At 42.6% G+C, this 141830-nt stretch overlaps 1 protein-coding gene across 3 annotated transcripts; it reads left to right on the forward strand.

Annotated features, from left to right (window-relative positions):
• The first annotated feature begins 30834 nt into the window (after window positions 1-30834).
• ENPP2 (ectonucleotide pyrophosphatase/phosphodiesterase 2) lies at window positions 30835-95719 on the forward strand. Of its 3 annotated transcripts, XM_065397673.1 has the most exons (26): window positions 30835-30867; window positions 31167-31269; window positions 37630-37785; window positions 39930-40055; window positions 42154-42214; window positions 44710-44807; window positions 45899-45978; window positions 47078-47197; window positions 55844-55899; window positions 61126-61191; window positions 61853-61925; window positions 66769-66921; window positions 70718-70826; window positions 72662-72787; window positions 75211-75242; window positions 76049-76176; window positions 78793-78880; window positions 79028-79115; window positions 80764-80944; window positions 81236-81288; window positions 83223-83359; window positions 83883-84018; window positions 85721-85798; window positions 89029-89161; window positions 90661-90817; window positions 95549-95719. In XM_065397673.1, exons 1-26 carry the CDS (start codon window positions 30835-30837, stop codon window positions 95717-95719), a joined length of 2742 nt encoding a protein of 913 aa, XP_065253745.1. The 3 variants fall into 3 exon arrangements, with proteins under 3 accessions (XP_065253745.1, XP_065253746.1, XP_065253747.1); XM_065397674.1 differs by lacking the exon at window positions 66769-66921; XM_065397675.1 differs by lacking the exon at window positions 66769-66921 and having other exon boundaries at window positions 80764-80936; window positions 81240-81288.
• The last annotated feature ends 46111 nt before the right edge of the window (window positions 95720-141830 follow it).

Here is a 141830-nt window from a genome sequence, read left to right on the forward strand (position 1 = left end):
TCAACCCAAAATTCCAATGGGCGGGGGAGACTGCGGGAACTATGGGATAGCTATGGGATAGCTACCCACAGTGCAACGCTCCAGAAATAGACGCTAGCCCCGGTACATGGACGCACACCGCCGAATTAATGTGCTTAGTGTGGCCGCATACATTCGACTTTATACAATCTGTTTCCCAAATTCAAATTATATAAATTCGGATTAATCCCGTAGTGTAGACATACCCTGGGAGTGTGATGCCAGGGTAGGTCGGGAGACAGTCGTAGCTGTGGGATGGGAAAAAGGGAGTGAATTCCTCAGAAAGATAATTGTTTTTGTGAACAAAGAACATAGTCTTTCTCTGTGAACAAGACCATGCACAGCACCTATCACATGCGCACTCAGGACAAGGTCGAATTTTCGGCCTTCGCATTCAGTGCCTGGGGTCTTGCAGTGCAGATCACACAAGCGGGGCAGGACAGCGGAATTTGGGTAGCAGGCTGACATGGTAAGCCGTAGACTTGTGGCTGCTTAAAACTTTAATAATAGCACTGGCCTCCTTTCACGGTCAAAGCAATGCCAGTCCCTGCTGCCAGCAATCCGGCAAGCATGAACTCTGCCCCTGTCCCACCCCCTCGCGGCTGTCCCAGAGAAAGATCCCTGTATGCTGCTCCTCTCCCGCCTCCACCGCGTGGCTGTAAACCACCGGTTACAGTTCTGTAAAGGAACAGGCAAGCAGTCCCAATACTAACATTCCCCTACCTAATTCAAAGCAGGTCACCATGAGCGACATCACTCTGATGAGGATTTCAGAGACTGAGAAAGAAAGGATGCTTCGGGAAAGCCTGCAAAGACCAGGGCCGTATGCTGCCATGCTCTGCAAGGCAATGATCCCTGAGTACTTGCTTGTCGCCTGGCGCGGAAACGTTTCCTACCACGGAGGACCCAATAAGGCCGCTCTCCCCAGGAACTTGATGCAAAGGCTTTCCAATTACCTCCAGGAGAGCTTAGTGGCGATGTCCCAGGAGGATTTCTGCTCTATCCCCGGACATATAGACCGGATTTTACTGTAGCTGCACTCGCAGGGACTAAACAGTAGAGCGCCTAGGGCAAACCAATCATGCTAAACCGGACATTGTTAGATTTTTTTTCAGTAGTTGCACTGCCAAGGACTGAAACGTTAAGCGCCTAGGGCAAAGTAATCATGAAAAACCCATTGTTAATATTGTTAATATTCCTGTTCTGTTAAAAAATAAATGTTTACATGTTTAAAACACTTACTGACTGATCCTTCCCCTGATTCTGTGTCCGGGTTAACGCCTGGGGACTGTTGGTAGGGGATCTCTGTAAGGGTGATGAAGAGATCCTGGCTGTCGGGGAAATCAGCGTTGTAAGCGCTGTCGACTGCCTCGTCCTCCTCATCTCCTTCCTCATCTTCCCCATCCGCTAACATCTCCGAGGAACCGGCCGTCGACAATATCCCATCCTCAGAGTCCACGGTCAGTGGTGGGGTAGTGGTGGCGGCCGCACCTAGGATGGAATGCAGTGCCTCGTAGAAACGGGATGTCTGGGGCTGGGATCCGGAGCGTCCGTTTGCCTCTTTGGTCTTCTGGTAGCCTTGTCTCAGCTCCTTGATTTTCACGCGGCACTGCGTTGCATCCCGGCTGTATCCTCTCAAAAGCCATGGCAGAGAGATCTTCTCATAGATCTTTGCATTCCGTTTTTTCGATCGCAGCTCGGAAAGCACGGACTCATCGCCCCACACAGCGATCAGATCCAAGACTTCCCGATCAGTCCATGCTGGGGCCCTCTTTCTATTCTGAGATTGCATGGCCATCTCTGCTGGAGAGCTCTGCATCGTTGCCAGTGCTGCTGAGCTCGCCACGATGTCCAAACAGGAAATGAGATTCAAACTGCCCAGACAGGAAAAGGAATTCAAATTTTCCCGGGGCTTTTCCTGTGTGGCTGGTCAGAGCATCCAAGCTCGGACTGCTGTCCAGAGCGTCAACAGAGTGGTGCACTGTGGGATAGCTCCTGGAGCTATTACCGTCGATTTCCATCCACACCTAGCCTAATTCGACATGGCCATGTCGAATTTAGCGCTACTCCCCTCGTTGGGGAGGAGTACAGAAGTCGAATTTAAGAGACATCTATGTCAAACTAAATAGCTTCGTTGTGTGGACGGGTGCAGAGTTAATTCGATGTAACGCTGCTAAATTCGACATAAACTCCTAGTGTAGACCAGGCCTAAGTGTAACATCACCACATTGTGATGTTGCATCGCAATGTGACTATGTTCCATTGCAATACATTAATTTACCCCACAGGAAAGACTTTGAAAGGTTGTCTCATTATATGTAAATAGATAGGAGCCAGAGCCTCAATCCTGGAAAATCCCTTTGCGCTGTACTGCAAAAGGGCCTTAAGCCCGTCCTTATGGGCATTTGAGGACTCCCTCAGTATGGAGGAATCCTCAGTTTAAAGTTAGTGTAGGCAGCTCTACAACAACCGCTCATTGCACCTCCCCAGGCATAAGTAGCAGGAGGGGTATTATGAGAGCTGGAGATCATAGGGACAGACCACAAAGCACCGTGGTGATCGTCCCTGGGTCACTGGCCCTAATCACAGCAGCACTTAGCTCCTGGCCAGCTCCAGTGTTGGAAAGTTGGCTTTTAGGCACCTTTTCCACTGCTTATTTTAAAAATAAAAAAAAAATTCCATTTGACCTAGTCAAAGGCCTTGGGATCAATCTTCAGAGGTGCAGAGTCTGAGTTCAAGGCCTTTGACTGGGTCAAATGGAATATTTCATAAAGGACGAACTGGAAATTACATGCAAGAATTACAGAGATAACTACAAGCTTTTTATACAAAATTGATAGTGTTAAGGTAAATGAAAATAAATCCCCCAGATCTGAATTATGTTGAGGGAACAGATCAGGAGTCCAACCCTCACTTTTTCTTTTCACCCTAGAAGTTAACCCTTTGGTGAAAAGAAAAAAGAAAAAGAAAAATCAAGAGATCTAATAATAGGGTAATCAGAGCATGATTCTGTGCTTTATTTGGATACCATTTCCTATGCGCTGTGTTTGTGCCCTCTCCCTTGAAATTAAGATTTTGGAAAACCCTATGCATTCAAAATGAATTAGAACAAAAAATATGTGCAGAAGGGATGAAAAAAGAGGAAAAAGAAACAAGAAAATCTTGTTTTAATTGTAATGGAGTCCAAAGCACCATAAAATATATGTATATACATGCTGTATCTTGGCAAATGGAAGACAAATATTTTGCTAAAATTATATTTCTTAAGTCAAATTAAAAGTTATTGGGCTAGAAAGAAAGGTACCATACATTCTTGGAATAGTATAAACACATTAATTAAAATGACTTTTGTTCATTATTTCTTGATCCAAATGCCAAATAAATTTTTGAAAAAGTTACAGAATAGAATCTTGTATTTGTCTGGCAAGGGTAAAAATTGAAAAGTAAATAAAGCAACCCTACTTAGATCCATATTTTACCAGTAGGGAGGAGACAGTCCTTAGAAATATTGTCAGTTGAAATCAGGCCTGAATAGATTCCTAGACACAAATTATGATAAAATGGAGGTGAGGTTGAGAGTATGTCTCACTCATTAAGGTGAAATACATTACAGGACTGTTGTAACTGTCCCCACAAACTATGTTACAAAAAGAGGAAAGTCAGAGCTAGGGTTACATTTAAAAAAAAAAAATCCAAACATTAAGGATACTGACAAATGTGAAAGGGTTCAGAAAAGATCTACAAGAATGATTTGGGGGCAGGAAAACCTACCTTACCAGTGAGACACTTAAAGAAGCTCAATCTATTTATCTTAACAAAGAGAAGCTTAAAAGGTGACTTGATCATGGTCCATGAGTGCCTATATGGGGGAAAGACTTCTGATAATAGGGGGCTCTCTAGTTTAGCAGACCAAGGCATAACAAGATCCAATGACTGGAAGTTAAACTTAGATTAATTCACACTAGAAAAAAAGCACAAGGATTTTTGTTTGTTTTGTTTTGACAACAAAATAACTATCTAAATAGCTGACCTATCTCTATCATTTGAAGTCAGATCAAGATTGGATGTCTTTCTAAAAGTCATGGGTTTGATGCAGGAATTACTGGGTGAAATTCTATGGCCTATGTTATGCAGCAGGTCAGACGAGATGATCATAATGGTACTTGCTAGTCATAAAATCTATTAAAAGTTATATTGAAATTAACTAGTAGGGTACCCAAACAATCTTTACTCTGCCTGGTAATGACACCATTCAATAACCGTACGACTAGGATTACAGTTAAGGCATTTTAGTATGTGTGGTCCCAGATTAGATTCAAATAATTTTCAGAGACAACGTTGATTTTTTTCTTCCTCCCCCATCCCCTTATGCGGTCTCTACAGGGTTTTAAAATGTGAACCTACTGGTCACAAATAGAAAAACATATCAATACTTCCCCACAAGTTCTAAACTGCCACTGGATCTTTTAGATTTGCTATCCAGATTGCCAACAGAAGAAAAGTCATCAACAAATCTCATGGTTAGTCAGGGCTGGCCCACAACATTTTGGCACCTGAGGCGGGGAACTCAAATGACGCCCCCATGCCCCCTCGCTTGGGCCAAAACTTTGAAAGGTCTCAATTCTGCCTTCTTCCTGTTCTACTCATCTCACGGTACTGCTCTGCTACCTACCCCAATAAAGGAGAACTAACAACTTAAAATGCCTTGTTCAAAAAATTTAAGTAACACTTTACTTTCAAACGCCTGAACAGCAAATGTAGCTTTTCTTGTCTGCATAGTAAACTCTGGCATTTTTATCTGTTTGAAAAATCAAAGTGGTGCTTTCCGTGCCTTCTTGGTTGCAAAGATTTGAACTGCTTCCTGCTAAAGGTCCATAGTCTGGGCCAGCTCATGCTCTATTGAGATGGTTGCAAGGCCGACCAGCCTCTCCTGTGTCATGTGGAGCGTAGATGTGTTTTTATTAACTTCAGCTTGGAGAAGTTGTGTTCTCCACTGGCAAGTGTTACAGGAAGCGTTAGAAGTATGCGCGGAGCAACAAAAGCATTTGGAAAGAGGGTGGTCATCTTATTTGTGCACATATATTCCAGAACAGCCTTTGGAGTCAATCCTGCTGAACTGTATCTTGAAAGGGCTTTCAGTTCATCACCAAAATCACTCGCATCAATATCGTACATGTCATCATGTGTCAACACTGTCTCTAGTGCCCTGTATTGCTGGTGGAGGTCTTCTTCAGGTATAGTGAGGAGTTTTGGAATATCATACAACATCCCAAATATACTGCTGTGTTCCTTGAGCTGCATGAAACGTTCTTCAACTGACTGTATTGCACAATCTAGCACCTGGTTAAAGAATTCAACTTTGAATTGTTGTTTGGGGTCTCTTATGGGATTATCCCGTGCCTCGTAATCAAAATGTCTTCTTCTTCGGTGACTCTTGTATTCTTGAATGGGTGGGAAAATAGCTTCAGTGTGAAGTTCCTCTGCCAACTTCTGTGCACTCTTCAGGACGTTTTGAAATCCTTCATCTGACCGGTAAGACTGTAGGTATGACTTTGCTTTGTCCAGTTGTTCCATTGCTCCAGATATATCAAGGTCAACCCCTTGGAATCTCTTGCTTACAACATTTATTTCAAACAGTATGTCATGCCACAACACTAAGCCACACAGAAATTTGAAGTTACGTATGTTTCTGGTGATTCCATTTCCCTCTGCCACTGTTCTCCCACAAACAGTTCCTGTCATAGCATTATCCTCCATAATGGCAACTATGACATCATCTATCTTCCCAATTTAGTGTTTGATAGGCTTTATTGCCGCCACTAGACTTTCCCATCGTGTGGCACTCAGTGGTTTCAGTGTCAGAGAGGATGTTCCCAGATGTTGCTTCAAAATTTGCCATTGATGAGTTGATGCAGAGAAAAATACATAGATGCTTTGAATTAGATTAAAAAATTCAGGAGCCTCACTAGAAACTGATGCTGCATCACTGACCACCAAGTTCAATGAATGAGCACTGCATGGAACAAAAAAAGCTTGAGGGTTTAACTCTCGGATCCATGTCTGTACTCCTCTGTTCTTTCCTCTCATGTTGGCACCATTATCTTAGCCCTATCGCAATTCCCGTATCTCCCAGCTTTTTAAGAAGCACATTTGTCATGCCAGCTCCTGTAGTATCATCAATGTCAATAAATTCTAGAAAATGCTTTCTGACAGTCAACATTGCAGGGACATTTTCACTAGGTTCTGTTGTTGTTACAAAACGCACCATTAAAGTCATTTGTTCCGTATGGCTGATGTCAGGTGTGCAGTCCAGAATAACAGAGTAATATCTTGCTGACTTCAGATCTACCACAATCTTCTGTTTGACTTTTGTTGCCAGTAACTGTATGATCTAATTTTGAATTGTTTTTCCAAGGTAGTGGTGTGTGTACATTTCTTGGGTGGTGACTCTTCTTAGATGCTCCTGGAGTACAGCATCAAACTCAGTCATCAGCTCCACAATTTTAAGGAAGTTTCCATTGTTTGGCACATACAGCTGATCTGAAGTGCCACGCAGTGCTAGGTTTTGGGTAGCAAGCATTCTCACAATGGCAATGAGCCTTTTCAGAACATTTTGCCAGTAAAGAGACTCTGATGCAATCTTCTCTTGATGCTGATCATCTATGGTGGCCTTTAACCTTAGTCTCATCTCAAGCTCTTTCCACCTATGGAATGCTCTCTGGTGATTTGCTGCCTTCTCATGGCATGCCAGATTTCTAGCCAGATTTTTCCAGTCCTTTGTTCCTGTAGAAGCCAATGTGGCTGGAACATTGGACTGGAAAAGTTTGCAACAAAAACAGTATGCAGCATTCTGGGTTTTTGAGTACATAAGCCATGGCCTCTCCACTTTGTCACCATTTCATGCCAGTAATGTGTTGGATGGAAACTTCTGTTTTCATTGTCTTTGGGGAACATGAAGTTTTTCACTTGCTGTGGCCCATGAAGTACAAGGAAGTCCCTCAGGCTACTGCTCAAGTGGGTCCACAGTCCTGGATCATCTAGACTTAAGGAACTAAACTCAGCAGCAGCTGTTTCTTGTGCCTCCACCACACTCTTCTCTGATCTACACTTTTCTTCAGGAATGTTCATGGTTACATCCATTTGCGATGGAGATATGGATGCTGCAGTAGCTGCCAGGTCACCTGCACTCTGACTAACTGGAAGATCAGGCATCTCCTCACCACTTACATCCTCACTGGGGCCGGAAGGCTCACCATGAACATTTTTGTCTATGTATCTCAGGAGAGCTCCTTCCTGCTTAGATAGAAAAGCTTCCTTTGCTTTCTTTCTTTTTCTGAATGCTGCCCCAGAGGGGCCTTTTCTTCTTTCACTCATGACTGCTGTTCTGTGCCAGCTATAGCGGTTCTCAACACTCAGTTGAAGGGGACAAATAAGCAGGCTGGTAGCAGGGCCTGAGTGAGGGAAGATATCAGCATCTTAAGGGCCTAACTGGCTCCTACTACTTCAGTTGACTGCCTGTTCTCCTCAGGTGGGTTCAGGGAAGCAGCAGGAAACAGGACGCTCCCTGAGAAGCTGGTGTTAGTCAGTCCAGGCTCCTGGGGGTGCTAGAGAGGTACATAAGAGGCTCCTCCTCCTCTCTCTCCCTGCAGCTCCTGCTGATTTCTGTTATTCCCTCTCACCTTTTCTCCTACCTGCCTGTTATGTCTCTCGTGCCCTCCTTCCTCCAGCACAGCACTCCACCATCTCTGTGCATCTAGAGCAGAGAGAATACATATGCACCAGCAGCAGACACAATTTTCTATACTCTGGGTCCTAGTGGTGCCCCCCCCCCCCACACTCTGGCACTTGAGGCTGCCGCCTCAGTTCGCCTCATGGTAAGGCCAGCCCTGTGGTTAGTATGTTCTTAATGAGTTCTAATAGTATTTTGAAAAAGTTAGATATATATTGGTACAATAAAGCCTGGAACTACAACATTAATTATGAGAAATGAATATTAAAAAAGCAAAAATTAGACAACTTTTTTTACAATACTTTGGCTCTCCATTAAAAAATAAAATAAATCTTGAGATCTTGTTTACTGACAAAGAACAATGTCTAATGTTAAGCATGTCATACATAACATGTGGTTGAGGTTCCTTCAGTTACACAGTGTAATACTCAATGGTGCCAAATTACATTCACACTTGCTGCCCCCAAATCACACCTGCATGCAGCACAGCTGGAGTAGGGTTACCATAATTTAATTTAAAAAAAAAAGGAGGACACTCCACGGGGCGCCGGCCCCGCCCCAACTCCGCCCCTTCCCCGCTCCCAGCCCCGCTCCAACTCCGCCCCTTCCCTGCCCCCACCCCTTCCCCAAAGTCCCCGCCCCAACTCTGCCCCCTCCCCTGAACGCTCCGCCCCCTGCTCCTCCCCCTCCCCTGCTTCCCGCGACTCAAATGTTCGCGGGAAGCCTGAAACAGGGAGGCAGCAAGTAAGCTGGGGCTGGGGCTGGGGCTGGGGCGGGGCGCGGCCAAGTCCGGCCCCCCCGGCCGAGCGGCTCCCTCTGGCGGCCAGCCAGCCCAGGCCAAGAGGCTCTGGCCCCGGCGTCTCCCGCCCGGCTCGGGCCCTGGGGCGCCGGCCCCGGCCAAGCACCCCCGGCCCCGGCCGAGCACCACCGGTACCGGGCCCGGCCCCGGCCCGGTCCCGGCCGAGCACCGCTGGCCCCGGCCCCCAGCCAAGCACCGCCGGCCCCGGCCCCGGCCCCGGCCCGGCCCCGGCCCCGGCCCGGCCCGGCCGGCCCCGGCCGAGCACCGCCGGCGCCGGCCCCGGCCCCCGGCACCGCCACCCCGGCCCGGTCCCGGCCCCCGGCCGAGCACCGCTGGCCCGGCCCCTGCACCGCCAGCCCCGGCCGAGCACCGCCGGCCCGGCCCCCGGCCCCGCACCGCCGGCCCCGGCCCCCGGCCCCGCACCGCCGGCCCCGGCCCCCTGCCCCCGGCCGAGCACCGCCGGCCCCGGCCCCCGGCCGAGCGCCGCCAGCCCCCGGCCCCCGGCCGAGCGCCGCCGGCCCCGGCCCCCGGCCGAGCGCCGCCGGCCCCGGCCCCCGGCCCCCGGCCGAGCGCCGCCGGCCCCAGCCCGGCCCCGGCCCCCGGCCGAGCGCCGCCGGCCCCAGCCCGGCCCCGGCCGAGCGCCCCCGGCCCCGGCCCCCGGCCGAGCACCGCCGGCCCCCGGCCCCGGCCCCGGCCCCCGGCCGAGCACCGCCGGCCCCCGGCCCCGGCCCCGGCCCCCGGCCGAGCACCGCCGGCCCCCCGCCCCGGCCCCGGCCCCTGGCCGAGCACCGCCGGCCCCCCGCCCCGGCCCCCGGCCGAGCACCGCCGGCCCCGGCCCCCGGCCCCCGGCCCAGCACCGCCGGCCCCGGCCCCCGGCCCCCGGCCCCGCACCGCCGGCCCCGGCCCCGCACCGCCGGCCCCCGGCCCCGCACCGCCGGCCCCGGCCCCCGGCCGAGCACCGCCGGCCCCGGCCCCCGGCCCCCGGCCGAGCACCGCCGGCCCCGGCCCCCGGCCCCCGGCCGAGCACCGCCGGCCCCGGCCCCCGGCCCCCGGCCGAGCACCGCCGGCCCCGGCCCCCGGCCCCCGGCCGAGCACCGCCGGCCCCGGCCCCCGGCCCCCGGCCGAGCACCGCCGGCCCCGGCCCCCGGCCCCCGGCCGAGCACCGCCGGCCCCGGCCCCCGGCCCCCGGCCGAGCACCGCCGGCCCCGGCCCCCGGGCCCCGGGCCCCGGCCCCCGGCCGAGCACCGCCGGCCCCAGCCCGGCCCCGGCCGAGCACCGCCGGCCCCAGCCCGGCCCCGGCCGAGCACCGCCGGCCCCAGCCCGGCCCCGGCCCCCGGCCGAGCACCGCCGGCCCCAGCCCGGCCCCGGTCCCCGGCCGAGCACCGCCGGCCCCAGCCCGGCCCCGGTCCCCGGCCGAGCACCGCCGGCCCCAGCCCGGCCCCGGTCCCCGGCCGAGCACCGCCGGCCCCAGCCCGGCCCCGGTCCCCGGCCGAGCACCGCCGGCCCCAGCCCGGCCCCGGTCCCCGGCCGAGCACCGCCGGCCCCAGCCCGGCCCCAGCCCCTGGCCGAGCACCGCCGGCCCCAGCCCGGCCCCAGCCCCTGGCCGAGCACCGCCAGCCCTTCCCTCCCTATTTTCCCGGACATGTCCGGCTTTTTGGGATTTCCTCCCGGACGGGGATTTGAGGCCCAAAAAGCCGGACATGTCCAGGAAAATCCGGACATATGGTAACCCTAAGCTGGAATCTCATTGATCCAGCTGGGCAATAAGCAGCCAGCAAGGACTGACTTACAGTTGGTCCTTCCAGCTAACCAGGGGCTACTGTAGAACCTGAGGAACAAGCAGCCAGATTATCTCCCTGCCTCCTCTTCCTGTGATTTACATCCACCACAGAGCAGCAGCCTGGTGGGAATAGGGATGCAGTGGCAGGACAAAAGTTAGGAACAGTCCATTCCTAGGCAGCTCCCATCACACCTAGCAGCTTCAGCAATCCCCAATCCCTGCCCACACACATTCAACTGCAGTAACCTCCCCCCAGATACACTCAGCTGCCCCAGTACCCCCTAGGCACCCACCCACTCACCCACCCAACTACACCAGCACCATTTATGCAGCTGCACAAACACCCACCCGGGTGTCTCAAGACCACCCAGGCAGTACCCTTCACCCACTCTCTCTCTCTGTTCATGGTTGTTGAAATAAAATCTTCAGAACAAAAACCAAAAGTTACAGTCACAATCAGAACAAGTCACAGACACAAAAAGAAACTATCCAACCCTCTCCGCCACAGACTTAGTCCTGAAAACTAGAAGATCTATCTATTACCATAGGTCCCCCCATGCCACCCACCATTCTGCCAAACTCAGTCGTTTTTTCTCCATCATTGACAGTGACTGAACAATTGCACAAATAATTGCAATCTGAATAGTTACAGGTGTGTCATTCTGTGCTTGAATGGAGTCTGAATATACTCACACTGCCATGGGGGGGAGGGAGGGTATAAAAGTACTATGTTATCAACTGCCAGAGTCTCAAAGGAAATATGCAGCAAATGTCTCTCTCTCCTTATTGAAATGGATGCTGAGTCCCCGATGGCTGAAAAAGTCCAGAAGCCAGTTGTCCATAAGTCTGCCACACAACCACAGGGACTCTGGGTTCCGAAGCCAAGAAATCCCCAATACAGACATTAGAGGAGCAGAATCATAAGTGTTCCATTGTCACCTCTGTTCCAGAGTGGGCTTCCCAGAGACAGCCTTTATCTTCTAGGTGTGTCCCTCTTGGTTATCTCTCACATAAGAATTTACCATGAGATACCTGCCACCACACATCCCTGTACCAGACGGCAACTCTATTATTTTGAAGGCACAACAATGCCCCACTGAGAATCTTCTGGGCAAGTCAGTACTGCTAAATATTCCTTAAGCACCCTCTGGAACAGCTCTCTTTCAAACTGTGAGCCACCATACTGACACGCCATTGCCTGAATTTGTCATTGGCAAATGCATCTTAAAGCAAGTTTCATGTAAGCGGGAGCCTGCCAGGCTGTTGCAGGGAAAAAAATACTTTTTTACGGGTTTGTAGCGAGGTCAGACTCACTGGTGCAGCGCCTCCTGCTGGTCATCCTGGGAATTAGCTCTTTCCAGCACGCGGCGCACCCTCTGTTGGCCGGTGGCTTGCCTGCCACTGGCCCTGTGTCCCTCTCGGACCCCAGTGCCCTTTACCTCAGGGTTCTGCCCCAGCAGTAGCCCCACGCTCTGGGTCTCCTCTCTCAGGTGAACCCCCAACCCTCTAAACCCATCTTGCCTCAGTGACTACTGCCAGTCATCATCTAGCCCCCTTTCTCTGGAGAAGACTGCAGTCTGTAATGGCCACTCATCATTGGCAAGGGGATAGGACTTGCTGCCTTTGCCTATCCCCAGGCTGCCCCTCTGCAGCCCCACTACCTTTTGTAGGCCTTTCCTAAGGCCTGCAGCCTGGGGGTTTACCAGGCTAGAGCTCCCCAGCTCCCTTTGCCCTTCCCCAGCACTGTTCCGCTTCAGGTACCTTACTCCCAGGCAGCTAGCCCTTCCCACTCCAGGGCTAGAGTGAGACTCCTCAGTCTCCTGGCCTCACAGCTCTCTTATCAGGGCCAGCTGGGCCCTAATTGAGCTGGCCACAGCTGTGGCTGCTTCCTCAATCAGCCTAGCTTGGCTGCTTTCAATCCCTGTTCTCCAGGAGTGGGGCAGCCACCCTACTACAGGGTTACATCCCTTTTTTCTCACCGGTTACTCCATTTCTTCCCTTGTGACATTTCCCAGTAATCACAGGTGTACAAACACTATGAAAATTAAAAAACAAAAACAAAACCATCAAGAAAGCTTCAGGGTAGACCACCCCCCAAGCCCCTTATTAAACTGGCAAGTAGACTATACTTCATTAGGTTTCATTTGAAAAAAATAACCCTGGCAGTTTGACCAACAACTTTCCGGGAGAGGATACACAGATACCACATAAATGCAAAAGCAAAGCAGGAATGTTTTAATTAATATCACCCTTTCGGCCAATGTCAGAGGCCATTTCATAGCCTTAACCTGGTAGGAGGTGAACCACTTCACCCAGTTCAACTCGGCTACTGAATCATCGCCAAAGGTGAGTCACAAAATACCTATAATCCAGGGACGCTCGTCGCAATCTGCACCTCCTCTGGAAGAGCAAAATCCCCACCCACGAAGCCCTGCTTTTCTTCACGTTAATCTGAAGCTAAATAATTATGTAAAGTGTCAAAGAAAAAAAGTCCCTATCTGTTTGTGACGTTCCCCTCTGGTGTTATCTGGACGGTGATCTGCTAGGTCACTCCAATCCTTGACTCTGGGAGCTAGCCTTACCCTGCTTTTCTGTGAGAACCCCCACTCCTGGGTTGTTCACGCACAGCCTCTAGCATATAAACTGCTCCTTGGATTGTGCAACTGAATGACACGAGCCAATATCTCCGATCCCAGACACAACCCTAGGAACCTCCGTCTTGCAGTGTCCAGTTATGTCCGCTGGACACAGCAAGCTTATATGAGTTTGTCAAATTAACAAAGAAATTGATATGTACCAGGCTTGTTATCCCAACGAGAGCCTCTGACACGCTTCAAACCAAACACACTGCTTCAGGTAGAATAAACAAACAGATTTATTAACTATAAAGATAGATTTTAAGTGATTATAAGTCAAAATATTACAAGTCATATTTGGTCAAATGAAATAAAAACAAAACTCATTCTAAGCTTATCTTAACATTTTCAGTGCCCTTACAAACTTAGATGCTTCTCACCACAGAGTGGCTGGTTGCTCTTCAGCCAAGCTCTTCCCTTTGATCAGCACTTCAGTCGCTTGGTGTGGTGTCTGTAGGTGTAGGTGGAAGAGAGAGGAAGAGCATGGCAAACGTCTCTTTCTTTTATCATGTCCTTTCCTCCCTCATGGCTCTCTCTCCCACCCCACTTCAGAGTCAGGTGAGCATTGGTCTCTCCAAGCAAGGTTGAGCAATTCCCCTGGTGTGGCCTCATGCAGGTGAGTCACTGCATTGTAGCTCCCTTGCTGGACAATGGCTGTTGATGGGTTGTTTGACACCCCACCCGGGCATTGGTTACTTTCCTTGCTGTTGCCTCTGGGCAGCTAATATCTGGCTGATTCCCCCAACTTACAGCATGTTTTAGTGACAACCATACTACACAATTTTCATAACTTCATATGCATTAATGATATACACATATGGATAGAGAAATGACTTTCAGCAGATCATAACCTTTCCCCCTGATACCTTACAAGGCATGCTTTATATGTAAGATCACGATTATATGAAAATGAGGAATATGGGGGTTACAGCACGCTCCCCCAAGATATAGAATGTCACACTGTTGTACTGCCCACCAGCACTGTGACAGCATCTTCATGGTCAAAAATTTTAATTGACAAGAGTGAAATTCCTCTCCCCCTTAATCTGCACAATTAAACTCCAAAATCCAATTACCATATGCTGCCCACAGTAAAGGGTCCAAAGAAAAACAGCAATGGAATCAAGGAACAGACTTGCCTTAACTCAGAATGTATCTCCCCTCCACCCATTTACTAAGAGGATACATAATGCATGAACATAAAAGAGCTGCCGCCAGTTAATAAGCTGTGGGGGAATACTATACTGAGACAGGACCAACCATAAATAAGGCAGATTCATTCTATCAAAAATTTTGGCCTGAGCCAAGGCTAAAACAAAACCCAGGCAGTCTTCCCATCATCCCATTTCAAATACTTCCTGCAAACTACACAAAGTGTCTGCCACTCTGCGATCTTTAACTGCATTAGGGTGACTGGAATGCAGTAATCTCCCTGCTATTTTCCCCAATGGAAGCCAAGATTTTGTGATCTGTGTTCAAAAAGACAATAGGCCTCCAATTCCTAGTTTCTTCCTAATCCCCTTTTTTGCCCCCCCAATCAAAAGGACTTCATAAAAGGAAGCTCCCAATGTGCCTCTAGTCAAGGCATCCCTGAAAACATGAGAGCACCATAGAGGGGGGATCCATCATCCTCTAATAAAATTCAGCTGTCAAACCATCTGCCCCCAGGGAAGTTCCCTTCTTTAGTGACAAGATGCTCCTGAAATCTCCATTTCCTCCATGAGTCCTGTTCCTCATCTGCCAATGTTGGAAAATCTGTGATACTATCCAAAAACTGCTGCTCTGGAAAGAAGGAAGGCTTTGTCCCCAGAAGAGCTCACTATAATATTCCTGAACTAGCCTCATCATGCCAGCAAATATATCAGAAGAGGCTTCCCCACCTTTTGTCCTAAAGTCCTTTGTGAGTTTAGCTGATACCAGTTTTCTTCTTCGGCGCAGAACCATTTCCTTCTTTTAACTTCCTCTGAGACCCTTATTTCTTTGCATTCCCCAGCTTGCAGTCAACTATGAAGATGAAGATCTCTTAAATGGCTATGCAATGCTAAGTAATGCTTGTAATCAGATGCATACAGACCTCTTGAAAAGGAATGTAGAGAGGTCAGTAAGCTCTTCTCTGTCAGTTCCCACCATCTGGGATGCATAAAACTCCTGAACCCTTTCTCATTCCCTGAAGATGCCTTCAAACTTCCTAACTGCTACTATATTATTAAATGAACAAATATTTAGTTTCTAATACACATGGCCAAAGGTCACTGTTCTGTACTCACCAGCTTGGACCAAGCAGTGATTGGAAAATGCTACAGGTTGCAGTGCACATCGTCTGATCACTGGCATACACACTGTCCAACTGACTACCCGATTGCCCTCTAATACATGTAAATGTCCCCTCCTTTAATGAGGATGCCCCAAAACATCCTTTAATCCAAAGGTAGCACACAGTGCTTGTAAGTAAGTTTCATCAGCTCCAAACCCGTTAGGTTTCTTCAGTTGGTCAATCACTGCAGCTAAACAATTAAAATCCTCTAAAAGATAATTGTTGAGACATCAGTAAAAAAGAAGCAGCGGCCAGTATGTCCCTCGGCCCGCGCCACTTCCAGCAGCTCCCATTGGCCCGGAGCAGTGAACCGCGGCCAGTGGGAGCCGCAATCGGCCGGACCTGTGGACGGGGCAGGTAAACAAACTGGCTCGGCCCGCCAGGGGCTTTCCCTACACAAGCGGCGACCCCAGTTTGAGAAACACTGATCTAAAAGACTGTCAAAACAATGGGTTTTTCCTTCTAAAAACTCTCTCCAACTAAAGGGAAAGGGAACAAGGAATGTTGTTAAAATGAAAGCCCTACTTAATACTTTACATTTCAAATCCTTTCACTGTTTTTCTTTCTTTTCTTGTGTGGGAGAGGAGTCTACCATCACCTTCTTATAGGGAGTCTGATGGGATTGGCTTCTGCCTCCCATTTGCACCAATGGCTCTGGAAAGGACTTGGGCTCCCTTGCCTGTTGTGTGGGGAGTGGGAAATTAAAGCTTTCTCCCACTTTTATATGTCAGAAACAACGCACACAGCTGCACAGAACTTGGCAGCTGTGAATACTGTAGTATTCTGATTATTTGGGTTGACCTAGTGATGAATTGGATGAGCTGTTATTGGTCAATGTGATGAATCTGCTGCTGAATTTTCCTCTTGCTGTGGAGCAATATAGATTGTCTGGGAGGGACAGTTCCCTGGGTCTCAGAGGTAGCATGTCTGGGTTACCCTAGGAAGAGCATGAAGGTTGTAGGCAGTTGGAGCACTCAGCTACTACAGCCGTTATCAGTCGAAGTGCGCTAGGAAGCACTGCCTGGTGTGCGTATACCTTGACAATTCAGACACACCCCTGAGGGAGGAAGGATTACAGTCTGAATTCACTACTTTTCAGATTTAAAAAACTGAGCCTCTAGAAAAAAGAGAAACTCCTCTCTTCCTAATTCTTATTAATGTTATTTATTATTTGTATTACTGTAGCACCTAAGAGCCCTTGTCATGGGACCAGAACCCCATTGTGCTGGGTGCAAATAGAACAAAAAGATGGTTCCTGGCCCAAAGAGTTTACAGTCTTGAGACTTGATTGGCGGACGACGGTCAGCTGTTCATTACCAGTCAATTTGGGCTTCTTATTTCAACAAGGTGCATTTAATTGTCCCCTATCTGTGACTGACTAGATTTTTTTTTTTTTACCGGTGGCACATCCTGCAGGGAGACTGGTGGGAAGCCCTAGACCTTTCCAATATGTGTTCCAGGCAGTGCTTAAAGTGGAGGGAGTCACAAGAGCTTGCAGACCTGGCCGCAAAAAATAAAGTAAAAATCAAGCTGGGTCACTGAGGGGTGCACTTTAATCACAGTTTTACCAAAGCTGCTGCTCCCAGATAGACCGCCCACCTTTTTCGGGCCACTTTAAGTACTGTTCCAGGAGCCATGTTTGTGAAGCAAGCTACCAGGTGTCCTGTAAATGTGTCCCGAGCTTATATTGGCTATTTTAGATCCAGCCAGAACAAATACAAATTGCACTGCATTCAATTGGATGGGCCTCCCACTTGTTTTGGGGGAAGTTAGGGAAAATAGGAAGGCTCACCAACAGCTTCCTTTGCTGAGGCACTAGGCCACTCTGTGAGCCTGGGGACTCAATTTATTAGAGATGAGCAGGCTTTAGACAGAACCATAATGGTGCTTTGGCCTTGCTGTGTCTTACTTTTTATCTACTCTGTTTTAGTCTCTATGGTGCTAAGATCTTTAAATCTCTAAGTTTTATCATTCATAAAGTTCAGATCAGGAATTAATGATGGTGCATTACAGCTATAGCTAAATATAAGGTATTTCACACACATTTTTGTATAATAAGATTCCAGGATTGTCACTCTGTGTGTCACTCTGAAGCATAGAAAATCTGTTGAATCAGTGTGAAGTGATGGAAACAATTACAAGAATAAGTGAGAGCTCTTTTTGTTTAGACTATCACCAGGTTCAATCATCAATGAGTTTTGTGCTCTGTTACCATACAGGTTTTTTTAAATTCTCAGCCATTTTGACCTTACGAATTATACCCATGTGACAGTCCCGGCTACATGTATCTGTGCCATGACAAGAGTCCTACACTACTGTAATATCAGCGATAACTCAAACAATCACCACCCTTACTCTACAGCAAATTTGCATGAAACAGTATCATTGGTTGTATGAGGGACACTGCACAGTTGGTGAATTACTTGGCCTAACTGCTATAGTCCTTCACAACCACCCACACAATAACTCCAAACACACACTGCTCCTCATTGCAACACACAGCTCTCCTTCACCATCCACACAACTCTCCCAGAACAACTCAACCCACACATGAATCAACACAACTAGCATGCACAATAACCCCTGCCACACATAGCCTCTCATTCGCCATCTGCACAAATCAGCACAAACCTTCCAGCACATAGAATATCTGTTGAGTCAGTGTGAAATGATGGGAACAGCTACAAGCATGGCTGAGAGCTCTTTGTGTTTAGAATATCACCAGGTTCAGTCATCCCAGGACCCTGTGAGAACCAGATGGAATGTTGGAATTGTGGCGGGACGGTGGGAAAAACAGCTACTTGGGGTAACCAAGAGTTGGTTGTGCCTCCAGCCAGGAGGCAGCTCTGCACATAAACTGTGGGGAACCTGTCCAACCAGCAACATTGCTCATTGCAACAGTGCATAGAAACAAGAGTCCCCATTTTCAGCTTTTTTCTAGGGCTGTCGATTAATCTCAGTTAACTCAAAAAAATTAATCGTGATTAATCGCAGTTTTAATCACACTGTTAAACAATAGAATACCAATTGAAATTTATTAAATATTTTTGGATGTTTTCTTCATTTTAAATATATTGTTTCCAATTACAACACAGTATACAAAGTTGACAGTGCTCACTTTGTAGCATTATTTTTATTATGAATATTTGCACTGTAAAAATGGCAAACAAAAGAAATAGTATTTTTCAGTTCACCTCATACAAGTACTATAGTGCAATCTCTTTATCGTGTAAGTGCAACTTACAAATGTAGATTTTTTTGTTACATAACTGCACTCAAAAACAAAACAATGTAAAACTTTAGAGCCTACAAGTCCGTTCGCATGGCACTTTTGTAGCCGGCATTATAAGGTATTTATGTGCCAGTTATGCTAAACATTTGTATGCCCCTTCATGCTTTGGCTATCATTCCAAAGGATATGCTTCCATGCTGATGATGCTTGTTAAAAAAAAATGCGTTAATTAAATTTGTGACCTAACTCCTTGGGGGAGAATTGTATGTCTCCTGCTCTGTTTTACCCTCATTCTGCCATATATTTCATGTGATAGCAGTCTCGGCTGCTGATCCAGCACATTTGTTCATTTTAGGAACACTTTCACTGCAGATTTGACAAAACAAAAAGAAGGTACCAATGTGAGATTTCTAAAGATAGCTACAGCACTTGACCCAAGGTTTAAGAATCTGAAGTACCTTCCAAAATCTGAGAGGGATGAGGTGTGGAGCATGCTTTCAGAAGTCTTAAAAGAGCAACGGTCCGATGCGGAAACTACAGAACCCGAACCACCAAAAAAGAAAATCAACCTTCTGCTGGTGGCATCTGACTCAGATATGAAAATGAACATGCGTCAGTCTGCACTGCTTTGGATGGTTATCAAGCAGGACCCGTTATCAGCATGGATGCATGTCCTCTGGAATGGCAGTTGAAGCATGAAGGGACATATGAATCTTTAATGCATCTGGCACATAAAGATCTTGTGACGCCGGCTACAACAATGCCATGTGAACCTCTGTTCTCACTTTCAGGTGACATTGTGAACAAGAAGTGGGCAGCATTATCTCCTGAAAATGTGAACAAACTTGTTTGTCTGAACAATTGGCTGAACAAGAAGTAGGACTGAGTGGACTTGTAGGCTTTAAAGTTTTACATTGTTTTATTTTGAATGCAGTTATTTTTTTCACATAATTCTACTTTTGTAAGTTCAACTTTCATGATAAAGAGATTGCACTACAATACTTGTATTAGGTGAATTGAAAAATACTATTTCTTGTTTCTTTTTTATAGCACAAATATTTGTAATCAAAAATAATAATATAAAGTGAGCACTGTACATTTTGTATTCTGTGTTGTAATTGAAATCAATATATTTGAAAATGTAGAAAACATACAAAAATATTTAAATAAATGGTATTCTATTATTGTTTAACAGTGTGATTACTTGCGATTCAGTCCTACTTTTTTCACACACATGACTTTACGAATTACATCCATGGGACAGTTACATAGTACTATGCATAATGGCATGTATGTTATTAAGAGTGTATGCTCATGTAATTCATTCCTTTGGCTATTTTTGAAAAGCAAACAATCGTTTTGAAGGCCACTTATGGTTGCTAAGTGCCACGCAAGATGCTGACCAATGTTATCAATTACAAACGCCAAACACTTAAAAGCAAGGAAATGAATAGGCAATATAAACTTCATATTGGCCACATAACAAATATGTTGGGTAAAATTCATGATAATTTTGCTATTGACTTTGGTGGAACCAGGATTTCACCCATGGTTTGTTGAGGATTTTATGTCTTATTATTGATATCTTAATTTTGGTAGCTAAATATTTTCTTTCAAAGGATACTTTTAATTAGGAAATATCAACATATTTATGAATTGACAGAGGGTTTGGTAAAATAATTATAGATGTTTTTTCTTTAGAATAACGTAAATAATTGAAAAAGTAACATTATTAATATATGGTAAAATTATAAAAATATATATATGTGTGAACTTGTATTTCTGGCTGATAAATGTATATCATTAATATTTAGTTGAAATGCCTTCCTGGCATAGAGTTTTGATCCTTGTCTATGCTATCAAAGGTACCTAGTTCAACTCCTGCCTCTGCTGTGTCCAGGGGGAGAGAGGGTGAGAGAACAAACTACATGTGATAGATGTTAATCATGTTGCTTAACACATTTCGGAAAGTCGCTCAGATGCTATGGTGGTGAACCCAGTATAGGAATCTATGTAGAATAGAATACATATAATTTTTACAAAATGTTGCATGCAAGAGAAAAAGATAACCACAGATGTTTCTCTAATTGTCATACCATTTCTAATGATCCTGGGATGTGACATTACATTCCCAATCTCCACTAATGGCTTCTCTTTGTCTCTGCCCAGCCCATCTTATTAACATATCAATAAGAACTTTAGGTCTTCCTCTTGCCCTTCTTATGATTAGTTTGTATTTTTTTTAATTTATTCATGGTTCTGCTTATTAGCTGTCTGAAGTTTTTCACATGCCCTAACATTTTACATCAGTCTATCAAGTATATAGGTCATATTGATTATATAATTAGCTGTATTTATATTCTACAGCATTATCCTTCTGAGCTGAAAAGGTGTCAATTCCTCTCTATCCACAACCTGCAACAGCTCTTATGTACTATTCCAGTGTGACCTGGATAGCCTCCCTTTGTAAATTCCTTCAAGCTTATGAAGGTATGAAAACGAGCCACACCACGGATCCTGGTGTATTACCTGCTAACAAACTGTTCACCACAGACTAAAGCCAACCCACCCATGCATCCTGCCCTCTGCCCTCAGTCCTTATCTCTCCTTCACATGGTGGGAGAATACTAAGTGGTTCAAAGAAACTAAAAATTACAGTGTGCTCTTCAGCTGCTGCAAAACGGCCAGCACCAATTGTACAAATGTGCCGCACGAGGAATTATTGGTTAAATTGGAAAAGATGGGGATCGATATGAAATTCCAGAGGTGGATAAAGAACTGGTTAAAGGGGAGACTGCAGCGGGTAGTACTGAAAGGTGAACTGTCGGGTTGGACGGAGGTCACCAGTGGGGTTCCTCAAGGTTCGGTTTTGGGTCCGATTTTATTCAATCTATTCGTTACTGACCTCGGAACCGAATGTAGGAGTGGGCTGATAAAGTTTGCGGATGACACAAAGTTGGGAGGTATTGCCAATTCGGAGAAGGATCGGGATATTCTGCAGGGAGACTTGGATGACCTTGTAAATTGGAGTAACAATAATAGGATGAGATTTAATAGTGAGACGTGTAAGGTGATGCATTTAGGGATGACTAATAAGAATTTTAGTTATAAGTTAGGGACGCATAGGTTGGAAGTGACGGAGGAGGAGAAGGACCTCGGAGTCCTGGTTGATCGCAGGATGACTATGAGTCGGCAATGTGACGTGGCTGTGAAAAAAGCTAATGCGATTTTGGGATGCGTTAGGCGAGGTATTTCTAGTAGGGACAGGGAGGTGCTGCTTCCGTTATACAAGGCGCTGGTGAGACCTCATTTGGAGTACTGTGTGCAGTTCTGGTCTCCTATGTTTAAAAAGGATGAACTCAAACTGGAACGGGTACAGAGAAGGGCCACTAGGATGATCCGAGGAATGGAAAACCTTTCCTATGAAAGGAGACTCGAGGAGCTCGGTTTGTTTAGCCTAACCAAAAGAAGGCTGAGGGGGGATATGATTGCTCTCTTTAAATATATCAAAGGGATTAATACCAAGGAGGGAGAGGAATTATTTCAGCTCAGTAGTAATGTGGACACGAGAACGAATGGATATAAACTGGCCGTGGGGAAGTTTAGGCTTGAAATTAGAAGAAGGTTTCTAACCGTCAGAGGGGTGAAATTTTGGAACAGCCTTCCGAGGGAAACGGTGGGGGCGAAAGACCTTTCTGGCTTCAAGATTAGGCTTGATAAGTTTATGGAGGGAATGGTTTGAAGGGATAACGTGATTTTAGTCAATTAGGCATTAACGTGCCATCGCGGGTAAAATGAGGGTCCGGCTGTATAATCTTGCCTGTATGCTCGGGGTTCTGCTGATCGCCATATTTGGGGTCGGGAAGGAATTTTCCTCCAGGGTAGATTGGCAGAGGCCCTGGAGGTTTTTCGCCTTCCTCCGCAGCATAGGGCAGGGGTCGCAGGCTGGAAGATTCTGTTGTGGGTGGGTCAGCTTTTGTGGCCTGCATCATGCGGGAGGTCAGACTAGATGACCATATTGGTCCCTTCTGACCTTAAAGTCTATGAGTCTATGAGTCTATGAGTATGGCAGTTTGACCCACCAATGGACATTTATTCAGAGGGGTGTGAGGCTCTAGTTGTAAAGAAGCTACAAGAAATCATGATATATGTTATCTGGCAACACTGGCATTTGCTGCCATTCAGCTGCTGGGCATGCTGTGGATGCCTGTGTAGTGTTGTGTAGGAGGAGCCGGGGACCCTACGCGTAGAAGATAATACCAACCAAAGCGTGAATCTCTTATTTACTTGGAAGGTGAATGGACTTGGTTTATTGCAGTAGTTTTCCTGCCTATGTAGACTTAGCTAAAACACACCCTGCACAGATGAGGACAGCTGTAATGTACACCGGTGATGGGCAAAGCAACTTGGCTTTCCACATACCCACATACTTACCTGTGACTCCCTATTTTACCAGCTATTCATGTATCTAAATATGTTTTAGTATACTAGCAAACTTTCTAATTTCAGAACCATTTGCCGATCAAGATTAATTTGGTTGACATGAAAGTGAAAGGAAGTGTGCCTAATTTGGTAGATTACCTCTAAGCATTAATTGACTGATTCTTAAATATATATGGAATCCTTTAAATCTTCACTATGTGGAGCTTTTTTGGCTAAAGTTGTACAAAGGAAGCCAGCTGTATTTAATTTTTGATGGCTAATATATTACTTTTTACCTCTCACCAGTGTCAGTTTTTTAAAAACATAGGTGAATTCCAGTACACTTTAAAGATAAATTCTATGAAATGACAACTAAACAAAATAATTTTAAAATCACAAGCGTGTATCTTTGATCTCCTCAAATTCAGAGCTCCAATCTTCCAAACTTTAGTGTTTTAAAATAAAGCTGGCTTTTCGGGAGTAAAATGTATGCACTACTGTTCTATAATTAATTTTCATTTTTTTTCTATGAAGAGCTGTTTTATGTGTTGAGTGAACTGTTATATTGTGGTTTGGAAATAACGTAGCCATGTAGTGTAGCAAAATAGTACGTGAAAGTGATCTCAGCTGTAAATAGTAAACTGATTAAATAAAATCTCTGTATATCCTCCCTCAAGAAACAAACAACAAAACAAAACAAAAAAACCCACTGCAAACTTCCACCCCATTCACTACTTTGCCCGCTCACATCCACCTTCTGCCTCCACTCTCTCATTCCAGCCAATTTCTGCCAAACCTTTGGCTTGCTTACACCCCAGCCACTACCTGTTTCTAGACATCTCACCATCCTCTTCTTCTAGATCTGATACTGTCACAACCACTACCCCAACTACATCCCTAATATTAGATGAACGGGAGAGAGAAAGGGAGTCTGTAGGCCTCTGGCTTATTCGGGTGTTATCCAAGGTGTTGATTTTAATCAATGAAGCCCTATAAATATGGTTAGGGTCCTGGCTACCCAAGAATCTGCTTTTCTTGCTGTATGTTACCTCTTCAGTTGTGTTGCTTTTGCTAACATTACCTATATTTGGTTAGCTAAGGAGTGGAACAGGGTGTTTTTAGTGAGGTGCCCTTATCTCTGGATTTTGCTTCCATAATTGGTCAGTCACAGCTTGGAACTGGTGACCTTCAAAGTACATTGGTAGGCTCACCCGAATGATCACTCAAGGATTTTGTTTGAGGGGGAATGAAATGGAGAACTAATCTTACTTTGGGACTGAGTTTATATAGTTCAGGGGTCGGCAACGTTCGGCACGCGGCTCGCCAGGGTAAGCACCCTGGCGGGCCGGGCCAGTTTTATTTACCTGCTGACGCGGCAGGTTCGACCGATCGCAGCCTCCACTGGCCGCGGTTCGCCGTCCCGGGCCAATGGGGGCGGCGGGAAGCCGCGGCCAGCACATCACTCGCCCGCGCCGCTTCTCGCCGCCCCCATTGGCCCGGGACGGCAAACCGCGGCCAGTGGGGGCCGCGATCGGCCGAACCTGCCGCGTCAGCAGGTAAATAAAACTGGCCCGGCCCGCCAGGGTGCTTACCCTGGCGAGCCGCGTGCCGAACGTTGCCGACCCCGATATAGTTTGTCAATATGGGCTGTTTGTTGAATCTGATTTCCCGTGTATGCATCTAGCATTTTGGATGATCACATCTGTCACAGTTGCTAGTGAGTGCTGCTTCCTGTCCACCCTCTAGGACTGGTGTGAGGGGATACTGTTACTGTTACTCTGTGATTCAGAGCAAACATTCCTAGTTTCACAGGATTTTCTCCTGTTGTTAAGATATTGTATTTATTAATAATGTGTCTTATACAAGTTCTTATATATTGCATCTCTTATGGTAATACTGTTGAATGGTAGAAAAGAAATCCTAGTCATTCTGCTGGATTATTACAATCTTAATGTTTCATTTAAAGAGTGACCTAGGGGCTTGTGACGGGTTGTCACCCTGGGGTGCAGTCTGCTGTACACAACTGAGTTGGGGACACAGCCAGCCTCACCCAACATGACAGCAGGTGGCACCACTCACCCAACTGGGCAGAGTGTAAGCAGCAGACCCCAGGCAGTTTCCCCGCTCCCCAGGCACGCACTCCCCTCTGGAGTATAAACCAAAAATTATATCATCTTGCACTGCACAGGGATCTGTACAGTGTAAGCTCATTAATATATCCGTCCTTCCCTCAATGTGGAGAGGAATATGCGTACTTGTGGTAACCAAGCTGAGATTTCCCCCCAGACACTTCACTTAAAGGCACACTGGTTTATGTTAAAATACAAACAAGTTTATTAACTTCAAAACAGATAGATTTTAAATGATTATAAGTGATAGCAAACAGATCAAAGCAGATTACTTAGTAAATAAACAAAAACACCAACTAAGTTTACCATACTAGTAATCACTCACCCTGACTGATGATACAAGCAGGCTTGCAGATTCTCAAGGCACAATCTTCACTTGCTTTGCAGCTTGGAATCCCCTGGTTTCCACACACAGGCTAGAAGTCCCTTTAGCCTGGGTCCAGCACTTCCCCCAGTTCAGACTTTGTTCCTTATGTGTTTCCAGGTGTTCTCTTGTGTGGGGAGTGAAGAACAACAGATTATGTCACTCCCTGCCTTATATAACTTTAGCATATGGTGGAAATCCTTTGTTCCAAAAACAGTTCCCAGCCCAGTTTGCGTAAAAACACAGGCCCCCAAAATGGAGTCCAGAGTCATGTGGGCTGGTCGTATGCCCTTGCAGAGTCATAGCAGCCATTACTTACAGGCTGGCTGAAACGTCCACAGGAAGGCTCACCAGGTGGGGGATAAGCTTCTCCTAAGGCCTATTGTTCTCCCTAATGGCCCATTACCCTGAATGGTCCCTTCACAACCAGCTATTTAGACTGGAAGGGTCTTGCCTAGTGGGTGTCACCCAGGTTGGACTATATGTGAAATACTGATACATAGTCAATATTCATAACTTCAGATACAAAAGTGATACATGCATACAAATAGGATAATCATATTCAGCAAATCATAACTTTTCCCATGACACCTTACATGACCTGTCTTGTACAAAATGCATCATAATTATGCCATAATCATATCATAATAATATCACTATGAAGAATATGAGGTGTAGTGTCACAGGGCTAATTTAATGCTTTGCATTCTGGGAGTAATACAGTAAGCAGTAACATGGCTGTATGTTAAACAGCAGAAAAAGCTAAGGGCATAATCCCACAAACACTGAAGGATGTGAGTAACTGTACTCATATGAGTAGAACTCAATGGGACTAGACATATGAGTATAGTTACTCACATGCTTAAGTGTCCTAAATTCTTGAAATTTATCTTCTGCATGTTTCTTTTTGCTTATTCAGCTACATCTGACCTTATATTTCAACCTCAAATACACAATAAGAGTAGCTTATAAATGCAATATTAATTCCTGTGGATTCTTATGCAACTCATTTAAAGTGAATTTCATTTTAATTGTAAGACTTTCTTTGTACCTCTGCACTGTATTTTTCTTTCCATTAGATAATGCTGGTCATACACAATAACTTATTCATACATTACTTATGCCTTTTTTCTTTCTTTAAAAAATAAAATGTGTATTTTTTGATTGGTGGAGTCATTCTTCTGTTCCCAGTAAAATGACAATTAATTGCTGAAGACCCCTGCTTAAATAAGGATTAGTAGTTTTGTTCATGTTAATGAATTCCTCCTGTGTTACTAGGATGCTTTGAGGCAGAATCTTCATTACAGAAAAAGTGATTGTCAGATTGTCAGTGTGAATGTGTGATCAGTTCAGAACTACTAGAAAATATATAGCAAATATCACAGAAAAAGTATAATAAATGATAAAATTAGCACATTTAGAGTTACTCCTAGGGGAATTCTGTGACAAAATATTAAAAATTCTGCACACAGTATTTTAAAATTCTGCAACTTTTGTCAAAATAACACTACCTAATCACACCAGTTTCAATTATTTTGGTAATTTATTTCAAAATACCTATCAGCAAGTATATCAGCAACAATACAGACACCACAAAATTTCCCCCCAGGAGTAGAGAGTTAAAGAAACCCATACGACAACCCAGTTCCTGTTTCTCTGCCCCGTTCCCTCCCTGCCAGAGCCCAGCCGGGGGGCCAGACACCCACAACCCCTCCCCCTTTAGAGCCCAGCCACAATGCCCCCCCAGCTAATACACCCCAAACCCATCCCCCCCAAGCCCAGCCATGCCCCCCCAGCTCAGATACCCACACCCCTTTGCCTCCAGAGCCCAGCCACAGGCCCCCCCCTTGCCCAGATACCTGCACTCCATCCCACCCACAGCCCAGCCATGGCCCCCCCAGCCCAGACACCTGCCCCCCTCCTCCCACAGAGCCTAGGGATCCAGAGGGAAAAACAGCCTCATACTTGGTCCCAGGCTTGCATGGAGATTCCTCTGCACTGCTATCTCCTTCCCTCAGGGCATGCTGGGAACTGCAGCTGCCAGGACCCCTCTAGCTCCCTCCTCTTTCCCCCGGCAGTGTCTTTTAGGTGTGAGCTGGGCTCTGCCAAGTCCAGAGGCCCCTAGTGGTGGCCAGAAGCACTGCAGCCCATTTCTGTGCGGGAAAGGAAATTCTGTGCACACAACATTAATTTCTGCAAAATTCTGCAATTCCCCCAGGAGTATACAGTGCTTATCACCCATAGATCTTAAAGGACATGATGAAGGATAGTAAATATCATTATACCCACATTACAAAATAGGAAACATAAGCCCAGATCTTCATCTAGTGTAAATCAGTGCAGCTCCATTGACTTCAGTGGAGCTATGCCAATTTATACCAGTTCAGGATCTATCCATAAGACACAAAGTTTCAAATCCACCCCCCCCCCAAAATCCAATATTTAAAAATGTGGTCACTGATATTTTTAATACTTCCGTTTTCTGGGCCTCCAGTTTTCAGACATATTGGAGCTGATTTTCAGAAGTACTGAGCCATCTACAACTTCAGCAGATGTTCAGCACCTTGGAAAATCAGGCCAAAGGTGTCTCAACTTGGGCACTCACAATCAGAACTAGTTCTGAAAATGCGATTGTAAATGACTTACCCAGTGAGTCAGTGGCAGAGATTGTAATAGAACTCAGGAATCCTGAATCCCAGTCCCATGTCCCGGCCACTGGACCAAGGACTTCATTAATTTTGACATGCAGTGTCTGTTACAAATTTGCTCTGTGATGATTCTGGCTTTCTCTTATAATTCTTATGATACATTGCTATTGTTACACAGCAAAATATGTTCATGGATGACATTGTACAACAGGGTTTAGAAATGCCAAGTGTTTTTGTATGGTCCACTTTGTCAAATTTGTGTCAAGGTCAAACTGCAACAGGAGCTAAAGATGTTAAATTCTATAGGGCTATGAGGATAGCACCTCAGAAAATGTGTGCTGTGTGGTGAATAGGTTAAAGGACTAGCTGTTTTTCTTCCTTCAGTTATGGGTTTAGAGTCTGAAATTAAGTGTAGCAAGTTAGCAACTTTAAAATCTGTAAACACTCATACATGAGTACTGGCTTCAGCTATTGCAGTTGTTTATGCAGCTATGTCCGGAACTTTGTGTCGCTATCAACAAAGAAAATGAAGGAATATACAACAGATACTTTATGGGTGTTCAGATGCTCCTAGGTTAAGAGCTCCCTGTTAAAATAGTGCTACTAAATTGGCGTGATTTCTAGAGTCCCAATTTAGCTCACTGTCTCTCGGTTAATTGCTAAATCACACCAGCCAGAGATGCCTTTTATCCCGGGTGCTCAGAAAATACCTCCAAAGAGCACATATTTGCAACAGATTGCATCAAATGGTAGACTGGTTTCTTTAAAGGACACCTTGCAAGTTTCTAGGTCTTTACCCCCACTCACTCTCATTTCCAGTTACACAAACTGAACACCGTGTCTTGTTCTATCAATCACGTCGTATATATTTTCAGGAACAAAATAGAAACTTTTCTACCGAAGCGCAGCTTCATACAAGTTGCTTTGCCAAGAGGTGATGCCTCCCCGTTTGGTTATGAGAAAGCCTTTTTGTTTCAGCGGGGAGGGAGAAAAATGAATCGGTTCCTCAGTCCTTCCCCCCTGCTCTGTGTGAGTGCAGGCGCATGACACAACTTTCGCGCACAGAGGGTTTATCGCAGGCTACGGGCAAACTTTGTCGTGGGAGCCAAGCAGCACCTCGCTGCAGGGATCCGCGCAAGCCTGGATGGAGAAGTGGACTTCAGCATGCAGTGCAGTCTGTAATCCGACCATCCAGGTCATTTTCAAACCAGCCAAACTGGGGCAGGGTAAAATACGGGCTCAACTCTTGACCTATCTACTCAGCGACCCTATTGCAAGCAAGATCCCCTATCGTAGCACGCATGCTCCGGTTTGTTTAGCACTGGCTGCGGAGTAAATCGAGCATGTCTTTTTTTTCAATCGTCTGCATAATTTCATTGAGAACAGAAGCCGCCTTGGCTTCTGCTCCCCGTGATTACGCCCCCTGTGGTTTGCGTGGCGAAGATACAGCTGCGCCAGGAGCCCACTTTGTGTTCACACCCGCATGAAAAAGAATCGAGGGCGGCTTCTGTTAAAGGCTGTGCGATAAGGTGTGGCTAGTAAACAAGGGTGGGTTTTAGCCCTGCCTAGTAAGGTGAGGCTACGAAGCGAGAGTGCTTATTGCTTGAGCGCGACTTCTAATGGAAGCGCTATGGTATGTGTTTAAACTGGTTTATTTAAAAAAAAGTCTTACTGGACTCCTTCATGCAAACCCTCTAATATGTGATGACTCTCCAGGAAGCTAGGAAAGTCCGGGGTTAGACTGACAAATTTTGACTCTGTCCCTTTAAGTGTAGTTGTTAGTGAAAAGACGCTTTCAGGAGATAAAAAAGGTGGTGAACTAACTTGGTAAATAATTTGCCTTAGCAAATAACATTTAAACCACCAGCGTGAACCATAATTCTATGCACCGTTATCGTCTGCTCTGCAGAGAGAGCTGCTTATCAAAGCAGCTGAACTCTGAATGTTGTGATATATATATATATATATATTTAAAAGGCAAATAAGGAAGGGGGAGGCTGAAATTTCACGTTCTTTTAGGTATGTTGGGTTTTCAACATGCGTGGATGCAGTTGCGAGCAGTTACATAAGTACTCTGTGTAGCAATGCAAGGGATCCCAATGCTGGAAAAGTAACCTTATCAGAATTCGTTACACTGCTGGGGATTCTGCCATGAGAACCATTTGGAAACTTTAGACTTAGTTCCCAAGTGTGAGACCAGTGACTGAGTTTATCAAACCAGTAAAAAAAACTTGCGGCTCTTTCACAAAATCAGCGGAGTTATTGTGTGTGCGGTTTTTTTTATTCTCTAAAAGTTAACTACACTGAAATCCTCGCTTGCAAGTTTTCTCATGTTTGAAGATGGCAACAGAAATTTTCATTCCCTAGCCCAAGAGGTTTTTCAGTTCTAGCAAGATGAAAACACATTGGTTTCTTTTTTAACCGTGTTACTTTTGTGAGGAGAATAAAATGAACATGAACTGGTATTGGCCACAGCAACATGAGAAAACCCTGCCTGGGCAGAGGAAACCACATAAAAGTGTGTGTGTGCATTTTGTGGGGGAGGGGGAGAGAGAGGATGATGCCTGCAGCTTCTTGCACTCAGAGCTGCGATTTGTGAGTGAAACATGATGAAATCACCCCTGGACAAATCAAATGAGCCTGTCAACCTCACCAGGTGGGATTAGTTGTAGCTAATAGACTGAACTCACGGAGCAAACAGCACTGCACTCAATATAAAGAAAAAGAGAGCATACTGTGAAGGCTTTTCAAGAATTCTCTAGTATGGCTAAGAAAAGCTGTTTCCAGTTACATCAGGTAGGGAAGGAAAGGAAAAGAACATGTTTGTGTAGAAAGGAGCACTAACCAGTGTCTCCTGAAAAACTTCCTATAAAAAGAAACATTTGAGCTTTTAAGTCAGATGTTTTATTCATAAGTCCCCTTCTGGTTTTGATTACTCTAAAATAGTGACTGTCATTTACTGTTCCAGTAATAGGAATTGGAATGACTAGCAACTCAAATAATATATCTGGTCCCTCCTTTTTTCAATCACAACACTCTTAAATTTGCATTCTTGTTTTGCTTAGTTTGATCATTTTGCTCTCTTACTTTTGCAGGTAATATCCTTATTTGCTTTTGCCTTTGGGGTTAACGTCTGTGTAGGATTTACAGCAAATCGATTCAGAAGATCTGAAGACTGGGATGAGGGTGCAATCTCAGGTACAGTAAATGACAAACTGTACATCTCACTAACCTTATGTTATATACCATGGTTAGAAACCACTCCCACTCTGTTCCTTTTAGTTCTGGGTTATAGTGAAGAGTACCGGTATGTTAACAAGCCTGAGTCTGTTGACCTTTGCGACTCACCTATAGGTTACCTGTTTACTTAAACTTTTGCTCTGTGTGCATGTGACTATGGAGAATTAAGCTTATTTTAGAGTTGAGTTAACTTAGTCTGATATTGCAATTGATTGTTGTACACTGTGCCTGACTTTTTGTTCATTGAGCCTACTAAATAGGTTCAGTTGGGAATTACCTGATCAAGTTACATTTATTTTAATTTACTAAGTTCACAATTTTCATGCAACTAGCTAGAGAAGAAATTTGTGCAGTACTTGTTTGGTCAGGGTCATTTCAAGTCTAGAGTCACTGAGAATAGCTTCTTAGATTTCTGTATCTGCTAGTCATGCTGATTTGTGAACAGTAGACACCAGACAACTAACTGGAAGAGGGAAGGGGTGAGATCAGCAGGTGTTAATGTTGGGAACTGCATGAAGCAGATGTGCTGTCAGTCATGTATTTTTTTCTTCAGTTTCACATCCTTCTCTTCTGGGTGGAAAAGAGAAAGGACATGCCACAACAGAGACCGTTGTTTATATTGTGTTGGGAAACATAGGATTTTATCTCCTGAGGCATGCTCCAAGTGGAAAAATGTATAAAATGGAAAAGGAATCTTTTTTTTTTTTTTTTTTTTTTTTTGAAAGGGGGGGGAAGTAGTCTTGACTTATGTCTCTGTTCCTTCCTTTGGCATGAAAAAGGAAGCATGTGGTAATTGACTTTGATTTGGTTAATATAGCTGAAATGAAAGGGTTTCATTTACAATACCCAACTATAACGATAGGATGAGAACTTTCATAAAGAAATTGCTTGTTCACAGTGACTTGAGTAAGTTGTGTTCCCAGTAAGGAGTTTGTTAGGTTCCCCCTCACCTTTCCCAGAATTGGTGTCTACTCAACACATTTATCAGTGTGGCTGACTTAGTAAGGACATTTAGGTAATGAAAAAGGATGTTGCTTCTGGATTTTTTTCCTGCGTAAAGCAGAGCACCTCCTACTTTGCTGCAAAAACATAAATGGCTCCTATTACTTTCCTCTTAGCATGTCTCTCCTCAGATGTTAAGGTAGTATGCCTGATATGTTTGTAGCAGTAATGGTAAGACCTGTGTTTCATGGTTTCCACATACAGACTGTCACTTGTTTTGGTTTGATCAGTACAAGGACAGCCAATTGTCTGGAATATAGCAATAAGAGACAGCAAGTGAGGGTTTCCCCTCTTGTTTTTTATGTCAACCAAGTTACTTCCAATATATCAAAGTTAATTTATAATGGAAACAGGATGTAAAATCTGAGATAATAGAATCTATGTACAAATGTAATAAATGGAAGAGCTCAGTTGCCCTCTGTGACGGGAAACTACCCTGCACAAGAGTAAACTTGTTTTAACTGGTAACATTTTAAATGCTCTGATCAAAGGAGTCTACTTATGTCTTTGAAATTATTAATCACATATGACTCCCATTAATCGTAATGGAAACTGCATATGGAAATAGTCTACTTAGAAACCCAGTCCAATGAAATGCCAAGCTAAAAGATTACTGCAGGTTCTCGTTCAACTCCACTGAGTTTTGGCATATGTATTTACATGTATCTTGATGTCTGCATCATAATCTATTAGGATTGACATAGCTGTTGGAAAAACTAAGATTAAAAAAATGTTTTCACCATTCATTGTTATACATGAGTGGTGTCTTGTCTTAACTGGTGTGTACTATAGTACTTTCAAATTCCAAACCTTGTCATTCTAGTACTGCTTTATGAATCCAGACTATCATGACTTTAACTCTATTACATACTAATGACAAAGTAGTAGTAAGTGCTAAAGAATTCATCTAAACGATGTTAAACTGAACCTTTTAATATTCAATAAGCTGTCAGTATTTGTACACAACAAATAGCTGAATTAAAATAACATCTAAGGACCTAAATCCCCCAAAACAGGAGAAATTAATAACTGATTCTGCCATTTCTTAACTTGACCTATTACCGTAAGTTTAGGTAGAGTATAGGTCTTCTAGACCTGTTGTTAAGTAGCTTCAGAATGTGTAGTCTTAGTATAGTATCCTCTTGAAGCATATTACTTAAGCACAACAGGATGGTCTTATTGTCAGGATGGGAGCTAAAATCTGTTTCCTAGATCTGTGAATGTGGGAGCCTGGATACTAATCACTTGTGTATTTTTAAGCATACAACTAATCATGGAATTGTATTTATACCAGAACAATTATGATACACTTTAAATGGTCTCGCATTGAAAACTTGTCCATTTTAATGGCACTTTGCAAAATATAGTATAAATAATATGCAGTGACACTGCTGCTCCAAAACTCTTCAAATAACTGTTTTTCTTGCTACGTATATGTAGCCATTGCCTAATTCTTACCATGCAGTTTCTCTACTAAGGATAATGCAAACATACCTGAGTAGTTGCCATAGGATGGAAGTCCTACTGGAAGCAGTCTGTGTGTCTATTGCAAATAGACTGCATTTTTGACCACATAATCCAATGTAGTGAAACCAACCAATTTGATATGGCACTCTTCTAGGTGGATATAGCATTTCCAGGCTCTGTGTTATAATCATTTACATAACGAACAAAAGGCAACATGCCTCCATAGGATTTCTTCCCTTAATCAGTGGTATACCACTTCACCCAAAGTTCTCCTTAAACAACAACCATAGTTTGAGCTTAACTTGCAAAGACTGAAGTTCCAAAAAAAGATATAAGCAGCTCTAGTGTTAAAGGGGGAAAACCCCTGAAGTTCAAAGGCAGCCACAGTCTTCTCTTTCTCCAGCAGGGTCCAGACTTGATGGCTTAGAAGCTCCTGCCAATCTAGGAATTTTCAGAAAAGTTCATAACTTCATATTCAATGCAGGAGCATCTGACAACTCAAACCTGCTACTTAGTTAGCAGCAGTGCAGCTCCTATAAAGCTGACAATACTTGTTCAGACAATTCTGCACGCATCAGGACCCTGGCCACAGCTGGGTGTATGACCTGCAAGTTTGTGGTTCAGCCTCAAAAGCAAGGTCAATTGAAGCAAACCATTGAACAGTCTTGATATCCAGTGGCTACGGGTGCTAAAATGAGTCCTCTTGGTGATATGATGTGAAGTGTCTTACAGTAACTCAACCCATGGGTATAACCAATGTGTTAACTCAGACGTTGTATCAAGTTACTGTTAAGTTATGATCTGCAGTTTGTCACATGAGTAGTAAAGGCATATACTATATTTGTCAGATGCATGGAAAAATAACAAAAGATCTATAGCTGAATGATTTCCTACCTAGAAGATAATGGAAACTATTCTTCCCCACAGCTAACACTAAGTCATTGAGATACTACTTCAAACACTGCTGACAGACAGTTGCTTATATAACATGCAGTAAGACTCACCAAATTTTCCTTTGTAAATAGACATTGGCGTGTGGTTTTCAACAGCGTTAGGGAGTAGTCTCCCCACTATGCAAAGACCCCATTGAAAGTAACTTAATTCCACTGAAATGAATAGGGCAATGGTAATATTACAGAGCATTCTGAAATAACATCTTTGATTCTCACACTCAAACTTGCCATATTTGGGTCTTAAAAACAAAGATATGACATGTAAGATAAAGAAGCAAGAGACGTTAAAAGTGTCCAGCACTCCTTTTCAGAAGTGCTCAGCAGCTGGTGTTGAGAATATGGGACTGGTAGCAGCAGACCATTTCTGAAAATCTGTCCATGCTAAGCACCTAAATGAGTGCTGGATGTTTCAGAAAATTAGGCCCTTAATATTAATTGAAATGAATCTTCATGTGTTAAATTTTACAGCAACCTCAAAAGTCCTCCCATAAATTTGGAATGTTTTAATATATGAGAGAGAGAGGGGCAATTCTGTGCAGAGTGGACATAAATTTGAGTTTGGAAGTAGATGTCCCTTCTAAAGTCTAGTTGTCATACTGGAATAAAGGATTAGTGCAGTAATGACACTTTTAAAAAAACTTCTTACAGCTTCAAAGCGGTTCCAGTGTCCTGTCTGTGAAGGAAACTTGAGCTGACATACATGCTCTGGTTTAAGACAGATGGATCTGATTGTTTTTCATAAGCCCAGGGCAGCCACAGCCTCTGCTGACGTCTGTGAGAGAAGCTGGTGCTTGGCACTTCAGCAGATTGGGCACAAATGATTTAAAAAGGACACCAGGATTAACTGGGAATCACATATGCTCTACATATCAATGCCTATTGTGGAGTAATAGGCTTTAATATATCATTTGTGGTTTTGATTGGAACAATACAGAAGCTCCCATGTTGTTTAAAGCTGAAAAATAAGGGCTGATTCAAAACATTCATTTTTCCGGACACCAGAAGCAATTAGTCCCTCTGTTAGTAAACTCCTGGTAAAACTACATCTTTCAGAATTCATCTGGTTTTGTACTAGGGATTATGGGAAGAAGAAACAAATGTAAAGCATAGAATTTTGCTTGGTTGTGGCCACTGCCGAAACAAACATGAGGACTGATTTCAGTAACTGAAGGAAAAACTCATGTATGCATGTTGCTAGCACAGATACAAAGTTTTAGCCTTATGGCATTTTAAATGGCCAAAATATTGAAAATTTTAAAATGGCTTCATCAAGGGAATGCTGAGGGAGTTCCTAACTGAAGGGATACTCCCATGCTCTTACATAGAGTATTTTACTTACTTGCGCACACGCGCACACACACACACACACAACCTACTTGACCGAAAAACTACAATAGCAAAGAAAAATATTAAGCCATCTAATGTTACTTTCTGCCCCACATATGTGCACATACCTTACACTACCATGCCGTACAACCTTAACTCTGTCCCCTAGCTTCTCCAGTCTTCCCACATTGCCTTTACCAAGCGACTCATTCGAAACCCATAAGAGTGCCTTCCTACCTTCAGGGGCACTGGAACAATTTGTGTTGGAGGGAGGGGTGCTGAGATGCATTGAACCAAACTGTAAACTTTGATGGAAATCACTTCAAGCTAAGGGTACAGCAGCTAAGTTCCAGCACCTATGCCTACCGTATGCTCCTACAACTAAGTGTTGGGATGATGATTTTGTTGGGGAAGATTATTCTCCCCGCATTCTGCTGACGGATAAACTTTCAGCTATGTAGAACAGCAGCAGAAAATGGCCCGTAATCCACAATATTTTCCAAAAGTACCTGTTAAATCGGATCTACTTAAGATTTATGCCCTACTAATTTTATGTAGATATTTCAACAAGAAATAGTCTGACTGCTGCTGACAAACTTCGTCCCCTAACTGGTTTCAAATACTTCCTATTTAAAAATTCAATAAAAGAAATCAAAAGGTATTGTGAAACTTCATACTCAAAACACCTACTTAGGAAGAAAAACTTGAATATATGCTCTATTTTTAGCCCATGTCATAAAGCATCCTTAACCATGGAGTCACAAACAGCCTCCCCATAATATATTTTGGTGTCATAGGGGGTACTCCTAGCCAGGAGAGTATAGCTTTTGTCCCACTTCGGGATCCCTTACCCCCAATGAATCATTGCTGTCTAATGCTTGCTTTATTAATGGACTCAGTTTCTTGCTTTATGAATGGTCTACAGTTTCTGAATCAGTGTTATTGCTGAAAGTTTTGTTTTTATAGTTTAATGCTCTACAGAAGCCCACCAAAAAAGCATTTCCTCACTTTATTGGCCACTAACTCAATTTGTTGAGTATCATACAGTTTCCTTTCACTGCGGTGTTGATGTGGCACCTTATAGTACAGTAAACAGAATCCTGCTGACTGTCATGTAGACTAATTGCGGTTCCTTTCCATGCTAACTGCCCAGTTGAGCATGAAAATGTCATGCAGTTTTTAACTGCAAAGGCCTGTTTTTGGGAAGTATTTGAAGCTCCCATAACTGGGCCTCTGAAACTTTATTTCTGCTAATGATTGCTTGATTATTATGGACTTAAAGCCAGTTGCCGTTCTTTGCAGGACATTATCATGCTGCTTACCCTTTCTCTCTCTCTCTCTTCCCCCCCCCCCCCCCAACCACCAAAAGAAGAACCTTTTTTTTTTTTTAGTTAATTAGACTTTTGCTTCTGTCAACACCCAAGGTGATTCTCCTTTTCCTTTCCCTTCACCTCCCTCTGCTGTAACAGGGCAGCTGAAGTTTCATTACTCAGAGTCGCACTAGTTTGAGCAATCACTCACCAGCCATTGATGGCCTGACAAATGTTGTCCTGTTTCTTTTTCCACGCAGTCCTGTCAGATTCCCCCTGGATCAGTACTTCTGGGTCCTGCAAAAGCAGATGCTTTGAGCTTCAAGAGGCTGAGCCCCCGGGCTGCCGTTGTGACAACCTGTGCAAGAGCTACAACAGTTGCTGCTTCGACTTTGATGAACTATGTTTAAAGACAGGTATGAGAGCTGTACTCCCCTGTATCTATACACCCTGCTTATAGCTGGCTATGGACTAATGACAACTGTCAGGGCATGCCTTACTCATCCCGTCTTCTAACACATTCAGCTTTCTCAATGCGTGGTCCTTGCTTGCTTACTTTAATTTGCATACTGGTCCTTGTATCTTCCCCAGTTACTGGGTTTTCTTTGCCTCTGCCTTGGTTTCCAGGAAGCATCCTGCACCTTTATTTACATTAGATCCCACCTAAAAAGTAAATCGTATTACTGCAGTGCCCCACGTAAAAACACGAACAGTTACGCACACGGAGATACTAAAGTTTTCTCCTCTAGTTAGAACAGGAAGTAACTGTGGTAATTGTGGGATGTTGTCTTTCTCCCAAATAATGGTGAGTACTTATGGAATTAATGTTCATTCTCATACTGTGGGTTTCATGCCTGTGCAGAGGAGTCCACACAGGTTAATGCGCTGGTTAAATCCCACTGATGCTGTTAGGGCTTAACTGCTGCATAGATGTTGTGCAGGTCCTCTCCAGGGAGTGAATTGCAGGTGAAGGAGTGTGCTGGTTGCTATTATTTCAGACACCTATTTCCAGATGTCAGGGCACACACAGTCCACTGATGGAACCTTTCAGGTACATTTAATTGGACACTAGGGGGTAGAAAATGTAGCACTATTAATTGGTGGTTATTGTTAGCTTGATACATGGTGTGGACATTTTTAGAGAGGCTGTCTCTCTACTAACACCTTTTGAAAATTACACTTCCTCATGGCAGAGCATAAAGCTACTGTTTTGTTTCCTAAAATATTGTGTATGTATTTCAGTATTCATTGTACCAAAAAACATGTAGCTGGATTGGTACAGAGATTAGGTTGACATAGGTGCCTTTGAAATCCTTCTTGTTACTTTGGTCTTTGGTGAAGAATCACATTTATCTGAGCAGCCAAAAGAGATGACTAGTGTTTCAAATGGAATCAGGAATATCCCCAATTTTCAGCACAAATTATTGCCCCCCCCCCACCCAGTTTATCTCATTTATATGAAAATGATACTTCCATACAGCTCTGAGCCAGGTCTGAACATTCTGACCTACCCAGACTTCCATAGGTCATCGTATAACTTCACCTGCTTGGTATCCAGGAAAGAGTGAGTTGATATGGTCTGGAAAATTGAGCATAGCTCTGGGGGCCAGGAACTGGGTGTTGGCCTTGGGCTGTTCGTGGTGGGCGGGAGGCATGGGGAGCGAGGGGGAGGTGCTGATCCGTGGGGCCTGCCAGTGGGCAGGAGGTGCTGGGGTGGGATGGGGGGAGCTAATAGAGGGGTTGCTGGTGGGTGCTTGGCACCCCCCCATTTTGTCCCCATGGGTGCTCCAGCCCCGGAGCACCCACCGAGTTGGCGCCTGTGCTGCTCAACTTGGACAGGGCTTCAGGACTGTTAATTATGTGGATGGCCTCCCCAGGATTGGAAGGGTGCAAAGGTCGCTTATAAGCCACCTTGTCCAGGGCAGCAGCTTTTGTGCTGTGCCTTTTGGGGGTGCAGCACAGACTCTCACCCAATAAGCTTTGATAAAGGGGCTCCTTCCATCTTCGTATCTCCTGTGTTGAGCTTGGCATGAATAAAAGCCCCAATTGCATGCCATGTTGCTCCCTTTTACATCCCTCCATCTACATAATGGTCATTGAATATAGTGGATTCCTAAAGCTACTAGTGGGGGGTGTGGGTGTGTGTGGTGGTGGTGGTGGTGTATGTGAGACGTGCTAATATTCATCACTTATGCTCCAGATCCCTCACCATATCCTTCATTCGGGGGTTAGTGGGGAAGGGGAGAGAAGTTCCTTAACAATATTTTAGCGATGCTTTTGCTGGTATTAAGTTTGGAAAGTGGCTTAAATGACTGGATCAGAGAGCAAGAAAACTCCCTGCTTGTGAATGGGGAAGCACTCAAAACTTCACACCCGTCTGTGGCTCACATCTTCTTTTGTTTATAGTCAACCGATCGATTTCAAACACTGTGCAGATCGCAAACTTCCAAAGCCGACTGTAATGATTGGGCTAACTTCACTGGGATGTTCAACTGAGTGCTATGGACCCTTTTAAAAAATATCATCTTGAATGTTTTCACTTACCGTGTGAATATTTTAGCTCGAGGCTGGGAATGTACCAAAGATCGCTGTGGAGAGGCAAGGAATGAAGAGAATGCCTGTCATTGTTCTGAAGACTGCTTGACCAGAGGAGACTGTTGTACTAATTATCAAGCTGTATGCAAAGGTACATATTTCTATCACTTTTATCTATCCTGAACTGATAGAGGCCAGGCCTATGGGTAATGCCAAGTATTTTTTTTGTGAAAGCGCCTCCATCCTGCCACTCCCCCACACCATACACATTTCATTTTCTGTTCTTTTGGGGGTGAGGGGGTAGTTCTAGTTTCTTGTGCCCTAGGCTCACAGGTGCTGTCAGTTCTGTGGAAGCAGTGTGTTTTGGATTTGGTGATGGTGGGAATACTTTGTGTCAGTTGGAAGTGATGCTGACAGGCTGAGTGGAGAAGGAAAGGATTCTGCATGCTGAGATGGATTCTAAAACACCTTTGAAGTGTATTGTAAAACAAATAGTTTTATATGTGCTCAATTGTATTACGGTGAATACAGTACTGTTTAGTGGCCTCAATAAGGATCGGCTTAGCTTTGCTGGGTGTTCCATTTAAAACAAACCCAAACCATAAGAGTCTCTGTCCTGAAGCACTTGCATCTTGTCTTACATCAAAATATAAGAGATACATGGTGTGAGGACAAGGGAAGGATGACAGGAACACATGGTTACCTAGAGTAGGTACGTGCAGGATTAGATGGTCTCTTTGTGTTCTCTTTAATTACAGGTCACTCCGTTTTTATTGGAAATAGCTTCAATAATCATTACCACAGTGGGGTGGTGAGTGGGCTGTGAAGACTTCATTTCCATAGTAATCTTGATCCTGTTGGAACATATCCTGCCTTGTGTAGGTGTACCTCCTCTATCTGAGCGGGTCTTCTGGCCATTTGGCCTTGCTTCAATACGCTTCTGCATGATTCAATAGGATTTACCCAGAGATCAGTCTCAGCTGATTGTTAGCCTCCCCAACGACTCGCTTTCAGAAAAGGTTTTTCTTTGGAATCTTCATTTTCTTCCCCACTTCCTTTCTGCCAAGCAACTCCATACGTTCAGAAGGTGAGGAGGATAGTCCAGATACACACCAGCGTAACTGAATGCAGAGACTACTTCCTCATCTCCAGTTCTGCAGTGGGGAAGGAAAACTAAATATGCCTCCTCCAGCAAGTTTTAGCAGATTGCATTCTTCCCAACTCTGAAGAAACCCTGGCAGATTAATTGAGGTTAAATGCTAGTTGTAGTTCCCAGTTCCTGCCTTTTGAGGTGCCTTTCCTTAGAAAGATAGGACAGAACAAGTAGTTAAAGCCATCCCTTGTTTTAATGTACATAGAACATAGTCCTCATTTAGCCAGCCAATAACAAAAGATCTCTGTGACCATGGCACCATTACAGGAGCGACCTTTCCATAAGAACAGCATCTCCATATTATTGGTTACAAATTTACTTTTCTTTTAATATTAAATGTGACACTCTAATTCTTGTTCCACTCAAACAAATACTTCACATCTCTTGCCTATGCCAAGATCTCCTTCTTCTTGAGTTCCTCTGTCTCTCTTGCTCTCCCTTATCAGGGCCAATTGGGATTGCTGCTGTTCAAAATTGTATTCTATGCATCTGCTTTTTTTTTTAATTGAGGAAGTACAATTCCTTTTAATAACACCAATGTCGTCATAAAGCAAGTAGCAGTGTCTGATGATCTGACTTTCTTCTGTCCTGTGACAGTACAAAGTGTGTCCCAGGTCTCAATGAGCGTGCAGTGGAAACAGTAGCAAAAAATGTAGTGGAAAATAATTGACTACACAACCTAATACTGTGGTCACGCAGTGCCCAAAAGGGGATCAGTTCCAGCTAGGCTATGAAACTAACAATTTGTTAGCAACCAGTATGAAAGTATAATGCTGCTTTTGTGCTCTATAACTTTCAAATGTTCAAACCATGTGAAAACTTGCACATAGGATCAAGAGGAAATTCCTTTACTCAGATTTTAAGTCATGCTTTAAACAGGTGCTAATTTTGTACTTCAGATGTTCTTGTTGAACATTGGCATGTAATCAGCACATTCATACTGCTGCCTAGGAGAGCAATGGGTATAAAAACACGTTGCTCACAAAGTTTGACAGTATGACCTGTTGTATGGCATGTGGGTGGTTTTTTGGTAGTCTGGTACAATTTGTAACTGTATTGACAATTGTTCTAAAAAATGACATTCCTTTCCATGTAGGAGAAACTCACTGGGTGGATGATGACTGTGAAGAGATAAAATCTCCTGAATGCCCAGCTGGGTAAGTTTATTTTATTTTGAAGTTGTGGGGAAGACATTTGTTAAAAGAGCTGACTAAATCGTAGCCACTGGCTATAAGTTGATAAACTTGCCTACTTCACTTCACTTATGCATGCACCTGAACCAATACCCAATTAATTTAGTGGAAGTCTTTCCTTTGACTTCAATAAGCATTGGATCAGACCTGATGCGAGCACCCTTCAGGCCAATTTTCTTTAAACATTTACATCCAAAGGTACCCGTCTTATACAGTATTTAAAAACAAATAAGATTCAGTGGTGCTGGAACACTTTTTTTACAGTGGGGGTGCTGAAAGCCAGCGAAACTATAAAGCTGGTGTCCCCAAACTTTTTACCTCCTTCCTTCCCCCCCTCCCCCCCCGAGCTGGGGCCAGGAGCAGGGCCGTGGTTCCGGGAGGGGGGATTTGAAGAGGGGCCAAGGGGCCGGCAGACCCTGGGCATGGGGCCCTGCGTAAAACCTGCAGCACTCCCTGCACCCGTAGTTCCCACGCTTATGATTAGATTCTGAAACTTAACTGATTTAGACCATGATTCAGCAAGATATTTAAGCATGTGAATAGCTTTAAGCATTTGTGTAGTCTCATTGAGCCCAATGGGACTGTTTCAGGCACAGCGGAAAGTCCCTAAAAGTGTGGGGGCCACCTGTGCCCGAACTGTGGCCCTGCCCCCATGCTGCCCCTTCTCCCTGAGGCCCTACCCTCTCCTTCTGGCCAGTAAAAAGTGAAAGGGACCATGGATCCCTGTTCTGGCACCCCTGGACTTTTCACATGTTTAAAATTAATCATGTGCTTAGGTAACTTGCTGAATCAAGGTTTAAATTTAGATGTAGATACCTAAATAAGGGGACTCTTTCACAGACATACCGGGCATCCACCGCTCCTATTTATTTAAGTGGGAGCTTAAGACTTTAGGTACCTAAGAATGAGTTCATTGAGGATACCTAATATTGGGCACCCACGTTTGAAGAAGTGGCTCTCCCGGCCTCTGCATGAGCTTTGGGATACTTATACATCCTGGCTGTGTTTGCCTCTCAAGAGGAGCAATGTGGCTCTTTGTTCTAGGAAAGAATAACAAAATGAGTACTCATCTTCTTTACCGTGTTAGAGCAGCTGGTCTCTCACATGCTGTATGTGGACATTAAATGTCCTGTGACTCATAGACTCATAGACTCATAGACTTTAAGGTCAGAAGGGACCAATATGGTCATCTAGTCTGACCTCCCGCATGATGCAGGCCACAAAAGCTGACTCACCCACAACAGAATCTTCCAGCCTGCGACCCCTGCCCTATGCTGCGGAGGAAGGCGAAAAACCTCCAGGGCCTCTGCCAATCTACCCTGGAGGAAAATTCCTTCCCGACCCCAAATATGGCGATCAGCAGAACCCCGAGCATACAGGCAAGATTCTACAGCCGGACTCTCATTTTACCCGCGATGGCCCGTTAATGCCTATTTGACTAAAATCACATTATCCCATCAAACCATTCCCTCCATAAACTTATCAAGCCTAATCTTGAAGCCAGAGAGGTCCTTTGCCCCCACCGTTTCCCTCGGAAGGCTGTTCCAAAATTTTACCCCTCTGACGGTCAGAAACCTTCGTCTAATTTCAAGCCTAAACTTCCCCACGGCCAGTTTATATCCATTCGTTCTCGTATCCACATTACTACTAAGCTGAAATAATTCCTCTCCCTCCTTGGTATTAATCCCTTTGATATATTTAAAGAGAGCAATCATATCCCCCCTCAGCCTTCTTTTGGTTAGGCTAAACAAACCGAGCTCCTCGAGTCTCCTTTCATAGGAAAGGTTTTCCATTCCTCGGATCATCCTAGTGGCCCTTCTCTGTACCCGTTCCAGTTTGAGTTCATCCTTTTTAAACATAGGAGACCAGAACTGCACACAGTACTCCAAATGAGGTCTCACCAGCGCCTTGTATAACGGAAGCAGCACCTCCCTGTCCCTACTAGAAATACCTCGCCTAACGCATCCCAAGATCGCATTAGCTTTTTTCACAGCCACGTCACATTGCCGACTCATAGTAAAGACCCTTGCTCTTTACAAAAACAGAAAAGATTTGTGCTTGTGAGGTGTGTGTGTGTGGTGTTTTTGTTTTTTGTTTTTTTGTTTTTTAATTGCAATTATATGTGTGTAAAAATGTATGTATTTGACCGTATTCCTCTTATCCAACCCTTTATACATAACTTAGCTTCTTAGACTGTAAGCTCTTCTGGACAGGGACCATGTCTTTGTATGGGTCTTTATAGCACCAGCACAATAGGATCGTGAGCCTGATTTTGGGCTTCTGGGTGTTACTGAAATATAAATATTACTAAACTATACTGATCTACTAACTCTAAAATTTATAGACTTCTAACTGTTGTAGTATTTTAAACTCTCATTACTCTAACCGAATGAGCATACGAAATAGTTTTCGAAATACTCCTTTCAACTCTTGATACGTTAACATAGCCTTTGTTTCAGTTTTGTTCGCCCTCCTTTGATCATCTTCTCTGTCGATGGCTTCCGTGCATCATACATGAAGAAAGGGAGTAAGGTCATGCCCAACATTGAAAAACTAAGTAAGTAAATGTTTTATTAGAACAAACAAACAGGGCAATCTCTTGTTCTCATATTGTTTTCATTGTTTATATAGCACCATAAACCAACAAGGTGCTGGGCAGTAGAAGAGCTGCATCAAACACAGCTGGCTGTCTGGCCCAAAGGTCTAACAATCTAAAGGCCTATTCTTATTCCCAATGAAGTCAAATGGCAAAAGTCCCATTGGCTTAAATGGTGCACAATTTGATTAGGCCTGAAAGAGACAGGCTGGAGCAGTGCAGAACAATACTATAAGAATGGCAGAAGTGCATTGTGGGTGGGTTTTTTTTGGGGGGGGGGAGGGGGGGGAAGAGTCTCCCAGAACAGGTGCAGTTTTTTGTTTTTTGTTTGCTAAACAAACCTGATCTTGAATTCAACACGTGTAGTAGCAACTGTGTGCACTACTGTATGCGAATGGGAAGTCTGGTGAAAATTTCCCTGTGACAACTCTGGAATTACAGTTTCAGACTGATTAATACAGTGTGTTTGTCACCTGAAATTAGCATGAATTTTCTGGAGTTACTTTACTGCTAATATGGGCAAACTTGGAGTGAAAATGAGCTGAAGGACTAATTATATATGGAGATATACCTATCTCATAGAGCTGGAAGGGACCCTGAAAGGTCATCAAGTCCAGCCCCCTGCTTTCACTAGCAGGACCAAGTACTGATTTTGCCCCAGATCCCTAAGTGACCCCCTCAAGGATTGAACTCACAATCCTGGGTTTAGCAGGCCAATGCTCAAACCACTGAGCTATCCCTCCCCCAGGAGGGAAGGGGAGCACTTCTTTCTTTTCAGTCTACCTAGTTTTATACATCTATAGCCAAACTATTTCTCTTCATCTTTTTGTACGAGGGAAAGTGTTGTCATATTTTAGGCCATGCGTGTCTATTTAATACGTATGCTTTAGCATTGTTGGACTCGGTGCTTAAGCAGTAGAGTTGTGTTTGTTTAAATCGGTTCAAACATGTTTCTTGGTATTTGTTAATTAAGCAAAGGTCTTCCTATCTTTCTGCCTTCAGTGTATGATCGTCCCACTTTTTAACACCTGTATTTTCTGTTGTACTTTCAGGATCTTGTGGAACACATTCTCCCTATATGAGACCTGTATATCCTACAAAAACCTTCCCTAACTTGTATACCCTGGCTACTGTAAGTCTTTGAGGGGGATTTCTTGAATATAATTAGAGGGACTTGCACATCATTTACAAACTTGGGAATTGTGAGGGAGGAATTTTTAAATAAAAACTGGTTAACGTGGTCAGTCACTTTTTGTATTTTTTCCCCCCCTAAAATGGAGTGGGGGAAGAATCAAAGTACTTTGAGATTCTTAGATAAAGTGTGCAGTATAAATGCAAAGCATTTATTATAGCCTGCTGCTTTTTTTCCCTGCCTGCTCCTGTAATGAAGTGATTCATACTCCTATTCTGTAACTGCAGCTTACAGTTCTTATGGAAATAAATTTGAAGTCACAAGAACAGACCCTCAGTTGATGTAAATCTGTGGTGTTGTTTTTTTTCCCATTGAAATTAAGTCAGTGGAACTATGCACATTTACACCAGCTTATTATCTGGCCCACATATTTGATAATAGCCCTGGTGTGAGTGCAGGGCTATGAATCAGGAACTCCTGTGTGCTAATGACAACTTTGGCATTAATTCCCACTGTTGCTTTGTATGCAAGTCACTTAGCTGACTTGCCTCAGTTCCTTCTTTTTTATGCTAGGAATAATACTTACTCATCTCTCAGGAGTGCTCAGGATTAAGTTACGCTTGCTAAGCAATATGAAGGTAAAACATGATGAAATTTAAATGCTAACTATATTATTATTATTTATTATTATTACTGTTATTTATTTTTGTCACCAAAGAATCACTTACTGTCACCAGAATATTTTACAAAGATGAACTGAAAGTACTACTTTAAAGTATTTTCATACTGGATGAAATACATTTTTGCCATTTAAGTAAGAAAATAAGTGATAGCTACATTAAAAAAGATCTAACTGCTGAAGTACCTATGCTTTAAGACAAGATCAGGGTATGCAAATTATCTCGTACTGCTTTAATGAATATCTAAAGTACTAAACATAGTTTTAAGATTAAAAAAAAAAATCTCTTAATTCGGGTGAAGATTACAGGCAGACCCAGTTTTCCATTCTTAAAGAATTTACTGGTATTTGTGGATAACTGTGCACAACTGCATTTTACATGTACTAAACGTTCACTAATTAATCTACTTCTGCACAAAGGGACTCTATCCTGAATCACATGGAATTGTTGGCAATTCCATGTATGACCCCGTATTTGATGCCAGCTTCAGTCTTCGAGGGCGAGAGAAATTCAATCACAGATGGTGGGGAGGTCAACCAGTAAGTTTCAGACTTTTTTTTTCTCTCCTGTGCTTTGGAATACAGCCAATAATAGTAGCAATAAAAATACATCTGTGAACAATTTTAACCTAATCTCCTGACATGTGGCCCAGCTTCTGTCATTTTAATGTAACTTCTGAGCTGGCTCTCGCTTTTCAGAATAGTAAAACCATTGCTTATGCAACATGGCTCTTGCTGATATGTATGAACTAGATGTAGTTAGAAATATCTTGTTTTAGGAGGCACAGTTTAACTCAAATAGTATATTTTCAGAGTGTGGCGCATGTCCAAAGTATATGTAATTCTGCCTCAGTGGAGGGGAATGGACTAGAAAAGTGATACTAAGACTGAGGCTTGTGAGCCACATGTGGCTTTTTAATGTGTCTCCTGTGGCACTTTGCAGCACGTGATATTAAAACACTGTGTGATTTAATTATTAACCAATCGGGGTACTATGTTCCAAAATAACCCTTGGTCAGTAATTTTTCTGTGAGAATAATTGTGTGTGTGTGTGTATAATATAAAAAATAGTAAATGAAACAGTGAATTCACACTATTGTGACTCTTTTGGGAATGTTGATAGCAAATTTTGCTCCTGAACCACTGAGGTCTGAGTATCCCTGGACTAGAAGATCTCTTGATGTCCCTTCTGGCCATACAGTTCTATGATTTTATAGTGTTTCCCTTTAATTTGCACATTACAAGTTTTGTCAGGTTTTAGTTCTGTTATAAACATACACACACAGGATTAGATAAAAACATATACTCTTGCTGGAAGGTTGTAACACAGTGCTACTTTTATATCTTAGAATTCAGAACAATAATACACAAGACCCCAGAATCCGAGAGAGAGTGACAGGCTCCTCCCTAAGGCAGTGAGACAAAACTCATCTTTCTTACCTTTAAATGGACTTTTATTTCAGACTGGCTCTGCTTTCACACTTTTCTACAGAGCCCTCTGGCCTGTGAGCAGGACCAGGAAACCCCTCCCCCCAACTTTAAAAGTGATAATTTGCAATCCCAACCCAGTCCTCAATACACCACAAAGGGGGGGGGGCAGGGAGAAGAGAGAGAGAGAGAGAGTGTGAGACTGACTGACTGAACATTTGTAACATCTCTCTCACCCTCACCCACCCACCCCTATGAAAGTTATGACCAAAGGGACAATTATGATCACCTACTCTCACCTCTTGCATAACACTTCCCTGAATTAATTCATGCTCCAGTTGAACAAGATCATATCTCCCAAGAAAAACATCTTGGAAATAAGACATTTTGAATTTTAAACTAGCCTTGGACCTTTACCCTGGGCCAGTAGTTCTTCAGCTGTAAGGCTGCAGTTTTCAAAGGGACCTCAAAGCAGTTATTTTGCATTGAAATTCAATGAGAATTAGGTGCAGTCTAAATATTTGCCACCACTTTTTTTTTTATTCCAAAATGGGAAAAATGTAAAAGACAGGGCCTGGCTTCATACAGTGCTTGAATATGAAAGACCACTTAAGTGCTGTAGATTGACTTAGCACTGTAGATGCCACATCACCTGCTGTGTTGAGTGGGATAGACCAGCTAGTTCTTGTAAATGTGTCCCAGAATATTGTTACTGGCAATAAAAAGTGGCTGAAGACTTGAGTCTAAACAAAGGGCCATGAGAAGTAGTAGTGACATGATTATGGGGGAGTTATGGAACAACTAATGTCCTGACGGAGTTAAACTCTCAGATGGCATTGGCCGGTGTTGCAAACACTATTGAGGATACTGGAATAATGTGATTGATCTAGAGAAGTTTAAAAAAAAAAAAAAAAAGCATGAATAAAATAAGAAATTGAAAGCCTACTTGGAAAAATGCAAGTTAATACATAAGGGAGGGAAAACCCCAAACCACAGATAATGAGGGAGTAGAGGCTTGTGAAAGCAGTAACCCTGACAGAGACCCAGCGGTGGAGAGGGTGGAGAATAAGATGGCCAAAAAAACCCAAATGACTCTTAATCTACATGTACAAAGGCATTACATAAGCAGGGTGGAAGGACCCTTTCTGTCTGCCACTGGTGAGGTCACCAGAATATCAAGGAAATGTAGAGAGCAGCCAGCAAAATACAAATGATGAAAGGTGTTGCTGAGGAAAGATATTATACATCTCTATATAAGTAAAAAGTATTCTATAGCTTAGTCCTGCTCCCACCCAGAGTCAGCCTATTGCTTTCTCTAAATATCCGGTGGATGTAAAACTCAACGAGGGAGCTGAATTGTTCAAGGTGGTAGAGTGAAATTAGGAATAAGAAAAAGGAATACTAAATGTGTATGTCAGGGCAAGCTTCCTGAGCGTTACATGCTTTAGATTATGGCATTGTGGGGCAGGGTGACTTGAATTGTGTATGGTTCAGAAATATCCTATTCTGGGTGGAAAGGTAGGGTAGAGAATTGGTTCAATGCAGGCTTTGGATGATTGTGTAATAATTATCATTAAAAAGTTCACTTTAGTGATCAGCATCTCATGGGAACACACAGATCACCATGTGAAATCAGTGGGATTTGGCAGATAATTTGTCTCTTATTTCCAAGGGAGTATTTATCGGAAGGTAACTTGAGGGCATAAAAAAAAAGAAAAAGCAAGTTTTTGTAAATACTTCAGGGTACAGTAAGTAGCATTTAAAACCTGATCATGTGAATTCAGCAACCTAGTTCTCAGAGTACTGAAAACAAGATTTTTTTATTATTATTTATTAAAAAGGTGGCACATGGTACCATCGGTGTGCAAATAAAATATCTGTCTTACCCCTAGCTGATATCCACGTAGAAATAATAGGCATCTGGGCCAGCGGGCTCAAAGGAGGAAGTAAAAAACTGATTCTTGATACTCGCAGTTCCCTTCTCAGTGTTTTGTGACATCTAGTCTAACCATAAGAACAAAACTAAAACGTGTCTTAACCAGTAATCAAAGCCATATTTATTGTTGAAAATACTGATCAGATGGTGTATTTTTCTTGTGTAGAATAGTTTATATGGTCTATGAACCATGAAAATCACACTTAGCCTTGTCAGTAGACCAGTCCCTTCCTTCCCTCGTCAACCAATGTGTCTGCTACGCTACAGGAACAAGTTGTCTAAAAAAATCAAATAGAAATGGGTAATAAAAATGAAAAGTGTGCTGGATCTCCAGGACCTATGGCAGGATTTTGTAGTGTCCCAGAGAAATTTGCCACTGTTTTGGAGCCTCTCTTGGGAGAGGATTAAACCCTTCTGGATGACTTTTATAATCTTAAAAGCTTTATTTTCAGTGTACAGCACTGATCTTTTTTTAATGAAGCTCAAAATCTTCATTCAATGCCAAATCTGATTTGTAGAAGTTTTTTTTTTTTTTTTAAACTTCCTGTTTTTCAGGCGTAAACTCAAATGGGTGAATGCCATTTATCCTGCAGTGAAGGAATGAGTAGGCCCATGCTTTCTTCCAAAAAAGGCATTGTACTTTTCCAACTTTTGGTCCACTAACTTTTAAATCATGGCTGTATAAAAACCGCAGTACACCGCATAGGCTCTTTTGTAGCATTTCTGGTCATTAGCCTGGATTTGTCCCCTGTGTCATGGTTGGCTGGCTTTTTCTGAAGTTTTACTTTCACTTTAAATTGAGACTGGAAGCATTTAACAATCCTTGGGTTGTGTGTTTTTTTTTTTTTTTTTTTTTTTTTAACTTGAAGTAAGAATTCAAAAGGGCCTGGTGAGAAGTCCTGAACTGTGCTGCTGGCCAGCTGAGGCTCTAAAAGGAACATCATGTTCCTAAACCACCTCCTTACTCTTCGCTGCTGTATATTAATGAGTCACTGAAATACATGTTGTGTCTTAATGCTGTGTTTATAGTCTCTAGACATTAGGCCCAAGTACTACACAGATTAGAAATATGTCAGTTTCAGGGGTATATAGCAAGTCCTACATCTAAGTAATCTCTATTTTTGAAACAAATCAGATTTGCCTCTGTTTAATAGGAATATGCTGTATTGGCTATCAAAGGATCAAGCTCAGGCTAGCAGGGACTGGGAGCATGGAGGCAGCTGGAATATTCCCTGAGGGAATAAGGAGATCATAGTTTACTCAAATAGTCTCTTGCAACCAACCTAGGAACAATATTGATAAAAGGAGAGAGATGGGGCTCTGCGGGAAGCTGCAGCCAGCCTTTTTATTGTAAAAGGACTGTCAATTGTTTAAAATGATATTTTCCTGTTACTTCGTGGTCAATAGGGGGAAAACGGATATCCATAAGAATTTAATTCCATAAGCAACTTTTTTGGCTTTAAATTGGCAAATCCACCCTGTTTGTCTGACCCTGTCTCAGCCAATTACTAGGTAATAGCTTTCTGACACCAAAAACGTCTGACTGTGCCAGAGGGCAATTGCACTAAACTACTCTTAGTCACATAATTATCTCAGTCAGATAAAGGGTGCATAGTAGGGAAGGGGTTAATGTATATTTTACCTTTTTGTAGTAGATGCATATGAAACAGCTCTGGTTTTAATTCTACATAGTTTGTACCAAATTTGAATGCATTTATTTACCTCAGAAACCCTGTAAGTTGCTGTGCAATCTCCCCCCTCCCCCCGGCCCATTTCTTAACGAGAAAGGGATTTCCCACCCAGGCTTTGCCTCTCCTCAACCACAGATGGTGTATACAGTACCTCTGCTTCTGACCAGAATTTCCCTCCTTGGCCAGCTTGCAGAAGAAGTGTTTGTACAGTGATCCCACAAGAGCCAAAATGCAGTGCATTTACTTTATATTGGCCTTGGCCTAGGATGTGCTTTTGCTCGTTCTTTCATAATGCAACAAATACTGGGCAAGCTTTATGAAGTGATTTAGAACTTATTTTTCCACAAAAGATTAAAAGTAGATAGATGTTGCACTTTGCTGGCTTTCACAATCTAGTCCAGAAGCCATGCCAACTGATTTTCCTTGTAGTAACGTACATACACAAAGGCAGTATTGTCTAGCAGTTTGACCAGGAGACTGGGAGTTCTGAGGACTCCTAGGTTCTGTTCCTGGGCGCTGCCACTGATGTCCTGTGTAACGTTGAACAAGTCGCTTAACCTCTTTATGTGTCTACCTACTAATAAAAGGAATAGAGGTATTTAATTCAGAGGTATTTAAAGGCATTAAACTATTTTGCATGTTTACAGTGTCATATATTATCTGCTCAGCTGGATTTGGGTACTGGCTGTTGCACTAGAGCTGAATCTTTGGGTCCTTAATACAACAGACTTTTCTGCACTGGAGAAATTAAACATGCTCTAATTCTTGTGATAAACAGTAATAGGGAATACTGGATAATGTTTGAAATGTTGTTCCCCTCCCCTCTGTGCTAGTAGGGCACTTTAATAATGTAGACCTACTACAGCTTGCAATACAGGCTGTGGTGTGGTGTGATATAAGGTACATGCATGTTACATAATATAGTTTCCACTAGCAGCTAAAACTGATGTATTTACATATAGCAAATAAATGACTTAAACTCACAAATGGTGCTGACCCTGCAAAACCAAACACAGCAAACTTTGGGATAACTGACTTGAACAAACATGATAGCCAGAGAGGATTGTAAAATACATTTAAATTTATAGGTACAGTACAGGAACTTTGAGGTTCATATAACTTTAAAGTTGGACACGAACCAGCAAGGGAGGACATTCAAAGATAACCCTTATGCTTTGTTCTCCACTCTTGCTGTTCTGGAGGGAGGGAGGGATAGGATGTCTGCCTTATTTTTGTTGTCAATTGGCATTTAGGCTAAAATCATTTGTAATGTCCATTATGTTATCCATTGGCGGGGAGGGGGGGAATTATATCCTGCTCTTTCAGGGCAATGAATTCAGTGTAATATGTCTGCTGCAATCCTAAACATGGTTTGGTGTTTATTAAACTGCAAAAAGAACAGGAGTACTTGTGGCACCTTAGAGACTAACAAATTTATTAGAGCATAAGCTTTCGTGGGCTACAACCCACTTCTTCGGATGCATATAGAGTGAAACATGTATTGAGGAGATATATATACACACATACAGAGAGCATGAACAGGTGGGAGTTGTCTTACCAACTCTGAGAGATTTATCACTTCAAAAGTTTTTTTTTCCTCTTACTTAATTGGCCTCTCAGAGTTGGTAAGACAACTCCCACCTGTTCATGCTCTCTGTATGTGTGTGTGTGTGTGTGTGTGTGTGTGTGTGTATATCTCCTCAATACATGTTTCACTCTATATGCATCCGAAGAAGTGGGTTGTAGCCCACGAAAGCTTATGCTCTAATAAATGTGTTAGTCTCTAAGGTGCCACAAGTACTCCTGTTCTTTTTGCGGATACAGACTAACACGGCTGCTACTCTGAAACCTAATATTAAACTGTGCATCTATGTTACATCTGGATGACCATGCAGTCTCCCCTTCAGATGCCCTGAAATATTGCTTCCAACTTTTTGTTGTTGTTGTGGATCTGGGCATGAAATTGCATGACAGCAAACTTTCCTTTTACTTCTACAAAAATAAATGAAAGTAGTTTTTCAAATGATCCTATAATGTTTTATTGTCCGTGTAGCACAGAGCTAAATTTATGTTACAAGGTCATGACGGTAGTCTGCCAAGGATAAGAAACTGATTCAGAGACCCTCTTCCCTTTCCATAAGGCATGAGTTCAAATATTGACTGTATGGGTAGTTAGTCTTTAATGACTTCTGAGTGCTCATTGTTTGAGGAGTTGTTGGACTAATTTCAGATCTACTGAGTCCATGTTCCAATACCAATATAATTGCAGTCTCACCAATGTTAGGTAGGCATGGAGGCAGAACTAGTTTCTCTGTGATAGGACAGGTTGCTCGAGTACAGTGTAGGGAAGCTTGTACTGCCCCTGCTACCCTTGTATCTATTCACAGAACAGTTATAATGTAGAGGATTTAACTCTGCTGGGCTGTCTCTTGTCACATCTTAAACTCAGTCCTGTAAGGCTGTTATATGTAGAAGTCCCATGGACTTCAGTGGGTGTCTCTCACACACAGGGCTTTCAGAACCAGGCTTCACGTGAGCATAACACTGAAAAGTAGACCGGTCTTATGCATTAAGTCTCATATTCCAAGCAAAACTGTGGTGTTCACAGAACATGCCCTGATCTGTGTATGCCATTCAGCAGGACTTTTGTAAAGAGGCTGGGCAGAGGATCAGAATTAAAACCAACTATCAACCTCTCAGCTAATATGCAGGATGCCTTGGCAGAAGTGTGCCAGTCTTAATCATTAGTCTGTAAAGCTACTTGGTCAGAAGCAGGGTGTCTCTTGGTGCATGTGCTTAGAATCGCTACCTAGAAATAGACAAGGTCATGGTTAGTTTCTGCAGTAATCATAGTTAGGATTGGTACGAAACTTTAGCTACTGTTGGAGGGCTTGATTGATCTTTATTTTCTGACCAACAACAGGCAGGTGTAACCACTTGTTTTGGACTGTAAACAAACAGTAAAGAAACAAAAAAATTGAGAAATAAGGTTTGGAGGCGTTGCGGGTGCAGGCATCAACTATGGAGCTTTTCAAGGAGAGAAAAGTGGATTGAAAGGAGGAGTGAAGCTGCTTATTAATATCTTTGTGTAATGAGAACAACAATATACCTAGATTAAATGTTTAACAACAGTAGTCTCCAATATAAAAATCTCCATTTTCAGAGCACTTCAACACTTCATTAAATTAGTTCTTTTAAGACTAAAGTAAGATGTGTGCAGAAAACGCAGGATGTGGCTGTGGAATAATTCATGCACAGGCAACCATCTTTAAGATGATGATGAACATATATTGACACAGAAGGTTCAGAGTTAAGAAAGGTATTTTCTAATACATGGCCATTGGGAACTATTTCTTGTTCAGCCAAAGTGGTGTGTTTTTTTGTTTTTGTTTTGTTTTTAAGAAAATCTTCCAAGCATGTCTTCTAGTTTGAGTAACACATTTTTGACAGATGTTTGCTAAATTAGTGTTCTCCCAGTTTTGATCAGAAAGAGGCCAAGATGGGATATTGCTGTCCTGTGATGGCTACAATGGCTAGAAATGCCTCATGTAGGCCACACAGCTACATCACTTCCTGTTAAAGAGTAATAATGGAGATTTAAGGTGAAATGGAAGAAAAGAGTAAAATGACCCTCCACATGGCTGCAGGACAAGGTGGGTGAGGTAATCTCTTTTATTGGACCAACTTCTGTTGGTGAGAGAGACAAGCAATTTGAGCTTACATAGAGCTCTTCTTCATAATTTCCAGACCTGAAGAGGAGCTCTGTGTAAGCTCAAAAGCGCTCGCTCTCTCTCTCTCTCTCTCTCTCTCTCTCTCTCTCTCTTCTCTCTCCAACAGAAGTTGGTCCAATAATAGAGATTACCTTACTAACACTCTCTCTCATATCCTGGGACCACTTGGCTATAACACTGCATACCTCAGCATGGCTGACTAAACAGTTCACTTCCCCAAAATCTGTATAGAACAGCATGTTTTCTTACAAATGCTCAAATATGAGATGGGATTCTAAAGGCTACACTTTACTTTCTTGTTTATGGTAGGAAAACATGTTTTGAAAAAGTTTGCTTTAATTTTCTTTTTAAATCAAGATTCGAGTACTATTTTATAATCCTTTTATATTTTCCTCATTAGATATGGATTACTGCTACCAAGCAAGGGGTGAAAGCTGGGACATTCTTCTGGTCTGTGTAAGTGACCTTTATTTCTGGAGACCTGTAGCAAATAATTCAGACTTAATTTGGTGTAAGTAAATGTTCATTAGTTTCCCTGGCTCTAAACATTCAATAGCTTCCCAGTCAAAGAAAGCTGCCCCTTTTTCTTTTTTTTTTTTTTTTTTTTAACCCCTCCCACCCCATTTCCCTCCTCCCACTGTGGTTTCTTTATAATGTTGTTTAATAATATATTACAATGTGACATTTACCTTGGTCCAGATCTTGAAGACCTCTTTGTGCAGGGCTCCTGAGTTGAAAATAAGTGTGGTTATGTTGTTAATATTCAGCTAAAGTTGAGCAATATAATTATCTGGCAGCTTAGTCTCAGGCCATGTCTAGACTATGGGCGCTACAGTGGTACAGCTATGGCACTGTAGTTATATCTCTGTAAATGCCTGTTGTGTAGTTCTCCCCTCCCCCCTGGTTGCTGTAGAAATTCCACTTTCCCATAGCTAGGTCAAAGGAAGCTACAACCTCGCTGTGTCTACAGCAGGGGTTAAGTTGGCAGAGCTACAGGGCTCAGCTGTGTACATCTTTCACACCCCTGAATGCCATAGCTATGTCAATCTAACTTTTTTTTTTTTTTAAGTGTAGGCCAGGCCTTATCAGCAACATATTCTTTTAACCCTTGGATGTGATGGGTGTTTATAGGAGCTTCTTCTACCCTCCAACCACTTACAGCATTTGGCACGATGAAAATGTGCCAGCACTGCACCCTAACTAATTCAGAAATTTCCCCTTCAAATGGACAGTCATTTTTAAAAGACAAATTTTCATGTTTTGGATAAAATATCCTCTTCCCCTTGCTCCAATCCAGAAAACCATTCTGAGGCTCCCTGCTGTTTTTCTTCTTTACTGCCTAATCCCGCGTTCAGCCAGCCATCTTTCTAGCTGAAAATGGCTGGATATGTATCATTTCTGAGCTCTGAAGGATTACTAGTGTGAAGTGAGATCATCCCATTTTCTTTCTTCTGCCAAACTTTGGCAGCAGAGGTCCTGTTGTGGAACTCCTTTCTGGAAGAAAGCAGACTATGTTCAAATTGAAGTATTAAATGGATCTTTCCCGTTTTTTGATTAAAGGCTTCCACCAGAATTGTGCTCTTCAATTTTGTGCAGCCCTTGAATATCACAGTGATATGTGCTATTTTGATGAAATGGGAATTTTATGAATCCTATGTGTGCTTCAGTTTCCCCCGGTACTTTGCATTGCTACCCAGTGGGAGCTACCGGGTTAAATCTGCTCTTGGGGCAGTGCAGGAGGCATGAAGTGTGTGTGCTGCCCAGATGTCTGTGGTGGACTTACTGCGGCATTAAAGGATTGGCTGAGGCTCACCAAGGTCAATGGGAAATCTGGGAAGACCATGGAAACCCCTGGTGGACAGCACATTGACACCTAGCAATCAACAACCAAGAGGAAGGAAGCTTTCTCCCCATCTCTCAGCAGGAAAGCTGAACAGAGGCCAGCTCGAGAACAAAGGTCTGAGAGGTGACAGGCAGAGTTGACCTTTGGGAAAGGCTGGACTGCTGTCACCTTGGGCAGACAAAGGGACACAGATTGAAATGGAGTCCATAGCAGCATGGCTGGCAGATTGCTCTGGTGTCGCCAGATAAACCATGCTTCTCTGTGCTAAGGACTTCCAGTGCTGTGTTCCAGTTGACTCATAAACCCTGCATTGTTTCAGAAAGGCTGCCTGGTGTAACTGCAAATACTTGCTGAGGTACCTGTGTTCCTGAAGAGAGTAAAAGTCTGACTAGGGATATGTCTTCACTACCAATGTTGCGGCACCAGCGTTTGGGGAGAGCTCTCCTAGCGCTGTAAAAAAACACCCCCACGAGGGGAGTAGCTACCAGTGCTGGGAGTGCGGCTTCCAGCGCTGGTGCACTGTCTACACTGTGACTTTACAGTGCTGAAACTTGCATCGCTTGGGGTGTGTGTGTGTGTGTGTGTTTTCACACCCCTGAGCGCGAAAGTTTCAGCACTGTAAAGTGGCAGTGTAGACAAGGCCTAGGAGTTTCTCAAGTGGTGTTGGGCAGAGCTCATGGTGTGAAGCAGGCGTGCTGAAGCTTAGAGGTTCAGTCTCTGAGGTGGTGTGGCTACAGGACCTACACTTAAAGAATGAAACCCCCTTGGTCCAAGAGACTGTGTAAAAGCTAGGGCGTACCACAGATCCACAGGATCTGTGACAGCTATGAAAATGTCTGTGATAGACAGGCGCTCCCTCTACCATGCCCCCACCCCTAATCCGCATGAGTTCTAACTTGCTGGCTTAGGAGCAAGGGACCTCACTTATTTTCCTTGTTTGTTAGGAAAATATGCTACCTCTAAATAGTCACGCTGGGCATGGTGACTAATGGTTTTAAGTAATTCACATTATTTTGAATCTATTGTGTGGTTTCATAATTAAAAATGCAAACTTGAAATAATTCTGGAAGTAGGGATTCAGCCACTATATGTCTGAAGAGTGTGTATGCTCCCCAAAATTATAGCGCGTGCACTTTTGGGCCCAGAATTAACGTTGTTTTGAGAATTTGTAAGTCGTCCCTTAAGAAATTTAGCAAACCCCCTTTATTATTCCCAAATGATTTACATAATGGAGTGATGCAGACTCTTCAAACTTACCATATAGTTAAACTCACTACGTTTTGAGGAACAATTTTTTTAGGATTAATGGTAAAAAAAAATTTCTCTCCATTCTTCGTAACTGGAATTTACTTGTACAGGAGAAGCTGCTGAATGTTGTACTACAGAGAATTCAATCACCTATTGTGGACTTTGACAGCATAGGGGGACAGCCATGTAGTGAAACCATGAGCCAAAAAGAGAAATGCTGCTTTAACAGTTAGTGTCTGTGGTTCCAGATTCGGTTACACTATTATGCACTAGTCATAATTGTGTGATCATTGCCCTGTAGTGACACCATGCACGGTTATGGCTGTTTGGGTGTCTGAACTGTGGATTTCCATACCTTAGAACGTTGGAACTTCTTTTAAACTAAATCCAAGAAATTCAGAATTAAGATTTGTAATGCTTGTTTTTGTGATAAATTACATCCCGCTAATGTTTATACCCTTAAATTACCATATACATCTTACACCAATATACAATCTTAACCCCAGTTTAAAAGTCTCATCTTTTTGTATTCAAGACAAAAAGCTATATGAAAGATTAACAACTCTGTTTAATATCTACTAGAAGAAGAATTTTTAGTCTCGCTATCCAACTGGGAAGTCCCAGTATTCTTAAGGAGGTTTTGGCAGAATAAAAGTTTCAAAATTGTGAGCGTCATGGTGCTGATTGAATGGCGGCATTCTAAATGTATCTGTAACTTTAGCGCCCTTGTGGCCAAGATGGAGTCTGCTCTGCAGGCAGCTCTGGCCAAGAGAAGGCGCACGTAGGAACGCAGCAGGGAAAGTCCCTTCTACCCTGTTCCAGAGTAGAACAGGAGAAGCTGCTGAACCCCCAGAGTGAACATGCACACACCGGAAGAGTACAGTGACTATAGGAAAGTGAAATATTTATTCACAGAGGGATGAGAGGGGGAAAAGCAACATGGGGAATTATAGGGGGAGCAGTAAAACAGGGTTGCATTCAACACAAGGCCCCATAGGCCCAGTGGTAGCACAGTCTGAAAGGGCAGACACCGAGCAATGTGTCTGCACACAGAGTTCAAGAGTCCTGGGCAAAGTTCCAGTCCAGTGGTGAGTCTTGGGTGCTCCTGATCATATTCGGTGCCAGTGAACTTTCCCCAACAAACCCCTCCAGTGCCCTCTTTGCTCTCTGCAAAGCCACACAGAGTCATCACCTCCTCACTTAACTAGCTAAGCACCTCCCTCTTTATTACCAATGCAAAGTCACAAGCCCCAGTACTCTCGGCCCCAGACAGCTCTGGGCAGCAGCGATACTGGGTCCAGCTCCGGTCTGTCCTTCTCGGGCGATTCCTCCCTGGCACAGTGCTCCCCCCGGCTCCTGTCCTGGGGTTTCCCCGGCCGGCCGCTTTGTCCTTCCCAGGCTTCAGGCAGGTTCTTGGCTGCTTCACTCTGTGAGGGGCTGCTTGCTGCAGCCCTTTATGTCCAGAGCTCCAGACACACATACTCTTGCTCTCCCCTCTCTCTGCTCCACCTCCCCCCAACAGCACTTTCTCCTTCTGGAACAATCAGCACTCCCCCCCCCCCCACCCCCCACCCAGGGAAAAAGATTTAAGGGGCCATGCTCTCTGAACCTCAAGGGGGTTACATATCTGAGGGATAAACTGGTTTATACCAATTTAAGCCCTGATTCAGTTCCCACCAAAGTCAATGTGAGCCTTTCTAATAACTTCATAAGAATGGCCACCCTGGGTCAGACCAAAGGTCCATCTAGCCCAGTATCCTGTCTTCTGACAGTGGCCAAACCAGGTGCTTCAGAGGGAATGAACTTCTGGCAAACAGAGGCTAGGGATACCATCCCTCCCCATCCTGACTAATAGCCATTGATGGACTTATCCTCCATGAACTTATCTAGTTCTTTTTTGAGCTGTAATAGTCTTGGCTTTCACAACATCCTCTGGCAAGGAGTTCCACAGGTTGACTATGCATTGTGTGAAGAAATACTTCCATTTGTTTTAAACCTGCTGCCTATTAATTTCATTTGGTGACCCCTAGTTCTTGTGTTCAGAGAAGGGGTAAATAACACTTCCTTATTTAGTTTCTCCACCCCAGTGATGATTTTATAGACCTCTATCATATCCCCTTTACTCGTCTCTTTTCCAAGCTGAAAAGTCCCAGTAGTAGTGGGAGCAGATCATGTAAATGCTATTAATGTGAGTAGTCCTTACTTAGGCTGGCAGTACTGTTGACTTCAATAGAACTACTGTTATGAGCAAGGACTACTCACATGAATAAAAGTTTACAGGAATGGGTCCTTATCCATTGTTACATAGGATAGTAGACAAATGAACTATTTCCTTGAAAGTGGTGGCTAAAATGAGAAATAGAGGTTAATCGGACTATCTTTTCAGTATAATACATGGAGTTGCAGGAGATGTGCAATAACTTGAGTTGCAAAATGGGAATGAAATTTGAATGTTAATGAACAAAAAAAGAATATTTGGCTTGTCCATGATAGGTCCTGATTACGGTGTTGGATGCAGCTCATGGTATACCTAATGATTATCTTCTCTGTACACAACAATAACTAAACCTATTTTTCTTTTTGTGGTCTAGTGTCATCCCCCATGAACGCAGAATATTAACAATACTGCAGTGGCTAACCCTACCGGACAATGAAAGGTAATTCCTGTAGTGGTGTTCTTTGTAAACTTCTAAGTTATCTTCTCTTTAAAAGTAGCTGGAGCTGCAGAAACAGATGGAATGTTAGTGTTAAAAATTATTCTTGCCAGCATTCAGTATTACTGTTCTTTGTAGCTCTTAGCTTTTAACCAGCAGTGTTTCAATCCTCCTCAAAAAACCTCTGATGCGAATGTCCTTTGATTATTGGGGAACATTTAATTACATGGATTAATGTTGGCCGTTTTATGCTACTTAGTCTAATGTGGCTTAATAAACTTCTAGTCAGTGGTAAATGCAGAAGCTGCACCCTGAGGCTTGGGAAAATGTCAAGGTCTTAATTGTGTTTTTTATTACACAAGTTCTCACATGCTGCAGACTGCATAGCCCATGTGAGCTGGTATCGTGATCTCTCCTTCTTACGGAACTAAGAGAGAGTGCGCTTCCTCAGACTGTGCCCAGTATGCCTCCCTGCATGTGTTCTGATATCGAATGACGTTCTGGAGCAACTAATTGCTTAATTATACTTTCAAAAACCTCTGACTGAGCAACAATTTTTTACATATGGCAAACAATAGTTGAAAGGCTGACTTAGCATGACCAGGCAATTTCTTCTTCTTTTGTGGTTGAAAGCAGACTATTCTGAACAAAATCTTTCTTTCAGGCCTTATGTTTATGCTTTCTACTCTGAACAACCAGATGCTGCTGGTCACAGATATGGTCCTTTTGGCTCTGAGGTTAGTATAGTTTTTTCCTGTATAAAAGTTACACATCTCAAGGATCAACCATGCCATTTATGGAATATGTGCTAACACTTTACTCCTGAACTGAGGTGGCTTTCTTATCTCTCAGTGCTCTTCCTATCTGTCAGAAAGGGAAAACAATTGGCTAAAATAAACAGGAACTTATGACCAAGGGTCATTTGACATTAAGAACTGTCTCTCTGTATAAAGTTCACATTATGGAGGTAGGTATTTGATTGGCAGAGGTTTCAGGTGTGAAATTAGCTGGTATAACAGCACAATTTAGTGCTCCTTAATCAATTTACCCTTCTTAAAAAATAGATCCTATATATGAGAGGCAGAAAAGGTTGTTTGTTTCTCTGGTATGTTTCCTTGGGTGACCGGGGAGGGTGAATATTTTTTTCAAAGTTGACAATTTGAAGAAGCCTGGTTAATACTCTATTCTAGAGTTGGAAAACCATGGTTTTCAATATTTGGTCTATGAACAAGCGGTTTGGTTAGCCCTGCCAGTACTGTTCCCTCAGAAATGGACATAGGTGTCCTAATAGCATGAGATAGGGAGCTTTAAAATCCATCACTTCCCAGAGGTGCTTAAAGCACCCTACTCTGTTTTGTCCACTAGTGTGGGCTCAGGAGTGGTGACAAAGGATTCAGAACTCTCATGAATTGCACTGGTTACTTACCAAATTACTACATTTTTCAAGAACATGCAAAAGCCTGTACAGGAGCGTGTTATCTTGGGGATATGGAGAGGCAATATTAGTTCTACACCTAAATATTTAAATACACTTGGCAGTTCATCTTGGACACTTTACTCAGGCAAAACTCTCACTGAATTCAGTGCAAATTGTGGAAGCGCAAGATTAGACTCTTAAAATTAAGACTAAATGTATACACTTCCTTTTAAAGCAAACAACTTTTTATAAAAGCAACAGCACTTAAAATTTTGGAGCTATTTCAGGTACCTGCACTTCTTGAGTTGCTGAAAGCACTTTGTTGGTAGCCCCATGTCTCACAGTGCACTCAAGGGGTGCATATGTCCAGTATAATCTCTCAACCTGTTTGCATAAAATCCTTGTATCTATACCTGTTAAAGATGGCAGCACTCAGAAACTATCCTTTAAAACACTTTAGAATGTCCAGGGTTCCATTTCCACTTACTTGTTAACCTCTTGTCATTTATTCATTCAGTAATTTTCCATAAAAATCTCTAAACTCTGAAAATTTTCTCTGTGTTCCCTTCCCTAATATCAGTCATGCCTGTAGATGAAGGCAATATCTCTGCTGTAACAGTCTGGATACAGACTCACAAGCAATAATATATGCATGTGATTAAAACTAAATGTGAGCCATTATTAATCACTATGCACCAGCAATGTCATCAGTGCTGTGCCAGGCAGAATAAAGACACTCTGGTCCAAATAACTTCCCATCTAAAATCTATAAGCCAAAATATTTGCTAAAAAGGGAAGAGTTCTGTTTGACTGTCTGCATGTGTCTTCTCATTGTTGGCATTAATGGGCAATATAGGACTAACAAATCTTGTGCATCAAACTAAAAGAAAACAGTAACTTCAGAGTGTAGCTTTCTACAGAACAGAGACACTTTCTCATTGTGTCCTTTCACTGAGGTAAAGCAAAATTTGAAGATGAAATTGCATATGTTCAAATTTGAGCTGTAAACAGGCTCTTTGGACAAGCTCTCTTAGGGCCTAATGCTATGAGGTGCTTAGCTCAGTCACTAGGAGTTGAGATTCTCAGTACCTTGTGGGATTAAGATGTTTCCCAGTGGTAGAGTTTCTAGCTAACCTTTTCTCTATGCAATGTAGGAAGTTAATTGGGTCTTTTAGAAAACAGCTATCCAGAAGAATTCTAAGATTATTTTTTACCATCTAAAGTCTAGCCTGTAATTATATGACTAAAGCAGGGTGATTTAAGAGGGTTTTTTTTTTTTTTTTTTTGTTAAATAGCTTCACATATTGACTCATTGAATGGAGAACAGGCTGTTCTATGGATGAACATATTTCAGTTCCCAAATTTACAATAAGACATGATTTTGTAAATGTGGATTTAAAAACAAACACGCAGCTTTCTAAGACTTGTTAGGGGCATGATTTCAGGAGGGAGGAGCTAGAAAGTGTTATGTTTATCTTGGTGCTTCTTCCCCCTGCCCCCCAGTTTCTGGGAGCTCTGAGCCCCTCCTAAATCAGCTGGGAAGGAACCCCTCAGTGGGACCCCACTAAGCTGCTTCCTTAGTAATGAGAGCTTGACCTCTGCATGAAATCATTCTTCTTTGTACAGAACTGGCAGAACTTAGACACTTGGAATGGTTCTGACCAGTTTTTCCTCTGTGGCAGTTGAGCAACACACTGGAGCTTGGAAACAAGCTCTTGAACATTGTGTAGTCTATTTAAGAGGTGTGTGTGGTGGTGTGTTTTTTTTTTTTTTTTTTTTTTAAGTGAAAATCTCCTTATAATGAACTATTCTTGCCTCATACTCACTAAGTTGAGGAGCAGCTTTGCTGCTGACTTCTCTGGATGGAGAGAGGGGGGGAAAATATTCAACACACCTCTTGCAATGTCGAGTGGATGTTTAGTATAATTTACTAACTCACTAGCTATAAAATTATGATTTTTTTTTTTCAATTTTTTTTTTTTTAAAAGACTTGATCCTTCCTGGTGCTGATCATTTTCAACTCCCAGGGACTTCAGTTGACACTGAAACCTTGCAGGAAGTGCTCAACAGTCTATACATTGAGTGCACAGTACATTAACATTTAGGAGTAAAAAGGAATAGAAGCACTCAAAATTTGTGGGTGAAATTCTGGTTCCATTGATTGAAGCCAACAGAACCAGGATTTTGCCCAATATGTTGACTACAATAACTTGCAGTATGTTTTGTTTTATTAGGTGTTTCAGTGTAAGTGAAATTTATTACACTAGAAGTGTAACGTTGTTTTTAATGAGACCTTCACAAACGGCTCTTTTGAACTAGGAAATTTGTTATAAAGCTTTATTTTCAGAATGTATTGATGAGAAATTTAAAATGTATGCCTGCCCTTGGTTATTTCCGCAATTCTGTTTTTCTTTTCCCTTCTGTGCTTCTGCAGTGACACTGATGGGTTGTCCTTCTGGGACGAGAGGCAGAGCTTTGGCTGGCTAGTTCCCACCTTTTGTTATGTCTAGAAAGGGGGGATGGATTTGTTCATCTTCTTCCCGAGGGGCCCCCTACCCCCCAAAAAAGAAATAACCCTTTTCTGATTCTTTTCAAGTGAGGCTAAGGTTTGGCTGGTTAACAAGAACTTGGCTTTTCTTCCTAGCTAACTTTGAAAGAAAAATATTTATTTAAAAAAATATATAAATATACATACTACTGTAAGTGCTCTAAGTAGATCAAAACCTGTCATGCCTAAACTCTATTCCTGCTGCTCTTCTAACATGCAGTCTTGGGACAGCTCTTCTAAGTGTTCAAAATATCTAGGTTTCTTGCACTGGCCAGTGTGTGTCTGGCACTGTCAAGCTCTGGCTGAGTTTATTCAGGGACAGCGTAAAATGAGAATCCTTCCTTTCCCTGCTGCTCCTCTCATCAGGACTGCACAAAGCTTGAAACATTTTAAAAAGAAAACTCTGGTGCTGCTTTATTAAAATGCCTTTCTGGAGAGAGACGAATGAGACTGGACTAGAATCTCCTTTCCAGCTGCTTGCCTTGGAAGCAATGAAACAGCATGGCAGATGGTAACACTTTTTTTTGTTTGTTTTTCTTCCCCCTCCGTTCATAAAGCTCTGTGACTGAACAACAGAGAAACTGGTGAAGTAGATAGAAGTAAATATGATTATAAATCACTGACTTTCCTCAAGCCCATTTAGCAGGTTCCATTTCCCCCTACCTGCCTACTTAGCTGTATTATCTCCCTGTAGGTGTCATCTCAGACCGTTCTCAGATGGTCCTAAGCAGTGCTGAGAACCCACAACTCCCATGAAAATTGATGGAAGGTGTTGGTGCTTAGCATCTCGCAGGTGCAGAACAGGCCAAAATTGAGAGCTGTGCTTGCAACCCTGCATATCTTTAAAGTGGGGCTTATTGGAAAAAGGAACACCGGGCCATTCCAGTCTCTTCTTTTGTAGCATTCACAGACAAAAATGAATAAGCCCATTTCAAATGACTTATTTTAATAGATAATGTATTGCTCACAAACGGTGCCATATTGACAGCTCTGGAGACTGATGTCCTCAATTTATCAATACAACTAGTACAAGATGGTCAGCAGCAATGCAGATTTCTCTCACACTGCCCTTAACAAATTATTAGATTATTCAGAAGGTGCAGTCTCCATGTTTGCCACTGAGTGGTGGCTTTGTAGTACACAGATGCTTCCAGCTGAACTGGTAACCAGCAAGTCAAATGTTCCATGTTTCATTAAGATCCCCCACACACAAGAATTTGCAAAAAAAATTTACACCACCAAAAATGTGAAGCTGATACTGTTACATATTTTGTGTATTTATTTGTATATTTTGTGAATTGAATGACACTTGAAGAGAAATACTCATAACACTATAGTATGTATTCATAAAAATTGGCCTGATCGACCTTCTCCTGAAATACCAATTTCATTTGCTCTTACGTTAGTTGCTTGAGTAACTATCCCACTTTCAAGTACAATTTAGTGAGCTCCTCTGTAGAGAGAGACCTCTAAATTGTCCCTTTACCAACTCCTATATTATTGAAGAAGCGTTGATCTTCATGCTCCTCAATTTGATGACGCAGGTCACTATAGTATCTGATGCTAGCTGAGTCAGGATTTCTCTGAGTCCAGACATCTCTCTCCGCCAGTACAGGAGAGTAGTTATGGCTCACCTCTTACTCCGCCTAAGAGACCTAAGAGAAAGATTACTCCTAAGAGGAGACAGGAAAGACGAGTTGCATCTCCAAAGAAAAGAAGAAAAGTACATAGAGTGGATCAGTATTCTGCGGAATCCCGTCGGAACAAAGTAAGTTTACCTGTGTTCCAAAACTTTGTGACCGAAGTGTCAGTTTGAGGCTCTTATGTAGCTTAATTTTTGCAACTTGGACTCCCTTCCATACTTCAGTTTGGGAATTCCAAAACAGACCTTCTATAACTGTACTGAAAGATCACTGCTGGCAAAGCAGCAAGGATATATTGAGTCTTTCGGGAACTATGTTCTTCCTATTTTAGACTCTGTTCACTCTAGGGAAAGCCTCTTTAGGACCTTTTTAAAAATCCATCAAACAGAGGGAGCATGAAACAAATCTCTGGGAAGATCTTATCAGCGTCACCAACCCATTAGATTTTTATCATTAGTCTCACAATATTGGGTGTCCTTCTTTAAGCCCCATTTCCTGGTATCAAATGATTGATTGTGAGAATCTCTGATTTATTTATTTTTAAATAAAACCAAGTTTCTAGTCTTCATGGCTCTGGAGAAAAGTTGAAAATGTGACCTGAGTGTAACCTGAAGGCTCAAAAACCAGATGGCGCGCACACAAAAATCTCATTGTCTGAAAAATCTTGAGACTTTTGGGGGGAGGGGAGACAAGGGATGAAGGGCATGCAAATCATGATTTTTGAACCCATGATTTTGGGTCTGGCAATAATGCCTTATGATGGTACTTAAGTCTCTGTCTTCAAAAAGGTCAAAGTTGGAGGTTGCTTCACCAGGAAATGATTCAGAGAGAGGAGAAAGGATGATCCTTAATAAACGAAATCTCTCCACCTGCCACTAATTGACAACTTGGGAGGGGCTGTGGACCACTTCAGCATCCCTTCCATTCAGGGATTTTTAAACTAATTGTAACCCAGTTCATGGGGGCCTAAAAATATCTCCTGTGGGATCCAAGCAAAAATCTTAACACAGTACATTTTCAAAAAGGAGCAGTAGAAACTCTTCCCAGTAGCTTTCAATTCCTGATTTTAAAAAATATACATCTGAAATTAATCAGGTATTCTGAGACTCATCCTGGAACTGAGGGGGAGAGGGGAATCAGTCATCAAGTGTAAGAAACTGCCATTTCCCACAATACCTTGATCACTGATAGTCTACTCAAGAGGGAGGCTAATAATCTTCTTACATGAATGATGTCTCCTTCAACAAACTACACAGGAGTTCCCCTTTCAGAGTAGTTTGCCAATTCAAGGTCCTACTCTTTTTGGCGTAAAATATGCTCTCGGTGGCCTAATAGTGGGAGTTTGTGCATCTCCCCCTCCCCGCCGGCTTCTCTTCTCTGGATGAATATTTCATCCATCCATGCAAATTTCCATGCAAACCCAGTTGTGGATTTTTCACTAAGCCTTCAAAAACCTCAGCTTATTCTAGCACAAATTATCATCCACATCCAGTGCAAATTAACCCTTTAGTGCCAGCATTTGTTTATGCTCATTGAGAGCAATGGGATGTACCACAAGACTAGTCCCTAGGAGTTAAATCCTTTCCTCTCTTATACATCAGCATCTGGCTAAAATAGGTTCTAGCATGAGTTTTCCTTCTGAAGAACTATCTAGTAACACTGATCCGCATTTCTCAGTTTCATACCTGTTCCTCTTATAATAATGTCAACTGTTTTTTTCGGTGGCATCTCAGATATCCACACCTATCTTAGAAAATAAAGCCTTCCACACTACTTTACAAAGATCTGAGGTAGTGGAGGTCAGCATGTGATCTGAGCAAAGGTACACATAAGACTTTTATTCTTTCACTGATAACTCCTTGGAGGTTACATCTGGACAAGAACATGGTCTCAGGGCAGTCCCACATCCACGTAGAGTATCCTCACATAAACGTATTAATGACATTCAGTATCAACCTTAGTCTGTTTAAAAAATAAATAGATAGAACTTTTTAAATGAGAACCCGGTGAGAATAATGGAGGTGAAGGAACTAAATGGAGGTTCTCTGGCTGTGATCATGTGAAATAGTGTGGGGGGTTTGGTGGTGTGGGATGTTTGTTTTTTGCTTTGTTTTGTTTTTTTGGTTTAAAAACAGGATTTCCCCGATTAGTTTGTTTTCATGGTATCAAAAACATCTTTGCAAATCCCCAGCTGAAATTTGGTGGATATAGGATCTTAGAAAAGTACTGTGATTTGTGGTTCCTTATCCCATGTGGAAATACTATTGCTCTATTTTAAGAACAGCATAAACCTGTTCCACAAGAAAACGTTCATGTGAAATCCAAGAGGATTTGCAGTTCCCAGCTTTCCTAGCTGCAGAGTTACGATTTAGAGGCTGAAATAAAAGACCTAATTTCCTTACTTGATTGATTGAGATACAATTAGAGCTGACTGAAAAACAGACTTTCCAATTCATGGGGAAAATCTGATATTTTAACAGTGGGCTTTTGTCCCAGTTTGGGACAAAAAGTCAAAATAGTGAAATTTTTCATGGAATGAAAAGTTCTGAAAAATGTTGATTCAGAATGTTTCATCATTTTTGACTGAAACTAAATGTTCCTATTTTCCTAAATAGGAGCATTTAGTTTTAGAATCTTTTCCCCTCTGTCTGAGCTGCTGCAGTGTCTCCTGGGAATTGTAGTTCTGTGTTCTTCCTGCTCCCCAGCTGGATTCCATCTCCTTTGGCGCACAGCGGTTTCTCCCTGTGGCAGAGTCGCCATCGTGCTTCATGAGTTGTAATTTCCTGTATTACTTTGATTATTTTCAGAATCTACAACTCCACGAGGTGGGTGGCAGTTCAGGCAGAAGGAGAGCTTGCAAAACATTTAAATTAGGGTCAGGTTGACATTTGTAAGTGGAAATTTCCCTTGGGAAATTGTTGAAATCGACCTTTCCGAGTCAAGATTTTGACAAAATTCTGTTTTCCTACAGGAGAATTGTTTTTTTGTTCCAAATTTTTTAACTGATCCAGTTAAGTATGCAGATGAGATATTCAGCATATAGTGACAAACAGAAATGTTGGTCTGTCTCTCTCGCTCTCTCTTTCTTAAACTGTCCTTCATCTAAAATGTACGGAGATTCAAAGTATTTATTGTCTAATAAAAAAAAGTTGCACTCGCTTCTGTTCCTGCTCAGAATTGTAACTTGTCGGCATGCTGTCATAATTTTGCCTTTTTATAAAATAAAATATAATGTATTTATACCGTTTTAGGTCTGGGCATCCTTTTTCAAAATCTTGCCAGAATTGTCACTTGATCCTTTAGAGACCTTGGCTATCAAACTGAAGCTGCCTTTTTTTTTTTCCCCCCCCCCCCCCTCCTACTACTTACAATGGAAGTCTGAGGGCAGCCATTCTAGCACCAGATACCTCCTGGAGCACCCTTCACAGTGGTTTGGGATTTTCATATGAACACTGAGATTGAAGCTATGTACCATGACTACGTAGTTGGTGTTCGGAAAAACTGAAAAGCTAAATTCCATTTGAAGAACAGCATTTAAATCAGTTCTCTCCTCTCTTTCTCCCCCCCCCCCCAAATCTTCCCCAATCATATGCATTTTTCTAATATAGTAAATCTGCCTTTGCATTTACCATATGTTTAGGGGGTCTGTTGGAGGGGTAGGAATAGGATCAGTGATCTCTTGTAGTCATCCAACAACATCCCAATAGAAGATTTTTTGTATCTTTCCCTCAAGGAAATCAAACCAAGCTCATGGGAAAGGAGATGACCATTAGGTCAGGGTGATAACTACTCAGCCAAGGATCTGCCTTTTGATCTGGAAAGTTAACCTACCAAAATTCTGCTGAGGAAGCGCCACCTGTAGTGAAAGAGGGAGCATTGTAATGGTGATTAACTTCCTTTCTTTCTGCAAACTTTGTACAGATGATAAATCCTCTAAGGGATATTGACAAGACTTTAGGACAATTAATGGATGGACTGAAGCAGCTGAAACTACATCGATGTGTCAATGTTATCTTTGTTGGAGACCATGGTAAAAACTCTTACTTGTCCTTTCTTAGTATGTAAATATGGATAGAAACTGATGCTTGAGCAATTTCCAGAGCTTCACTGTGCTTAAAGTTACACACACACACAACAAGTACTTGACTGGATCAGAGCCTAAATGAACATCCTATTTTAAAAATTCTTTTAAAAAGTAAAAATATTTATTCACAGGATACTGACAATGTAAGCCCAACATTTAATTTGCCTGATAATTACCTTGTGGGGGAATTCCTTCTTATTTTAACTATTTGGTTTAACTGTTTGCACATTCATTCAGAATTAAGCCTGTTGTTTTTTGGGGTGTGAGCCACACAAATAATGTACAATCTCTCCTAGCTGCTCCCTAGCAAGTGTGAAGAGCTACAGTCTGTCCCCATGTCTTTTTTTTTTTTTTTTTTTTTTTTTTAAGTAGGTTAACTGTCAGGGAAGTGGTGTAGAAGCCTCACCCCCTTTTTAATGACAGTAGGAGAAGAATTTTGGAACAGTAAGTTTCCATGGCAATTAGGATGACAGCTGGTCAGATACAGAGGAACAAAGTTGGGGTAGTTATGAGAGACTGGGCCCAGCTTTGAAGGGTTATGGAGGAAGGAGAAAAGCCCCCAAGAGAGTTTGGATTGGGGAGAGAATAAGTGGCAAAAATGGGCAGAAAGACCAGAAATGGAAAATTGTGACTTGAAAGGTCTCTGTCACTTGGAAATTAGGGAAAACTTCACAATAAGAATTCATAGTAAAGACAGAGAAACGCCAGTGAAAAATACTATAGGCGAAAGAAGGAAAATAGAGATCGTTTGGGTATGTTTTGAGGTAGAGTTGTTCTTGGCATAACATTTCAGTGGGGTTACGAAAGGTCTCTAATTAGAGTAATAGTACACTAAATGAGTCATGATTTGCTATGGGATACTGTGCTATTCAGTTAAGATTTTGTGTGTGTGTGTGTGTGTGTGTGTGTGTGTGTGTGTGAATGAAGTGCCAGATTAACAGGCCTGGGCAGTAAAGTTCATTCTCTGTCTACAAAACAGGTACAGCACAGTGCTGCAGGTTTCTCTACCAGTTATGTCTCCTCCCTGATGTGGAGGGGATGACTGCTGGGGTTCTGGGGAGAGTTTATTTTCCAAATGTAGTCATTCCTTGTCTAGAGGCTTTTGAGCTTTACTTACTAAGAATTAGATTGAGACCACCAGTACATAGGCCACAAAACAACTCTCTGATGGTAACAACTCTTTGTTCACTCTACCTACAGTTGATTTAGAATACACCACCAAGATACAATACCTTTGTGTGTTTGTGTCTCCTCTCTTTAAACTGTATTTTAAAAATTCCTTTGAAACTAGGAGCTGATCTTAGCTCTTCTGTGAGTTAAAACTGGATGTATAACAAGTGTACGCTCCCTGGACTGGCATTGCTGCTCTGACACTGGCATTTTTGTTGTGCACATAGGTGCAAGCACCAGCCACAATTTGGTTCTTAAACAATATCTAATGTTGGTGATTATTAGTGCTGCCATCAAGAAGACATTAACTAAAAGAGCTTGATTTTGGTGAAAGCTGAAAACAAACAAAGGTGTCCATGTGTCTGACAGTTCCTTGGCAGGTGGAATAGTTCCAGTGACCACTCTTGATGACTAATTCATGAGTGTAGTCTTTCCATAAGCTTGAGGTTAGGTTACCTGCTAGGAAGAGAGGAATAGAATGAGTATATAAAGAAGAAATATTTGTTTTCGAACGGTTTCTCTGAAGCCAGAGATTGATGCCTGTATTTTAGGAAATAAGCTTGTTTCACAATATAATTCTCTATTAAAGGAGTCTTATTTCCCTTCCACAGGAATGGAGGACACCACTTGTGAAAGAACTGAATTTTTGAGTAACTATCTGACTAATGTAGAAGATATCGTATTGGTGCCTGGGTCTTTAGGACGCATTCGCCCTCGATCTAATAATAATCTGAAATGTAAGTTGATTATACAAGTATCGTACTATACTGAGGCCAAGATTCTGCAACTCTTAACTAAGGTAGAGTAGCGCATATCCAGACAAGTTGTCCCATGATCGTGAGACTTGAAGGGGTTCATCACCTTGCAGAATTGGATGCTAAGTGAGAATGTTTTTTTGTTTTGTTTTGTTTTTAATTATTATTAAATGTAGTCTATTGACTAGGGCCTATTGACTGGTCAAGAGGTAGTATTAATTATGAATCCATTAGTTTTCCCATTCTTGTGGCCAAAAAATAGTGTTGGATATTTGCAGGGGCGACTCTAGCTTTTTTGCCGCCCCAAGCACGGCAGGCAGGCTGCCTTCTGCAGCATGCCTGCGGGAGTCCCTGGTCCCATGGATTCGGTGGCATGCCTGCGGGAGGTCCGCCGGTCCCGCAGCTTCAGCATACCCACTGCCGAATCTGCGGGACCGGCGGACCTCCCGCAGGCAAGCTGCCGAAGGCTGCCTGACTGCCGCCCTCGCAGGGACTGGCAGGGCGCCCCCCCAGCGGCTTGCTGCCCCAGGCACGCGCTTGGAGCGCTGGTGCCTGGAGCCGCCGCTAGATATTTGGCAGCCATGCACAGCTAAGGCAGAGTGTGGGTAAGAGAAAACTGTGAAGTGTGAATTTGAGCAAATGGGCTCAGTGATAGTATATGAAAAATCTGGGTTTTTTTGCAACATGCTTTTAAGAAGTTGCTTGGAGCTCTAAATTATGATACCATTTGAAACATTCTGGGGATAATTTTCTTGAAGATGTATCTGGTTGTGCAAAGACCGGATTGAGATATTTCAAGATTACAAAATCCAAAAGCCCATCAGAGCAAATGGGTACATGTTAAAATCAGTACCTAGATTAAAGGTTTAACTATGAACAAATGTATTCTGATGTTTGTCTAAGGGACATGTGTAAAGATCTGTTTTCAAATACCAATGTTTCACTGATGTGTATCTTAAGCTTTTTAGAGCATAAAAATGAATTTATTCACGTCCTAACCTGCAAGTATTTCACAGTACACTCAAAAATAAACAATGTTGTGATTTTGGTGGGCTACCATAAAGACTAAATTCTTTCTTTGTAGATTCTACCTAAACTATTAGTAAACTTCCAGTTACAACTTTTTTTTAAAGATCTTCCCACACCTATTATCTCCTATATGAGTGAATATTTTTGTGTATCTTCCACTGAGAACTTTTTAAAAAGCCTCCATTGTCCCTTCGTTGACTCCAGTGAATTTTGCTTCAGTTTTCAGTAGGAGTAGGATCAAGCACTACCACATTAAAGTTCTACAGATAATTAGGTGCACCATATTTTACTGTTATGCAAAGAGGAGTGAAATAGCATGAGGAAAATCATTCTTTCAATTTTCCCTGATGTTGAGCAAGTTCTTTTCCTTTGACTGGGGCATGGTGAGAACTTCCAAAGAGAAAATCAGTTGTCCTCGCTAATCCCTGGTACAATGCCTCTGGGTTTTGTTTTGTTTTTCACCTCCTTTTGCATTCATCTCCTCTATGGGTCTCTTTCTATCCTCTTCTCCCTGAATGTTTGTAATTGCTTATAAATGAACAATTCAAACACAAAATAAATAGGCACATTCCCGGGACTTGGAACAGAACTTTAAATGGCAAATTACCTAACTACTTTCTCTCTCCTCCTCTATTTCATGCCTTAACACTACCTTCATTCTCGCATCTTTGAAATAGATGTGCCTGTGAATTGTACCTGAGACTGAATGTGACTCATTTCAAAGCCAATCAATATCATGCCTTAAGCAGCCAAAATAATATGGTTGAGAGACAAGGTTCTTCATTTTCTTCCAACTCTGTTTTCTCCTCCGGGGCCTGAGAAATGCTGTTTGCTGGCCCTGGAAGAAGTGAGACTGAGAATTTAATGTGGGTTGTCCAAGTGGTAGTACAGCTTACAAAGAGTAAAGTCCCAAGGCTTGCCCAGAATGTTTTTTCAGTTATTTCATTTAGTCACTTATTCAGCTGTGTGTAATGCTAAAGCAGCCAAAAGAACCACAGCTTTCTTATTAATTATTGCTTATAAAGATGCTTATTCTTGCACTTAAACACTCTTACAGAAAGCTTTTGCAAAGTCTCAGATATGACTGCTTACTTGTTAGATTAGATAGATGATTTTCAAGACGTTAGTTTAAAATTTTTATTTCTATGACTATTTAATTTCAGGTCCAAAGTATAAAACACTGATCAATGCTGCTATAAAAAATGTTGGGTAATTAAGGAAAGGCACATTAAAGGTGTATTATTGCACATCATCTAATACATTTTGCTAAGATAGGATAGCTTTTAAAAGGAGCCTGGACTCCTGAAAAGAGAGTGCTTACCTTGTAACTCCAATAAACAGATGACTGTTTTATGTCTTTGTGTGTCTTTTAACAGATGATCCTAAAGTAATTGTTGCCAACCTCACAGTAAGTATTTAGCACTGGCATATTATATCTGTCTACAGTATATTGTTCATTTCACATGTTAATTTGGGGATTTATTCAGCGTTCCCTGCTCACTCTTTAGTCAGAAAACCAACATTAGGCTGAAGATCGAGAGGTAAATAGGGCCCTTCATGAGTAGGGATTAATGTTTGTCATGAGTTCCACTGTTTGCTGCAGTAGTAGCTTTTATAACCCTTTTGGGTAGTACACAGCCAGAATGTCCCTGATGGTCTTGAGTCCCTGAATTGAGCCGATTTATTCCTTCCTTCAGAAATGGAAAGTAACCTTTTTATGAGTAAACATTTTAGTAGTACTTGGAAGATGCAGTAAAAATCCATTTGATATCCCTCAACCTTAACCTTGTTTTTATGAAATTCCCATTAAATATATACTGATTTATCAAATGTAGAAGCCAACTGCTTTAAATACATTTTTTGAAAGGTTATCTATTCAGTATTCAGGAGTCTTCTGAAATTAAGCTTTGGTCAGATATGAACCGTTTTGCATATCACTGAGGAAAATGTGGTGGAGTTTTTCAAAAACACTCTGTAGCGAGAACAAAGGTGTCAGATGTGTATAGAACATAATTCAAAACTCACCTGTCCTTAGGGAAGCATTGTATAAATAGTGTACTGATACAAATATGGTCCTTTAAATTGTTGTGCAAGATCTGGGATATATGTCTACTCTACGTAACCTTGAACTCTGAAATCAAGCAGATTGTATGGTTGAAGCCACACTAGTGATGATGACTTGAAACAATATAGCTTCTTACAATTCTCTTTCAGTGTAGAAAGCCAGACCAGCACTTTAAACCTTATTTGAAACAGCACCTTCCCAAGCGTTTGCACTATGCTTACAACAGAAGAATTGAGGATATTCACTTATTGGTGGACAGAAGATGGCATGTGGCAAGGTAAACTGTGGTGTCTTTGTGTGTGTGTGTGTGTGTGTGTGTGTGTGGTTTTCTTTTTGGTCTTTTCTGCCTTCTCTAGTTTAATTACTGGCAGTTTTGAATATTCTTAAACTATTTAGCAATTAGCCAGGCAAAAAAATAATCCTATTTAGAGAGGCAGGCAGTTTATACCATTACTTTGCTTTTAAAGACAATAGAAAAGGAGGCATCTTTTCTACTGTCAACATCCTTTTGTGTTTAAAATATCTTCTGTTTGTTCCTTTGATCTGTTGATAAAATGATATATTAAATCGAGTACAGCTAGTCCTTTAGTCATAAAGCTGAGTCAGTGTATTTTTTTGGTAGAGAACAGGACAGATTTATGTTCTTGGCATCTCTTGTGATGGACTTAAAGAATTGGTAGTTCTCTTTTGAATATGTTGCTGCCAGTCAAATAGTGTGTCATAAGTGTCTTTGCATGCAGTATAGTTGTAGCTGTGTCGGTCCCAGGATACCCACCTTGTCTGTCTAATAAGTGTCTTTGACACTTGTGCTAATCTTCCTGTATTTATGCAAAGATCTTTCTACTAAAGCAGTGAATGGGAAATCCCAATTGCTGCTTCAGACTGGATGCAATTCCAGTAGGCAAGGTGAAAAGTAGTCGTCTTTCTACAATTTCTGATGATGGTTCTCAAATTTCAAATAATTAAATTCTGGTTTTAGGCCTCCCATTTTAACAATTTTTATTGATACATGTAGCGCTAGACAGGAGACAGTTTTCCTGTTCTGCAAAACTTGGAGTATAGAATTTTTCCTATTTTCTATTTTTCCTATTCCACATCCAGATGAACCCATGACCTCCTTTCCAGGATTTTCATGATTCAGACTAGGGACTTGAACCTGGGTCTTCCACTCCCAGTTGAGTGCCATAACCACTAGGCTCTTGGCTATTCTGGGGTCAATGTGTCTGTCTGGTTTTGACCTGTGAAACCTTTCCTGACAAAAGTTGTTTGTCAAAACTGGTATGTTCCATCAAAAAGTTTTGGTTTAGAACAATCATCATTTTCCAGCCCCCTCTTTTTCTTCCCCCCCCCCCCCGACAAAAAAAATAGTTGGAAGATTCCCAAACTGCTCTAGATACAGGATGGGGAGGAGAGGTAATAGGAATATTTTATTCAAGATTTTTTGTAACTGTAATTCATGTTATATTCATAGCCAGGAAAAGGCTATTTCTGTAATAGTTACAGGTCTGATTGCTTCACTTCCAGTCTTGAGGACAAAAGCCAAATCTCTGAGAGAACATCATCTAATGGGTGTACAAACTGACTTTTAGAATGGCAGCCCACTGGACTGCTAGGCAGCCCCAGTGATACTGCTCATAAATCTTAGTTTGTAACAAAGCTAGTCATTATATTTCTGATTACCACTTACTTTCTTCGTATGTTTCTCTTCCTTCTGAGTTTCTCCCATTTTCTCTCCAGGTCTGTTTCTCCTTTGCCTACCACAAGGTGAAAGAGTAAGCAGGTGAAAAGGACTCAATAGCATTGTAATTTATTAAAAAGGTGCTTTCTGACTTTCTGAGAAGCATCTGTTAGAATGCTACTGATTTAGGGCAACATGATCCTAAACAGCTTCAATCTGTAGGTGTCCCCAGTGGGGAAGGGCTTCTACATGGGAATGGCAAGTTATCCAAGGCTAACAAAAGCTGATGTCAGTTATTCTATATTCATTGCTACTGATTTAGGGCAACATGATCCTAAACAGCTTCAATCTGTAGGTGTCCCCAGTGGGGAAGGGCTTCTACATGGGAATGGCAAGTTATCCAAGGCTAACAAAAGCTGATGTCAGTTATTCTATATTCATTGGTTTCTTTTCAAGTACATCCCAGGCAGGTGATGTCTCAAGTTTTTCATTCTCTTAAATAATGGCATAGTATTAAGTTATATTGCGCCATCCGTTTAAACAGAAACACTCATAGTTGTCAATGGGGATTTCTGTTAAGAACTAATGTCACAATATACCTATTAAAATACTGAGCAAAATTCAGTTTTAAGACTTTTGAGAGTAATGGGAGGACCCATGTGCTTGTCCAAATCCATCGCTTCCTTGGTGGAATATATTTAATGTTGAGGGAGCATCATTGGGAAAGAGAGAAATGAATTCCCATTTAACATTTTAATACATTTCAAAATTATAACCCCTTTTGTCCTCTTTGGAGAACTGCCTACCTAACTTCCCCCTAGAGTTTCATTTGGGTATGTTATTCACTTCTTGTCCCAAGTAGTGTGTACTGCTGGTGCATCCACTCCGGTGTGGGGGATGATTGTAGTTCGTGAACTGCTCTGGGATAGTTTAGGGCAAAGTTTCTGTATAATTGAGATGACTTCACTGTGTGTGTGTGTGTGTGTGTGTGTGTGTGTGTGTGTGTGTGTGTGTGTGGTTTTTTTTTTTTTTTTTAAAGGCTGGAATTTTCAAAGTAACCTGTAGAAGTTAGGTGCCCAAATCCCCATGACATTCAAAGGGAGTTAGGCTCTACCTCCCTTCAACTCCTTTTGAAAATCACAGCCTAAATTTTAATCTTCTGAAACTACATTGTCAGGTCAGCAATAATTCTTATGATTTTACATTTCAATATAGGAAATCCATGGATGTTTATAAGAAACTATCAGGAAAATGCTTCTTCCATGGCGATCACGGATATGACAACAAGATCAATAGTATGCAGGTATAAGCTGCAAAGTAACCTTTTGGGGAGGGTAATTGGGGGGGGGGGTGTTGGAGGGAGAAACTTGAAGTCTTAGAATTTTTTTTTTTTTTTTTAAAGAGTTAAAGCAAACTTCTTCTTCTTACCATGTTTCTCTCTTCTTTGAAGACTGTCTTTGTAGGCTATGGTCCCACATTCAAGCACAAGACCAAAGTACCTCCATTTGAAAATATTGAACTTTACAACATTATGTGTGGTAAGCTACTCCATTTTTAAACTACTTTTGCCAACAAAGCTTTCAGAAGTTGGTGTAGGCACAACTTATGCTTGTGTTCTGGGCCACTGCCTTCTCCCCTAGCACTGCACTGTCGCTTGCCCTTTGGATGGAAGGACAGAATGCACAGAGGCCTATGTTTGTTCTGCTCCAACAATTGGAGTGCATTCACATTGTGTTTCTGCTGGCAGCTCCTCGGATATCAAATATAGAGGGCTACAATCTAGTATGTCCGTTCTCCATTAGCCCTGGGAGCTAGACTTGTGCCCAGAGAGGGCTTCTGCCCCTGCATCCCATGCGTGGGAGCGCAGGCGTTATTTTGCCACTACTGTGCCTCTTGTTGGCGATTAATTGTTTTCGAAACTCTTACTGCAGCAATGAAGTAGAGAAGCTAGGTATGGCAATGCATGAATATAATTTTTATGATCCTGTCTTTTACTGTAAAAGGAAATATACATTAAACTTTCCACCTGAGGAGTTCAAAAGAAGCTGCACATATTAATTTATAAACATGAAACACATCTGTGTGTTTATATAATTATTCCCATTTATAGATGAGGAGGAGGCTAATTGGTCTTGAGGTCTCAGAAGTCAATAGCAGAGTTAACTAAGGTAGAGTAGTCAGAGTTGGAAATAGAACCAAGATCATTTTTTACTTTGTCTCCTGCTTTAACCAGTAGACCACACTTCCTTTCAGATATGAACCAGTCGAGAGATCACACTGGAACAGAACTATTGTCATTAACATGATGTGCCTTTGTGCAAATCACAATAACAGCTCATTGTGTCTACTCACTCTTCTCCAAATGTGTGCAATATTGAACTTTCCTGTCTGTCAGTGGTGTTATGTGGCTTACTTAATGTTTGTACAGTAACAGGAAATCCTGGATGAAAGATTCCAAAAAAATGTTTTAGTGGGGATGTTAAATGCTGAATATCAGTTTGACTTTTAGTATTTTTTAAGACTGATAGCACTATCCGCTTTAACCAAGCATGCTGCAGGTTTGCCCTCTAAGGCATTGATCCTCATTGGAGCCTCTAGAGGTACATCTACTCTGCAACCCCCAATACCCCCAACCCATGGCAGCAAGTCTCAGAGCTCGGATCAACTGACTCGGGCTTGCAGGGCTGGCACAATGGGGCTAAATATAGCAATGTAGATTTTTTTTTTCCCCCTTGGGCTCTGACCCCTCCGACCTCCCCGGGTGAGTGTTCTTAGCCCCTTAGTGTGGGCCCCGCGAGCCTGAGTCAGTTGACCTGGGCTCTGAGACTCGCTGCTGCAGGTGTTTTCCCTGCCCCTCCCCGCCCCCCATGTAAACGTGCCCGAGGAGTTACGATAATAAAAATGTTTAATAGTAGTAGCAGTTTCTCCACCTAGCTATAATACTAAATCTTATTGTTCCTATCATGAGAATTTCCAACACTAATTGCAAAACAGGCTTCTCTGATGTGGACAAAGGCTTAGTACTGTTCTTTGGTTAAATTAAAAGTAATTCTCTCTACTTCATGGGTATAAAGTAGTTGGTGTCTTGTTTCTAGCCATCTAGGAAATGGGCACTGTGTACTGATGTGTACAATGTAGTACCATTACAGTTTTAGAACCCTGCTTCTGTGTTTGATGTCTTGTCAGATCTGCTTGGATTAAAGCCCGCTCCTAATAACGGAACCCATGGAAGTTTAAATCACTTGCTGAGGAGCAATGCATTTAAACCGACCATGCCAGATGAAGTTGCAAGGCCGCTCTATCCTGTAGCTGCATTTTCTGCATCTGAATTTGATTTGGGCTGTACATGTGATGACAAGGTAGACTCATGGATTTATTCATACTGGTGTCATTAAGGATAATTGTCTTGTACTGTAGGTTAGGGGGATATTGCATGTTCTCCCTTTAAGAGAAGGAGGCTCTAACGTTTAAGTATCCCTTTGATCCTTCATGCCGTTAAGAGTCTTTCATACCCTTTGGAATATTTCGTGTAATGTGTTCACAATAAGGGTGTTAGAGTGCTAGTATTGCTTTGCTAAATAAATAGTGAACATGAGATGTCAGAGAATGCTCTTATGGTTCAGCTGCTAATCTTTTTCACTCTTTTTAAAAATTTTATAAAGAACAAGTTGGATGAACTCAATAAGCGCTTTCATGTCAAAGGAACAGAAGGTAAGGACATGGTGGTTAATAAACATTTATTTTCTTCATTTTCAGTGGTGGTTTACTACATTTAAAATCAACCAACATTCAAACTAATGAGAATTTATAAAATACAGTAAACTCATGCACTTGTAGTGTCTCTGTGTGTAGATTTTAGAAGCGTAGTCTGGTAGTTACTAAATCAGACCTAAAGTTCATTAGCTCAGCATCCTGTTTCTGATAGTGGTCAGAAGAAGATGCAAGCAACTCCATGTTAGACAGATGTAGGATAATTGTATCCTAATCCTTAAAAGAGATGGGCTCACAATGTGAAGCATATTGTTTTGTGTTCCTTGCCAAATGTTTTAGCATTAAGTAGAATAGCTCTGAATATTCTTATCAATATAAATGTCCTATTTCCTTTTAGAATCTTGCTAAATTCCATTAGCCATGTGTGTGTTAGCTTGAGCTGGACCAAGCTTTGTAAACTTTTCCCTGCTACTTTAGCAAATCTTGTGTTTTTTTTGGAATTGGATCCTGAGCTACCTCCAGTCAGGCATTTGCGGTCCTTTTTTTTTTTTTTTTTTTTTTTTTTGTATAGCTTTCATAAATCTTTCCCTTTCCTTAATTCTAGTAATACAAACAATTGTGCAGGTCATTCTTTACAAGTAAAATTATTCCCTGCTTCTGCAAGTTTAATTGCTTTTCTATAGGTTATCATCATAAAGCATAAGGCACCAGATGAAATTTAGGTCTAGCATTTTTAACTACCTGTAATTCTGCTGTTATGCCTGTCACTAAACCAATGTCCACATCAAAAACAGAATTAATTTTTTCTTTTCACTATGGAATCTAACACTAGTGCATGGGAGGTATGCTACTACAACTTTATCTTAAACCAATTTCTGCTAATTAGTGAAGGAATATTTCATTCTGTACCAAGTAATGGTAACAGCAAACAGGTACCGCTGTACTTGCAGGCATCCTGAAACCTGATCTTGCTTTGGTTAACTTTTTTTTTCAACATTTTATCAGTTTTTTCTTAGTATACTATAAATACATTTGTTCTTGTACATGTCTTCAGAAAGTGGCTACTGTAGCACCTATGTCAATTTCAATCATCATATTTAAGTTGTCTATATTTGTTAATCCAACATGGAACACTTGAATCACACTTATTCTAAGCTAGAGCTGGCCAAAACTAGGGATTTCTGGTTTGCAGGACATGTTGACGTTTCTTAATTTGGTTTCATTCTAAATCAGAACAAAACCAAGATATTTTTTTTTTGTAATTTCTCACAAACTGCAAATCCGCCTCCCTCTTTCTGAAAAATCACTTCAGAAACACTGACGCAGGCTGTTTCCAAAAAGGGATAGGCTCCCTGGACTCATAGCTGCTGGCTGAAATTGACATTCTTGTCAAGTTTCTCCACTGCTTTCTGGAGGAGCATGGTTCTGTGTGCGGGGGACCCCAGCATCTTGTGGGCTACTTGTTTGCTCACATGCCAGAATGGAGCTGCAGGTCTGGTAGTTCCTCTGCTGAGCCACCCACTCCAAGGCTAGGGTGACCAGATGTCCCGATTTTTATAGGGACAGTCCTGATATTTGGGGTGTGGGTGTTTTTTTTGTTTTTTTTGTTTTTTAAATATGGGCTCCTATTACCCCCCCACCCCCGTCCTGATTTTTCATGCTTGCTATCTGGTCACCCTCCCCCATAGCTATTCTGAATCTGAGCAGTTCCACTGCCATTCTGTGTTTGGGGGATGGATGGGATGGGAAGAATTTCTCTCCTTTTTAAAGTCTAAACTACTGTATTTCTGTAGCAGTCATCTCAGTTATTTAGACTGGGTGCTACACAGGGGATTTGCCTTTTAAATGGGCATGTGTTGGACACATTGATTCTGGCTGGGTTTTTTCTTCTTTGTTATTACATGTAATTTAATGTAACTTCCTCCAATTTCTAGAGAAACACCTCCTGTACGGACGTCCTGCGGTGCTTTATCGTACCAAGTACAATATCTTACATCACCAAGACTTTGAAAGTGGTTACAGTGAAACATTCCTGATGCCTCTCTGGACATCGTACACTATTTCAAAACAGGTCAGATTTATCTTTGCTTTCGAAAAATGACACTGCTTACCTGTATTCCTGGAGTCTTAAAATTTCCTTTTCCTTCAGGAAATTTCCTGCTTGGAATAACGTAGATTTCCATTCTAAAGAGCACTTCCACTCTCCATGAAAAGTGGAATTTTAAGGACCATATGCTGCTTGTTGTTGGCTTTTTGTTTGTTTGTTTTTAAACGCTTAATCCAGGATTTGTTTTTCTGCAACAGAATGTCTAGTTTAATCAGCTAGTTTATCAAGTTGTTTCTAATGGGAATTCCTACTACTAGATTGCTTAAGTAGACTCTGTCTCAAGGAGCAGGTTTTTACTATAGAGGTTGATGGATATATTTTATATTATAGAGGATCCTTCATCTTATCTGTTGATTATTTGAAATCATTATGCTTCACATAACATTCTTTATTGATGTTAGGCCTAAACAAGTCACACACTCTTGTTCTTGACTTCTTTTCCTGGAATGATATTTACAGTTTGTTCCATGTATGCCTTTCAATGTAGGCAGAGGTATCTGGTGTCCCTGAGCATCTGTCTAACTGTGTGAGGCCTGATCTGCGCATTTCTCCAGGAAACAGTCAGAGCTGTTCAGCCTACAGAGCAGATAAACAAATGACTTATGGATTCCTTTTTCCTCCTCGTAAGTTTAAATAGGATGTCTGTAGAATATAAAGGAGGTATTCTGTATGCAGCTACTTTTGGTTCCCTAGAGATTTTTGAGCTTCCTCTTGTCTGTTAGGGAAATTTTTTCCTAGGAAAAAGAAGGCACAAGGTCTGTATGGGGTTGAGGGTTTTTAAGTGTCACAGAAGAGATATTTGATAGCCTCAGTATTACCAGTTTGTTTGTTTTTTCTTGTGGCGAGACCACAGTAACCCAATGGAACTGTTATCAGCTAAATGTAACTCTGTTTTAATTGTACATGATTTTGACTACTGAATGAATTTCAGTTGTCTCTCTCTGCTTCTGAAAAGTTCAGTAACTCAAATATCCATTCAGCTAGTCAGTCAATCTGTTTATTATCAAAAAGAATGATTTGATCAGTCCAGAAGTACTTGCATGGAAAGATGATGTCTGGAAATAGAGAAGGACTCTTTTGTCTAGCAGTCAAAGACAAAACAAGACCTCAGTGGTTGAAAGTTAAATTTGAAACTTGACAAATTCAAAACTGGAAATAAGATATAAATATTTAACAATTAGAGTAATTAACCATTAGAATAGCTTACCAATATGGCATATATTTCCATCTCTCTCAATCTTCAAGTCAAGTCTGGATGTCTTTCTAAGAAATGCTGTAACTCAAATAAAAGTAACTGAGCTTGATGTAGAAATTACAGGCTGGAATTCTATAAGCTGACCTTATATCTAACCCAGGTCATAGATCAGTGATCCCTTCTGAACTTAAAATCCATGGATATGAAATAAGATGATCACAAAAGAGACATTTTGTGCCATCAAATACTGGTTGAATAGTTTGAAATCTGGTATTTATTGTGTATGCAGTAATGATGAAGGGAGAGAGCCTCAGCTGGCAAAATTTGGCATTACTCCTCTTTAAGTCAATGTACCTACGCCAATATACACCAGCTGAGCATCTGGCCAGCAGTCTTCAATTCAAAATCCTAGAGAAATGCAGCTACTGTCTGAATTTACTTGTCATAAGATTTAATAAACTATTAGTACATGTCACAACCAAAATTGATTAGTCTGAAAACTTAATGAGAATGGATTTCTGTCTGTGTGTAAAGGGAGATCAACAATTTTTCATGCATGTTGTACAAATGATTATCTTAGGCTCTACTGGTTGACTTGCTTACCACTTCTTCAGTCTCTGGGGAATGGATGGATATATACCAGTCAGAATGAATGTCTGAGCAGACAGTTGCAGCCTTGGGGGATGACTTCCTCCCCTCTGACTTATTAAAGGAAGGGTTGAAATGGGTTTTAAAAGGAGTATGTATGTTACAGAACTAAAGGCAGTAGAGAGATGGATCATTTCTTGATTTTTCTGATCAGACTCTATTCTGCCTTGGAAGTGTGAGCCTTTATATAAAAAAAACAAGTTGCAAAACAATACAGTACAATTATCACACCTCCTGAGAATGTACAAAAATAGAAACAAATTTAGCTGATGGAAGATTGAAACAAGGACAAAAACCCTCTGTTCTCAGTCCATCTGTCATGTAAAGTAACAAGAAATTGTGTTTAGTTTAATCTAGAGTCTCATTTAGAAGATAATCTTTCTTTTGATTACTGCCTGCAATTGTTTGTTTTATTTTTCTTGAGTCTCTGAGATTTCTACTAGGAACTTTCATGTTAACACATCTTGTTCTATGACTTTCAGAACTAAGTTCCTCTGCAGAAGCTAAATATGATGCCTTTCTAATAACAAATATCATTCCAATGTATCCTGCCTTCAAAAGTAAGTATGACACTCTTGTGGGTTACAGCTGATTCCATGCACCACTTAGCTAACTGGTATAGATATCTTTCGAAAATGGTGTGGCTGCTGAACTATGGAATGAACTGATTTAGAGGTTTATTGGATAACTTTCAGCTGGCCTCTCTGAATACATGTATAGGAATACAGGTGGACCAAATGGATTTATCACAGATGGGGCTAAATGCATCTAAACAAAAAGTGAACTGACCTAAATCTAAATGAAACCCATTAACTTTTCTTTTGTTTGTGCGCCGCTTTGCTTCCTAGTTTTGGTGGCAGGTAGCAAACTATCAGACTCTTCTGGTGGCATTTCTGGCTTGGCTGGAAGCAGAAAGTCTTGGAAAAGGCTCAAGAAGTAGCTCTTGTGAGATTTCCAACCCAAATTCTAGACCAGAGAGGTTTGGCTAAACCTCAAAACTCTGGGATGCTTTTCAAACCTAAGGAGGGTGTTAGCAAGCCTGTGGGTAGAAACAAGTGGTGATATACATAAGGAGCTTGAGCAAAGGTGGCAGAATGAGTGTTACCTGATCAAACAGTGGAAAATCATTACTGATTACCCACTCTGAAGTCATGATTTATAAAAATGCTGTTTCCAGGAACATAATCATAGGACAAAACAACCATAAATTTCTCATTGTGGTGTCATTCTTTTTTAATTATAACTTGATGTTGGAGTCCCCAACAACTCAGAGTTCTCCAATGGAGGGGTTGATGGTCGTCATGATTTCTGTAGTACTTGAAGTATGCATGTGCAGTACAGAGGGAGAAGGTCCCTGTACAGAGGATTTTAAAATTTATAATGGGGAAATGGAGGATATCTGAGTGAGCAGGACATCAGTTGAAAACATTACAATGTACTTTAGTTACATACACTTGCGGTTAGTTCCTTTCTTTTACTTTTTAAATATATTTGGGAGCTCTGTGTGTGTGTGTCCCATCTTTTATAAATGAAGATGCTTATAGGTTAAGGGAGGAAGAGTATTGATATCTTGTCCAGTATGACAATCTATCTACATCGTTCAGAAGACACTGCTCTTCCGTCATATGTTACAATATAACTAAGTCATTGCGGAGTCCACCTAGTTCCAGAAATTAGATAATTAATATCTGAGGGAACCTCTCTGAAAGGAATGTGCCTTTCATGCTCTTTTAGGTTTGACCTTCCTTAGAGATTAGAGGTTTTGCTATTCAATTAATCAAAGCAGCACTGAGACTTTGTGCTTACAAAGAGCCAAGGACATTAAAAGTGTGTATGTGAATACTCATTTCTACTGCTAGAGAAGGAACAGCAAGCTTTCTGTATAAGGTCTATTGCAATGCCCGCCTTTGAATGGTACTGTGCATTTCCTTTATCACTCATTAGAAAATAAATTAATAAAGCACAAATCTAGAGCAGTGATACTCAGACTCAGTGGTTCAGGAGCCAGATTAGTGATCAACATTACCCAGAAGAGCCACAGTATTATTAGTTAACCAACTGTAGTTGATAAAAAACATAGTGAAAGCATCCTGATTGGTTAATAACTTATACTGGTTAATAGTTAAATCACACAGTGTTGTAATATCATGTGCTGCAAAGAGCTGCAGGAGACATATTAAAGAGCCACTTGCAGTTCACGAGCCTCAGTCTGAGTATCCCTGATCTAGAGAAATGGAGGCTGTGTCTATACTGGCAATTGAACGACAAAACTTTTGTCTTTCAGAGGTGTTAATTTCCCCCCCCCCATCCCCAAACACACAAGTTTTGCTGCAACAAGTGCCACTGTGAATAGCGCGTTGTCAGCAGGAGTGCTCTCCTGCCGACAAAGCAAAAGCCGCTCGTTGGGGGTGGAAGTAGGAGAGCTGACAAACAGCAACTACACACAGCCATGTTGCTAAAAGCAGTGTAGTGTAGATAAAGCCTCAGTGAAGCTACAATAAATCTTTAGTAAGACTTGATACTGTCTCACATGAGTTTCTCATAAACAAACTAGGAAATTTCAACCTAGATGGAGCTACTATAAGGTGGGTGCATAACCAGTTGGAAAACTGTTCCCAGAGAGTAGTTATTGGTGGTTCACAGTCAAGCTGGAAGGGGGACATGTCAATTGGGGTCCTGCAGGGATCAGTTCTGGTTCTGTTCAATATCTTCATCAACGATTTAGATAATGACATAGGGAATACACTTATAAAGTCTGCGGACGATACCAAGCTGGGAGGAGTTGCAAGTGCTTGGGAGGATAGGATTAAAATTTGAAATGATTTGCACAAACTGGAGAGATGGTGTGAAGTAAATAGGATGAAATTCAATAGGGACAAATGCAAAGGTCTCCACAGAGGAAGGAAAAATCAGTTGCACACATACAAAATGGGAAATGACTGCCTAGGAAGGAGTACTGCGGAAAGGGATCTGGGGATCATAGTGGATCACAAGCTAAATATGTGTGAATAGTGGAACACCATAGCAAAAACAGCAAACATCATTCTGGGATCTATTAGCAGGAATGTTGTAAGTAAGACACAAGAAGTAATTCTTCCGCTCTACTCTGCATTGATTAGGCCTCAGCTGAAGTATTGTGTCCAGTTCTGGGCATTTCAGGAAAGATGTGGACAAATTGGAGAAAGTCCAGAGAAGAGGAAAAAGATTATTAAAGGTCTAGAAAACATGACCTATGAGGGAAGATTGAAAAAAATGGGTTTGTTTAGTTTGGAGAAGAGAAGATTGAGTGGGGACATAACAGTTTTCAAGTACATAAAATGTTGTCAAAAGGAGAAGGGGGAAAAAATGTTCTCCTTAATCTGAGGATAGAACCAGAAGCAGTGGTTTAAATTGCAGGAAGGGTGGTCAAAGTCCACATTTCTTGGTCAAGGTATAGTCAAGGTCCAGATTTCAGAGAAAATAATAAGAAACTAACAATGATAAGAAGTAAATAGATTTTGGGGTCCATTCAAAAGCATCTGGTGGTTTGAATTTGGCTCTGGTCCACCTATTGAGTATCCCTGGTCTAATAATACTTTGTTCTGCCATGTGGGCAGGGGACTGGACTATATGACCTCTTGAGGTCTCTTCCAGTCATATGATTCTGATTCTACAATAAGGCCTCTGATAGCTGCATGCATAATATGAATGAGAACTGTTTGGATTTTTATCCTTGCACATAAAGCGTATCTAGAAACTCCTATCTAAGCATTGGTTTGCTCACTAAAGGTAATCTTGTGTCTTTGCACAGAGGTATGGAATTATTTTCAAAGGGTTTTGGTGAAGAGGTATGCAACTGAACGAAATGGAGTAAATGTCATAAGTGGACCAATCTTCGATTATGACTATGATGGTTTACATGACACGCCAGAAAAGATAAAACAGTAAGAGTTTATATTTAAATGTATTAACTGTTCTTAATGGCTATCTAAAAATATAGTATTTCCCAATTAGTTGGTATTTGGGTTCGAGGTACAAGGTGCCAACTTGTAAAGCCAAGAATCAAGTTCTTTGAAGTCAATAAAACTGCTGGTTAGTTTATGATCTGGTAAGCATAAGTTTCTTGTTAAAGGAAGGATTCTCAGGACTAAATGTCCTTATGGGGGGGCAATAAAAAAGCAATTCGCTCCGTTCTAGATAACAACAATGGAACTACTGATCACCAGAGAATTCCCTACCTTGACCTTGCAGAGTTTATATTCTGACCTGGAGTGTTCCATCATCCTTCCTATGATGGCAACTTTGATGGGAACCTCACTAACTACAGTATTTTACAATACTTTTACTTTGTAAGTGTGGAGCACATCCTGCTTACATAGCTTGCAATGCAGTGCTAAGGACAATAAGGCTATTGAGTTAATTACTCAAGTTTTTTTGTTAATTCATGTTGAACAATGCTTTCCTACCAATAATCTTGAAATCCCTAATCAGAAGGTATATTCTAGAATCTTTACATCTGCTTATAATATCTGTGGTGCTCTCTAACTCTACAGTAACTACTTGGTTCGTTTTATGATGGTGACTACATCAAGAGAGCCTGTCGACTTCTAGAGCCACAGTCTGAGCTGCACTCACCATAGTTTAGGGAGAAGAAGGAGAGAAAGTAAAGTGGGCTGGTTTGCCATCTTTGTAGACCCTAGATTTTGGGACCTTTTGTGGACCACTGCAGTTCCCACTGTAAATTAGAGCAAGCTAAAGAGGGATAAAGAAAGAGGTTGCAAAGAAAATCTTGTAAATGTGTAGCCTGTCTGCTTGCCCGAGTTTGTAGATAGCCAGAAACAATAGCTCCGAAATTTGAATGGCAGAGGTGAAACCTCTCTGCAGGCCCTGTCACTACCACCACAACAGAGTGGTCTGTATGGACCCTTTTTGGCAATAAAATCTATGAATAACTTATCAATGGCTGACCACTTCAGTGGGGCCATTCCAGGAATAACCAGAGTGCAGAGGCATTCTAGCCACACCCGTCATTCCAGGGCCTGAGGAGAGAAGGGGAAATGGATGCAGAGCGGCTATGCTGACTTGAAGATTTCTTATATGCTGAAGGAGTTCTCCTGGCTGAATCAAGAATCCAGACTCTGGACCCCCATGTTGAGGAATTGTTCTCTTTGCTTGGTTCCTGGTCTGTAATGAAGCCCTGTAAATAGGGTTATTGGGCAACAAGTAGGAATTAATTTTAGAATGTTTCAACTGTATTTAATTATGCAGAACTTGGAGCCTCCTAGTGACCTCTATACCTACATTTACCCACATTCTAACTGAAGAGGACACCTGTCTGTGAAGGTGGACAGCACTACATACAAATAGCACTTTACAAGGAATCTCGTATCCAGGAGTCCATCTAACAGATTTTGCTAAATGTTTGTTTGTGTTTTCCTCCTAGGTATGTGGAAGGCAGTTCAGTTCCAGTTCCAACTCATTACTACAGTATCATAACTAGCTGTTTAGATTTCACTCAGCCTGCTGATAAATGCGATGGGCCACTATCCGTTCTTTCATACATACTTCCCCACCGGCCTGACAATGATGAGAGCTGCAATGTAAGTTCAAATAGGCCCTGCTACATTAGTTTCCATAACTAGTATGTATAGACATAGCCATGGGTAAAATCCCATTTAGTGACTTTTAAAAAATGATTATTGAACACTTATGAGAACTTAAACCAAAATGTCTTGCCTGTAGTCAGACAAGGAATTGGTGGCAGAGCTGGGACAGAACTCAGGACTCCTGCCTCTAGTCCGAGGCCCCTATTCTAATCATTGGGCTATATTGATCCCTTCACCCACCCCCTGACCTAGCAAAAGAAGGTGTGGAACTATTACCGCTCACTATCTTTAAGGAAAAAAACAAACCCTAAAATGTTTTGTGTTAAACGTGAAAATGGTTACATGGAGTATGGAGATGCAATAATTTGGCAGCAGAGTAAATAACTAACTTATAGGGTCATAGCACATGGCAGAACTCCTAATGTAGTCACTTTGGAGCTGCGCAGCAGGAAAAGTTCAATATACAGGCCAGAATGTGTTACATGGTAGCAGACAACTGGATGTTTTCCGGGGGGGTGGGTGGGGGGGGTGGTCCATTGTGAAGACTTAACTCTAGCTGCATCTCACATCTTTATAGTGTCTGCCTGCCATGGTATTCCAGGTGCTTCATCCAACATAGTTACAACGTAAAAATAAAACACCACTTGGGGGTTTTGTGTTTATCTGGGATTGCAGAAGCAAAGAGATGCTCTACATGTTCTGTTCCTGCATTTTCTTGGGGCCAAAAGACTCTCTTGCTCTTTTAGATCAGAGATAAGACTGTAGTTGCAGAAGCTTGGTAAAGTACAATGGACCTAGTCCATATGGGGATTTTAAATTTTAACATCTGAATGTTTTTATACATGGTCCAAACATCAGGAGAGCCAGTGCACAAAACAAAGCAATGGAATACTGCATTCTGTGTGAACTGCAAGTAGCCTAGACAACTGTTTTTGGACTTCTGCCTAAACTTAATTTCTCTCCGAGAAATCTTTCCTCGTGGGTTCTTCTCTGTAGGTTGCCAGGAGTCTGTTTCCTGAATCAAAATGTTTATAGAATCATAGAAGATTAGGGTTGGAAGAGTCCTCAAAAGGTTATCTAGTCCAACCCCCTGCTCAAAGAAGGACCAACTAAATCATCCCAGCCACGGCTTTGTCAAGCCAGGCCTTAAAAACCTTTAAGGATGGAGATTCCACCACCTCCCTAGCTAACCCATTCCAGTGCTTCACCACCCTCCTAGTAAAATAGTTTTTCGTAATATCCAACCTAGACCTCCCCCCATTGCAACTTGATACCATTGTTTCTTGTTCTGTCATCTGCCACCACTGAGAACAGCCTAGCTCCATCCTCTTTGGAATCTCACCCCCTTAGGTAGTTGAAGGCTGCTATTAAATCCCCCCTCACTCTTCTCTTCTGCAGACTAAATAAGCTCAGTTCCCTCAGCCTCTCCTCATAAGTCATGTGCACCAGCCCCCTAATCATTTTCGTTGCCCTCCGCTGGACTCTCTAATTTGTCCACATCCTTTCTGTAGTGGGTGGGCCAAAATGGGACGCAATACGCCAGATGTGGCCTCACCCGTGCTGAATAGAGGGGAATAATCACTTCCCTCAATCTGCTGGCAACGTTCCTACTAATGCAGCCCAATATGCTGTTAGCCTTTTTGGCAACAAGGGCACGCTGCTGACTCTCATCCAGCTTCTCATCCACTGTAATCCCCAGGTCCTTTTCTGCAGAACTGCTGCTTAGCCAGTCAGTCCCTAGCCTGTGGCGGTGCATGGGATTCTTCCGTCCTAAGTGCAGGACTCTGCACTTGTCCTTGTTGAACCGCATCAGATTTTTTTTGGCCCAATCCTTCAATTTGTCTAGGTCACTCTAGACCCTATCCCTACTCTCCAGCGTATCTACTTCTCCCCCCAGCTTAGTGTCATCCGCGAGCTTGCTGAGGGTGCAATCCATCCCATCATCCAGATCATTAATGAAGATGTTGAACAAAACCGGCCCCAGGACTGACCCCTGGGGCACTCCGCTTGATACCGGCTGCCAGCTAGACATCGAGCTGTTGATCACTACCCGTTGAGCCCAACAATCTAGACAGCTTTCTATCTACCTTATAGCCCATTCATCCAATCCATACTTTTTTAACTGCTGGCAAGAATACTGTGGGAGACTGAATCAAAAGCTTTGCTAAAGTCAAGGTATATCACATCCACCGCTTTTCCCATATCCACAGAGCCATGGTGTATTTAGTATTGGTGCACAAAGCCAGAGCTCCTGTTCCAGGCATATTGTGGGTGGACTTGGAAAGATTACTCCTACTTGTAGCTGGAACACTGTTCCTCTTATCCATTAAGCACCTTTTCACTTCTCTTTCAATTCCTTCTTTGAAACCCCCAAATCTCTGAGCAGTCTTCTTCCTATCAATAATTCCCATGTTCTCTCTCTTGAACTTATAGCTTTAATTTTTAGATTGTAAACTTTTTGGGAAGGGAATGTGTCTTATCAGTATTTAAATGCTGTGCGCTTTTTGGTATAGGTATAAACTTATGATGCTGAGTTTATTTTATATATTGCCTTCCACTCTGAATCTCTCTATTGGCTCTCACTTCCCTGAATCAAGCTCCAGCTTCTAACCTTCAAAGCTCCTATAGCTTCACTGCTTCCTAAACCTCTGCCCTGATTTCCTCCTGCACCCACTCCTGCTTGGACATTCGGTTCAAATCTTTGTTCTATGCCATGCTGCAGGTCTAAGCCTTTCTGCTAATATAATCATTGCTTTCACTCCTCTGTCAAGAAAGTTAGTCCTACTTATTCATGAAACGTGCAAACGAATGGCCACACCTATTCTGTTTTTGTCTTGTTTGTCTTCACATTCGAATGAGAGGGACAGCTCAGTGGTTTGAGCATTGGCCTGCTAAACCCAGCGTTGTGAGTTTAATCCTTGAGGGGGCCACTTAGGGATCGGGGGCAAAATCAGTACTTGGTCCTCCTAGTGAAGGCAGGGGTCTTAACGCGATGACCTTTCAGGGTCCCTTCCAGTTCTATGAGATATGTATATCTCCATATATTTTATTTATTTATGCCTGTAGAGTATAAATTCATCAGGCTTAGTATCTGCTGTGCACCATTTGCTCCCTAAGCTTACAGTGCAGTATATATTTACAGTTGTGTGCATGTACAACACTACATAAATGATGGCTATTCGCTATCTTCACATGGCAAACAACCACTTCTAAACTTGATAATCTAGAGAAAATGTAATTGGGCAAAATGGCGCTGATCCTGAGATCACCATATCAGCTCTGTTCTTGCACCAATGATATTCCAGCTGATTCAAATGAGTGTCTGGCTGTGTCTAACCTCCAATTCTATAGGGATGGGTGAACTGTGTGGGGTAAAAGAAGAACAATCCTTAACCTCGCCAAAACTTTTTTCTGAGATTTAAAAAAATGACACTCTTTTCCATTGTTTGTTCCTTTTTTTCACATTTCTCTGTGTTCCTGGGTTCTATCTGGGGCTGAAAAATGACTTGCAAAAATTTTATGAATTAAACCTCACAGCAGCCATGCACAAATACAGTAGTCGAGGTCCCATTTCACCAATGGAGAAACTGAGATGCAGACACAGGCGCCGACTTTCCAAAGTGCCGGGGGAGGGGGGGTGCTCGACCCCTGGCTCTGTCCCAGGCCCCGCCCCACCCCCACTCTACCCTTTTCCCCCAAGGCCCTAGATCTTGATTTGTCTTACAGACTTCTTGTTTTGGCTAGTTTCCTATTGGCATGTAGAGCTAAAGGTGAAATAGTTTTGTCTCTGAGAAATACAGCAGATCAAAACAGACTGGCAGTGGGTCACAGAGATGTACTTTAGATCCACACTCTATAACTCATTATTCAGTGCTTCACTCCCATGCTGTGCAAACGATCACTTCCCTCACTTACTGGCTGTCACAGAGTGACCCACAAACCTCACCTCTTGCATCTCTGATATTTTTTGGTCACGTCTAACTGTTTCCTGTGGAGATTAGATATTAGTTTTTAATGGCATAGGTTTGTTTTTACTTGGGGACTTTGTCAAGTTAATGAGGAAGAGATTAGTCTCAGGACCAAAACCAGAAACTAAAAACGTTTATGTAGAACTTGGTCTTGGGCAAGTTGGGCTAGTCACATGGAAGGATGATGATGCTGAATGGCTGTCACTATTATTCTTACAGTGAGGATTTATGGAAGATTAAAATAGTAGAGTGGCATTGTTACTAGATGAGGCGAGGACACACTGGTCAGAGCAGAATGAGGCTGGGGCTAAAGTTTGAGATAAAGGTTCAAAGCCTAACCAGGGCTAGAACTTGTTTAGATCATATTGTGCCAAAGTTGCAAGCTGCTTTTGTGAGATTTTGATACAAAATGGCAGAAATATTGAGTGAGCAACAGATTTCCCAATAGCACCATCATCTGCTCCCACCAGGAGATCTACAACTATTCTTGTAAGACTCCTGACATATTGGGCCATTCTCAGGTAACTTCAACTCTTCTAAGAAGAGTTTGGCCACATTTGAATCCAAATCCTAAAATTGAGACCTGACCCAAAACTATACCTCCGTGCATCCTTTATTTATCATTAATTGACTTTGAATGGAACAGCACGTGAAGATCATGTGTCTGATGGAGATAACGAATTAGGAAAGGTACAATACCCTTTCAAAGATCGGACAGATTCTGTACTAAAACTAAATCCAGTTGTTTTCATTTCAGAGCTCAGAGGAAGAATCCAAGTGGGTTGAAGATCTCCTGAAGATGCACACCGCACGAGTGCGTGACATTGAACAAATTACTAGCTTGGACTTCTTCCGAAAGACCAGCCGAAGCTACACAGAAATTCTCTCCCTAAAGACATACCTGCATACGTTTGAAAGTGAAATTTAACTTTCTAATTTTACTCAGTGCATCCTTCTATCAACTGGTGTATATTTTTATATTGTTTTTATATTTATTAATTTGAAACCAGGACATTAAAAATATTAGTATTTTAATCCTGTATCAAATCTTAAATATTAAGCCCTTGTGTCCGTTGTTTTGTTTCTCTAATGTTTAATGTAGGTATGGATTTTTAGTGTGCTTGTAATACTGCAGCTTGCATCCTTAGTCACAGTTTTTAAGTGGTGCTGCAGAATCGATACTTACATTGAGGAAATATTAATTTTCCAGTGCTCCTTTGCGGTGTTTGTAGTCCTGTACTGTATATCAAAATACTGAACATGTAAAATTACATTAATTTACTGTTAACTATATGACAGAAATATTTAAACCCTTTAGACAAAAAGAATCTTAAATATAATAAACCACACATTCAGTTTTTTAATGTCTGTCTTTGCTTTCCTTTCAGAGGATATTTGAGTCACTGGAAGCTGAATGCTTCAGGCTTTCTTACTTGCGAAGCTTGAGCCAATTTGTCATGCTTGCAAGTGTGGTTCTGTTGTCTGAAGTTACTGTGACGGGTTGGATCACAGAAACCCCCTTGGGAGCTGCCACCCAATGTGCAAAGACTACCCCTGCTTCTGTTTTCCCTGCCAGCTCAGGATTCCAGCACCCCGTCTTGCTGAGCCAGACACTCCAGTCTGCTCTAACAAAGACTCAGGGTCTGAATCACTTGTCCCAAAGCTGCAAGTTTACCTGAAAACCAGCTCACAGGAGTGTGCTTGTCTTTAGCACTCAGATGCCCAACTCCCAATGGGGTCTAAACCCAGATAAATCCGTTTTACCCTGCATAAAGCTTATGCAGGGCAAACTCATAAATTGTTCGCCCTCTATAACACTGATAGAGAGATATGCACAGTTGTTTGCTCCCCCAGGTATTAATACATACTCTGAGTAAATTACTAAATAAAAAGTGATTTTATTAAATACAGACAGTAGGATTTAAGTGGTTCAAAGTAGTAACAGACAGAACAAAGTAAGTCACAAGCAAAATAAAATAAAATGCGCAAATCTATGCCTAATCAAACTAAATACAGATAATCTCACCCTCAGAGATGCTTCAGTAAGTTTTTCTCAGACTGGACACCTTCCAGGCCTGGGCACAATTCTTTCCCCTGGTACAGCTTTTGTTCCAGCTTAGGTGTTATCTAGGGGATTCTCCATGATGGCTCCTCTCCCCCTCTCAGTTCTCTTCCACCCCTTTATATATCTTTTGCATAAGGCGGGAACCCTTTGTTCCTCTGGGTTCCCACCCCCTCCCCTCACTGGAAAAGCACCAGGTTAAAGATGGATTCCAGTTCAGGTGACATGATCACATGTCACTGCAAGACTTCATTACTCACTTGCCAGCACACACATATACAGGGAGACTCACAGGTAAACAGCCATCTGCAGACAATGGGAGTCATCAAGATTCCAAACCATCATTAATGGCCCACACTTTACATAATTACAATAGGCCCTCAGAGTTACATTTTATATTTCTAGTTTTAGATACAAGAGTGGTACATTTCTACAAATAGGATGATCACACTCAGTAGATTATGAGCTTTGTAATGATACCTTACAAGAGACCTTTTGCACAAAGCATATCCCATTTGCATTATAGTCACTTATTATCAAATTTTTTATAAAACTATCCCAGTTACATTATATTCACTTATTATCATGTTTTTATAAAACCATGTAGACTGCACAACGTCACAGTTACTGTGGCCCCTTTCTGATGCTAAGTGTGTAGGACATAATATGTAGTAGGCCAGGCAGTCAGTACTGGCCAGTAAGCATTTCAGTGGAGGGTAGGGAGAGGAGCCCATCATCAGCCCTCTTTCCCCAAACACACAAGTTCACCATATACATGCTGCAATTTTGGTGCTCTCTGGCCATGCCCCCTTAACACCGGCAGAGGGAGGATGAAAAAAGGAGCCACTCTTGGTAACATCACTTTTTTTTCCTGCAAACCAATACATTTTAAAGGTGTCTCTATCAGCATTTATTCCTATGGAAACCTGCTTTGTCCATTTGCCCCCTCTCCCCCCCCCCCTACCCCCCGGTGCTGAGGGGAGATGAGACAGGCAGGGGTCCAGTGGAAGGCTCAGTTCCGAAGAAAACCAGCAATTATCATGGAGGACGACCCCTAGCTCTTCATGCAGATGACCCAAGATCTGCAGAATTTCCCCATATATTTTGGGGAGGATGTTTTGGTGTCACTCTGCCTGCTCTCACTATACAAGGAAGGTAACCACCACAACTTTGTGCACACACAACTGCATGGTACCTCAAACTCTGTATACTTATACTATGGTTCTGCTTTTAAAAATGGGCTTTGTAAAAATGGCAGCTTGGGTCCCTTATTTATCATGTGTCTCTCACTACCAGATCCAATTTGTTTAGTTTGCAAGTAGATTTGTTCTAATTGACAAGTACCTCAAACTCTCCCAGGGCTTAGTCAAGCTGGATTCTTTCCTTCTCGTAAATCATCACCAGTAACTACCTAATTTAGCCTGTAAAACCTGTTGGCAACACCAGTGCAACTGCATAGTCTGCAGAATGTGCCTTCATAACACCTATGTAAACCTACATACAGTTAATGGGGTTGCCCAGGTGTCATTGGGAGCACAATTCTGAAACAATGGAGTTGACTCTGTAATACACCCAGGTGTAAGCAAGGGCTTAATTTGATTTTCAGAGCTTCTGTTATTGGTCTGGAACACGAGATGTGAAGTATCCAACAAACCCTTGTGTGGATGGCAATCGGTGTTCAAGTCAAATACAGGGGGGTGGCTTGAGCAAAGTTGAACCGGAGATTAATGGTAAACAATGCAGACTGAAGCCCATGCTACCGTTCTTAGAAAGCTGTTCTTCAGGGTAGAGTGGGATTTCCGTCTCTGTGGAGGCTTGCCATATTTCTCTTACACAAATGTATGGCTGAGCATGTTGGGGAAAGAGGGAGCATGTTTTGGACTGAAGATGGATAGATGGCTTTGGGTGAGGGATATGCATATCCAGATTAGTGAAAATCTGCTGACTGTAGCCAGTTTTGAGAGAGTTTGGTGGTGGTCAGGTTTTTATGACCTCATCGTAGCAATCTGCACCTTGGGAGGCAAGTGTGGGGATAAACCGAAACCATTGTTTTTAAACAACCTACGGTTAATATTTCCATTGATTTTTTTATGAAGATAATACTTTCAGTACTTTTCAATAATCCAACAGTCAGGTCTCTGTATTCTAATACAGATGCTAAAGTCAGCTTAATTTATCAATGAACACAACATTAGCATTTTAATAGGGAAGACTTTCAGATGAAGTACTAATGATTGTAATGAAATAAGTGCACATAGCTTTGTTTGAGAAATGTTCTATTCTTGCAACATAAAAGTTGTCTCTTGTGGTTGTCTGGTAGCATTGGAAGTATTTTATTTTTCTGTAGGCTGCAGGCAGGGCTTTGTCACCACAAACTTTAATTTCTTACATGTCCTACAAAGGGTATTTCCTTTAGATTGAAAACAGTTTCAAGTTAAGATTCAGGGGGTAGCCGTGTTAGTCTGTATCTACAAAAACAACAAGGAGTCTGGTGGCATCTTAATCTGTTAGTCTTTAAGGTGCCACCAGACTCCTTGTTGTTCAAGTTAAGATGTCCCTGAAACTGATAACAATTATATAATCTGAATTCCTATAAACTGAATCTAAGACCACCAATACTGTGAGTTTGATCTTCAGGTAAATTTTAAATGATGTAATCCCTTTACATTTCCTCCAAATGAAAAATGCACTGAGATCTAACCATGGAGTACTAGATCTCTAAAAAACACTCTGCTTTAGGCACCAGTTAAAGAAATGACTGTCTGGGTCCCTGCTCTTGTATTTTAATTTCATTGAACAATGGTGGCTTAAAGATCTGTGTGTAGAGAAATGTGAAATTTAACTCCTCATTTCATATTGTTAAAGTATGCAGTGCTTTAGCTTCCATTGTGTTGACAGCAGGAAAGGATATTCGCACCTTGCCCTAAACTGTTGTATAGCTGTTAAATGTTTGCTGGAGTCCATCACCAGAGGTGGCTGCATTTGAGTAATGGGTGTGGTGACTTCTGAATATAAAATACTCCTTTTGTGACGAAAGGCGCTATATGAATGTAAGACTTTTAGAACAGAACTGAAGCTTTGAAAAGCTCCTCCAGATCTCTAAGGTAACACAATCCTGCTGGAGGAAGACTAAACATTTTAAAGCTAACTTTTAATTTCCCTATTGCATCTCTTAAGAAAAGCAGCCAATTTATTGCAACCCAGTGGAAAGCCCTCCTGCATTCCACTCCCTTTGGGCCATTTTGAAAACATGCATAAAATACCTTGTGTGTCTTGCGCTTCCCTTTCCACCACAAATGTGAAGTTGTTACTTTCGAAGTTCTGATACTACCATGGCTTATTTTGTGTACAGAGTAGTCACTATCAGGAAAATGAATGTTGAATTTGCCATCCAGGTGCATAAAATGTCCTATGTGGTGGTACTTAGTGTTGGAATTCATTACACAGTGCAGAACGTTGGGCTGAGTCACAAGTATCATTACTGGATTTTCCTGTGAATATAATTGGGGGGCAGTCCAGACCTTGAGGAATTGTAAGGCAGTGAAAACTGCAGATACCTTGCATATTAAACTGTTTTTCAGCTATGAGAAAAATCTTCCTTAGATTGTAGAGCTGGTCAGAAATGGGAATTTCAGTTCTACAGGAAATTCTCATATTTTCCCATGCCAAAGCCAAAATTTCCTGCAAAATGAAAATTCTGAGATTTCAGTTTGGGATGATCAAAACATGTTGCTTCGATAAGTTAAAATGTTTTGCTTTGACTTAAAATTTTGACTCATTTCAGTTGGACTCCTAATATAAATCGAAGTGGTAAAGTTAGTTCAAAACATTTTACCTTATTGAAATGACATGTTCTGATTTTCCCCCTCCGCCTGTGAAATTTTCAGTCAGTATGTTCCTGGGAAACTGCTAAACAGGTCCTGCGTTTTCACCCTAGTGCTGGTTATATTTCAGTAATGGGAGAACAGTTTTCTATATTATATGCAGATTCTAAAGTGCTTTGGGCTCCCTATGGGAGAAAGGGACTATTGAAATGTTATCAGTAGCTCCACACCATCTAATGGGTCTACTCCCAAGAGTGAAGTTACATGCATAAATGTTTGCAAGTTCAACCTTGTTGTATGGCTGCAGGCGATTACAGATCAAGCCCTCTAGTCCCCAATCTCTCAATGATTTATTTACAAAGGAATGGGTCTGCGCATCTTTAGATGGAATGCAGCTCTTGACATGTAAAATCCTTCAAAAAGCACATGATTTCATATCTTGCAGCCATCAGCTGTTTCAGGATAAGCACAGAATCTTGAATTCAGGAGTTGGCAGGATCTGTACTGTACGGAAAGGGGAGGAAGGCCTGACTCGTGAGTGATCTTGTTTTAGAACAGCTGGATTTGTAGTGTTTGTGTGCACCTGTATTATGTCACTTTTAAAATTTTAGAGTTCAATTACCTTTGAATTCACCTTTTTAAGGAAGCACTGCCATCTTCTCTTAAGAAACCACCCAGCTCAGGTGGACCATTCTCTCTTGGAGGATGCTTCTTTGGATATATTGCTCACAACTCCAAGACCGAATGGGAAACCCCTTTTTTCTTTAAGAACTTTGCATAGGCCCTGTCTATTGTGTCCATCCCTAGATAGTTGAGCTGCTGCACGTTTTTTGACATTTTGGGCGACTACTAGAGAATTTTAATGCTCCTAGAAGTAGTTTGTGGCAGGTACTGCAAATCTGCTAAAGTACCTCTGATCTACAAGAGTCTGGTAATGTTTTCACTTAGAGCAGTGTATTTCATCTAGGGATCTTGTGCTGCTTTTACAGTCATGAATTAATTAACTTTCACCCCATTCCTGCAAGGTAGCTATTATCTGTTTTATAGATGGGAAAACTGAGGCACAAAGAAGTTGTCATTTGTTCCAGGCTGTGCATTCAACACATCTGCAGTGAGCTGTGAATAGTTCTATGCAGGAGGCTAGAATACCACTTTTCTGTTTTCATGCCCAGATCATTGCAATCTTAAACCTCTCCAGGGCAGAGTTGCCAAGGGTGAGAAAAGCATGTAGTAGTAATTCTATAAAGTGGAAAGTTGAGAGTGGAAAATATATTCCTCATGTGATTTAAATCAAATTTAAATGCAGGATTCCAGAGGCAAAAGCCTAGTACATGGAGTACAGTAAATTAGTGCTGGTTTAAGCCTCTGTGGGGCCTGTATCCAATCCAACCAAACAACAAATCAAAGCGTTAGTGGCAATCCTTGCTCCCTGCCAAAGCCCTCTCCAGGCTCCAGCATGGATGCCAGCATTTTGTAGTGGTGGGGTCGTCTGGGTATCTTTAGATGCAAACTTTGTGGATCTATAGCCTCCAGCCCAGCCGAGATCCATGGATTTTACTTTGGTCTGCCCCTGGATGGAATGCCATAGAGCTAATGCACCCATTCTGATGTATGGAGTATGTGCTGATAAGAAAAGTGTATATAGTGTGAGAATAAAGCTTCCAGCAAATGGATGATAATGTATTAACTGGGCAGCTTCAAAGTGGGGCCATCTGTGGTTGGTGTGTTTAAAGTTCAGGCCTCATTCAAGACCTGAGAAAAGGTATTTTAAACACTGTGGAAAAAACCTAATCTAGTTTCTTCTTTGCACTTGTTGTGTAAATACAAGATAAGAACAGTATTCCCAAGGTTACTGCAAATAGCCCATCACTACAGAGTACAAGCTAACATTTACCAAATGTATGTTGACATAAAAAGCAGCATTTCTGCAGTAAACTGCGGTAAACAAAACCACTTGTTTCTTTTCATTTACAAGTCAAAAGTTTTAACCAATGAGATGTAAACTGTTTAAATATTTTCCTGAATCTCAGTGCACAAAGAACAGTCGCTTTAAACTTTTCCTCTTGCATAATGTTGTGTTCACAACTCATGCATGCATTAGTTATTTTTAGGGCTGTCAAGCAATTAAAAAAATTAATCGTGATTAATTGTGAGATAAAAAACATTTAATTGCAGTGTTAAACAATAGTAGAATACCATTTATTTAAAAATGTTGGCAATTTTTCTATATTTTCAAATATGAGCTGGAGGCTCCGGGCTTCAGCCCCAGTTGGGGTACTAGGCTGGGGGTGTCGGGCTTCAGCTCCAGTTGGGGTGTGGGGCGTCAGGCTCCAGACTTCAGTCGCTCTTTCCCTGCCCAGAGGTATGTGATTAATGCATTAAAATTACCTTGTTAATTTTCTTTTCAGTTAATCCCAGGCATTAACTGTGATTAATTGACAGCCCTAGTTATTTTGAGGCATAACATCATTATTGTTTTCTGAATCTGCTGGTCAAAAGGCAGTTGAAGGTCATTGGGATTCGTCGTGCACATTTCACCATAGGGAACTTAGCAGGTGAAGAAATAAGAGGAATATTAATAGTAGATTTGCAAGCTGTAATTGATTGACCCTGCAAATGGAACTTGCTAGAGAACATTGGAATCCTTGACCAAAATGGGGAATGTTCTTCATGAGAATTTACCTTGGAACTGTTTGCCAGAAGCTGGGAATGGGCGACAGGGGATGGATCACTCAATGATTGCCTGTTCTGTTCATTCCCTCTTGGGTGCCTGGCATTGGCCACTGTCAGAAGACAGGCTACTGGTCTAGATGGACCTTTATGTTTAGGCCAGCTGTAAAATGTAATGAACAGTTCTGTTTGCTGCACAAGAAGAGAGAGAATCTAGCGCTGACTGATTGATTGATGGGGTGGGGGAAGGGGAGAAAATTGGAATGAAAGGGAGAGGAGAGACATGGGCGGTGTGTGAACCCCCCTGTTTGGGAAAGCTAGCCCCAGATCTCGCCCCTTCTGCCCTCCCCTTATAGACTGCTAGCCCCCACTTTCTACTGAACGGGATCTGACCCCTAGGACAGGGCTATGCAGCCAGGATCATGGCCACTTAGGGGGGAGAGAGCAAATCAGGTTAAAAAAAAAATAAACCTTTAACTTTTTTCCAGGGGAAAATGTATTTTGTCTAGAAACTACCCACATTTGAAAAGTGAAATTAGGGTTAACAGTTGGCCTAAGGGTAGCATTTCTCAAATGCAGACACTGGCCGCACTGGCTCTTCTTGTGGCCACAGCCTCCTGGGCTGTGATGGGGGAGCAAAGCAGTGCCCCCCCCTTCCTGTTGCTCCTGGTTGTCCTGCCCCCCTCTGGAGACATCTGGGGTGCAATGCGGGAGGACCAGGCAGTCAGTGAGTTTTCCACCTTCCTTGGGATGGTGCCAGGGCCGGCTCCAGCCACCAGCAAAGGAAGCGGGTGCTTGGGGCGGCCAATGGAAAGGGGAGGCACGTCCGGGTCTTTGGCGGCAATTTGGTGGCGGGTCCCTCAGTCCCTCTCTTCCTCTTTGAGCTGCTACCAAAGTGCCGCCAAAGAGGAAGAGAGGGAGCGAAGGACCCGCTGCCGAATTCCAGCCGAAGAATGAAGCGGCGCGATTGAGCTGCTGCTGATCGGCTTTATCTTTTTTTTTCTTGCTTGGGGCGGCAAAAAAGCTGGAGCTGGCCCTGGATGGTGTGGCTCAGGCTTTGGGCTTCAGCCCTGGCATGGCAGCAGACTTTGGCTGTGGGGCTTCGGGCTGCAGCTTCAGAGTCCACCCATGCAGCTTCGAGCTCCGTCCCCGGGCCCTAGCCACAGGGCTTCAGGTTCTGGCTCCTTGCTACCTCCCCCAGCCACCCACTCCCATTGCCCCTGGTGCCCACTGCCTCCCCTGGCCCCCTATCCGGGGCTTAATTTGTCTCCAGGCTTGCCAGAGCTGAGTAAGTCTGCTGTGAAAAGTGATATTTATATGTTTGGTAATACCACTTTTCACAACAGACTTACTAGCTAGCAATCAATTACAATGATTTGGACATGCATATGTACATACTTATTTGTTTTTCCTAAAGCTAATTAAGTGTTTGAGCTGCCACCAGCAAGAGTTGGTGGCTACACTCTTGAGGCCACCAAATAATTTGTCCTGAGAACACCTAAAGTTTTAAATATGTAAAAGTGACGAGCAACATGTCGCTGTAAAGAAAAGTGTAAAAGTCAGAAGACCGAGAAGATTCTGTAAGCAGCCTTAGCCTTGTCCCTTCTTTTGCCCATATAATGGGCTTTATTGGTGTGTTGTAAAGACTGCACCAATTACTGGAGCTTTTCACTGTATCAACAACAAATGACAATGCAATGCATGCTGCTTTCTTGCTACTGCATGTTTCACTGTGGTAAAGGGGCAAATCAAGCCTGTTTCTAGATTGAGGAAGGAATAGAGCCATATATACAGTAGCGTGGTTTTTAATACCTCTTTACAGGGTGGAGGAAGTAGATTGGACTCTAGCTCATTGTAAGATGGCAGATAAGGGGAGATGGGATTTGTGGCAGCAGCAGAAATATTAGAGAGGGGCTTGGGCAGCCAGCGAGAGAGGTCCATGACTTTTTAGGAAACAGCTTAATGACCATTTTTCACCCCAGTGATCTCTTTATATTTTTAAGGATATGGTTGTACTCTAAAGAGCTAGACATGGGTTTAAAAATAAAAATATAGATTACCATCAACAGCTAAAGGGTTAATAGGGATCACTGTCTAGGGGCCTGATCCTGATACTCCTTGCAGTGATGTATCCAGAATAACTTCACTGGGTTACATGGGGTTACACCGCTATTACATGGGAGTAAGTGAGAGCAGATTTGGCCCTGAGATTGTAAGCTCTGATGGAGAAGTCAAGGGTTCAGAGTCCTATAACAAACAGTAGTACAATCATCCTCTCTAAACCAGTACAATACAGTAGTTGTTACTGAGGGCAACTTAACAATAACATCCTCCAAACCAAATTCTTGGAGTAGACTGTCTACTCTAGACCAGGCCCTAACTGAGGGTATGTCTACACTACGAAATTAGGTCGAATTTATAGAAGCCGGTTTTATAGATATCGTTTTTATACAGTCGATTGTGTGTGTCCCCACATAAAATGCTCTAAGTGCATTAAGTCGGCGGACCGCGTCCACAGTACCGAGGCTAGCGTCGACTTCTGGAGCATTGCACTGTGGGTAGCTATCCCACAGTTCCCGCAGTCTCCGCCGCCCATTGGAATTCTGGGTTGAGATCCCAATGCCTGATGATGCAAAAACAGTGTCGCGGGGGGTTCTGGGTACATGTCGTCAGGCCCCTCCCCCTCCATCAGAGCAACGGCAGACAATCGATTCGCGCCTTTTTACCTGGGTTACCTGTGCAGACAACATACCACGGCAAGCATGGAGCCCGCTCAGCTCACCGTCACCATATGTCATCTGGGTGCCGGCAGACGTGGTACTGCATTGCTACACAGCAGCAGCTAATTGCCTTTTGGCAGTAGACGGTGCAGTATGACTGGTAGCCATCATTGGCTATCTGGGTGCTGGCAGATGTGGGGCTGCATTGCTACACAGCAGCAGCTCCTTGCCTTTTGGCAGTGGATGGTGTATTACGACTGGTATCCGTCATCGTCGTATTCCTCAGTGAGTTCAATTAGAGGCACCTGGGCAGACATGTTTTGTCTCCTGGCCTATTGAACCGTCTTGACGATGATGGCTAGCAGTCGTAGTACATCATTTTCTGCCAAGCACCCAGAAGATGTCGATGGCTATCAGTCATGCTGCACCGTCTGCTGCCAGCTTAAGATGTAAAAAATAGATGGACCAGATTTGTTCTGTATTCATTTGCTTCCCCCTCCCTCGGTGAAATCAACGGCCTGCTAAACCGAGGGTTTTGAGTTCAATCTTTGGGGAGGCCATTCTCTGTGACAGTTGTTTGTGTTTCTCCCTGATGCACAGCCACCTTTGTTGATTTTAATTCCCTGTACCTGTACGCCATGTCGTCAGTTGCCCCTCCCTCCCTCCGTCAGACACTAGCTTTGTGCCTTTTTTCAGACCAGAAGCCATAGCACTGGGATCATGGAGCCCGCTCAGATCACCGCGGCAATTATGAGCACTATGAACACCACGCGCATTGTCCTGGAGTATATGCAGAGCCAGGACATGCCAAAGCAAAACCAGGACCAGCCGAGGAGGCGATTGCAGCGCGGCGACGAGAGTGATGAGGAAATGGACATGGACATAGACCTCTCACATGGACCTCTCACAAAGTACGGGCCCCAGCAATGTGCAAATCATGGTGTTACTGGGGCAGGTTCATGGCGTGGAATGCCGATTCTGGGCCCGGGAAACAAGCACTGACTGGTGGGACCGCATCGTGTTGCAGGTGTGGGACGATTCCTAGTGGCTGCGAAACTTTCGCATGCGTAAGGGCACTTTCATGGAACTTTGTGACTTGCTTTCCCCTGCCCTGAAGCGCCAGAATACCAGGATGAGAGCAGCCCTCACAGTTGAGAAGTGAGTGGCGATAGCCCTGTGGAAGCTTGCAACGCCAGACAGCTACCAGTCAGTCGGGAATCAATTTGGAGTGGGCAAATCTACTGTGGGGGCTGCTGTGATCCAAGTTGCCAGGGCAATCAAAGACCTGGTGATATAAAGGGTAGTGACTCTGGGAAACGTGCAGGTCATAGTGGATGGCTTTGCTGCAATGGGATTCCCAAACTGTGGTGGGGCGATAGACGGAACCCATATCCCTATCTTGGCACCGGAGCACCAAGCCACCAAGTACATAAACCGCAAGGGGTACTTTTCAATGCTGCTGCTGCAAGCCCTGGTGGATCACAAGGGACGTTTCACCAACATCAACATGGGATGGCCGGGAAAGGTACATGATGCTCGCGTCTTCAGGCACTCTGGTCTGTTTCGAAAGCTGGAGGAAGGGACTTTCTTCCCGGACCAGAAAATAACCATTGGGGATGTTGAAATGCCTATCGTTATCCTTGGGGACCCAGCCTACCCCTTAATGCCATGGCTCATGAAGCCGTACACAGGCAGCCTGGACAGTAGTCAGGACCTGTTCAACTATAGGCTGAGCAAATGCCGAATGGTGGTGGAATGTGCATTTGGACGTTTAAAAGCGCGCTGGCGCAGCTTACTGACTCGGATAGACCTCAGCGAAACCAATATCCCCATTGTTATTGCTGCTTGCTGTGTGCTCCACAATATCTGTGAGAGTAAGGGGGAGACATTTATGGCGGGGTGGAAGGTTGAGGCAAATCGCCTGGCCGCTGATTACGCGCAGCCAGACAGCAGGGCGCGGTGCGCATCAGAGAAGCTTTGAAAACGAGTTTTGTGACTGGCCAGGCTACGGTGTGAAACTTCTGTTTGTTTCTCCTTGATGAACCCTCCACGCCCCCCCCCCCCCGGTTCACTCTACTTCCCTGTAAACCAACCACCCCACCCTCCCCTCCCCCCTTTGAGCACCGCTTGCAGAGGCAATAAAGTCATTGTTACTTCTCATTCATGCATTCTTTTTTAATTCATCACACAACTAGGGGGATAATTGCCAAGGTAGCCCGGGATGGGTGGGGGAGGAGGGAAGGAAAAGGACACACTGCAGTTTAAAACTTTAAAACGTTAACACTTATTGAAGGCCAGCCTTCTGATGCTCGGGCAATCATCTGGGGTGGAGTGACTGGGTGGCCGGAGGCCCCCCCACTGTGTTCTTGGGTGTCTGGGTGAGGAGGCAATGGGACTTGGGGAGGAGGGCTGTTGGTTACACAGGGGCTGTAGCGGCGGTCTCTGCTCCTGCTGCCTTTCCTGCAGCTCAACCATACGCTGGAGCATATCAGTTTGATGCTCCAGCAGCCGGAGCATCGACTCTTGCCTTCTGTCTGCAAGCTGACGCCACCTATCATCTTCAGTCCGCCACTTGCTCTGTTCAGCCCGTGATTCAGCCCGCCACCTCTCCTCTCGTTCATATTGTGCTTTTTTGCACTCTGACATTGACTGCCTCCATGCATTCTGCTGTGCTCTTTCAGCGTGGGAGGACATCTGGAGCTCCGAGAACATATCATCCCGAGTCCACCGTTTTCTCCTTCTAATCTTCGCTAGCCTCTGCGAAGGAGAAACATTTGCAGCTGGTGGAGGAGAAGGGAGAGGTGGTTAAAAAAGACACATTTTAGAGAACAATGGGTACACTCTTTCATGTTAAATTTTGCTGTTCACATTACACAGCACATGTGCTTTCGTTACAAGGTTGCATTTTCCCTCTTATATTGAGGCTCTGCCGGTTTGGTGTGAGAGATCACTCACGCAATGCCAGGCAACAGAATTCGGCTTGCAGGCAGCCATGGTAAGCCACAGTCTTTTGGCTTTTTTAACCTTCATAACATGTGGGAATGGTTTCAAACAGCAGCGCCCTCATTTCCCATACCAAGGACCCATTGGGTTGGCCATTTAAAATGGGTTTGCAATGTAAAAGGAGGGGCTGGGGTTTCCGGGTTAACATGCAGCACAAACCCAACTACCCCCCCCCACACACCCAATTCTTTGGGATGATCACTTCACACACACACACACACCCCCACAGCGTGGCTAACAGCAGGGAACATTTCTGTTCAGCCGAGCAGGAACGGGCACCTCTGAATGTCCCATTAATAAAATCACCCCATTTCAACCAGGTGACCGTGAATGATATCACTCTCCTGAGGATAACAAAGAGAGATAAGGAATGGATGTTGTCTGCATTCCAGCAAACACCGGGACCATACACTGCCATGCTTTGTTATGCAATGATTCCAGACTACGTGCTACTGGCCTGGCGTGGTAAAGTGTCCTACCATGGCGGACGGGATAAGGCAGCCCTCCCCAGAAACCTTTTGCAAAGGCTTTGGGAGTACATGAAGGAGAGCTTTCTGGAGATGTCCCTGGAGGATTTCCACTCCATCCCCATACACGTTAACAGACTTTTCCAGTAGCTGTACTGGCCGCGATTGCCAGGGCAAATTAATAATTAATCATTAAACACGCTTGCTTTTAAACCATGTGTAATATTTACAAAGGTACACTCACCAGAGGTCCCTTGCGTGCCCTCAAGGTCTGGGAGCACGCCTTGGGTGAGTTCGGGGGTTACTGGTTCCAGGTCCAGGGTGATAAACATATCCTGGCTGTTGGGGAAGCCGGTTTCTCCGCTTCCTTGCTGTGAGCTCTCTTCATTGTCTTCCTCGTACCCTGAACCCGCTTCCCTGTTGCGTGTTTCTCCGTTGACGGAGTCAAAGCACACGGTTGAGGTAGTGGTGGCTGCACCCCCTAGCATCACATGCAGCTCCGCGTAGAAGCGGCATGTTTGCGGCTCTGCCCCGGACCTTCGGTTTGCCTCTCTGGCTTTGTGGTAGGCTTGCCTTAGCTCCTTAATTTTCACGTGGCACTGCTGTGCGTCCCTGTTATGGCCTCTGTCCTTCATGGCCTTTGAGACCTTTTCTAATATTTTGCCATTTCGTTTACTGCTACGGAGTTCAGCTAGCACTGATTCATCTCCCCATATGGCGAGCAGATCCCGTACCTCCCGTTCGGTCCATGATGGAGCTCTTTTGCGATCCTGGGACTCCATCATGGTTACCTGTGCTGATGAGCTCTGCATGGTCACCTGTGCTCTCCACGCTGGGCAAACAGGAAATGAAATTCAAAAGTTCGCGGGGCTTTTCCTGTCTACCTGGTCAGTGCATCTGAGTTGAGAGTGCTGTCCAGAGCGGTCACAATGAAGCACTGTGGGATAGCTCCCGGAGGCCAATAAAGTCGAATTCCGTCCACACTACCCCAAATCCGACCCGCAAAGGCCGATTTTAGCGCTAATCCCCTCGTCGGGGGTGGAGTAAAGAAACCAGTTTAAAGGGCCCTTTAAGTCGAAAAAAAGGGCTTCGTCGTGTGGACGTGTCCGGGCTTAATTCGATTTAACGCTGCTAAAGTCGACCTAAACTCGTAGTGTAGACCAGGCCTGAGAGATGATGTTAGTACGGTGTGAGAGCTGTCAAGTGTCAAATCCTTGACATCTGATCTAGTTAACCTCAGACTTTCCATACCGAAAAAAGCCTCTCCTCTGCCTAGAGAATTACATATGAAATTTTGGGTGGGAATCAGCATTCTGGAAGAGGTTTCAACAGAAGAGGGCAAGGAGATCGGAAATAGTCACCATTGGGCATATAACAGACAGCTAGTTCTGACCTTCATGACAGTGTAATGTCACTATTGTGGCTCAGCTGTAATCAAACTTTACACAGTGTGTGGGGAAGCCGTGTGAAAGACAGCCCAAATTAAAATGGTAGTATACTTTAGCATTTACACTGGGTAGCTTAAAACTCCCAACAGTGAATAACTATGCCTATTGACCCACCTCAGATGAGAATCTGCCTCCATTTCCATTAGAAGTCCTGCCCTTCAACCTCTCGGAACTATGGCCTTACAATTAGGGCACAGGAGTGGGACTTAGGAGATCTTGGTTCTTTTCTCCACTCTAACTCAGTCTTCCTAGGTGACCTTGCACATGTCAAGTAAATAGCTCTGTGCCTTTGTTTCCCCATCTGTAGAAATGGGGAGGATAATACTGAGCTAACTCGCAAGGATGTTGTGGGGTTTAAATCATTGATAGTTGTGAAGTGCTCTATGATGATTGACATAGGAATAGCTACAAAGGAATAACAAAATAATACTACCAAAAATCAAGTTTCAGGGCTCATCTGTATCTCGTGGCTTTAAGACCTTTTTAAAATTTAGAACTCGTCCATTTGGCTTGTTTTAGAATGATACTGTGCAAATACTGAATCTGACACTAGCTTTTATCTCGGGGGTATTACTCATGAACTCTAATCTGGTTTTGGTGCCTTCTAACAAACTACTTTTTGTAAATTATATTTTATTAAAAGACATTTTAAAAAAAAGACACCAGGTTTGATTTCCACCCCATGAACACAGGACCAGATTTTGTAAATGAAAAATTTAATAAGAGTTTGTTACATGTTTACATCTATTCCATGTGGGTGGTGTCTGCCTGGAACCACTTAAGGTCATCAGGTCTATTAGGTCAATGATCTATAGTATGAACTGGAAATTCTCAGTGCAGGCCTTGACCTGTTAGACCAGGTTAATACAAACTCTTGGGTAAATATAGATTTAACATAACTCCTCAATAGAATAAGTTGAGTATTGCCTCCCCTGTGACTCGAAGCCAAGTAAGAAAAAGACCATGACCACTTCTATCTATATGGGACTGGAATTTATAGGGGAAGCCGGCCTTTCACTCAAACACTGAAACTTGGGCCCACTGCAACTTCTATTGAGGCTGGGGAGAGTCTTTCCATTGACTTCAATGGGAGCGGAGTTAGACCTCTAAAATTCCCCTCTGGGGAATGAGCTAACAAAAAGCCTATGCAGCTCTTATGTCCTCTGTTGAGGGCATGTGTCAAGAAGTTGTGGTGGTCCCCCTGGAGAACATACAAGCTAACATCACTCATTTCAGTAGGTGCCCCTTTTAGGGAGACATTATAAAAACAAAAGTTGCAGGGAAACATTTGTTCTTTTCCTTGGTGTTTTGTTGAAGAAAAAAAACTTTTTTTATATAAACATTTCCACTTTATGTAACTTTTTGGCTGCCTGGAGACTTCAGCCTGAACTAAGGGATGCACTTTGTTTCAACTCTATCACCCTAGTCCTTCCTTTGCCACAAATTCTTCTCACTATTTTCAATGGGTTTCCAGGTGAATTCATGAAACATGGGAGCCCTCCTGTGGTCAAAATAATTATTAAACATTCCTGTAGCTGTTACCCCAAGTCCTGTGTATAGCCTAAATGCCTACAGAAAACCCAACCTAAGTTGATTGAAGTCAGCGGGAGATTTATTTGAGCGCACAAGAGCAGCAGAGCTGGAGTTTTAATCTAGTTTTAAATCTACCCATATACTATTAATTAAGGAGATGTTCAATCAGCTTAGAAAAAGAGTCACATGTTTGGCAGTTTTTATGAAGGTTTGGAGATCACCCCATCTGATTTTCTCCTCCTCACTATAGCTTTCCTTTCCCATTTTGTCATTTTTGTCTGGGGGTTGTCTAGCCATTTTTCACCATTTCTGCACCTTTCCACCTCACTCAATCCAGTCTTCTTTTCATGGAGCTGGTTGGGCTGCTCCCTCCCCTTTATCTTTTGAAAGCACCTTAGGACTCTGTGATTATGTGCAATCCTGCTTGACTATTTTGTGAGTTATTCGGGGACTATATTATATAATTGTACAGCACCTAGCGTAATGGGTTCGAACTTGGCTGTGATCTTGAGATGCTACCACAATATAAATGTTTGTTTGCTCTGCAGAGGGTAAGTATGAGAACTAGGTACCACTTAAGCTCTCAAAATAGGCTTGAATGTCAATTAAATGTTGCCTAGGTCTTGCAAAGAGCAGTCCAGGCTAGACAGGGATGGCGGAGCCTTGTTTGTTCCCTAGGTGATATGCAGAAAGGATTCAGATAGGTCTTGCCAGGCCCTGGGGTGAATTTCACCCTGAAAACATTTGCAAATAGATTCAGATCACATAAAAAAGAAAATTTTTCAAATTTATTCCCAGAAAAGAATTGAAGCTTTTTATTTATGTATTTATTGTATGTATTTAGATTTACAAATAGGCCTGTTTTATCCTCTGGGCACCTTTCCATAATTCTAGTTATAAAGAAAGCTGTCCTATAGTAGCCTGTATTTCCCATTCTATTAAAAACAAAACAACAAATAAAGCAGGCACACCAAAAAAAATAAATAAATAATAATAACATCCCTCTAGCAGCTACTCCATCCCCAAATACTTCAGGGTAAATTCTTTCCTAAGGCTGTGTCTACTTTTCTTACCATTGTGTCACCTAACTGTGCTCAGAGGAGCGCTAGACGACATAATGGTGAAAAACCCAGCATCTTGTCTACACTAAGGATATGTCTACACTACCGCGGTAGTTCGACGGCTGGCAATCGAAGTTCCGGGTTCGATTTATCGTGTCTGGTGTGGACGCGATAAATCGAACCAGGAAGCGCTCGCCGTCGACTGCGGTACTCCAGCTAGACGAGAGGAGTACCGCGGAGTCGACGGGGGAGCCTGCCTGCCGCGTGTGGACCGCGTCTGAACCGCGGTAAGTTCGAAGTAAGGTATGTCGAATTCAGCTACGTTATTCACGTAGCTGAATTTGCGTACCTTACTTCGACTTGGGGGGTAAGTGTAGACCAAGTCATAACTTTAAAACTTGGGTGCTGAACACATGCAGCTCTCACTGACTTCAATGAGATTTGTTTGTTGCTTAGCAACTCTGAAAATCTAGGCCCCAGTTCAGCAGTCCACTCCCTAGTCAGCAAAGCATTTAAGATAGGGCTGTCAAGCAATTAAAAAAATTAATCATGATTAATCACAAGATTAATCGCGCTGTTAAACAACAATAGAATGCTATTTATATACATATTTTTGGATGTTTTCTATATTTTTAAATATATTGATTTCAATTACAACACAGAACAGAAAGTGTACAGTGCTCACTTTATATTTATTTTTTGTTATAAATATTTGCACTGTAAAAAGAAAAGAAATAGTATTTTTCAATTCACTGAATACAAGTACTGTAGTGCAATCTCTTTATCATGAAAGTTTAACTTACAAATGTAGAATTATGTACAAAAAATAACTGCATTTAAAAATAAAACAATCTAAAACTTTAGCGCTTACAAGTCCACTCAGTCCTACTTCTTGCTCAGCCAATCGCTCAGACAAACAAGTTTGTTTACATTTGCGGGAGATAATGCTGCCCGCTTCTTGTTTACAATGTCACCTGAAAGTGAGAACAAGCATTCTTATGCCACTGTTGTAGCTGGAGTTGTAGGATATTTACATGCCAGCTGTGATAAAGATTCATATGTCCCTTCATGCTTCAACCACCATTCCAGAGGACATGCATAGGTTCTGCTCAATAATGATCCAAAGCAGTGCAGACCAATGTATGTTTATTTTCATCATCTGAGTCAGATGCCACCAGAAGAAGGTTGATTTTCTTTTTTGGTGGTTCGGGTTCTGTAGTTTCCGCATCAGTGTTGCTCTTTTAAGACTTCTGAAAGCATGCTCCACATCCTGTCCCGATCAGATTTTGGGAGGCACTTCAGATTCTTAAATCTTGGGTCAAGTGCTGTAGTTATCTTTAGAAATCTCACACTGGTACCTTCTTTGCATTTTGTCATATCTGCAGTGAAGGTGTTCTTAAAACGAACAACATGCTGGGTCATCATCTGAGACTGCTATAACATGAAATATATGGCAGAATGCAGATAAAACACAGAGCAGGAGACATACAATTCTCCCCCAAGGGGTTCAGTCACAAATATAATTAACATTTTTTTTTTAATGAGCCTCATCAGCATGGAAGCATGTCCTCTGGAATGGTGGCCAAAGCATGAAGGGGCAGATGGATGGCTAGCAGATCTGGCATGTAAATACCTTGCAATGCCAGCTACAAAAGCACCATGCGAATGTCTATTCTCCCTTTCAGGTGACGTAAATAAGAAGCGGGCAGCATTATCTCCCGTAAATGTCAACAAACTTGTTTCTCTTAGCGATTGGCTGAACAAGAAGTAGGACCGAGTGGACTTGTAGGCTAGAAAGTTTTACATTGTTTTGTTTTTGAGTGCAGTTATGTAACAAAAAAATCTACATTTGTAAGTTGCGCTTTCATGATAAAGAGATTGCACCACAGTACTTGTATGAGGTGAATTGAAAAATACTATTTCTTATGTTTATCATTTTTGCAATGCAAATATTTGTAATAAAAATAATATAAAGTGAGCACTGTAAACTTTGTATTCTGTTATAATTGAAATCAATATATTTGAAAATGTAGAAAAACATCCAAAATATTTAATAAATTTCAATTGGTATTCTATTGTTTAACAGTGCGATTTAAACTGCGATTAATTGCAATTAATTTTTTTAATTGTGATTAATTTTTTTGAGTTAATCATGTGAGTTAACTGCGATTTATTGCCAGCCCTAATTTAAGCATATGCTTAACTTTAGGACCGTGTTTAAGTGCTACTGACTTAAATGGGACTTGAGCATGTGTTTACATTTAAGCATGTATTTAAGTGCTTTGCTAAACATGGATTTAGGCACCTAACTTCATCTGTTTGAAAATTTGACCATAGAGATGCCACTGTTGCTACCATCAGTAACTAGTGCCACCTTTGGCTACCACCACTGCTACAGCAATAGACCTTTTCAGTGAAAGATGAAAGATACTTTCCTTCAAGGAGACTCAGAGCATTTTGTTGACTCAACAGTGGTCAAGAAACCAAATAATGCAAAAGAAAAGATATGATATGATATGTTATAGCAGCTATAGACCAGGTTGTTTTTTTGCATAAGTATGCTTCTATACAGTATTTGGAATATAAGCTATTATTCTGGAAGACCACAACAAAGCACAGGAAAGAGAAGTGGGTTTGGCATCCTACAGTTTGTCTATTTCACAGTACCAGAAATTATTGATGGAAAATACTATTTAGGTCATCTTGTCCCTTCCTCAGCTAACATTCCCTACAGTATTTTCTTGCTTAATTTTAAAGGAAACAAGTGATGGGCTTTTCACCACTCCCATTGGCAATCTCATTCCACATCCTAAAAGATTTCATTGTCAGGAATTTTTTTTCCTGCTGTGCACCCAAAATTTTCCTTTGCTCATTTTCATCCAGTTACTCCCAATTATAACCCCTGGCTCAAGCCTAACCAACCCCTTCTGTCCCAACATCTATTTTTCTGCTTGCTTTTCATCTTTTAAAATATCAATTCTTGTTTTCCTCCATTTTCCTAGAGATGTTCTTGGAGGATCAAAAGAATGTGAGTAAGAGCTTTTACAGCACTTAGTGGAAGGGGTCAGAATAGGGGATCTTTAAGAGAAAAATATTTTCTTCTAGCTGTGCATTAGGCATTTGAATTATACCTCCCTTTGTATTATCTTATCTACCTAGGCACCAATATGAAAAGCAATATTTCTTTTTTGAAAGGACTATAATCTTTTCTTTCCCTTCACCCCTTGTTTTACACTGCACCCTTAAACCCTGACCCTCTGCTTGTCCTTTGTTCTTCGGCGAAACACTGCCAGGCCATTCAGAAACCATAGAATTGAGGGAACAAGATTGGTCTTATGTTGGGCCCCAAAAGCGGCAAGACGGGTTCGTCCTGGTTATCTAATCTGTCCATATCTAGTAAGCCCATCAATGTAATATTCAGGTTACACTGCAGATAAATAGACATTGGAGCACATATGTGAACTAGGGTCACCTCTGTGCCAGCGAAATGCTTTAACCACCAGTCTAGAGAGTTGTTATTTTTTGCTTTCTCTCTCAAGGCCTAATGACTATTCAAGTGGAACAGTTTCAACAGAAGAGATTGAGAGACTTCAGGTAAGATATCCCATAGCCCGGTGGTTAGGGTACTCCGATTGATGTAAGACATGTGAGTTCAATTCCCTGGCCTCCCCCTCTACCTGATGTACAGCAGGGATTTGAACTGCAGTGTGGGAAACTGAAGTTCAGCTCTGTGCTGTACATCAGGAATGGGGCTGGGGGTGGCACCACTGCTTCCTCGGGTGTGATTCCCAAACCAGCCACTGAAGTGTCCCCCTTCTCCCCCAGCCCCCCACCAAAAAAAAAGAAAAGAAAAGGTTTTGGTGGAAACTTTTCAGTGACTTCGTGTCAAATTTGAGAATAGTTTTGGGCTGACCAAAACCTCATTTTTGGGCTATTCACTAAAAAGTTTCACCCAGTTCAGAGGTTGTTATTGATATTATTAGGCAGGTATCCTCAAAATTTGTGTGCATTCTGTTTTACAGGCTGTAGTATAAATATTTTCAGATTAATCTCAGGATTTCAGAGGCAACTCAGTGTCTTGAAATTTCAGATAGACCTGGATAATCTCTATTAAAAAATAACTCCTGTTAACCTGATAATAATAGGCTGCTCTACATTAAAACATGTGTTGTTTCTCATAAAATGTATTAGAAGCCCAAAGTCCTCTATGTAGTGATGCCAGCTGTGACTATGATATACTTTTCCTTTGGAAAGAAATCACAGTTTCCAGTTTTTCAAGTCTCTCTGTCTAACCATGTTCTTGGCAAATAATTCAATCATTGCTCACAGTTCCTAACCTGTACTAAAAATAATGTAGATTGATTTTCCAGAAATGGTAATATACCGTTGAAAACAATCTTTGATCTTTATAAATAGGTTTTATTTTTGTCAGCTACAGAATATACATACATTATTTGTCTTTTGTGTTTCTGTACATAATTTCTGCATGCTGGAAAAGTAATTGTGTGTTACTATGGTTTGGCCTTGTACCATGCTGTATGTTTTGTTTGGTTTTTTTTGTTCTTGTCTAATTGTCAGGTGGTCTGGGGCTAAAGCCTTGTATTTACTGAAAGTACAAAAGAAAAAGAAAAATGTACAGAAGGAAATGGAATAATAATTATGGACTTGTGAGTGGGTCTGAAAAATAGCAGTGAATAAACATGGAATGATTAGTCAAAAATTGAACATCAGTATTTCTCAGTCTATCAGCTAAAGGGCTTTTCATAAATATTATCTTCCCATTCTTATAAAATAGAGCATTTTAGCAACTGATAAGGGATGCTTGATATTGTAGACTGTGGAGCAGTGGTCAGTATAAACCCTGTAATTTCAGAATGACCTGAAGTTTGCTTAATTTTATTCTGAAAGTCAAGAAAAATGTTTCTGCGCAGTTTGAAGAAAATTAGTGAAACTGATTTTGTTACAGGTCATTTTAAATATTACACTGATTTGAAATTTTGACTTAACATGTCTTTTGGTTCCCTCTAGCTAACAAACAGTTTGCTACTATGCCTTCAAACTTAACTCTCCTTGAAAATTTGTATGCAGTCTATAGAGCACAACCTAAGAATGGATTATAATTAAGCAAAAGTTATTTATAACTTCTCACACACATAGCAATTATAGTTTGATACATCAGTTATCAGGATCAAGGATTTTGTGAGAAGGTGTAGAGCTACTTTGCTGAATCACCAAAGTAGTCAGATCAGTTGGGTCTCATTACAACCAACTCAGCAAGTGGATAAAAAAGCCTTTTAAAACATCATAAGGTTGTTCCCTTCTTTTTTGCATAAGGTTCTGTTAATCTAAACTGAATGGTGTGTGCAATTTTGCACTCTAATTCCCCCCCTCCATTTATCCTATATTGCAATGCTGAATTTGGATTTTATAAACATTATTGTATAGTAGAGTTCATTGTTCTGACTCACAACTTTCTGGGTAAATTCTCCTTTGGAGCTGAAATTTTCTACACTTTGTCTCAGCCTAAGATTTAGATGAGATTTAGAAAGTTAGAGTAAAATATCTTTAACCATTTGTATATTATCTCTGTAGGGGAAAACACTCAAACAGCTAAAACAGCCAAGCATCAAATCTTCAACTTCCTTTATGGCTTCCTTTTTGGTTTGGTGACTGAAACAAAAACAACAACAAACAAACAAAATCATAGTTGTTCAAACAAAAAAAGTTACATCCAGAAATTTTCACCCAGCTCGGTTTGCTAGGCTTGGCTAGCCCTAATCTATATACGCCTCCTCTACCTCGATATAACGCTGTCCTCGGGAGCCAAAAAATCTTACCGCGTTATAGGTGAAACCGCATTATATCGAACTTGCTTTGATCCGCCGGAGTGCACAGCTCCCCCTCCCCCCCCGGAGCACTGCTTTACCGCGTTATATCAGAATTCGTGTTCTATCGGGTTGCGTTATATCGGGGTAGAGGAGTATATGCTGAAATAGTTTATCCAAAACATATTGAATCTGTTCCAGTAAATAAAACTGAAATCACAAACAGCAGAAGACTGGGAGCAGAGTGTGTGTGTGTCTGTGTGTGAGAGAGAGTGTGTGTGAGTGTGAAAGAGAGAGATTATAGATTAGTATGTAGGCAAGATAAATAAGGTTATAGAAATAAAAATGAGAGAACACTAATTTGGAAGCCTTCAATATTTGTTAAAGTACATCTAGAATTGGTAGCTGCTCAATGGATGGGTGAGATAAGCCAAGTGCAATCATAACGTTAACAACGAAAAGGGGTTTGGATGCCCTAAGGAACTAGCAAATTTCACATCTAAGCTCTTGTCTGCGCTGTGGATTTTATCTAGTTGCAGCCTTTGTTGCCTAGCCACCAGTGCAAACCCCTGGTGTAGACGGGCAAAGCTTCCATTAACTGTGATTTGCATTAATGCAGTTTACACTGATTTCAAGCAGAGATGACCTGCACCTGGGCAAACTGCAGTTTATAGTGGCTTTGCCTATCTACACTAGAGGTGTGCACTGTTGCAGTGACAGTGGTGACACTGGTGGCTGGTCACTGATAACTGAAATCCCCAGCATAAACGAGCCCTAAATCACTGGATTGCGTACAACTCTAGCAGGTGTTGACCAAAGGTTGCTGCTGTTTGGAAATTACATTGTTAGTTGACAGTTGCCATTTTTCATAAGGGTAGGCATCTGCCCCCATGCTTTTGGCCAACATTTTTCCTTGCCAACTTCCTATGCCATGCCTTACCTAGTTCCCACCCTTGTCTCCAGAGACAGCTATTTCAGTTGTGCTGTGTGTATACAATTTGTGAAGTTTTTGGGTTCCTTCTGGTGCTGCTGTGTATAAATATAAAACACAACAGAACATTTGCCCCTTGGAAAATAACATTTAATCAAAATCAAAACATTCCTTGGAAACATGTCAATTCATTAGAAAAATTGAAACAAACAATTTGACATGGTCAAACATTCTGATTTGTATTTTATACTAGCACTGTGCCAAGTAATCCACCATCTGGGCAGTCTACCTCATACAACCAATTAAGTTGTTGCATGCAAATTAGCTGTAGAGTAATGGTAGTCATTGTTTAAGTCACCTCTGATATCACAATGATCTAGGACTCTTGGCATGGTATAAATCATGGGTTCTCAAACATATTTGGTCACCCCCCTTCTCCGCTTGTATGTGTCTGTAGTAGTTTACAACCTCCTCCCCCCACAGGCAACCGGCCAGCAGCCACCACTTTCTGGCCGCCCACCTCTGAAGGCAGCGCTGCCAGAAGCAGCAGTGCAGAAGTCAGGGTGTCAATACCATACCATGCCACTTTTACTTCTCCACTGCTGCTGGCAGTGGCACTGCCTTCAGAGCTGGGCACCTGGCCAGCAGTTGCCGCTCTCTAGCTGCCCAGCTCTGAATGTGCACAGTAAGTTTTCTTTCCCTAAAGCTTCTCATGCCCGCCAGAATATATTGTGTCCCCCTGTGGGGGCATCCCCCCAGTTTGAGAACCTCTGGTATAGATCAGGGTAGTCAATAGGCTGATTGCATGCCAAATCTGGACTGCTAGATGCTTTTGAACAGACTCCAAAATATTTTTATTCACTTCTTATCATTGTTATTTTTTTATTATTTTCTCTGGAGTCTGGACCTTGACTGACTGACTGACCTTGACCAAGAAATTTGGACCTTGACAAAAAATAGATTCCCCTTGGTATAGTTACATGTTTGACTGTATCTGTAAACCAACTGGAGGTGGGGCGGGGGAGACTTCTGAGGCGAGGTGATAAAATTTTTTGAAATATTGTGATAGGGAAAAAGGAATACATTTTTCACATAAATATTTTTGAAAAATATTCTCATTTTCTGACCAGTTCTTCCCTTTCCCCAGAAGTTGACATTAGATGCCAGAGTTAAGGAAGATGCATTCCAGAGACCATTGCTACTAGCAGTGAAAGCCTATTTTGTGATCTCTTGTGTGCGAATAGATGCAGCAAAACTGTGTAAGAATTAGTTCTCTGGTACAATCAGTATATGTTCATATTTCAATAATTCATATTTCAGTAGTAGAAACTCCAAGCATTCTGTGATTATGCTATAGAGGCCTTAACTTGCACGCATATGATATTTCAATGCATTAATACTGAGGGTTCAGATAAGCCCATTAAATGCATTGGAACACCTCTCCATAACATGAAAAGACTAATTACATAGGTGTCTACTGATAATGGACATGGCCGAGAACATGAAAACAACTGTATCAATTGCTTCCCATCTGCATCTACAGCTCAAGAGAGATATTTTCTCAAATCAGCAAAGTTAGCATGCTTCAAGTTATACTAAATAGAAGAAAATGCACATTTCACAAACAATATGGTGAAAAGCTTAGTTTTAATTTCGGAACAGTAAAAGAGATAGGTATAGCCAAGAGTGCAAATAAACAGGGATGTACATGCACGGCAGATGAACCCCCACTTCGGGGAGGCTAGCTTACTGGCCCCACCCCTTCCAGCCAAGGCCCCGCCCCCACATTCTGGAGCCCTGAAACCCGCCTACCACCCTGTAAAAGGAGAACCCCTGACTCTGAGGGGCCCCCGTGACTGGAGGAGCCCCGGCCCGCCCTCCCCTGCCACATCAGGCTGAGCCGCTGCTGCTGGCCCCCCCCAAGCAACAGGCTGAGCAACCTCCGCCAGAGTCAGGCCGAGCCGCTGGCCTCCCTGAGCGTTGGGCAAGGCCAAGGCGCCGGCCTGCCCCAGTGCTGGGCCGGCCTGAGCCACTGGCCTCCCCCAGCGCCAGGCCGGCCCCAGCACTGGGCTGGGCCGATCCGAGTCGCCGGCCCCCCAGGCTCCCGAGTGCCTGCAGGGTCGGGCCAGGCTGAGCTGCCATCTCCCTGGCGCCAGCTCCTCCCGCCCCTGAAGACCCCTCCCCCCCTGCCCGCCAAGCCACCAGCCCCAGCGCTCGGCCGAGCCTGCTCAGTCCACTGGCCGCTGGCTCTCCGCGTCCCTCCCCCCGCCCATCCCAAGGAGGAGGGATGCAGCGAGCAGCGGGGACCAGGGTGTGTGTGGAGTGGAGGAGGCGGTGGGGGTCTTGGGGAAGGGCCGGGGTCACTGCGGCCCAGGAGTCCTATTATGCCCGCTGCCCACGGGGATGTAAATTCAGAGAACAGGAAACAGACTTATAAGATTGCTTAGTCCAAAAGACTAGAAAGAAAGAGTATAGTGTAAATTAAACCTTTTCAAATGGAAAGGAGTTACTGGAAGGGCAATTGGGGAAAATAAATGAGGAATAACCAGGCAATCAGACATGGAAGGACCAATATGCACCATTTAGTGCTGAGCCTAATGGAGGGCAAACATATATTAATGGCTGGGGGTATGCAGTTGGGTAAACCCATATAAAGTTTAATTTCTCTGTATGTGTCCCCCACCACTCCACCCAAAGCCATTTTTTATTCCTCAACAAGCCATTGATGAGATCAGATCTGGCCTTCTTGCAATATTTCCTCCATTTGGGATCTGAAATATCATGGGGAAAACCAAATCTCCCATTATTTTAGCCCCATAAGCTCCCGGGGGCACTAAAAAGCCTGTGAAAAAATATATACAGAAATACTAAATGGATTTAATAATATGAATGCTAGGTTGCATGTGCTACCCTGTTGGAGAGAGGGGGGATGGCTATAGACTCCCTGCAGTCTGAAAAGCCACAGTGGAAGACAAAAAGGCAAGTTTCTGTACAGAGGCACTTAAGTAAAAGAGGCCTGATTTTTTCAGAGATGCTGAAGAGCCACAGTACTCTCAGCTTCCACTGAGTACTGGGCACTCAGTTCCTCCACCAATAAGGCCACACTTATCCTTAGATTGTGTGATCCAACAATCTCTTAATGCCAGCTGGCAAGGAGGTGCAGAGGGGTTACAGAACTCTCTTGGGTCTGATATATACATTCTTGTTCACCAAAGAGTGTCAAGTGAGATCTCAAATGAAAACCGGGGTCACACTGGGCATCAATATCATTGCGAAATGTATGTACAGATATAGTATAAGGAGTTATGTTATATATACTGAAAATATGTTTTGAATATGAATATGTCTGTATTAAAGTCTGGTCACCAACCATGGTGAAAAACAGGTTTTCTATCAGACGAGAGAGATATTTATCCAGCCGTTTGTTTACTGAGCATTGTCTTATTCACAATGTGCTTCCTATCACCAGTCTGAGCTGAATGCAAATGAAGGATTGTCAGAACTTCAGAAAGAAATTAACAGGAAGAGAAAGACAGCGGAGGAGAGAACTTTATGTTCAGAGCCATAACTAATTATTTTAGTGCCTGGAACAAGCAAGCGATGAATGGGGGGAGGCACGCGGGGTTCACATGCGCCCCTCCCCCAGATTTCTGCCTTCCAATTAGCACAGAGGGAAAATGCATCTCGCAGTTTGAAAACTGTCACCTCCTGCCAGGAGCCGGCAGATCGCAAACTGGTGGCAGCCGCTCAGGCCCCGGCTCTCTGTGCTGTAGGAGCCGGGGCATTGGCTGCAGGGCCGGCTCCAGGCACCAGCTTAACAAGCAGGTGCTTGGGGCGGCACCTGCGGCAATTCGGGGGCGGCAGGTCCCTCACTCCCTCTAGGAGCAAAGGACCTGCCGCTGAACTGCCGCTGCCGATCGCGGCTTTTTTTTTTTTTCCAATTGCCGCCGCCGATCGCGATTGCGGCTTTTTTGTTTTTGTTTTTGTTTTTTTTGCTTGGGGCGGCAGAAATGCTGGAGCCGGCCCTGATTGGCTGGCTGCCTGGCAGCCCTCCCTGCCCTGCTCCCAAAGCAGGGCTGCCTCTGCATGACTGGGCACTCAGTACAGGTCCAAACTGCACCCCAATGTGCTCTTGCCTCGCCCCTGAAGGAACCAGGTGCTGGTTGGCTATGCCCCCTAGATCTGGCCCCTGCCTGCAGAGCCCGGCTGCCATGAGATACTTGCTGGGCAAGAACACATTTCTTTGTTTAGGACAGAACTGTTTGTCAACTTCTGCTTGGGCAGGCTGTGGGGTTTGGAACATGTGTTAATAACATCATGCAGGGAAATCCTATAACTTCACATACAATGTACACATTTTATCAGGCCAAAACTGACCAGCAATTTATGAGTTTTCAAATGATACCTTACAAGGCATACCTTGTACATAGAATATTATAATAGTGTGTTGGATGTGAATACAGGGGTGTATTCTGTCACAATCCTAGGTGACCATGCTAAATTTTTCAGGGCAAGGTACAATTTAGCCCAATTTCTCACCTTGTAAAAGTGCAGCCCTTCTATGTGTTTCTTCACTAGTCACCTTTCCTTAAATTCATTTCTCCCATGGAGAACGAGATCCTGTACTAATGGTATCAGAGCAGCATGTAACAGTGTTAGCAGGCAGTATGGGCAAAGACAAGTGTTAACATCAGTAGTTCATTGAGGATAGAAAACCTTTGCCTTTCGGAGTGTTTGTGTAAGTCAAGGAAGTTTACATAACTCAGGGAGGATAAGTTTGTATAAAAAATAAACCTCTATGACTCCTCCGTCTCATGTCAATATTCGCTAGCTCTCTTCCCTCTCCCCTAGTGTCCCTTCAGAAATGTTGTAATGCTCAAAATAGGACAGAAATAGACCATAATAAGGCAAGATTCTGTTAAAACCAGAAAAAAATGGATTGGATTTCGTGGGCCAAGACCATCCCTCAAGGAACTCAATTTATTGACTCCATTGGAGCTGCATAAAGGATGAATTTGTCTCCATGTGCTTGGCTTGGGACAATTGATGTAGTCTGTCTTTAACAAATAACTTTTAATAAGTGATATGCAGTGTCTTCCTTTCTGTAATCTTTTTTCCAGATACTTTTCTCTTTCCTTTTTCATGCTCCCTCCCTCTTCTGTGTGGGCATGTGTGAGAGAGTGTGCTTTGCCATGCAGTGACCATACAAGGAGTAGAGCCTGGTATGTAGAGGAAAGGACTTAGAACAAGGACTTGTAAATTCTGTTTCTGGCAATGCCACTGATTCACTGCATGACCCTTGGGCAATTCACTTAATTGTTCCGTGTCTATGTTGGTAAAAGAGTTATCGCTTCCAAGGGCAAGGAATACTCAAAGAAAAGCACTACTAAGCCCAACTCGGGAAGTGTCAAACAATGTGAAAATTAAATGTCATAGAAAATATCTTTATTGTTTAACCCTTAAATATGTTCTATTTGGGCTCAGCTTGTTATGGACAGAGATGAGTGGTTTTTGCATTATCTGAACAGATTCATTCATCCCTTTTAATCACTTCCAGTTCTTTCTATGTGTCTACTTGCACTGATCATATTGTAACAAATGCATGGACATTTAGGCACTTCATAGTTGTAACTATGCTGCACAGCATGCTTATTTACAATTTCACAATGGCAGTGGGCTAGAACTCAGATTATCCAGCTCCAAAGGATCCACTGGAGCAGAAGGAGACTCTGCTGGCAGTAAAGAGCAGATGACACATAGTGGAGGAGTTCTGCTTCCAGGGTACTCAGTGTTTGTATGTGCATGTGCATGCAGTGGCAGTATATTACAGCAGGTTTAAAAAATAATCTATTATACAAAGACTAAGAGAGGAGGGTGGGATAGCTCAGTGGTTTGAGCCTTGGCCTCCTAAACCCAGGGTTGTGAGTTCAATCCTTGAGGGGGCCATTTAGGGAACGGGGGTAAAAATCTGTCTGGGGATTGGTCCTGCTTTGAGCAGGGGGTTGGACTAGATGACCTCTTTCTGAGGTCCCTTCCAACCCTGATATTCTATGATTTTAATAGGTGGATAGACTGAAAGCATAAACTGAGAATTCAAGTGACTCCCAAAAGGTGTAAAAGAAATGAACGGGACACCACTCAGCATAGTGATTTGTGAATAAAGATCTCTGGGTTGCACTACTCCACCTTCTTTGTGTTAGCAGGAGAAATGGACTTGAGCCAAAGCCATGGATCCACAACACTTCTGAACTTTGGAGAAGCAGCTCAGAGCCATAACCAGTTAAAGTAGCAGGCAAAACGAAGAAGCCCAATGAAAGTATTTTTATTAGCACTAGGAGAATCACTGGTTGTGAAATTTACTGCTAATCCCCCAACCTTTCCTCACTACCCGACGATATATAATTGTGTCTTAATTTTAGTTCCTGGCCATGCACAAAGCTCATATGTAAACAAGTCCCAAGACATGTTGAAGGAAAATACACTGTATGGGAGGCATGAGCAAGACAATCAGGAGCTGGAACCACAATCCCACATGAAAAGCTCCATTGTGGTATGGAGAGCTCTGTACTTGCATGCTTAGCTATTTGTAATGTCTTTGTAAGAAACATTTGTTCATTTGCTATTCTTGGTTTTTCTGGCACATCCATGGTCTTGAGTCACTTGGTCAATAATACAGACCTAGCATACACTAAAATAAGTGAGAGGGTGTTATTCTCATTGCATGTCGAGGGAGTCCCCTAAATATGTCAGTGCACTGAGATCACTTAAATAGCCATTCTGGGCACTACCCTACAGTCCAATTTGTTTGGAATCAGGGAAAGCAGTGCAGTGAGATAAGACTCTGCTGTGTGCAGAAACACGTTATTTGTACTGCTAGGTGTCAGTAATGCATTTCTTCTTGGCAAATTTAATCAGGTTTTTTTTTTTTTTTTTTTTTTTGGTCTTTGCTGCCAGGATCTCTCTCCCAGTTCACTGACATAATATTAATATTCATATAGTGTCTTTCATTTGAGGTTGACACTTTCAAAGAAGATGTTCGCTTAGGCTCCTTTGAAAATCTCAGCCTAAAATGTTAATTAAGCTTCACAAGTCCACTGACAGGTAGGTAATTATCACTGAAACCATTTCACAGATGGGGAAATTGAGGCATGGAGAAGTTAAGCAACCGTCACACACAGGTTCAGTAGCAGGCCTGGAAATATAACTCAGGACTACTGACTACAAGTCCCAGGCTTTAACCACTATGCAACACTCCTTCTCTCCCATCATTAATCCATGGGTATCGTGATGCTTTCCTCAGAACACCCAAAACTGTAAGCCACTGTGTTACCGCTCTGCCTCAGCAAGGGTGTGCTTTGCTAGGGCTTAAACTGTGTGCCAGCTCCCTGCCACAGCAATCTGTCCACCTCACCAGCAAATGCCTAGAGCATCTACCAATCTAAACCTTGCCTTCAGGGTAACGATCACTGAATCCGAGTTCCCCAAAGATGTCTCTTTGCAGTGTCCAGTCCATTTCGCTGTGACACTCACAGAAATTACAGTTGCTGCCTATAAAGAGACAGTGCACACACCAGCCTGTTAGATTAGCAGATGACTCTCTCTTTCCTTCAATATGAACTGAGATAGTTTATTGTAAAACTAAGAACAAATTTATTAATAAAAACCAGAGATTTAAGTGATACTAAGCAAGAGAAAAAGAGACAGGTATGGTTACAAACAAAACAAAAATAACACACTTTCTAGTGCCTAAAACTTAATTCTAGCAAGCTCTGTCTTTGGCTACACGGTTTTCTCACTTACAGCATCTCCAGCCCTTCCTGGTAGGAGAATCCAACATTCACAGAATGAGAGGGTTTCCTTCGTCCCCAGTGATGGATAACTAGAATGTCTTTTTGCTCTCCTTATATTTCCCAAAGCCCATTGTCTTTGCCTCAGGAGCCAGAAAGACTTCCTGGGGAATGTAGACTCTGTCCTCCGGTGAGCTCACTAAGCTGTTTCCTCCATCACTTGTTAGCTTGATGGCTTTGTTTACCTTATATATAAATGTACTTTCATTGTCCTCTGATGGTAATCAAGCCAGACAGACAGGTAAATATACATTCCTTTGTCTAGGGCAGGCTTGCTTTATGATTTGCCTCCCAAATACATGTAAAGAACATATTTCCCACACTCATATGTAACTCTTTATATGCAGCTCACACATACATCACACCTATTCCTGACCAGCACATCACCAGTTTACATACAATACCTTACAAGATACTTTTTGGATTCATATTATGACAAAAGTGTGTTGGGGACAGTGAATGTGGTAGGTCTGAAATGAGTTACAGTACAGTGGGTATTGAAGAGCCAGTGGGTATTGAAGAGCTCTCAGGGTCACAGGTATGTCTACACTGCAGCTGGGAGGTATGATTCCTTGCATGGGTAGGCAGATTCACACTAGTACTGCTCAAGCTAGCGGTGTGGAAGTTGTGCACAGGCACAGCGCAAGCTAGTCACCCAAGTCCAAATCTGGGTGCATGACTCACCTCCCATGCGCAACGTCCATACTGCTATTTTGTAGTGCATTTGTTCAAACAGCACGAGTGCGAGTCTGCCTAACTGTGCTAGGAATCACACCTTCCTGCTGCAGTGTAGACATACCCCACATGTTTCCATCAAGGGCTGCTGTGTCTTAAGAATAAGGATATAATTAGAATGGTGGAAACCAGTCTAAAGCACAATAAATATTTGACTTATTTTTTACTAAATGTGGATTTTGCTGGGCCTGTTCTGTTTTGTTCTGAGATTTACTGAAAGTTGTAACCAGAGCATCATTTTTCTGGACAGTCAGTGTATTTAACATGTTGCTTTACTTGAGTTACCACAATTCCCTCTACCTGTGAATTTAAAAAATAAGAATATAACAAAATAATAGCAAATACTACTACTCAGGGGTCAGGGGCCTGTGTTTTCAGTCTGTAAAGAGGGTAATCAAAAGGAGAACTCCCAACACAAGATGTGGGAGCTTAGAGGAGAATATTTTCACTATCCATCTTTATGAAATGGTAACTGGACAGGCCTGCAAGACTAGAGAGTAGGGAGTGAGGTGGTGCAGCAGAGGTGATCTGACTCAGGGCTCTCTCAGAGCCCATGAGAGACAATTACTGCAGCATAGGAAAGAGGCAGATTAGACTGAAAAGGGTCAAGAATAAAGAAATAAGATTAACTCTGTTGTCTTTGGGAAACGGAATTGTTCTCTTGAGTATAGTTAAGGTAAATACCATGTTAGGGAAATTATCTTAAGGAGGAGGACTTCTTGGGTAAGGCAGGCTAAAGACTATGCATGTTAAAGTGCATTTGTTTTGTATAAACTTGGGTTAAAGGTTAAAAACAAAACAAACAACAAAAGCCCTTTAATAAACAAATCAACCAACAGCACAGACCAAAAAAACGTACCCCAAAGTGTGTGTTTACCTCAGAATGAGAGAAGAGTCAGAGACTTCATGAAGCCCACTAGGGACCTAACTATTGTTATTGATTTTTACATGGAAGGCACTCTGAAATTACAGTGATTGGCAGTAGTATAAAACCCAAAGATAGGGTGCATCATATGAGAAGAGCATTTTTGTCCTCTTCTACAGCTTTCTCTAGGAATAAATTCTCCTGGATACCATAACAGAATGCCCGGGAGTGGTCCAGTCCTTCGGAACCATATTCTTATGTGGAAATCCATATGAGAATGCATTGAATTAGTTGGTTGTAGGACAGATGTGACACAGAGCCCAGACTTGTGTCATGAGGTTAAAAATCATCAAATGAGCAGAAGAGCTCTGCATTCCAGCAACTCTCTGATTAAAGGCCCAGAAGCACTACGCATCGCCTGATGTCAGACTCTCCTGATGTTCCAGAAGAGTGATGTGCCCTGACCATTATGTTATTTCAGACAGCAGATCGGGGCATGCTTCTAGAAGTGTAGTAACTCTTCATTTGTATGCTCTGGGCAGTATCTTTGTGTGCAGAACCCTGGCCTGCTTTAAACTGGCCCAAACTAGAATTTACGTTGGTTAGCTGATGAGAAGGTCTTGGTGAAATCAATGTATTTCTGTTAAAGTATCTAGGTTTGGTTGGGCATGGGGATGCGCGCCTATAATCCCAGCTACTTGGGAGGCTGCGGCTGGTGAATCACTCAGGGGTTCTGGACTGCAGTGCGCTATGCTGATTGGGTGTCTGGTGCCACTGACAGCCTGTCCAGCAGGTGGCTGAAGGACTGGCTAGAACAACACGAATGACGTGTTGTGATCGGTGCTCTCTCTGTAAGGGCTGATGGACCGATCAATCAAGGTGATCTAGGATTGCTTTGTAGCTTCCAAATTCCTAAAACTCTGGATAAGAAATTAGCCTGATAGTTTCAGTAACCCTTGACTCATGTAAAGTATGCCACACATTCCCCTTTTCTCCATTATCAGAGTTTTTCCATATATTTGAGTGAAAATGTTTATCGGGTTTGATTTTTGTTATTAGTTTATTTATAATTAACTATATTATTTATTCTCTCTATTGCAGTGATGATAAAAGCACAAGGCCCATTGTGACAGGCGATGTACAAACATATAAGAAAGACCTGTTTCTTGCTTTGAAGAGCTTACAATGTCAGTATAAGAGATACAGCTCTAGGAAGTTTGTTCAAAGCTTTTCAGGTATGTATTATCCAGAAGTTATTAATCTTTTAGGCAGAATTCCAGGTCGGTGCCTGATTTATATGTATCATCTGACACTACTTATGCTAGAAACGGCCCAAAGCAAAAAATTTGGAACTGAATCCAGATCCAAACGTCTCAGTTCAGAAATGTTCAGAACTATAATCTAAGTTTTGGGCTTCTCGCTAATTTCCATTGTGACAATTACATTTCCCTGTCTGTTAGGTTCCGTAAGATTGAGACAAAATAAAGGCCCACTTTTAAAACCCTGCTTTTATTTAAAGAGATCAAAGAGTTTTGTTCTCCTTGCTGCTGCTATTATGATGCTCATGCCGTCATAACGCTAACGTAGCCTTATCTATGAAAAAGTTCCACGTCTATACAATTGACTTTTAGGGCTTGTCTATGTCGAGAGAATGTGAGGCAAGACAGGTTGTGAATCTACAGTATTTTAGCCTGCTGTGTGCACCAACTGGCTTTGTCACACCTGCCACCGTGTGCTTTGTGTACTGCAGTTTTTAAATAGCAGTAGGTCAAAGCGCAGTAGGCAACTTTTAGTGTGTAGTAGCATGGTCCACATGGCCAGTTAATGGGCGGCACACTAGAGTGCTGCAGATGTTCACCTCAGTTTGCTACACACTAACTCTCTGTATAGACGAGCCCTTTGACGTGGAACTTTTAAGGCATCACAGAACTTCAAAGAACAATGCAAAACAGTGAGCGGGGTGGGGAAAGAACTTAATATACAGTGACAAGGACTGGAATAGAGACTGGACTTCTATAGGGCAGTACTCATGAATTTGGAATTGTCAAAGTCAGATTCAGGACTCACAATTTGTTAGACCACTCTGTTTATTAGCAAAGCGCTCTGCTAATACACCCAGATAATGTGAGCACCATGCAAGACTCAAACTATCTTATTTATACAGATAAAAGGGCGCGAACTTAACAAGATAACAAAAGGAAGTAGAACTGATAAGTTTACCTGGGGCTAGATATACATATCTTATTTCCCTACTAACTATTACTGATCTCCTGTTAATGTCCCACCATTAGCTTAAGTGGACCCATTGTTTCATACCTTAATGTTTCTCTTCCTGACAACTATATTTCAACATTCCTTATTCCTGCTTAAAGGAACATACAGAATTTCTTTAATCCATTCTATTTTTACAATATAATTCATTCTACTTTCACAGAATCGACTGATTGAGGAGCCCATACTGAACAGCGAGAGAGAGGCTTTATAAATAAGGCCTTAGGGCTACAACTTGTGCTGCAGATGATCTCCCATGTCTGCTCTGTCTTCTGATTTATGAATTTGGGGGATGAGGGGGGAGGACTCTTTTTTTAGAATACAATACAGTATTTTAAAGTGCACTGGGACATGAAACCTCCAGTTTGTTTATTTGGATATAAATAAACTTATCCAAATTCTAAAAACATGAAATAAAATGGCTGAAATTAGGCCTTTTCATGGCACACAAGAGAGAGAAATCCTGAGGCTGGAAATGCAATTCGCCACCATCTGTTTCTCTGTTGAACCTGGCACTTACAGCAAGTGTCCCATATGAAAGAAGATACAGAACAGAAGATAATAACGAATATTTTATGGTGTTTGAGATCCCTTCCTAACTGATATTGATCCAAATATGTTATTCTAAGTAAATATATACCCCTCACTTCTATTTTCCCAGCCTCCTACTCTTGACTTAACCCTTCTTGCTTGTTCTTTTATTTCTATCTCTATTTCATTTTAAAGGTAAAAATATAAGTGTAAGTGAGCTTTTTATCTGTATTACAGTAGCATTTAGAAGCCTCAAATGCAGGGGTCTCAAACTCCCAGCCCGTGGGCCATCTGCAGCCAGAGAACCTCCCCAATGTGGCCCGCAGGGCTCCAGTAGTTTTGGGACCAGGTCTCTCCCTTGGCCCCACCTGCTGCCCCTGGGTGCTCCCCCCACCCTGCGTGTCTCCCGGGCGATTTACAATGGCCGAGGACCCCGCCCACCACCAGCAGCATCTGCCTGCTTGCTCCACGTGTCTGCCGGCCCCTCCCTGCAGCCCCGGGGCGGGGCGGGGCTGTGCCTCCATGCACTGCCCCCACCCCGAGCATCCCTGAGGCCAATGGGAAGCTGTGGGGCAGTGCCTGGGGGCAGCAGCATGCGGAGGCCCCCTGGCCCGCCCTGCTTTGGAGCCCCAGGTAAGCGCCGCACCCCTTGACCCCCTCCCAGAGCCTGCACCCCCACCCCCTCCCCACATATCCCCTCCTGCCCCCAACCTCCCTCCCAGAGCCTGCACCCCTCCCCCTCCTCCCTCCCAGAGCCTGCAACCCCACCCTCTCCTCCTGCACCCCCACCCCCTGCCCCAGCCCAGAGCCTGCACCCAGTACCCAAACTCCATCCCAGAGCCTGCACCCCAGATCCCCTCCCCCACCCAAACTCCCTTCCAGAGCCCAACCTCTCACCCCTTCTGCACCCAAACTCCCTTCCAGAGTCTGCACCCCAATCCCCTACCCCAGACTTCCTCCCTCACCCAGACTCCCTCCCAGAGGCTTAGGCAGGTGGGGGGCGGAGTTTAGGGGGCGGGTTCTGGGCAGCATGAGTGACATTATTGGCCTGCTGGGAGGATTTGAGGACTGGCACTGGCCCTAAGGTAGATTGAGTTTGAGACCCCTGCTCAAATGAGATAAAAGCCCTGTTATGCTAGGCGCAATATTTACTCAAGGGAAAGGACAGTCCCTTCCTTGAAGAGCTTACATCCAAAACAGACAAAGGGTGGTGGAGGTGACTGAGGTGCAGAGATCTGACCAGTGTCACATGGCAGAGGCAAGAATAGAACCGAATTCTCCCTAGTCACAGCCCCATGTTCAAGCCATTGGGTTACACTGCCTGTCTATAAGACTACACTCTGTTTTTATAACTGATCCTCAGCCTTTAATGGTGCACTTTTTTGGATTCACTAAAACCTTCCGGGGAGTAGGTCTGTCTTTTTTGGATTGTTAATTGATTTAATTTCTTTTAATGTTATTTTTTATAGGGACGAATCCTAGGCCTAGTTTGTGCATCCTTAAGGGAAACAGAAGCTGCAAAGCTGCATGAACTGGATGCACATTGGGATGACAGACCTAGGGGTGGCCAGCCTGGTCTACATGTGGGAACTGGGAAGGAATCTGCATTGGTGAAGTGTCGGGGACAAGGGGAAGAGACATGCAAGTGCGGGCTTGTCTACACTTAAAACAAAGCAGCGGCTCAGCTGTAGTGCTTTAGTGAAGCTGATGGGAGGCCTTCTCCCTGAGAGGCGATAGCTAGGTTCCCCTGACAGAATTCTCCTGTTAACCTAGCGCTGTCTACACCAGGGGTTCAGTTGGTTTAACTGTGTCACTCAGGGGGATGGATTTTTCACACCTTTGAGTGACATAGTTATACCGATCTAATTTCCTAGTGTAGATCAGGCCTGAGTTTCTCAGTCCCATTTAGCAGTGCTGTGCCAGTCCTGCTCCTCCCCAGTGTGATCAAGGAGGTGAAAGTAGCCCTTGGACCAAGTGTGGAATTGACTGAGGAACAGCACAAGGAGAGGGACCAAGTTAGACAGGCAATCTTAATTCTGGCATTTCCCAATTTTGGAAAGCTTGACTTTGCTACCTTAGTAATATTCTTTTTAATGTAGTTTTTTGTGTGTAATAGAGATATCTAGGGTCTGAATCTCTGATCTCCCCAACACTAGAGAAGCTCTGTTGACTTCACCGGAATTACTCCTGGTCTACTCTGGAGTAAAGTTCAGTCAGAATCAGATCCTTGGGCATGTGTGGAGCCTGTTCCCCAAGCAAATCCTTAGCCCAATGTCCCTGTACCCTTCTGCATATCTTTACTACTGTTCAAAGTACTTCCTTCCCTCCAAGTTACCTGCAAGTTTTTTTTGTGAGGTGAAGTGAAGGTTATGTATGCCTGGATCAGAAACTGGTTTGGATGTGGGATCTTCATTCTGGAAATACATTAAGCTATTGCTTCAAATGGGGTTAGTACTTGCCTAGTGACATTAACACATCTACACTAATGGTAAGAACATAAGAATGGCCATACTGGGTCAGACCAAAGGTCCATCTAGACCAGTATCCTGATTCTGACAGTGCCCAATGCCAGGTGCCCCAGAGGGAATGAACAGAACAGGTAATCACCAAGTAATCCATCCCGTCGCCCATTCCCAGCTTCTGGCAAATACCATCCCTGTCCATCGTGGCTAATAGCTATTGATGGACCTATCCTCCATGAACTTATCTTGTTCTTTTTTGAACCCTGTTATAGACTTGGCCTTCACAACATCCTCTGGCAAGGAGTTTCACAGGTTGACTGTGCATTGTATAAAAAAATACTTCCTTTTGTTTGTTTTCAATCTGCTGCCTATTAATTTCATTTGGTGATCCCTAGTTCTTGTGTTATGAGAAGGAGTAAATAACACTTCCTTATTTACTTTCTCCACACCAGTCATGATTTTATAGACCTCTATCATATCCCCTTTAGTCGTCTCTTTTCCAAGCTGAAAAGTCCCAGTCTTATTTATCTCTCCTCATATGGCAGCCATTCCATACCCCTAATCATTTTTGTTGCCCTTTTCTGAACCTTTTCCAATTCCAATATATCTTTTTTGAGATGGGGCAACCACATCTACACGCAGTATTCAAGATGTGGGCGTACCATGGGTTTATATAGAGGCAATATGATATTTTCTGTCATATTATCTATCCCTTTCGTAATGATTCCCAACATGCTGTTCGCTTTTTTGACTGGCGCTGCACATTCAGTGGATGTTTTCAGAGAACTATCCACAATGACTCCAAGATCTCTTTCTTAAGTGGTAACAGCCAATTTAAACCCTATCATTTTGTATGTATAGTTGGGATTATGTTTTCCATTGTGCATTACTTTGCATTTATCAACACTGGATTTCTGAGAATTTCTGCCAAGATTTGTTTTCTATGAAATTGGGTTTACTCTAGGCCATTAGACACCATCTGTAAATTGCACTGATCACAAGGGCACAAATGTGCATTGTTTGATGTTGGCTTTATTGAATAAGTAGGGTGTCACTCAACTGCCATTGTTAAGTTACCTTTCTAATAGTAACGAATTACAAAGGATATAGTGGCTCTAGTTCCCGGTTGCCACGTGATGTGGTTCTAATTCCTGGTGGCACCTCGGGCTGTCCTTTCCTTGTGCGGCCCACTGTTGCTGTAACAACTCATGGCCACAGAGTATTAAGTGGAAAACACAAACATCGGGCCCCTGCTCGCATGCTGTGTCCCACACATATTGAACACTGCAATATTTGTCATTTGCAGTAATGTAATTCACTAACCCCTGAGTGGAGCTTTTCTAGAAAGTCATTCATTTTCAAGAAACCCCATCAAGTAAGAAAATAATGTTATGGAAAAATCTAGATAAAACCAGTGGTTTGCACTTCTCTAGTGCCTTCCACCCTGTTCTACCAACTAGGTGTCTAACAAGCAGGATTGGCATTTAAGAGTTTGCAGCACCACTGTGAGATAAGTAAATGCCGTGTTCTTCTCATTTTTACAAAGGGGAAACTGAATTGAAGAAAGACTGAGTGATTAGCCCAGTGCTACACAGCAAGTCTGTGGCAGGGCTTGGTGCAGAGCCCAGACTTCCTGACTCCCAGTCAGTGTGCTCTGACGTGGCACTAAAGGATGTATCAGATAACCACAGCTTAATTTGGTTTCTATGTGCTCTGTAAGCTGGGGAGGGAGCAGACCTTTGGCCACCCATAGGCATGTTATTGAGGGCTTTGCTGTTAATTCTCCTTTACGAGGCCCATCTTGTTATGGTTGGAGTTGCTCTCGGTTTCTGTTTGTTTTGCCTGCTTTTTTGCATGTGGGGCTTGTGTATTTTATTAAGCTCTTGGCTAGTATCTTGTGGCTATTTAAGATTATTCTTCTTATGAAGGGCTCTTTAGAAGTTATTCATTAGGGCTTTCAAAGGTGGCCTGTTATGTGGCCTTGCCATTGAATGACAGTGTTTGGCGGGTTTGTGTCTTACAGAGGGGAGATGTCTGGTTTTTATCTGTCCCTAATTATGCTTCCCAAAAGCTAGTTCAGTTGACTTGATATTTTGTCCCTTAACTGCTTTGGTGCTTGCTAAAATTTCAGGTACTGTATGTGGGGCCACAAAAGCTTATTTTTGTCAATGAAGTAACCAAATATGAGTCTAAATGCTCATAAGGTGCAGACTAAAAAATGGTGTGATCTAGTGGCTAGGGCACTGGACTAGGACTTGGGAGATCTCAATTCTGTTCTGGCTCTGGCACTGACCTGCCGTATGACCTTGGGCAAGTTGCTCAACACTCTGTGCCTCTGTTTCCCTTCCCAGCCTTTGGCTGTGTCTACACTGCACACCAGTTTCAGAAGCCTGTAGGGTATGTGTAGCTACACGCCGCTGAAAAGCAGGTGGCATCTGCACTGCGGCATGTAGGTACACGTATCAATGCCTGGCGGGGGGAGGCAGCAGGGAAAGGCTTCCACGGGTCCCCATTGCCGAAGTCTTTCATTGAGTGAGGAAAGGCTCAGACTTTCCTGCCTGCCACCCCCTGCCAGAGTCATTCTCTGCTGTCCAGGGCCGGATTTCCAATTAGGCACAGTAGGCACATGCCTAGGGGTGCCTAAAAGTTAAAAGTGGCTTAAAAGTTAAAAAGTTAACACATACAGCGGGTTGGTGACTGTCCAGTGTGTGGGGCTGGAGAAGGGTGAGCGTCCGAGTCAGTCCACCTTGGGGCACTGTGAGCCGTGGCTGGGCGGGGCGGCTGCTGAAGGTGCTGGGAGCTTCCCAGCCCCTTCCCAATCTCGGCGGCCCCACTGCGTCCGCCCCATGCTGGGGAGAGAGAAGGAGGGGTCTGGCCAGCACCCCTTTCACTTGCACGGGCAGAGCCAGAGTACAGCTGCCGCGCTGGGCTGCGGGAGGGATGGAAGATACCTGGGGACCACTCGCTGTGGGAAAAGGTACAGTTCCCCCCTCTTGCGCCTCACCTGGGACAGGTGGGTTGCACCCTGCCTCAAGCTGGGAGCACCGTGCATGGCGGAGGATCTCGTGCCTTCCCGGGGAGGCTGTGCTTATATTTCTTTTCATTTCATTTTTTATGGAAAACACAAAGGTCAGCTGTAAGCAGTGGGGGAGGGGCAGTGCTGAAGATGCTGTGCCTAGGGGCATGTAAGGTGTAAATCCGACCTTTCTCTTCTGCTGGAGTCTTACCTGCAGTGGGGAAAGGCTTTAGCAGTGAGGAGCTGTCAAAGCCTTTCCCGGCTTCCTCCCTGCTGCCAAAGCCATTCCTTTCTGCTGGAGTCTTTTCCTGCAGCGGGGAAGGGCTCCAGCAGGTGGGAGGCAGCGTGACACCACACGGCTAAAACTAGCAATGTAGACAGGGAGGTAGGTACACAGCCATGTAGGGTATGTACTCGGGTACTTATCCACACCCTTCAGGCATGTCTATATTCTACTAGCCAAGCCGTGCCTCACCGTCTACACTTCTACTTAATCCCGTGCTGGGGGACTACCTGAGAATGTACTCTAGTCTACACAACGCCAAAAGAAGCGTGCAGTATAGATTAGCCTTTGTCTGCCTTGTCTGTGCAGGCTCCGACTGAGTTATGTAGGCAGTGTATGATTTATGATGTCCTTAGCTATTGTTGATTTCTTTGCTTTCAAATGGTTGGGCTTTGTAAATTATGTCAAATAGGTACATTGTAGTCATTTGATAATTGTAACTGGTTTGGGAAACAGAGAATTTTGGTTCTGGAATAGCACATCATTTTATTTAGAGAGTATAGCTCTGGTTTTGACTGCATGCACACATTTTGGATTCAGTATACAGCACAAGCAAACAATATGTAGCAGTGTATTATTCTTTGAGCTAGTTTGCAGGTAAGTATGGAGGTGCATTTGCCATTTGATTTATATGTAGGATAGACTATTTTTGTCATTCCACGAGGTGTGGTATAGAAGCTGGTGCATGGTTTCAATTATCTGATCTTCTTTTCTTGCCTGATTTCAGAGTTTATTATAAAGCGATACAATGTGCATTTATTAGGACTTTGAAAAATCTTCCTCAAGAAAAGGGCACCAATAAGAATGAAAAGCTGTGAAAGGGTTAATATTTCCTGCTAAGATCATGAGGACAGACTATACCAACCTCCTTTTGTATGTGGCCCAGGTTTGCTTTTCTCAAAAAGCAAAGGAAATTTTAAAATTATTTTCTGATACATTTTCAGTTGGCTCCATCTTGTGGTAAATTGTGAAAACATCTTTACATTCAACTATATTAAGGGACAGAGGTTAATGGTACTACTTTGTACCTCTATAACATTTTTGGGCTTAGGACTTCAAAGTGATTGAGAAATTTATTAGCCTAAAATCCTCCTTTTAAGGCAGGGAAATATGGTAATCTCCATTTTATAGATGGGGAACAGAAACTCAGAACAAATTGGTATCAAAGCTGGAACTAGAATCCCTATCGTCAGACTTCCACTTACGTGCTTTGGCCAAAAGCATTGTAATATCTTAATCCGAGATGGACTGCTAGGTTATGCCTACACTTAGGGTGGTATATAGAGTACATATGCTGCATGCACGGGTGTAAATAGTAGTGTAAAGCCTGCTTAGGTGAGCAAAGACACATCAGAACCTTAGGGTATATACCCTACAAGACTCTCTCTACATGCCCAAGCAGTGCCGTTTGCAGCCTCCCCACTGCCAAAGCCTTTCACTGCCATGTGCAGCTACACACCACAATGGGGATGCAGCTTGCTGTTAACTGTCGCATGTAGTTACACGTACCCTACCTCCCACCACCAGTGTAGACAAGGCTTTAGGGTGAGAGGCAGGATGACCCAATAGCTAGGATGGTAGGCTGGGCTTTGGTAGATCTGTATTCAATTCCCTGCCTAGGCTTCCTGAGTGACCTTGGGCTCTGTTTGGAATCACTGCCTGTGCCTCAGTTGTGTAAAATGGGGAGAGGTGTTGGGAGGATAACTAAATTAAGAACTGTGAGGTGCTCAGATACCACAGTATTGGCAGCCATATGAGACATCTTAGACATTTGGAGAATCCCACTTATTGTCCAAGAACAAATAATTCCTCTCCACTTAATTTTTTGGTTCCTTTTTGTTTAAGTGTCATGGATGTACTAATTACAATTAAATAATTAAAAATTCTAATTGTAATCCTGTTTAAACTTCCTAAATCAATCAATATTCTTATTTAAAAGAATCCTAATTTTCTCTCTTTAAAATGTGATGAATATAAACACAGAAGTTAAAAATGTAGATAATATCGTATGCAAAAGGCTTATAAAATGTAATAGAGATAAAGCCAATAGTTGTTCCAAAAACCTATAGAAATAACTGACTAGGGTGTTGTTGTTTTTTTTAAACCATTCTGCTTTTGTTTAAGTGCGGTATTAAGCTTTGGTTGAGCCTTAGGCTATGTCTACACTACCGCAGTAAGTCGACCTACACTACGCTAGGATGTACGTTAGGTTGAGTCTACACCATGGGGAGTCAACTTGCCTTACTCTTCTTGTTGGGGGTAGAGTATAGGGGTCGACTGGAGAGCAATCTGCAGTCGATTTGGCGGGTCTTTACTAGACCGCCGGTGGATCGATCTCAGAGCATTGATCCCTGCCCTAGTGTAGACCTGCCCGTAGAGTTTTATGGCTTTTTGTTCTGAAACAGAAGGTTTAATTCTCAAGACAACCTGCATGGAAATGATTAGTCAGATTATCTGACTAGTGTTTAGCACAAGTGGGAAGTGACTAGTCTTCTCCAAAACATCCCGAATGAAATGTACAAAATAATATTTCTCCTGCACAAACTGAAAACGTACATGCAGTAAGGTAGTTTATTATCAAATGGGACAGGACTCTTGCATTAGTGTATGTAAGGCAACCAGATATTACAGCCATTCCCTGGAGGATGTGGTCATGTAGGAAAGCATGTATTTGGCTCTGTTTACTCTGAGTTGTTTTTCTGAGTTATTCTGAGTGTTGTTGTAGCTGTGTTGGTCCCAGGATATTAGAGAGCCAAGATGGATGAGGTAATATCTTCTATTGGACAGTAGTCTATATTTTTATTTACTGTATTTATTTAAATTCTTGTCATCTATAGGAATAGGGAAGCATCCCTTTAATTAGTTTGTTAGCCCTCTAGTAGTGCTCACTGTGTTCTATGTTTTAGAAGCAGCAGCAGTGTTTGAGTTGTAGGCCTGCTTGAGAACTTCCCGTTGAAATGATTTGTGACAGAAAATGCAGTTTCTGCAAAACTGAAATTTTCTGCTGGAAAATTTTAATTTTGATGAAATATTTCATTCTGGGTTGGAAAACATTTTGATTTGAGTCAATCTGACATTAAACTGCATCTGCCTAAAGCATCATGGTGCTTCATGGGAGTTGTAGTTTTTGTACCTCATGCTTCCATTCTCCTCTATGGGCTGGGATCCTTGGCCATACTACATCTTCCATGATGCACTGTGGTCTTCCTCTGACCAAGACACTATGTGCATCATGGGAGTCCCATGGGATGTAGCCTGGCCAGGTAGCCTTGTCCATAAGAGGACATTGGGCTCCCAACCTATAATGCCCATGAGGCACCATGGCACCATAGAGACATTAAAGTGCATGTTGATACTACTCAAAACAAACCATTTTGATTTGGTTCCACAAACTGAACTGAAATGTTTACATTCTGGAATGTTTAAAGTTAAATGAGTCATTCTGATCAAAATTTTCCAGAATTTTTCATTCCATGAGAGATTTC

The sequence above is a fragment of the Emys orbicularis genome, chromosome 2 (genome assembly GCF_028017835.1).
Source record: "Emys orbicularis isolate rEmyOrb1 chromosome 2, rEmyOrb1.hap1, whole genome shotgun sequence".
Classification (NCBI taxonomy): Eukaryota; Metazoa; Chordata; order Testudines; family Emydidae; genus Emys; species Emys orbicularis.

Bases quoted from the DNA above. Each gene is read 5' to 3' on its own strand.
- ENPP2 (XM_065397673.1), top strand. From the start codon at position 30,835: ATGGCTAAGAAAAGCTGTTTCCAGTTACATCAG. The intron at 40,056-42,153 runs GTACATATTTCT...CTTTCCATGTAG, and splicing joins TTATCAAGCTGTATGCAAAG to GAGAAACTCACTGGGTGGAT. The intron at 75,243-76,048 runs GTAAGTATTTAG...ATTCTCTTTCAG, and splicing joins TAATTGTTGCCAACCTCACA to TGTAGAAAGCCAGACCAGCA.